This window comes from Eleutherodactylus coqui, chromosome 12, assembly GCF_035609145.1.
Source record: "Eleutherodactylus coqui strain aEleCoq1 chromosome 12, aEleCoq1.hap1, whole genome shotgun sequence".
Lineage (NCBI taxonomy): Eukaryota > Metazoa > Chordata > Amphibia > Anura > Eleutherodactylidae > Eleutherodactylus > Eleutherodactylus coqui.
Genome location: NC_089848.1, coordinates 82,318,683 through 82,462,861, shown reverse-complemented (window position 1 = coordinate 82,462,861; position 144,179 = coordinate 82,318,683). Strand labels below are relative to the sequence as shown.

The 144,179-nt window shown below is 43.2% G+C and overlaps 1 protein-coding gene across 2 annotated transcripts; it reads right to left on the bottom strand.

Annotated features, from left to right (window-relative positions):
- Nucleotides 1–45,503: 45,503 nt before the first annotated feature.
- ETV1 (ETS variant transcription factor 1) lies at nt 45,504–112,538 on the bottom strand. 2 transcript variants are annotated; one of them, XM_066584472.1, is made up of 13 exons: nt 112,381–112,538; nt 111,811–111,942; nt 110,910–110,991; nt 109,745–109,792; nt 98,792–98,845; nt 72,227–72,356; nt 69,040–69,228; nt 65,870–66,117; nt 53,442–53,510; nt 53,261–53,329; nt 51,335–51,504; nt 49,625–49,726; nt 45,504–48,187 (listed from the first exon to the last, which is right to left on the bottom strand). In XM_066584472.1, the coding sequence occupies exons 2-13, from the start codon at nt 111,853–111,855 to the stop codon at nt 47,966–47,968; spliced, it is 1,428 nt and encodes a 475-aa protein (XP_066440569.1). In that variant the 5' UTR covers nt 111,856–111,942; nt 112,381–112,538; the 3' UTR covers nt 45,504–47,965. The 2 variants fall into 2 exon arrangements, with proteins under 2 accessions (XP_066440569.1, XP_066440570.1); XM_066584473.1 differs by lacking the exons at nt 109,745–109,792; nt 110,910–110,991; nt 111,811–111,942; nt 112,381–112,538 and adding an exon at nt 109,207–109,467.
- Nucleotides 112,539–144,179: the final 31,641 nt, after the last annotated feature.

Here is a 144,179-nt window from a genome sequence, read left to right as displayed (position 1 = left end):
CAGCGGCAGGACAATGAACTGATGGATGGGTATCCCGAGCGGAGAACCGCCATCTATAAACTACTGATGCTCATGTAATCAGTAGTGGACAATCAGAGAGCTGTGCACGATGTGCATTAAGTAGCTAGACAATTACTGCAGTCATCTAGAGGATTGAGGGGGATGGGGGGCAGGGGGTGGGGGAGGAACAACTGCAGGTAATAGACCCCTTCGCCCTCCAGTCCCCAAGCCGAATTTTCTCCAAAAACCAGAGGGTCATTTTAACACAAACAGCTTTTAACCTCACTTCCCATTCACAGGCAGCAAGCAGAGATCTTCAAACTACTGAAGTATAAGTATATTAGAAAGTTGTGAAAGGCTTTAATTGCAGAAGTTATTAAAACTTTTGTGAATTTAATAGACAGATCAGCAGGATACTTAAGATCTGAAGCAGGGATGGAAACCTGAGCCGGGCAACCAGAAAGTGCCGTTCACCTCATGGCTTCCCATCATACTTCCGATCTGCTCATTCCAGGACAGTATGAAGTTACCACCGTGACATATCAGTCATAGCTCAGACGTAAGATCAGGCTATCTATGCATTGCTGTGATGCAGTGCTGGCCCCTAGAATAGTATCTGCACCTGTCCCGTGTATTAACATTTCATATCCCTCCGTGAAGCAGTAAACACGTGTAGAACATGTGTAAACAGCTCTCGGAGCAGCCCGGGAGGGGGGTGCAGCGCTAGCCATTGATAAAAACAGGTTATAAATAGACGCCAAGTCCAAACTGGGATGGTGGGGAGGGCAGCATGTCAAGGTCGCCTTCTTGGGGTTTCTTCACACTTAACAGTTTTTTTCTGGTCAGTCAATACAGAACTGTTTTAAAGGGAATGTGTCATCAGAAAATGACCTATTGTTCTATTGTTTCTTTTCAAGTTTTTGTGTTAAACATATTTTGTTAACATTTTTGGTAACTTTTGTATGTTTTTCATGTCACTATGCATGTTAAAAAAATAAATAAAAAAATACTGAAATCTTGCAGTTTTTACACTGACCACTAGGTTTCAGATTTGTCTGCCACTTCCTCATCTGTAGAGATCACTTCTCAGTAGTCATTACATTATCATCACAGGCAGGAACACCATGAAAGCTAACACCTATATAAAGAAAACACAGGATCTGCCGGGAACGATAAATGATGTCACAGCTCACTTCCTCCCCTCCCTGCTTATATCACAGAACATGCGGTACATTCGTACGGCAAACCTCATGGACGTCACCAACACATCCAACCTTGACGTGATTAATGGACCCATATATACATGAATTAAGACACAAACACGTCGGAAACACCAATATAGGAGTGGAAACATGCTGCCTAATAAACCTTAACTTGGTGGACCCTGCCTAAAAGTAGGGTGATCAACCTGATATGGACAACTCCACATCCTGAACCTAGGGGACCTAGCCTGCTCCTAGTCGGAGGACGGGGATGGATATATAGTAGGTGAAAATGATAAATATATAACAGAGTTAGGCAAAGGTGAATAAACCCCACAGTAAAGTATCACAATTGGTACTTAGCTGCAGATACTTCATGCAGGAAAATAACCAGCACCCATCTAGAGGCAGGCCCAGCATAAATACACTTCCATTATGACTGATTGCACGGCTAGGGGAAGATGACTCGTTCTGCAATGACAGGAAAAAGGCACTCATCAGTGCCAAGCGCCAAATAACAGGGGTCATCCGATGATCATGTGGGCCAGGGCTGACATTGTGGCACCACCCTGACTCCACTTCCTGATTGCAGCCAGTGTGTCGCAACAGTATACCCACAGCACTCTCCCAAAGAAGTCAATGAGTAACCTCCAGTTTATTGTTTCTATAGTCCATGAGGGTGCTGTACAGAATAGAAAATGTCAGACCTAGGCCTAGTGGCCAGAGAGAAAGCTGCAGGATTTACGGTATTGTTTTTTTTTTTTTTTTTTTAAATAAACATAGTAACATGGAAAATAAAAAAGCACCAAGAATGTAAAAAAGAAAATTTTACATAACATTTTTGATTTAAAGAATAGTTAATTTTCTGGGGTGTATGGCCTGGACGAGCTCTGAGATGGCCGCTTAAACTAGGAGCTCCGTGAGGAAATCCCCAAAGCAACATTACAACTACTTACAGCGCCTTTATCTCCGTGGGACAGCGGAGAAGAGGGCTCAGATGGCGGCAGATTCCCGGCGTAATGATAAGCCAGCAGAGCAGACATCCTCCCCACCAGAGAGCCCCATAAACCTGCAGCGCTCCCAGTCACTCTCCTCCTTGCAGCCAGCTATAATGGCGGACAGGCAGAAGCCCCATGTGCAGCAAGATGGCTCTCCCACAGCCAGCCCTGCTAAATAGCGCCCTAGAAAAGAACAGGGGATCTCTACACCTTCTCCCACAGGCAGGGATGACTCCCTCACATCTATCCCTTGTTCTGCACAGCCTGCATCAGAAGCTTACATTAAAGAGATGGTAATTGCGCTAAGGGATTCTATGCAAGAAAATTTTAACTCTTTAACCTCCTCCCATAAAGCTACAGTGACGGAAATGTAGGACAGGCTGGACCACACAAAATAAAATGGGAGAATTGTCCAACTCTCACAGCCATCTTAATGATTCCCATTACGCTCTCTCAGAGGAGGTAGAATGCCTAAAGACCAAAATGGCCGACTTGGAAGATCGTAACAGGCATAACAACATTAAATTTCCTGGGGTGCCAGAGACAGTTCCAGCATCAGAAATTCCAAATTGTCTAAGAAGTCTAATACAATCTATGCTTCCTGATGCATCACCACATGATCTAATAATAGACATAGCGCATAGATTAATCAAACCACGATTTATCCCAGAGCAAGCTCCCAGGGAAATCATCGCTAGAGTCCATTTTTTCCATATTAAGGAAGCTCTGATGGCAGTGGCGCGCAAGACCAACCAACTACAAGCTCCTTATGCAAACATCTGCCTGTACCAAGATCTATCTCAAGCAACGATGGAGGCACGAAAGAAACTCTCCAACGTAACTGCCGCATTACGTCAAGCTATCATCCAGTATAGGTGAAGCTGTCACACAAAAATCCTCATCCGGAGAAATGAAACCACATATGTGATCCACAAGCCGGAAGATGCAGACTCCCTCTTCAGCTCCTGGGGTGTCGCTATACCGGATATGCACCAAACCAACACAGTCAGGAGATCCAGATCTACGCTGATGGAAAAACCATAATCTGTTCCCGTTAACGTACTTGTTATTTCCTGCCGTACAAGAACGGGGATGTACCCTCACGCCCACCAGGTGAACTTGTTGTTTAATTTCCCCCATACCATACAAGGCCAACGTTTTGCTCAAGTTCTTGTTTCTTGTTTCTTCTTAATTTACCACCGGCCTGGATTTCTCTGGGATCGGAGGAAATTTCTGAACTTCTTTAACTCCAAAAATTTGTGATGTTTTAAATGATAAATAGTCACACTGGCCAATATATATGCAACAAATTCTGCTCAAATGCAATTCCTAAACAAAATTCTCAAAAAAATTAGGAGCTGCGAGGGGGGAAAACTGATCATTTGTGGGGACTTTAATATTGTACCAGACAAAACTCTGGATTCCACGGGGCGGCCCTCTAGAAGCTTCCCTACTTTGTCCCCCTGGCTCCATAGAGAAGTACTCTATGATACGTTTAGGTGTCTAAATGACTCGGCCAAAGAATTCACTTTCTACTCATCTAGACATAAGTCCTTCTCTAGAATAGACCTGGCCTTGGTAGATAGGTGGACCTTACCCAATGTGTCCTCCTCTAATGTGGGGGTGGTGATTTGGTCAGACCACGCCCCAATTGAGATTACCTTGAAATTGGGACATGTTGGGGCAACTGCCAGAAGGTGGAGAGACAACCCATTCTTAATGAAATATCCAAAAAATAAAGAAAGCATTCTTGCCGCTATCAGGGAACATTTTGGAATCAACGCTACTCCATATGTGAGTCCTCTTAAGGTTTGTAGTGCCCATAAAGCATATATTAGGGGAATCCTTATTAAAATCAGCACCCAACACAAAAGAAAGAAAATGTCACAATTGAAAGCTAACATCGCAGCCACTGAAGCCCTCCTTTCCCAGTCCCCAACACAAGCCCTTAATGATCATCAATTTCAATTAAGGCAAAATCTCAGGTCCCTATTGATGGAAGAATACAACAAAGATATGCATAATGCCCGCTCCACCCTCTATGTCTCGGTCAATAAACCTTCAAGATGGATGGCAAACTTAGTTAAAACACGTGGAATAAAACCTAAACTTCCCCATATATTCTTAACAGACGGTACAGGAAGAAAAATCTTTCACCCTAAATTAATTGCAGAAGAGTTCAAAAAATGTTACGCCCATCTGTACAATCTCAAACACGATGCCTCTACCCCTCAGCCAGATTCTCATATATTAGCTGATTTTTTCAAGAATATTAACATCCCCCAACTCTCAGAAACACAACTAGATGACAATAGAAATTCTTGATACAATCAAATCTTTAAAAACTCAGAAAGCCCCGGGCCCAGATAGGTTTTCTTATGCCTATTATAAACTTTTCTCTTCCGCTCTGGCTGATCAAATGACTCAAACTTTTTCTCAAGCTATAAAATTAGGCAAACTGCCCTCAGAAATGTTGGAAGCTACAACAGTCACAATCCCCAAACCAGGAAAGGACCCCTCGACCCCGGCTAACTTCCGCCCTATCTCACTCTTAAACTCTGACACCAAGATATATGCAAAACCTCTCGCCCAAAGACTCCTTACAATCGTCCCATCAATCATTAACTCTGACCAGGTGGGCTTCACTAAAGGACGCCAAGCTCCAGATGGCACTAGAAGAATTCTCAATATCCTAGCTAAAGTTGACAACACTAAATCGCCTGCAGTTCTAGTTGCCTTAGATGCCGAAAAGGCGTTTGATAGAATCCACTAGGGTTTTGCTTTCTCCGTATTGGAGAGATTTGGATTCCGGGGAAGTTTCTTGGATGCAGTTAGAGCCCTTTACACTACCCCCTCAGCCAGAGTCTTGGTGGATGGCACGTTCTCTGAAGCAATTGTAATTAGCAATGGGATTAGACAAGGCTGCCCACTATCCCCACTTCTTTTTACTCTAGTTATGAAACCCCTAGCAGAGCTCCTAAGATCCTCAAAAGATGTTAGCGGGGTCCAAGCAGGACTACGTCAACACAAAATCGGACTTTTTGTGGAAGACATCCTACTGACTCTTACTAAACCTCTGGCCTCCCTCAGGGTCACTTGTGAAATAATAAATACTTTTCAGCAAGTCTCATACCACGAGCTTAATATTACTAAGTCACTAATTATGGGCATACACATCAAAGACGATCTAAAAAAAAGATATGGCGAGTGAGTTCCCATTTGTTTGGCAGAAAAACAATATCCCTTACCTAGGAATAAAAATTTGCTTCCTTCTAAAAGATACAGCAGAAGTTAAGTATACAGATCTATATGTAGATCTCCAACAAAAATCGATTCATTCAAACATCGTCATACCACTTGGATGGGCCGTATAGTGTTATATAAGATGCTGATCCTTCCGAAAATCTTATACCATTTCCACACTCTTCCAGTCCCGATCTCCCAAAAGATGATGACCACGTTTCAAAAACAGCTTTCAGATTATATATGGGAGGGGGGTAAACCCAGAACCACCCTTTCAATTTTGTCTCTCCGCAGGGCTAAGGGAGGAGCAGATGTACCCAACTTGAAAGCTACCGCACTTCAGCAATACTAGACCAGACAAAAGCCTGGCTTAGCAAAGCTCCTACTACCAGCTGGCCTACCCTGGAATCGGAATTCATCAATTTCCGTTCCCTGAAATCACTCCTGATCACTTTGTCTCTAGCAGCAGAATCTGACTCTTTAAATTCTCTAATGGTGAACCTTAAGATCCCACCCACTGTGGAAGCGACCCTAGAAGCGTGGAAGAAATGGGGTTCGAGTGCTCTTAAGAATATTCCCCTAGGGGTTCTGGAATATTTCATCCCAGACCTACATACCAAATCATGGATAGCAAAAAGCATTAAAAGCATATCAGATCTGCTGGGAAATGACTCTCTGAGGCCCTTTACCTAGCTAAGCAAAAAATTCAATCTGGATAACTCTGAATTTATTAGACGTGTCAGATACGTTCATTGTTAACGACTACCCAACTCCACAAAATCCCACTAGCCGAACCGATAGCCCAATATCTAGACTCTAAAGAAAGATCAATGGGGAAAAAGATGAGGTATTATTACGATTATGTGGTGGGCAAACTGAAACAATCAAAGAAGATTCACCTGCTGAATCGGGAGAAAGATTTGAGAGAAACCATAGTAGTAGAAGAATGGCTGAAAGCCTTTAAGTTGGCTGCTCGAGCTTCAGGGGCTGCTTCTCTGGTAGAAACCCATACTAAATTTATGATAAGATGGTACCTAACACCGTCCCAACTAGCGAGACGAGGACTAGGTCTAAGTGATATGTGCTGGAAAGATTGCGGGGAAAGTGGAACCTACTTGCACGTGTTCTGGTCATGTCCCTCCCTAAGGTCATACTGGAGCGAGGTTATAAATCTCATAAAGAATACTCTGGGAATACGGGTCCCTCGAGACCCAAAGTTTATGTTGCTCCTGTTGGGCTTGGACAGCGTCCCTTCACCTAAAAAAGAGCTAGTGGCCCACATATTACTGGCTGCAAAACTACTAATCACGAGAAGGTGGAAATCACAGAGCCCACCAACAAACTTGGAACTGATTAAGCTAATTTCTGAGCATAGCATATACAAAAAAGCCTCCGTACTAACACAATCTCAAAATATAGAAATATGTGGGATCCGTGGATTACCCACTACCCTCAAACAAGTATCCTCTGATTCCTCTCTTTGCTCCCCTTACATACCACCCCCCCCCCCCCCCCCCCACACACACACACACTTCCCCTGGATAGCTTCCTCTCAAAAATGTTCCTTTTGTTCGAACATCTCTTAAAAAACATTGAAAAAACTGTGTTTTCATTAATCTGTCACCGCAACTCATAATCTTTCACTAATGGTTTACAATTTGTACTGTATAATATTTTGGTACTATACAGTTTTACTTGATGTAAATCTGTGATTATTATTCCATGCACCTATCAATAAAAATGTATTCAATAAAAAAAAAAGAATAGGTAATTTTCTGATGACATATATCCTTTAATATATTGGCAAGATTTACTTTTAAAAATTCTCCAGTTTTCTGACGTAAATTGCACCAGAAAACAGTCAAATACACTTAGTGTCACATTTACAATGTGTTTTAGACACTATTTTCACTACGTATGACAAAGGGCTTTCCTTTGTGAAAAAGGGGGCATGGTAAAATATGAGGGGGTAAATATGACACTGAGCACCAAAACTTTACGTGACCTTTGGTGTAAGCTAAGTCAACTGAAAGGTGGTATAAAGTTAAAGAAGATGATCTAAAGAGTCAACAGGGTTATCATTTAACAGATTCACTGCAAAAAATATGGCACATTTTAAGACTGTCTAGTCTAAAGGCCCATTTACACCTAAGAATTATCGCGCAAAATTTGTTCAAATGACCTAAAATGGACGATAATCGTTACATGTATACACTGCCATCGTACACTTTTCGTCTGAGCAATGATTTTAAGGTGAACTTAAAATCCACTGTTCAGCTGCAGAGAGATAAAGTATCTCTCTACTATGAGATTGCATGCTGTGTTCTCAGGGGGAGTCCGGAGATTACATTGTATTCTGCTGCTGGCCTGACTAGAACAATGCAGCTGTTTGCACAGCAGGCCATGTGATTAGTCACATGCTGGGCTCTGCAAACAGCTCCTGGTGGCCAATTTACATGCAAATGAATATGGTAAAGTGTTTATGGACATTTGTGTCCATTAACACTTTATGCAAAAGGATCGCTAACGCTTTCAATCTTTCATTGTTTGAAAGGTTATTTTTGCATGTAAATGGGCCTTACATTTGCACTGTCTAACTAGTTGACAGCATTATTAAATCTGCCCCTTATTTGGTCCAGTACTTGGATGTCATAAGTTTCCCCCCCCCCCCCCTTACCCCAACTAAAGTCATTCCTATATAAAAGGGTTTTCTAGGACAAAACTATTGATGACCTACCCTCAGGATAGGTCATCAATAATTGATCATTGGGGCCGCCACTCAGGATCCCCGCCAATCTGCTGATTGAAGATGCCATTGTGCTTGGGTGAGCTGTGACCTCTTCTCAGACTCGTGATATCATGTTCATCAGTCACATGTCCTGAGAGCAGCTCAGTCCCATTCAAGTGAATGGGATAGAGCTGCAATACCAGACACAGCCGTTATGCGATGTACAACACAGTGCCTGATACTGACTAAAGTGACAGCAGCGCTCAAGTGACTGTTGATAAATGTAAGGTTATGCACATGGGCAGGATTGGATGTCACCAATATACACTAAATGGGGTATTGATATGGAAAAGTGATATGGAAAAAGACCTGGGGGTACTAGTGGATTGTAGATTTAACTGGAGCAACCAATGCCAGTCAGCTGCTGCCAAAGCAAATAAAGTCTTGGGGTGCATTAAAAGAGGCATAGGGGCGAGGGACGAGAACATTATTCTTCCACTATATAAGGCACTTGTCAGGCCTCACATGGAATACCGGTGCTCAGGAAAGATGTTGCAGCACTTGAGAGGGTTCAAAGAAGAGTGACTAAGTTAATAAACAAAATGAAGGGACTGGAATACCCAGAGAGGCTATCAAAATTGGGATTATTTACCCTGGAAAAAAGACGGCTAAGGGGCGATCAAATAACTATGTATAAATACATTAGGGGACAATACAAGGATCTCTCCCATGATCTGTTTATACCCAGGACTGCGACGGCAAGAAGAAGGCATCCTCTACGACTAGAAGAAAGCAGGTTTAATCACCAACATAGATGGGGGTTCTTTACTGTGGAACTCTGCCTGAGGACGTGGTGATGGCAAAATCCATCAAGGAGTTTAAGAGGGGACTAGATGCCTTCCTAGGGCGCTATGATATTACAGGACATAGACATTAGGTGACCGGCGGGTTGATGATCTAAAATGTTGATCCAGAGATTACTCTGGCTGCCATTATGGAGTCAGGAAGGAATAGCCTTCCTCTGGACCAACAAGAAAGGGGTTGAAACAGGCTGAACTAGATGGACACTGTCTTCATTCAGCCTAACATACTATGTTGCTGACTTCAATCATCTAGTTGATGGGGATCCTCACCGGCAGACCCCCATCGATCAAATTATTGATGAGCTTTTCTGAAGTTTCATCATTAATAGTGTAGTTCCAGAAAACCCCTTTAAAGGAATATTTTGGTTTCAGCAAATAAATGTTATCTATGTATAATGAAAAGTTATATAGTTTTCTTATGTACATTCTGTATCTTCATTTATTGCTTTCATTAGATAAAATTCTGTCCAGGTCATGTGATGGTCCCACATGTACGCGGTCCATTGCAAGACACAGCCTTGATAACTGTACTGTCACTGCAGCAAACCATGAACCTGTATGTAAAAGAACCATCATGAGCAAACTTTGGCTGCTGTTCTGATACAGTGTTTCCCCGAAAATAAGACCTCCCATGAAAATGGGCCCTAGCCTAATTCTTCAGAATTTTCAGAGAGGCATGAAATATAAGCCCTAGCTACATTACATAAAAAATAGGAATACATTACCCAGCAGGCTCAGTCCAGGTCTCTCCGGGGCTTTAACAGATGGGCATGTTTTAGCCCCGTTAGCCATTATGTGTTTCTTCATCTGGGTGCATATGCTGATACGCTCACCGCTACGGAGCGGCGTATTAGTGCATAAACTTTTTTTTTCCTTTTTTCAGACTAATCAAACTCCTCGCTAGTGGGGAAGATAGTATTAACCAATGAGCTAGAGATTTACGGCAAGGCCTATCTTTTTTCACACATGGTATTAACGTGCGGGAATCCTGATAGATGGAGTCTCCATCCGAGAGAAAGAATTGAATACCTGCTAGACTGCGTCTGTCTTTTAAGTTATGATTATAGTACCATGGGTTTGGGCTTGAATAATATGTTAGAAAATAATTGAGACTGTATGTGTGTTAAAAATCATAAAGTACTTATAGAAAATCGAAGAACTGTTTTATGTATTACCGTGCTCCTATAATATCCTCCTTTGTGCTTTTGTGTGTATACCCCTTGTTACCTCATTATGCAGGAGGTCAGATCATGTGTTTTTTTTTTTTAAATGAATGAATAAAAATAATAATAAAAAAAAAAAATTGTTAATGTATTATTGTATATGTGTATATTTCCCAAAAATGGTTACACATGGCTCGGTGACCCCTGGTAAGTTCTTATGAACTGGGGACCATCGTGCCATCTCATTTGTGCAGGAAAAAGTGTTACTATAGACCAGGGGTGGGCAATTAATTTTCCCATGGGGCCACATGAGAAATTGGAATGGTTTTAGAGGGCCAGACCAACATACGAAGGCTCCATGCACATTGCCTTAATGGGGCCGTATTCCAGCCGCCCGATTTGCGGCCAGAATACGGCCGCCATTGAAAATGAATGGCGCTGTAATACGGCGCGGTGAACACCCGGTGTTTCACCCCGTTTTACGGCGCGGCCCCCGTGTCTGCCAATGGAGAGGGGAGCGGTAAGGAGCACTCCCATCTCCACTCAGAAGTTACAGTGGCATCACTTAGGGCTCATGTCCACGGGGAAAATCGGGCCCGCTACGGATTCTACATGTAGAATCTGCAGCGGGTCCCTCCTGCCCCGCGGACGTGAGCGCTGAAAATAACAATAAAAAGGAATTTACCTTTCCGTAGCGGGCGGCGAAGCTCTGCTCTTCCTCACGGCCAGATCTTCTTTTTCGGCCGGCGGATGAATTCCTTACGCCGGCGGCACGTCGCCGGCACGTCGTCAACGTGCCGCACGCATGCGCCGGGCACATCCGCCGAGCCGAAGCAAGAGAGATGCGGCCGAGAGGAAGAGAAGAGCTTCGCGGCCCGCTGCGGGTGAGTAAATCCTTGAAATTCCTATTTTAGGTCTCCCGCGGATCCGGACGGCTTCCATAGGCTTCAATAGAAGCCCGCGGGAGCCGACCCCGCGGGAGACCCGCACGAAAATGGAGCATGGTCCAGATTTTTTCATGCTCCATTTTTTTTAAAATCCCTTTTATTGACGATCCGCGGGTATTTATCTACCCGCGGGTGGTCAATGCATCCCTATGGGGTGCGGATCCGCGCGCGGGAGATCCGCTGCGGATTTTAAATCTCATTTTGCCCGTGGACATGAGCCCTTAGGGCAGCGGATTTTAACTCTTCTCCCACGCGCGGATCCGCACCCCATAGGGATGCATTGACCACCCGCGGGTAGATAAATACCCGCGGATCGTCAATAAAAGGGATTTTAAAAAAAATGGAGCATGAAAAAATCTGGACCATGCTCCATTTTCATGCGGGTCTCCCGCGGGCTTCTATTGAAGCCTATGGAAGCCGTCCGGATCCGCGGGACACAAAAATCACATTTTACTTACCCGCTCCGGTTCTTCTCTTCGCCGCGGCGCCATCCTCTCTCAGCCGCGGCCAGATCATTTTGCTTCGGCCCGGCGCATGCGCGGGGCACGTCACCGACGTCATCGTGCACATCCGCCGAGTTGAAGAATGAAGATCCGGCCGCGACGAGAGAAGATGACGCCGCCGCGAAGAGAAGAAACGGAGCGGATGGGAGGTGAGTTTATTGTCATTTATTTGTATTTTCAGCGCTCATGTCCGCGGGGCAGGAGGGACCCGCTGCAGATTCTACATGTAGAATCCGTAGCGGGCCCGATTTTCCCCGTGGACATGAGCACCGGACTCATTGGTGAGTCACCAGGACACTCTTTGCGGGCCGGTCCGAGCTATTCAGCGGGCCGGACGTGGCCCGCGGGCCGTGCTTTGCCCAGGTCTGCTATAGACTGTATCCCTCCTGGACAGGATGTGTGTGTGCGGAACTCACTAATAATGTAGGGTCTCTGTTTCCAAATCACATGCCCTATGGCAGAGGCGTAACTTGAAGCTCCTGGGCCCCAATGCAAAACCTGTAACAGGGCCCCCAACTACAATGCTTTATTCATAGTACTGGCCTCCCTATATGGAGAAGAGAGACCTTATGGGCCTCCTAAGGCTCCTGGGCTTGGGTGCAACCGCATCCCCTGTACCCCCTATAGTTACACCAGTGCCCTATGGGGATTACAATAGGCTACCTAATGAAATAGTATACAATATGCAAGATAAATTGGTAGAAAATTGGGCCAGAGCTATGCTCTGCCTTTTAGATGACAAATTGCCTGGAGCCCTAGATCACACAGTAGTAGTCATGCTAAATTTTGTGTTACCACATAATGGTCAGCCATACATGGTGTGCTCTGAGTGCATACTTTATCAGGGGAGCTGCAGATAGTTGGCTGAGGACAATAGTGAACCTCATGTAATGTTTATGGACTAGGCCTACTAGATGATTTTACTTGCCCAATCATACTATGGATGAGAGATTAGTTAATGCAAGTTACCGATTGTCTAGATTATAAAATTGTTCTGAATATGAGGGCTGGCTAACCAACTAATGCAATTCAAGATTAATTAATTTTTGTTGTTAACTAACCAATATACAGTAGTGCTAGTATGTTTTGTATTTAGTTACACTTGGATATTCTCATGCATCAAACACCTGATTACAATATCAGCTATAGGGAATCCTGTGTGCTGGTTGAAGCCTGTGATAGACCTTCCACACTGCTAAGTAATAGTGAAGCATCACTAGTAGGGGTCTGGGGACTGGCTATAACTAGTGGTTGAATAATTTAATGGTATATCATGTGATATGGCAAGAGCACTTAATGCTACCTTATAGACCTTTGACTTATTAATGGAGGATGTACAACGTACTTAGGATGCTATTCTACAGAACAGAACTACAGTTGATGTTATTTGATTATAGATGTATGAAATTTGGTAGTATTTGTTATTTCATCCTAACTGATAGTTTGATTGACTTCCCGGTTCCTGGTTCAGTGTATTTTAAGTTTTTTGCTTATTTTTTTACATACTTTGTAGTATAGTGGTAGAGTTGTATATTCCTTAGTTGGTGCATTCAGTGTATACTTGATCTATTATTTATGCAATAGTTGGTTCACCGGTGGGTTAATACACAGATTTGAAGTTTATATTTGTTAAAAAGAAAAAAATGGTTTTGTTGTTTAGGTGAAATCCAACTCAGATATGACTAAATGGTTGCATCATGATTCATCATCTATGCGGCAAACACAAATCTTCTGCTCTCAGGGTTAGAATAGAGGCCTTAGGGAAAAGCTGGGCCACTCTACGTGGGTGTAATCAGAAAATTATGGATGGTTCATAGGGACCTGCATCTTCTTGGTTAGGTAAGGCAACACATTCCCTAGTGGTTAGCTCAACTTTTTGGGATGAGGGAAGAGGTCATGTTGTTGTATGGGGGAGGAGCTGGGTAGCATAATGAATCAGCTGCAAAAGGGGGGACTGTTAGTGAAATGAATATGACCCCATGTTCTATCCTATGCATAGCCATTTTGTGAGCAAGTAGCCATCATCAGCGTCAATTATTTAGTACTTTTCCTTTTACAAGATTTGCTAAAATGTATTGAAGAATAAGGAACCTCGATGATTTGAACATTCCAAGGCCCTAGATTGAATGTCTCAGTTCATTGAGCCCTGTTCTCCTGTCTCTCTCTAAACAATTATTGTATCTTTGTATACTGAGAAGTTAATCATGTAGGATTATACTGCGTCTGCGCTGCTTTTCCTTCAGCAATTTAGATGTTAAATTCCGTATCTTGCCTGTTTATATTTCTTTGACCAATGGTAGCTCAGTGGTTAACACTTCCCTTGCAGTGACGGAGTCCTAAATTCAAATCTGAAGAAGGACAACATCTGCATGGAGTTTGTATGTTCTGTTTCTGTTGTTTTCTTATTGTTGTTGTCGTTAGCCGTTTAGTTGTTCACCATGTTTTTCGGTTTTGCACGGCTTCTTTCAGTTGTGTGATATGCATGCCAGTATCAGCTCTGACAGTATCAGCCATCGTGTCCTTTGGTGGCCAGGCCTGCTTTTGCCACTGATCTGTGTAAGCATTATAGATTTTTCTAGTGACTCTGCTCGCATTACATGGCCAAAATACAAGAGTCTGAGTCTGGTCATCCTGCCATCCAGTGATATATCAGGTCTTATACAATTCAGGACTTCTCTGTTTGTTACTCTCGCCATCCAGAGCATACAAAGCAGCTTTCGCCACCACCACAGCTCAAACTCATCAATCCTCCTTCTATCAGATTTTTTCGCAGTCCAGCTTTCACATCCATACATAGCTATGAGGAAACCAGTGGTTTACACTATCCTGCATTTAGTTGCTATGCTGATATCCCTACTTTTCCAGATTTTGTCCATGTTTAGCATCGCACTTCGCCCCAATGCTATCCTACGTTTTATCTCTGGCATAGATTCTCCAGCCTGGTCAATTTTTGTGCCAAAGAAGATGAAGTCTTGTACGCATTCTATGACCTCATTGTCAATTTTGATTTCAATTTAGCCATTTTTTGCAGTTGTCATCATTTTAGTCTTCTTTAAATTCAGGTAAAGGCCTGTGTTTTCACTTTCAGTTTTAATCTTACATATCAGCTGCTTCAGACCGGCTTCTGTTTCTGTAAGCAGAGTTGTCTCATCCGGAGATTGTTGATGTTTCTTCCACCTATTTTCACCCCGATTTCCAATTCATCTAGGTCCATTTTCCACATGATCACTTCTGCATAGAGGTTAAACAAGAAGGTTGAGAGGATGCAGGCCTGTCGGATGCCTTTGACAATCTCAAACCAATCTGTGTCCCTATACTGTGTTCTCATGGTGGCTTCTTGATTGGTATAAAGGAATTTTATTAGCTTTACTAGATGTGCTGATACACCCAGCTCTTGTAGGGAATGCCATAGCTTGTCATGTTCGATGCAGTCAAAGGCCTTGATGAAGCACATGTAGATATTCTTTTGGTATTCTTGAGCTTTTTCCTTGGTTCATCGCAGGTTTGCAATATGGTTGCAGGTGCCACGTCCTCGCTGGATTCTGCCTGCGCCTCAGGGAGTGCCACTTCAACTACTGATCTCAGTCTTTCCTGTATAATTATGAGAAGGATCTTGCTTGCATGCGGAATGAGGGCTATTGTTCGGTAGTTAGAGCAATTCTGGGAGTCATCTTTCTTTGGTAAAGGGATGAAGACAGATCTTTTCCAGTCCGGTGGCCATTGTGTGGATGCCCATATTGCTTGGCATAGCGCTGTGATGGTTTTCACTGGTACTGGCAGCAATGATTCTGCCGGTATGTTATCTATGCCTAGTGCTTTATTTTTGGCTAGTTGTTTCATTGTCATAACCTCTTCTGACTCCATAATGGATGGCTCCAAGTCCACAGGCTCCACCTGATGCAATGGCCCAGGTATGTGGTTGCAGCATATAGTTCCTTTGAATATTCCTTTCACCTATCCTTGATACTCTGTTGGTCATTCAGCTCCTTCCTATTTTTGCCTTCGATTGTGCTGTTGCATGCAATGAAAGGTTTTTGGGCCATCTAGACCTGTGAGAATAGGCTTCACATATAGCCTTTCATGGCTTCTGCTTCGAGTTATTTGCAACACTGATTCTTGTCCATTTCCTTATCTGTCCCTGCCACTCACTGAAAATTGGCATATAGTTACCGAACTAAATGCCTTGTTGCTGGACGCTTTTGCTGCTCTTATTTTATCAGCTATTCTGAGGGTTTGCTTGGACAATTAACAGCGTCGTTTTTGCTTCTTCTTATTGGTGAGATGCTTACTGGCTGTTTCCATAACTGTGGACTGTATATCGTGCCTTAGTTCCTCAGGATGCTTTTCTGATGTGTCAAGCAGTTTGAATGTGTTTGCTAACTGAATAGTTTATGATTTCGGGATTTTAGAGGGGTCAAATTTCTCAATTGAACACCTTTCTTAATGCTACAGAATTTGATCTTGATCTTAGCTGCAAGAAGTTCATGCTCAGTACCGCATGATGGCTCAGTTCTGCTGCCTTGTAGTGACGGAGTCCAAGGTTCAGATCTGACCAAAGATAACATCTGCATGGAGTTTTCCAATGCCATGCAGATGTTGTCCTTGGTCAGATTGTAACCCAAGACCGCGTTAGAAAGATTTCAGTACACATTTTAGGGGGCTTTTATAAACTTTCAGTTTGACCTAATTCGTACCTAACCAAACTTTTTGACAAAATTTGATGAACCAGCTGAACCAAACTTTTGAAACATTTCCTCATCTCTACTTCTGTTACCTTGGTAACACAGCGTCACTCAGAGCACCATATGGTGGCATACAGAGTACCAATGGCTCTGCAGTACCTATGACACCATACAGACTCAAGCTCTCAACTTTGCCATGTGCCTATAGTCATGTACACACTGCAACCTACTATTCTTCACTGACTCCGGGTTCCTGTCTATAAAGAGCGATCTAATAAATGATACCAGAGTCACCGACAGAGACGTTCACAGTCTTTCAGACACAAGTGATTAGCTACAAACAAGCCGTGTTAGATTGTTGTTAAGTATGTCAATTAAGTAAAGGGATAATTGACGTATAGGTGGTGGGAATTTATCAAATTGCTCAATTACAAATGCAAGGTGAGATCTAGGTGAGGACAGCAGGTGATAGATGTATAGAGGACATTGATCAAATAGCAGGAGCATGGTGAAAAACAAAATGAAAGTTTAAAGCAGTTGTATGAAAATAAAATTTGGACTACTTTTTTTTCCCAGAAACAAAGCTACTCTTAGGGCTCTTTCCCATGAGCGTATATTGGCCCGCCGTTTTCACGGTTGGCCGATATATGGTGTGATCTGATGCATTGGATTCTTACATCGGGCCTAAAAGACAGTCCTTGAACTATCTTTTGGGCTGGAATACGTCAGCTGATGCATGGGCTCCTATTGGAGCCAATGACAGCGGCTGGAGAAGGGAGGTGGGAGGGAGTTTAGCAGTGTGACTGCTAAACTCGCTCCCTCTTCTCTCCTCTCCTCCAGCTGATTTGAATGGGAGGTGGAGGGGCAGGGAAAGAGCTAAGCACTGCCCCTCCCCACCCCTTGTCTGCAGCCAGCAATTGGAGGAGGCTGTACAGGGTGGCACTTAGCTCCGTCCCTCCCATTGCAATCAGTCGATGGGGAGGAGAGAGGAGGTGAGAGGGAGAGGGAAGGGGAAGGCTTAATGGCATGGCAGCCTTGGCGTATATACGCCAAGGCCCATGCTGTCTGGATGGGTGCACAAACATTAGATTTGTGCACCCATTCACAAGTTTTTATGGCTCATATCATAGCGTATATCAGCCGGCCGTGAAAACAGCGGCCGATATATCCTTGTGGGAATGAAGCCTTATTCACAGTTTAGGTCTGGTGTTGCAGCTAAGGGTCCTTTTATATGGCATAATTATTGGGTGCTTGAGTGCCCAACAGTCGTCCCAGTGGTTACCGCTTTAGTGCTTTCACATCGGAGTGATGATCGCTCAGTGAATGGAAGCAGAGCGGGCTGGAGATCGCTTGTGGCCACCTGCCTGTCTGTTCTGGGTTCTATTCTTTTCAATATGTTCATAAATGAAGGTAAGGTCTATCTGTTTCCTGATGACACAAAAGTGTGCAATAAGGGTTGAGACTCCTGGGGGTGTCTTTGAACATGGAGAAAGATTTAGCCTTATTGGATAAAAGGTCAAAATAATGGAAACTGCAGTTCAAAGAAAGCAAGTAGGATGCTTTGCGTAGCTAATCATTCTGTTTAAATACTGATTGTTCAGTTATTCCCATTCAGTGAATGTGAATGACTAAATGATTTAGGAAAAATCATCTGCCTGTATAAACAGACTGCACGAACGAACTCTGGCATTGTTTTCTCATCAAAACGATAAAAATTGTTCTTCCTAAAAGCACCCTTATTCTGTATAGTACAGAGGAAAGAAGGTAGAGGGGGGCCACAATGGAAACCTTTATATATGTTACAGGAAGAGAGAAGGGAGAGGAGGACACAATGGAAACCTTTATATCTGTTACAGAGGAAGAAGGGAGAGGGGGGACGTGATGGAAACCTTTATATATGTTAAAGGAAGAGAGAAGAGAGAGGGGGGACGTAAAGGAGACCTTTATATATGTTATAGGAGGAGGGGCACAATAGAAACCTTTATATATGTTACAGGAAGAGAGAAGGGAGAGGGCAGACATGATGGAAACCTTTATATATGTTACAGGAGGAGAGAAGGGAGAGGGAGACGTGATGGAAACCTTTATATATGTAACAGGAGAAGAGAATGGAAAGAGGAGACATGATGGAAACCTTTATATATGTTTGAGGAGGAGAGAAGGGTGATGGAAACCTTTATATATGTTACAGGAAGAGAGAAGGGAGAGGGCAGACATGATGGAAACCTTTATATATGTTACAGGAGGAGAGAAGGGAGAGGCAGACGTGATGGAAACCTTTATATATGTAACAGGAGGAGAGAATGGAAAGAGGAGACATGATGGAAACCTTTATATATGTTTGAGGAGGAGAGAAGGGAGATGGAAACCTTTCTATATGTTACTGGAGGGGAGAAGGGAGATGGGAGACATGATGGAGACCTTTATATATGTTACAGGAGAAGAGAAGGGAGAGGGGGGGACATGATGGAGACCTTTAGGCCTCATGTCTACGGGCATAATTGAATTGCCGCCATTGCCAAGGGGAGATCATAGAGCCACCCATGACAATCATCTGGAGAACACCACCGTGGTCTCCTTTGTAACAGCACCTCAAGCTCGAACGCCGCAAAGGGAGAGGAGGACATGATGGAAACCTTTATATATGTTACTGGAGGAGAGAAGGGAGAGGAGGACATGATGGAAACCTTTATATATGTTACAGAAGGAGAGAAGGGAGAGGGGGGAACATGATGGAAACCTTTATATATGTTACAGGAGGAAAGAAGGAAGGGGGGGACATGATGGAAACCTTTATATATGTTACAGGAGGAAAGAAGGAAGGGGGGGGACATGATGGAAACCTTTATATATGTTACAGGAGGAGAGAAGGGAGAGGGGGACATGATGAAAACCTTTATATATGTTACTGGAGGAGAGAAGGGAGAGGAGGACATGATGGAAACCTTTATATATGTTACAGAAGGAGAGAAGGGAGAGGGGGGAACATGATGGAAACCTTTATATATGTTACAGGAGGAAAGAAGGAAGGGGGGGGACATGATGGAAACCTTTATATATGTTACAGGAGGAGAGAAGGGAGAGGGGGGACATGATGAAAACCTTTATATATGTTACTGCAGGAGAGAAGAGAGAGGAGGGACATGATGAAAACCTTTATATATGTTACAGGAGGGGGGAAGGGAGAGAGGGGACATGATAGAAACTTTCATATATGTTACAGGAGGAGTGAATGGAAATAGGGGACATGATGGAAACCTTTATATATGTTACAGGAAGAGAGAAGGGAAGGGGTGACATGATAGAGATCTTGAGGCCTCATGTCCACAAGTATAATTGAATTGCAGAATCCGCAGTTCAATATGCCCATAGACTATCATTGTGCATCCACAGGTATTTAAATACTTAAATACTTCATATTTCTGCCGATCCCGCAGGGATGGAAAACATCACCGTGGTCTCCTCCGCAACAGCACCTCAAGCTCGGATGCCACAAAGGGAGAGGGGGATATGATGGAAACCTTTATATATGTTACAGGAGAAGAGAAGGGACAGGGAGGACATGATGGAAACCTTTATATATGTTACAGGAGCAGAGAAGGAAGAGGGGGGCCTGATGGAAACCTTTATATATGTTACAGGAGGAGAGAGGGGTGACGGGGACATGATGGAAACCATTATTTATGTTAGAGGAGAAGAGAAGGGAGGACATTATGGAAACCTTTATATATGTTACAGGGGGAGAGGAGAGACATGATGGAAACCTTTATACATGTTATAAAATAAGAGAAGGGAGAGGTGGACATGATGGAAACCTTTATATACATTAAAGGGGGAGAAAAGGGCGAGGGGGGGGCATGGTCAAAACTTTTAAATATTTTAAAGATATAAATAAGGTTCAAGAGTGAAATGTTTTATTAGGAGGCTAAACACTAGAACAAAGGGGAACCAACTGAAGTTAGTTGGAGGGAAATTCACAAGAAACGTCAGGAATAACATTTATTGAAGATTTTACCTAATTAAATATACCCCACCTAGATGTAACAACCAATGAAAATTTATGAGCTGCGCTACAGATACATTAGTATATACAGGCCGTCCTTTTATTTGGAATGCTTTATAATAATTATAATGCACTTCTTTGCTACACCCCCCGGAGACCTATTATAGGTTTATTACTATCCGGGGTGTAATGCCGCTGTATGCTACGGCCATGAAACGCAGCGATGCATTCCATTTCTCACACGCCGCCCTCTCTCAGCATCCGTGCTGATGAGCGCGGTCACGTGATAACACTGTGGAACACAGCGTTGCGTTCCACACTTTACGTTGAGCTATGACGTCATCAAAAAGGGCCAAACGACGACAGCAGACTATGCGGGGATGGCGTGAACAAGGTAATGAGGAGTACTTGCTTAGATATAAATAGTGTGTTGATTGTAAATGTTTTTATGCTTGAGAAAGGCTCGTTACTGAGCCGAAAGGCGTCACAATACTCGGACCAAATAAATGATTATTCCTGTGCTACGCCTTGCGAGTTCTCCTGCCATCGGGGATTTCAGGGGTGCCAGCACATATGGCACCCCTGCGAAGTAAGTCTTTCCATCTTACACTTTTATCTTTTATGGTCTATACCAGAGCGCTGGTAACTTTTTTTCCTATTTTGCTCTTATCTATCAACATTCCTGGTTGTGGTTTTTCATACCTGGAACCTTACCATGACGCTCTCCTTAGGATGCCATAACTGACCGGTGTATAGCATTGGGAATCCCAGCTTTATATTGGAATTTTGGATTATTTTGAGTGATCCGGTGATTTATTGGAGTTATATGCTGTTCTGGATTATGACGTACCGGTGCCCCGTATGACGGCCCGGTAATGTCGGGTGAGTCCTTTTCTTATATACAAATCTCTATATCCCTACTTCTCTAACACATCTACCCTCTGGAGCGCTATTCACGGATTATTGTCAAAAGGGGAAGTTAAAATAGGGCAGACTATATGGACTGTATTTTCTTTTTCTGCTATCAATTTCAATGTTTCTATGTTTTCTATGTACATCCGGCCGATAACTGTTAGCCCTTAGCCCCCTTAAATTGATTTATTTTTACATTGCAAAACAGGAATGAATAGTTTGTTGTCTACATATAGGTAGTAGTAATGACATCCTTTTAATCTGGACTCAAACAGTCCAGAAATTCTGATAAGGCACTAGGGAACTGCAAGAATACCTAGGCAAAAGACTGTGCAGAGAGAAGTAATTCTGAGATTCTTCTTATCCAAAGGGAAGGAACATTGAATATATTTTGCTATAATTTTATTTTGGACCATCTACTAGGATCTTCCTACTGCTACATTTTCTTTAAGCATTTAATGTCCTTCCAATAATCGACCATAATTCATACTCCGACATCTTTCTGCCCTTTAATGCTAGATGATAGGAGTCCTACTGTAATCATCTTCCTTGCTATAAGATGAGGGTTGGGCTGTCTATGAAGGAGACACAGTAGTAAAATAGTGGCACAAACTTTATAGACTGAACACAAAAGTTATAGAGGAGCCAGCAGAGGGAAGCAAAGACTAGTTTAGGGAAAAGTTAAGAGATTCTCTTACAAAACTGTAACTTTTAGAATAACACAATGGCTCTTTTCAGGGATCTGGTTTCTAACAGAACATTTCTCAAGGGCAATTCCAGTTATTATTAATATTAACATTAATGGTGCCATAATGATTGCTCAGTAACTGGGTGAAAATTTACTAAAACATACGTTAGCTCATTTTTATTCTCATTGTCACAACCATATATATAAGTGAAGAATAGTTTAGGGTTATTTTCCTCTCCTTGGTAATACGTCTCTGTGTCTCCATCTTTGCTGCTTTTATCCGATTTTTGCATAATTTTTTCCCTTACAGGTTTTTAGTGCTTCTTCGCTGCCTTTTTGTTTTAGTAGTTTAAACGCTTTCTTTTTTCTGTTTAGTGCTCCCTTTACGTCTTATTGGGCCACATTGGTTTTCTCCTATTCCTAACCATTTTATTTCTGTTAGGTAAGAACAGCTTACAGTATTTAGGATGTGTTTAAACATTTCCCATTTATTGTTCATAGTCTTATTTTTGAAGACATTGTCCAAATCAATAAGGTTAAGGGCATCTTTGAGCTGGTCAAACATTGCCTTCCTAAAGTTTAGTATTTTCGGAGCTTCCCTATAAACTCTCTGCTGACAGACAACTTGAAATATTTTATATTATGGTCACTATTTCCCAGCTCCCCTCTTGTCTTCACCCCTGTTATTCTGTCAGGTCTGTTGATTAGATTTTCAGTAGAATCTGTTATATTTGGTGGTCTATAGAAAACCCCTATGAGGATTTTATTGTTGTTTTTTCTCCATGTATTTCTACCTCCACATGTTCCTCTCCCTCATATATAACCTCCTGAAGTGTTGACTTTAAAAAGGATTTTCCTGTTTTTATGACTCCTTCTGGAGAGAATGTAACCCTGTAGGTTCATGTTACGTTCGTGTGGGCAAATAGGCACCGGGCCCACCCGAACGTGACCCAAAAACACGGGTTCGGACCAAGGGACCGAAAACAGGACAGTGACTGGACAGAAAACTGCATACTGTGGACTGGACTCATGCACAGCCATAATCTAGAACAAACACGTTAAAGCAGATGGAATAGCTGAAATATAAATACGAGGGATTTGTTCGTAAATTTGCCAAGTCACTTAAGCCGCGCGCCCGACGATCAAGGGTCCTCGTGTCTCGCGGTCCCTACTCTAACGTGAAACATGATCCAGAAGCACCAGACACAGTTCACACTGCAAGCTGCAACACCCAGGCAACAGGACACAAGTCACACAGCAAGCTGTACACAGAACACAAGCCACACAGGAAGCTGCACACAAAGGTAAGAGACCACAAGCCACACAGAAGGAAACAAGACTACTCACCCTGGACACCAAACAGACACTGAAAGAGGCTTGAATTTTATCGGTGCACATTGATCTTTTCAAACCAACTTTGCATGTGAGCAAAAGCCTGGATTACGCTGGACACCTCTCCTCTACCAAGGAGATAGTGGGCGAAAAAGGAGCTTATTCAAAGCCAACGAGGATAACAGGTGCCGGAGGGTTTTTCTTAATTAATGGGTTAACCCTTCGAGCACCAGGTGAGTTAATTATTCACCTTTCATATATTGTTATATGCAACAAAGTGCCTGAGGCGCATTCTAATTTCATAATTCTTGCATGCACTGCAAGTGATTTATATTAGCCATTAACCATTGCTCAAAACGGACACTATCGTACGGACAATCTCTGATTATTTCATGTCTTTTTAAAGAAGCATATTTATAATTGCCACTTCTTATTATTTTTAGTGTGAAAAGAAGTGTATTTATCGTTTTTTCCCTAAGTTTGCATCGATCTCTTTTATAGTATGGTTTTAATTGCTGCGCTATCATTCTCTCCCAATCAATTTCAATTCTACATTCTTTTATATATTATTTTAAATATGTACCAATTTTTCTTTGATCAGTGTATGAATTTCACAAGTATTCAGACAACAAGCCGGTTTTATTGCTATGAAATTATATTCTTTATGTAATTATTATTTTGTTTTTAATTATACTTTTTAGCTAATTATTAATTCTTTGTATTTACTATGAATCTCTTTACTCATTTTATATATTGCTCACATGCTGCATTAAGGGGAATTTTTATTTAACATTTCCCCTTTCCTCAACTACTCCCGCCCCAAATTGGCACCCTCCCTCCCGCCCCTCCCCCTTTTCCTTCCACCTTTGCATCTAACTGCTGCCTAACAATAGATGTTTGATCAAGTCCTGCCTTAGATTCATCCCCTTTACTGACAATGAGTCTCCCCATTACTTTACATAGAGGCCAGCTGCTGAAGCTATCATTTACATACTGACCAATTTTATTAATTACTTATTTGTTATTCAGTTATTCTTTATAATATTTAGGTCTATTACATTTGCTTATCCTTTGTTTTCAATTTGTCTTCATTATTTTTTTCTTCAGTTTCCCAACTTGTTGCTAACTTTTTTTCCATATATTTGTATTATATAGTAGTCTATCCAGCCATTTCTGAAGAAGGGGCTGTGTCCCCGAAACGCATCATATGTTCCGGCTGTTAAGCAATTAATTAATCAAGAAGAGTCAGGTTAATCTCTTTATCCAAATGTGCCTTATATTACATGTACTCCCTGAGAAAGCTTGAGAGGAACGCGCATTGGGGAGCAGATTATAATGCTGGCATTATTGATATGTTCATCTTATTATTATTGCTCTGTACATGTGAATATGTAGTATTTAATATACTTGTTCTATAATCGTTGTTATTGTAAACATGATTGTGATAGCATTGGATGTTGTTTGCATATAGATGCTTTTATGAACATGACATGCTGAATTCCTTGCTTTTTCTGAGGAATTATTCCTTTTGTTTGGGAACTCTTCTCTTCTGTAGTGTGATATTTTAATATTATTCTATTTAATAAAATGTAAAAGTTCTATTTTATTGAGGCTTTTGCGTGCTGACCTCTTTTTTTGTTTATCCATTATGCAGCAGAGCATGCGTTGATGGTTGTAGTGTATGCAAATTGGATTTATTATATTACTTATATTATATGTGTTGTGCCTGCAGTCCATTATTTTGATTCTTTTGTGACTAGCTCTCTCACACCACGTTACACATGGTGGTGGTAATTGGACTAGCAGAACCTTACAAACTTTCTCACAAAAGCTATTTTACTATTGGATCACATTCCTAATAGCAGTTGCTCCACCCTTTCCTTCTCTATGTACAAGAAAATCACCAATATATCACTGCTCCCATGTACAATATAACTACTATAATATTGCCTCTTATGTACAAAAATATAACTACTATAATATTGCCTCCGATGTACAAGAATATAAATACTATAATACTGCTCCCTATGTACAAGGATATAACTACTATAATACTGCCTCTTATGTACAAGAATATAACTACTATAATACTGCCCCCTATGCACAAGAATGTAACTACTATAATACTGCACCATATGTACAAGAATATAACTACTATAATACTGCCCCCTGTGTACAAGAATATAACTACTCTAATACTGTCCCCTATGTACAAGAATATAACTACTATAATACTGCCCCCTGTGTACAAGAATATAATTATTATAGTACTGTCCTATATGTACAAGAATATAACTACTATAATACTGCTCCTATGTACAAGAATATAACTACTATAATACTGCCTTCTATGTACAAGAATATAACTACTATAATACTGCCTCCTATGTACAAGAATATAACTACTATAATACTGCTCCCTATGTACAAGAATATAACTACTATCATACTGCCCCCTATGTACAAGAATATAACTACTATAATACTGCTCATATGTACAAGAATATAACTATTATAATACTGCCCCCTGTGTACAAGAATATAACTACTATAATACTGTCTCCTATGTACAAGAATTTAACTACTATAATACTGCCCCCCTATGTACAAGAATATAACTGCTATAATACTGCTCCTATGTACAAGAATATATCTACTATAGTACTGTCCTATATGTACAAGAATATAAACACTATAATACTGCCCCCTGTGTACAAGAATATAACTACTATAATACTGCTCCCTATGTACAAGAATATAACTACTATATTACTGCCTCCTATGTACAAGTATATAACTACTATAATACTGACCCCTATGTACAAGAATATAACTACTATAATACTGCCCTCTGTGTATGAGAATATAACTACTATAGTACTGTCCTATATGTACAAGAATATAACCACTATAATACTGCCTCCTATGTACAAGAATATAACTACTATAATTCTGCTCCCTATGTACAAGAATATAACTACTATGATACTGCCCCCTATGTACAAGAATATATCTACTATAATACTGCCTCCTATATACAAGAATATAACTACTATATTACTGCCCCCTATGTACAAGAATATAACTACTATAATACTGCTCCCTATGTACATGAATATAACTACTATAATACTGCTCCCTATGTACAAGAATATAACTACTATAATACTGCCCCCTATGTACAAGAATATAACTACTATAATACTGCCCCCTATGTACAAGAATATAACTACTATAATACTGCCCCCTATGTACAAGTATATAACTACTATAATACTGCCCCCTATGTACAAGAATATAACTACTATAATACTGCTCCCTATGTACATGAATATAACTACTATAATACTGCCCCCTATGTACAAGAATATAACTACTATAATACTGCTCCCTATGTACATGAATATAACTACTATAATACTGCTCATAGCTATGTACAAGAATATAACTACTATAATACTGCCCCCTATGTACGAGAATATAACTACTATAATACTGCCCCCTATGTACATGAATATAACTACTATAATACTGCCTCCTATGTACAAGAATATAACTACTCTAATACTGCCTCCTATGTACAAGAATATAACTACTATAATACTGCCCCCTATGTCCAAGAATATAACTACTATAATACTGCTCCTATGTACAAGAATATAACTACTATAATACTGCCCCCTATGTACATGAATATAACTACTATAGTATTCTACCCAATCTAGCAAACAAAATAAAACTTGGTTTACGGTCCTATTGCCAGATAACTCATCTATTAATATTAGGCATTAGTGGAGAGCCATCATAAAGTAACCTCACAGTTTCCTGTCACTATCTACAACATTAGCCCCATGGTATCTAGCCTAGGCCAAAGTCATATGGAGATGCACTTGGCGTGAAGAGTTTTTCTTAAAGAAAGCAAAGTTCCCTAAAAGACAATAAAACATGACAAGAGATTTTAATTTCCAAAATGTATAAAGTTCACTATTTCTAGTAAATGAGAGCCTGATAATTATTTAAAGTGCCATTTTGGAGTATGATTGCTTTTAACGTTGTGTTTTTGTAACAATATATACCATTAGGAATGCAGAAGAGGTAAATTAAAATAATGATAACTTCATGTTAAGAATCTGCAAATTGTAACATTTCGTTAAAAGCAAGACGTATTATTACTTTTATAGTGTAATCGAGATGGAATGATTCAGGCACTGAGTGAGTGCAGAGGAGGAGTGGGCACAGCCTTTAGTCTCTCCTGAGCGCCCTGGAACGGTGAATCCCTTTAGTCGCTGTCTCTCAGCTCTTAATTATTGAGCTCATTACTTTCACACCCGTACTCTAATTAATTTTTAAGGATAAGACAAGTCATTTGTCAGCTGAAACCAATTGACAAATTTGTAGTTATCATTGCAGAGTATGAACTGCTTGGGACCGCATAGCAATATTGGCTCCTAATATGACGTCATGTCCTAAAACCCAAGTTCAGAAGACCTTAGTTCTTGTTTCCCTCTCTATGTCCTTCGGGTAATTTCTTAGACTCTTGCTAATTACATAGTTACTCTGAGGAGGGAAGAAGTCCTGCACAGGTTCATGCTACCCAGTAGCATAGCAGATGGAACCAACCCGATCTGGACCCCCTCTCTACAAGGTCACCAAAGCAGCTGCATCCTTTGTCACTATCATGCATTATTTATGACTTTGGCACAGGTTATCTTGGTTGGATTTTGCATGTAATATAGGTTCCACTGCAAAAAAATCAGTGTGGTGGTTTGATGCTCAGAATCTCTTCTTAATGGTTATAACAATGTTTAAACATGATGAGGCATCTGTTGAAATCAATTGACTCATACCATCCATTAAGAAACTGCAGTTCAGTTCACCTTCTGATTAGTGATGAATAGAGATGAGCGAACGTACTCGTCCGAGCTTGATACTCGGGCGAATATTAGCGTGTTCGGGATGCTCGGTACTCGTAAGTTTCCTCTCTGAGACGTTAGCGCGCTTTTTTGGCCAATTGAAAGACAGGGAAGGCATTACAACTTCCCCCTGTGACATTCAAGCCCTATACCACCCCCCTGCTGTGAGTGGCTGGGGAGATCTGATGTCACCCAAGTATAAAAATCGGCCCCTCCCGCGGCTCGGCTCAGATGCCTTGTGAGTTAGCTGAGGGAAAGTACTATCGTGCTGGAGCTGCTGTAGGGAGAGCGTTAGGAGTTAGTGTAGGCTTCAAGAACCCCAACGGTCCTTCTCAGGGCCACATCTAATAGTGTGCAGTACTGTGTTAGCACTGTATTTTTATTTTTTTTTTCAAAATTGGATCTGCAGAGCATTGCGCCCTGCAATAGGGACAGAAGTGGTGGTTAGGCAGGGAGAGTGTTAGCAGTGAGTGTAGGCTTCAAGAACCCCAACGGTCCTTTCTAGGGCCACATCTATCCGTGTGCAGTACTGTCCAGGCTGCTGTTAGCAGTGTTGCATTTTTTTTTTTTTTTCTCAAAACCGGCTGTGCAGACCATTGCACCCCGCATTAATACTACAGGGATAGAATTGTGTAGGCAGGGCCAGAAGACATACATTATTCATTGAATAGACGCAGTGTGGCTTTTCCTTTGAAAAACAAGGGAAAAAATTCTATTTCGCCTGCCTCTGACAGTCCTCAGGGCTCTGGGTACGTGTGTGCTGCGTGCAGAACGTTAAAAAAAATCAGACGCAGCCAGCTACGTTTTACTGCAGGCTTGCGCCAATTTTTTTCCTGCATGGGAAATCCCTGATCTGCTGTAGCGAATAACTTTGCATCACTGCAGTTCTCTGACACATTTGCAGGGCCACAACACAATTATTAAACTTAGTAGTATTCATTGAATACACGCAGTGTGGCTTGTCCTTTGAAAAACAAGGGAAAAAATTCTATTTTGGCTGCAGGCTTGCGCCAATTTTTTTCCTGCATGGGAAATCCCTGATCTGCTGTAGCGAATAACTTTGCATCACTGCAGTTCTCTGACACATTTGCAGGGCCACAACACAGTTATTAAACTTAGTAGTATTCATTGAATACAAGCAGTGTGGCTTGTCCTTTGAAAAACAAGGGAAAAAATTCTATTTTGGCTGCAGGCTTGCGCCAATTTCTTTCCTGGCTTGGAAATCACTGGTAATACAGCATGCTGAGGGGTAGGGGTAGGCCTAGAGGACGTGGACGCGGCCGAGGACGCGTAGGCCCAAGTGAGGGTGTGGGCACAGGGCGAGCTCCTGATCCAGGTGTGTCGCAGCCGACTGCTGCGCGATTAGGAGAGAGGCACGTTTCTGGCGTCCCCACATTCATCGCCCAATTAATGGGTCCACGCGGGAGACCTTTATTAGAAAATGAGCAGTGTGAGCAGGTCCTGTCGTGGATGGCAGAAAGTGCTTTGAGCAAGCTATCATCCACCCAGAGTTCTGCGCCGTCCAGTGCTGCAAATCCGAATCCTCTGTCTGCTGCTCCTCCTTCCTCCCAGCCTCCTCACTCCACTACAATGACACATGCTCAGGAGCGGGAAGACTCCCAGGAACTGTTCTCGGGCCCCTGCTTAGATTGGGCAGCAGTGGTTCCTCTCCCACCAGAGGAGTTTATCGTCACTGATGCACAACCATTGGAAAGTTCCCGGGGTCCGGGGGATGAGGCTGGGGACTTCCGGCAACTGTCTCAAGACCTTTCAGTGGGTGAGGAGGACGATGACGATGAGACACAGTTGTCTTGCAGTGAGGTAGTAGTAAGGGCAGTAAGTCCGAGGGAGGAGCGCACAGAGGATTCGGAGGAAGAGCAGCAGGACGATGAGGTGACTGACCCCACCTGGTGTGCAACGCCTACTCAGGACAGGTCTTCAGAGGGGCAGGCAAGGGCAGCAGCAGGGCAGGTTGCAAGAGGCAGTGCGGTGGCCAGGGGTGGAGGCAGGGCCAGACCGAATAATCCACCAACTGTTTCCCAAAGCGCACCCTCGCGCCATGCCACCCTGCAGAGGCCGAGGTGCTCTAAGGTCTGGCAGTTTTTCACAGAGACGCCTGACGACCGACGAACAGTGGTGTGCAACCTTTGTCGCGCCAAGATCAGCCGGGGAGCCACCACCAACAGCCTCACCACCACCAGCATGCGCAGACATATGATGGCCAAGCACCCCACAAGGTGGGACGAAGACCGTTCACCGCCTCCGGTTTGCACCGCTGCCTCTACCCCTGTGCCCCAACCTGCCACTGAGATACAACCCCCCACTCAGGACACAGGCACTACCGTCTCCTGGCCTGCACCCACACCCTCACCTCCGCTGTCCTCGGCCCCATCCAGCAATGTCTCGCACCGCACAGTCCAGCCGTCGCTAGCGCAAGTGTTGGAGCGCAAGCGCAAGTACGCCGCCACGCACCCGCACGCTCAATCGTTAACCGTCCACATAGCCAAATTTATCAGCCTTGAGATGCTGCCGTATAGGGTTGTGGAAACGGAGGCTTTCAAAGCTATGATGGCGGCGGCGGCCCCGCGCTACTCAGTTCCCAGTCGCCACTACTTTTCCCGATGTGCCGTCCCAGCCCTGCACGACCACGTCTCCTGCAACATTGTACGCGCCCTCACCAATGCGGTTAGTGGCAAGGTCCACTTAACTACGGACACGTGGACAAGCACAGGCGGGCAGGGCCACTACATCTCCCTGACGGCACATTGGGTGAATTTAGTGGAGGCTGGGACAGAGTCAGAGCCTGAGACCGCTCACGTCCTACCCACCCCCAGAATTGCGGGCCCCAGCTCGGTGGTGGTATGTTCGGCGATGTATGCTTCCTCCACTAAAGCACCCTCCTCCTCCTCAACCTCTGTCTCGCAATCTAGATGTGTCAGCAGCAGCAGGACGTCGCCAGCAGTCGGTGTCGCGCGGCGTGGCAGCACAGCGGTGGGCAAGCGTCAGCAGGCCGTGCTGAAACTACTCAGCTTAGGAGATAGGAGGCACACGGCCCACGAACTGCTGCAGGGTCTGACAGAGCAGACCGACCGTTGGCTTGCGCCGCTGAGCCTCCAACCGGGCATGGTCGTGTGTGACAACGGCCGTAACCTGGTGGCGGCTCTGCAGCTCGGCAGCCTCACGCACGTGCCATGCTTGGCCCACGTCTTTAATTTGGTGGTTCAGCGCTTTCTGAAAAGCTACCCACGCTTGTCAGACCTGCTTGTAAAGGTGCGCCGGCTCTGCGCACATTTCCGCAAGTCCCACACAGACGCTGCCACCCTGCGCACCCTGCAACATCGGTTTAATCTGCCAGTGCACCGACTGCTGTGCGACGTGCCCACACGGTGGAACTCTACGCTCCACATGTTGGCTAGGCTCTATGAGCAGCGTAGAGCTATAGTGGAATACCAACTCCAACATGGGCGGCGCAGTGGGAGTCAGCCTCCTCAATTCTTTTCAGAAGAGTGGGCCTGGTTGGCAGACATCTGCCAGGTCCTTCGAAACTTTGACCAGTCTACCCAGGTGGTGAGCGGCGATGCTGCAATCATTAGCGTCACCATTCCTCTGCTATGCATCTTGAGAAGTTCCCTGCAAACCATAAAGGCAGCCGCTTTGCGCTCGGAAACAGAGCCGGGAGAAGACAGTATGTCGCTGGATAGTCAGAGCACCCTCCTGTCTATATCTCAGCGCGTTCAGGAGGAGGAGGAGGAGCATGAGGAGGATGAGGAGGAGGGGGAAGAGACAGCTTGGCCCACTGCTGACGGTACCCATGCTGCTTGCCTGTCATCATTTCAGCGTGTATGGCCTGAGGAGGAGGAGGAGGAGGAGGAGGAGGATCCTGAAAGTGATCTTCCTAGTGTGGACAGCCATGTGTTGTGTACAGGTACCCTGGCACACATAGCTGACTTCATGTTAGGATGCCTTTCTCGTGACCCTCGCGTTACACGCATTCTGGCCACTACGGATTACTGGGTGTACACACTGCTCGACCCACGCTATAAGGAGAACCTTCCCACTCTCATTCCCGAAGAGGAAAGGGGTTCGAGAGTGTTGCTATACCACAGGACCCTGGCGGACAAGCTGATGGTAAAATTCCCATCCGACAGCGCTAGTGGCAGAAGGCGCAGTTCCGAGCGCCAGGTAGCAGGGGAGGTGCGGAGATCGAGCAGCATGTACAGCCCAGGCAGTGCAACAGTCTTTAAGGTCCTGGACAGCTTTATGGCTCCCCAGCAAGACTGTGTCACCGCTCCCCAGTCAAGGCTGAGTCGGCGGGAGCACTGTAAAAGGATGGTGAGGGAGTACGTAGCCGATCGCACGACCGTCCTCCGTGACGCCTCAGCCACCTACAACTACTGGGTGTCGAAGCTGGACACGTGGCCTGAACTAGCGCTATATGCCCTGGAGGTGCTTGCTTGTCCTGCGGCTAGCGTCTTGTCGGAGAGGGTGTTTAGTGCGGCTGGGGGAATCATCACAGATAAGCGTACCCGCCTGTCAACCGACAGTGCCGACAGGCTAACACTCATCAAGATGAACAAAGCCTGGATTTCCCCAGACTTCTCTTCTCCACCAGCGGACAGCAGCAATACCTAAGCAATACGTAGGCTGCACCCGCGGATGGAAGCATAGTTCTCTCTCACCATCCAAAACGGGGACATTTCTGCTTCATCAATCTGTGTATAATATTCCTCCTCCTCCTCCTCCTGAAACCTCACGTAATCACTCTGAACGGGCAATTTTTCTTAGGGCCACAAGGCTCACTCATCTAATTTTTCGAAACAATTTTTATACGTTTCAATGCTCTTAAAAGCGTTGGAACTTTAACTTGAACCAATTTTTCGTTAAACTGGGCTGCCTCCAGGCCTAGTTACCACTTAAGCCACATTAACCAAAGCGATTAATTGGTTTCACCTGCCATCTTGGTTGGGCATGGCCAATTTTTACTGAGGTACATTAGTACTGTTGGTGCACCAATTTTTTTGGGCCCTCACCTACAGTGTAATCATAGCAATTTCTATGTTCTTCGCCTGCACTCATGGTACAGAAAGGTGTGTGGGGTTGGCCTACACTTTAGCTACATAAATGTAACTTGGGCCTTGGCTATACTGCAGCTACTGAAATGGAACTAAGACTGCGCTCCCACTATACTGCTGCTTCGGAATTGTTCCTGGGGCCTGTGTAGGCTGCTACTATTACTTAAATGGAACTTAGACTATGCTCCTCCTATACTGCTGCTTCGGAATTGTTACTGGGGCCTGTCTTGAGTGCTACTATTACTGAAATGGAACTAATACTGTGCTCCCCCTATAATGCTGCTAGTGATATGTTAGTGGGGCCTGTCTTAATGCTACGGCTGAAATGTTACGAATTCTGGGCTCTGCCTATACCGCTGCTAATGGTATGTCTCTGGGGTGTGGAAACAGAGGCTTCCCAAAGACATGATGGCGGTGAGGCCATTTCCCACCAACGCGGTTACTGTTAAGGTGCATATAACCACGGACACGTGGAGAGGACACGTAGTGCCTCAAAAACATCCCCCTCCTCCTCCAACAATGAAAACATTCTTGGCAAATGCCTTTGCATTGGTTCGTCTGGTGGCAGTCCAAGAATTTCACCTTTACCGACACAACAAGAGAGCCCCCCCACCATCCCCCCGCCACGGCCCACTTAATCCTGGCCACATTCCGAAAACCAACAAAATACAACCGTGCTACTAGGTCCGCAGTCACCACCACATTACCACCAACGCGGTTACTGTTAAGGTACATATTACCAGTCTGACTGGGGCATACAGACACCTTGACAGAATGAATAGTGTGTGGCACATAGGTTCCCCATTGCTATGCTCACGTGTGCAGCTCCTGATGGAGGTGGCACAGGATTGGATTTCTCATTGCTTCTGTACAGCATTGTGGGCTATCGCCCCACCACTTTTAAAGAGGGTCGCTGCCTAGCCGTGCCAACCCTCTGCAGTGTGTGCCTGCAGTTCCTCCTCATGGCAGACGCACTTATAAATAGACATGAGGGTGGTGTGGCATGAGGGCAGCTGAAGGCTGCGCAGGGACAGTTTGGTGTGCGCTGTGGACACTGTGTCGTGCAGGGGGGAGGGGGGTTGGGCAGCATGTAACCCAGGAGAAGTGGCAGCGGAGTGTCATGCAGGCAGTGATTGTGCTTTGTTGTAGCTAGTGTGGTGCTTAGCTAAGGTATGCCATGCTAATGAGGGCTTTTCAGAAGTAAAAGTTGTTGGGAGGGGGGGGGGGGCCACTCTTGCCGGTATTGTGGCTTAATAGTGGGACCTGTGAACTTGAGATGCAGCCCAATATGTAGCCCCTCGCCTGCCCTATCCGTCTCTGTGTCGTTCCCATCACTTTCTTGAATTGCCTAGATTTTCACACATGAAAACCTTAGCGAGCATCGGCGAAATACAAAAATGCTCCGGTCGCCCATTGACTTCAATGGGGTTCGTTACTCGAAACGAACCCTCGAGCATCGCGATAAATTCGTCCCGAGTAACGAGCACCCGAGCATTTTGGTGCTCGCTCATCTCTAGTGATGAACAAACTTTTCAAAAGCTTGGTTCATCCGCTTTGCCGAATTTCAGCAAAAATTTTATTTGGTCCAAATTAGCTTGAACTGAACCAGAACTGCATTAATAGTGTTGAACAAACCAAAACAGTTGAACCCTCTTTTGGGTCAAACTTTGCTAAAAGTTCAGCTCAAAGCGCACCTGAACCTCAGGCTTCTTTCCCACGAGCGTATATCGGCCGGCCGTTTTCACAGCCGGACGATATATGCTGTGATATGATGCATTGGATTCCAATGCATCAAATTACATGGCCGCATTCTCGTGATGTATAAACGCCTGGATGGCCAATATAGCGCCGGGTGTTTTTACGTCAGGCTCGAAAGATAGTCCTGGTACTATCTTTTGGGCCGGAATATGTCGGCCGCTGCATGGGCTCCTATAGGAGCCCATGACAGTGGCGGGAGGGAGTTTGGCAGCATGGCTGCTAAACTCCTTCTCTCTGGTCTCCTCCCCACTCGTTCTTTGCAATGGGAAGGGGTGGGGGCGCAGATAAGCGCCGCCCCGTCCTGCCTCCTTCCATTGCTGGCTGTGAACAAGGGGACGGGACGGGGGTGGAGCTAGGCATTGCAAAGAACGAGCTGGGAGGAGAGTAGAGGTGAGCCTGCAAGGGGGAGGAAGGGGAAAGGGGTGATGGCATGGTAGCCTCAGTGCATATGTGCTGGGGCCCATGCTGTCTGAACTTTACACCAGTTTTAGCTCTCCCATCGTAGCGTATATCGGTCGACCATGAAAATGGTGGCCGATATATGCTCGTGGGAACAAAGCCTCAGGCTATTTCTTAGCTGAACCCACAAAACTATTGCATATGCTATATTGCCAAAAGGACGGGGAAGGATTACATGACCTCAGGGTAGCCTATATATAGTTATCCCTTATCACTAGAAGTCACCAAACTATAAAGAAATTCATGATTAAGGGGTATATTGAATATTGTAAGTTATAGTGTCATACTAAAATATGCCATAGCTTTATGATTAACTGGGGAAAAAAAGGATGATGGACTTTTCGATAAAACAGCAGATGTGGTTCTTTAGTTCATTGACCACTTAGTTCTATTGCTCAGTGGAGGTCTGAATAGTTGGACTTTCAATAATCATAAAGTTGCAACATACGCTAGTGATAGCCCATAACTTCTAATGGTTGGTAACTAGAGATGAGCAAGTATACTCGCTAAGGCACATTACTCGAGCGAGTAGTGCCTTAGCCGAGTATCTCCCCGCTCGTCTCTAAAGATTCGAGGACCGCCGCGGCTGACAGGCGAGTTGCGGCGGAAAGCAGGGGAGAGCGGGGGGGAGGGAGGGAGAGAGAGATCTCCCCTCCATTCCTCCCCACCGGCCCCCGAATCTTTAGGGATGAGCGGGGAGATACTCGGCTAAGGCACTACTCGATCGAGTAATGTGCCTTAGCAAGTATACTCGCTCACCTCTATTGGTAACCATTCTACATCAGCACATATGCTATACAGGCGAATGAAAGGCTGGCCCCCAGAGATTGACATAGTTGCTAATGAATCCTTACACCAAACTGCAAAAGCTCATGAGGCTCTGTGCTCATGATGTCAGTGAAACTTGCTCATAATGCACAGCAGTATCACATGACCATTATCCCAATTGGGAAAATGGGACATTTTTTTAAAATTGAGTAAATTTTAAATTGCAACATAAAGAGTAGTGTTCAGTGAACAGAAATAGTAGAACCCTGTTTCAGGTTCAACTTTACTAAAAGTTCAATTCAGCGAGAACCCAAACCTCAGACAGTTTGTCTCGACTGAACCTACTAAAAGAAGAAGAGAAAAGAAGGAAAAAATATGGAGGAAGCCATAAGAAAAAGAAAAGAAGGAGAAGCAAAAAGAAGGAAAACAAAAGAAAAAAGGAGAAGGAAAAAAGAGGGAAAAATAATCTTTTTCCCTGTTTTTCTTTCTGTTTTCTTTTTTTTTCATGAACTTTGCCTTAAAAACAGCTTAAAAGTACTTGGATAGAATCTTAGGTGACAGAAGAATGTTATACAGGGCTTTTATCACTCTTCAAATGTTTCTTATCACTAATAAAGTGTGTAATAAGTGGCCATTTTGGGTCTCCTACAACCCCCTTCAACTTATGCTCTATATATTGAGATTTATTGGATTATAAAATGTTACTGTGTATATTTTATAATTTTATTGAGCTACACAAGTAAAATTCCTTTAGTTTTTTTCACATTGGGGACACAGGGTTCTCAAAGCCACTCCACCACTTAGTATCATCCCAATCCATGCATCCAAAGCGGCACTTCTTCCTAGTGATTAGCAGGGGTCAGAGGTCAGAAATTGATGACATATCTGAGATGCATGACATCATTGGCTCTTTTGAGACAAGCCCTTCTGAAATATTGCCCACAACATTCCCTGGCATCTCAGCAAACCATCTTTAACTTTGAGAACACCTTGAGTACTGCTGTGAAAGGACGGTGTGTCATCTTACAGAATTCACATTAGCAAAGAAAAATATAACGGAAGTATTCCAGACAATGATAACAGGGTCCAAAATAGGTCACCAAAAGATTTGTGATATCACTGGAGACCTTATTCATATTCACAAAACTAATTTTGCTCCAATTGGCATTCAAGTGCTATATTGAGACCAAGGTGCGAGACTGAATTTCTTCATACGTTACTGACAAAGATCTCACCTCATCCTGGCTCGTGAATTCATAGATTTTCCCCAGAGAACTGTCAGTAAAGGATTTTTTCCCTTGTAATCTGAATATTTCTGAAAGATGAAAATTTGGAATTTGAACAGTATTACAATGTGAAGGTCCTCTGCTCATCAATGGGCAGTGGAGGTTTCATAAATGGTATAAACTTACTCATAGTTAGAGATGAACGAGCATACTCGCTAAGGGCAAATACTTGAGCGAGTATTGTCCTTAGCGAGTACCTGCCCGCTCATGAGAAAAGATTCGGGTGCCGGCGGGGCTGAGCGGTGTGTTGCAGGAGTGAGCAGGAGGGAACGGGGGTGGGGGGTTGGGGGTGGAGAGAGAGAGATCTCCCCCCCGCTGGCTACCAAATCTTTTCTCACAAGTGGGCAGGTACTCGCTAAGGACAATACTCGCTCGAGTATTGGCCCTTAGTGAGTATGCTGGCTCATCTCTGCTCATAATATATCTGGTATTATTTTTTGATTGTTTCATTTCACCTAACTTAAAAAAAATGAAGCCTCTGGCATCTTTCCCTCTTCTTTCAAACACGCCATCATATCCCTACTGCTAAAGAAGCTGACTCTTGATGCAACTGACGTTGCCAATTACCGACCCATCTCAAACCTCCCCTTCATCTCCAAATTACTTGAACGGCTGGTTTATTCCCGCCTTGTAAGCTATCTATTAGAGAACTCTCTCCTAGACCCCCTACAGTCCGGCTTCCGACCCCAACACTCTACAGAAACTGCCCTTACAAGGGTATCAAACGACCTACTATCAGCCAAATCGAGGGGTGACTACTCCCTACTCATCCTCCTCGACCTCTCCGCAGCATTTGACACTGTTGACCATAAACTCCTCATCAGTATGCTTCGCTCCATCGGCCTAAAGGACACTGCTCTCTCCTGGTTCTCCTCCTACCTATCTGACCGCTCTTTCAGTGTCTCCTTTGCTGGCTCTACCTCTCCTTCTCTTCCCCTTGCTGTTGGGGTCCCCCAAGGCTCGGTCCTTGGCCCCCTCCTTTTCTCTATCTACACAGCCCCTGTTGGACAAACCATCAGGAACTTTGGCCTCCATTACCACCTCTATGCTGATGACACCCAGCTATACACCTCTTCCCGTGACATCTCTGCACCTTTCCTCCAAAACATCACCAACTGTCTGTCTGCTGTCTCTAACACTATGTCCTCTCTCTACCTAAAACTAAACCTCTCTAAAACTGACTTACTGGTGTTTCCTCCTTCCACCAACCGCCCTCATCCTGACATCTCTATCTCAGTGTGTGGCGCCACCATAACTCCCAAACAACATGCCCGCTGCCTTGGGGTCATATTCGACTCAGATCTCTTATTTACCCCCTACGTCCAATCAGTGGCCCGAACCTGTCAGCTGCACCTCAAGAACATCTCAAGAATCCGCTCTTTTCTCACCATAGACACGCTGAAAACGCTTATTGTTGCCCTCATCCACTCACGGCTCGATTGTTGCTGATCGGCCTCCCCTGCACCAGACTCTACCCTCTCCAATCCATCCTGAATGCGGCAGCCAGGCTCATATTCCTGTCCAGCCGCTACTCAGATGCCTCTGCCCTGTGCCGGTCACTGCACTGGCTGCCCGTTAAATACAGAATTCAATTTAAACTTATTACCTTAATCCACAAAGCCCTCCACAGTGCAGCGCCCCCCTATATTGCCTCCCTCATCTCCATCCATCACCCAGCCCGGGCTCTCCGCTCGGCAAACGAAATCAGACTGAGCGTACCTCTAATTCGAACTTCTCACTCCCGCCTCCAAGACTTCTCCAGAGCAGCACCAGTCCTCTGGAATGCACTACTAAAGAACATCCGGGCAATCCAGGACTCGAAAAACTTCAAGCGTGCTCTAAAAACACACCTCTTCAGGGATGCATACCGCATTCTTTAAACAAACTCCTCTATTCACTGCCTGATAACATGCTCCCTGACCTACTGACCACAATCCCTGCTAGCCATCATAAACCGCTCCTGTAGTCATATTGATCTTGCCGTCGCATAGCTAAATGTCTGACTGTTGTCTGTATATAGCATCCCTCACTCTCCATCACGCGACACTGTGCACACCTCCAGCCATTTTACCTTCTGTATCACCCCATTACTTGTAGTATGTAAGCTCGTTGGAGGAGGACCCTCACCCCTATTGTTTCCACCAACTGATTACGATTCTAACCGTGGTTCTGTAATTTTTGTACTTTTGTCTTTCTGTATTCCCCCTGTCTATGTAAGCGCTGCGGAATATGTTGGCGCTATACAAATAAAGATTATTATTATTATGATTATTATTATTAATAAGTAGTCTTGGTTAAAAGTCTACCGTTTTATGTGTACAGCTGTAATGCAAACCTATGTGTCTCCATGGTTACAGACTGAAAACGAACTCCATTTGGTCTGCCTCTGCAGTTGTGTTACTGCATTCATTCTGTTTTTTTTATCTTCTCGATAACATACAGACAGTGGAAGAGGAGGCAGATGGAAGAGAGTAATGGTCCTTTAACATCGGCCGAGTTCTCAGTCCAGTCTAACAAGTATCGATCAAAACGCATGTCAATCAGCAGTCGTTTCTTTTTCCTTCACATGGGCCAAAAATTCTCTTATAGAGATGATCAATTGTATGATTGCTTGTCGCCATAGGCTTGCTGTGTACCTCCCCCACCCATAGTGATTGGTCTCAGTAAGAGACACCAAGTAATGTTGTAGATATGATACCTTTTAATGGCTAACAAAAATACATGATGTTATAGCCAGCTTTAGGACCTCTCAGGATCCTTCCTCAGGCATGATATAACAGATCTGGATGGGGCAAAATTTGGTACAAAAGTCATACATTGATTTGAAGGAATGCTGCCATCCAATAGGTGGTGCTGCAGAGGTATTGTTCCATCTTCCTTATTTGCAGGTCTGAAAGAGAGATAACACACAGGCCTGTGACCCCATAACACTAATTTAGAGATCATAAAACTGTCACATTCCTCACCATATGCCCCATCCAGATCTGTTTCATTATGCCTGAGGAAGGACCCTGAGAGGTTTGAAAGCTCGCATTAACATCATGTATTTTTGTTAGCCATTAAAAGGTATCATATCTGCAACATTACTTGGTTTCTCTTACTGAGAACAATCACATTTTGCTCTACTGGCTAACATGGTACCAAATCTTTTTTTCGTCATCCCCCCATTCACACAGGAAGATGTACATTTTTGAACTCACTGAACGATCACCCAATGAAGGAGCATTTGATTGTTCGTCGGCTGTTCGTTAGTCTTTTTTATATGGTCCGAATGTTGGGAGAACAAGCAGTCATAAGAACATTCAGGACCAACAATTGACCCATGTAAAAGGACCTTAACACATGACTGCAGGATGAGACTAAACAGGTGTCCAGTCTGTAACCATAAAGACACAAAGATCTGCATAGGAGCTGGATAGTTCAAGATGTACTGTGGGTTCAGGATAGTCACAAGACTTGTTAAAATAGGAAAAGTAAGTTAGCCAGGTGTATTTTGTCAAAAAAATATATGATGTCCGATCCCACTGTATCAGTGCAATGTTCTCCAGTCTCCATTTTCATTGTGGAGAGGGATCAGTAGAGAGCTCTTCTGCTGTGTCATATTTACACTCTACCTGTAACTGCAGAAGATAGGCATCAGTCATCCCGAATTCCTAGCCAGTGATATATAATTAAACAAATTCTTTTAATTTTAGTTGTATGTTAATCTACAGACCTCAATTTTATTAATCTGTGGCATCGGTAAAGCACAGTCCACTGCCATGGAAATAATTGACTATAAAAGTTGCCTACAACAGGTACATGGTCTGCCCCTATGGTATGTATAACGGGAGCATAGGGATTGGTTGCTCCCAGGCCCCAAAGCGTTAAGGGCCCAGAAGGTCTCACCATCCGTTAAATCACTACAATAAATGAAGCAATGGAGACGGGGACCCGGTCACAGATTTTGCTTTGGAGTCCAGCAGCTACAGCTCAGTATGTATGCCTTTGGCTGTATGCTTTTAGAATGTAAAACCTTAGTAAACTAAAAGGTACCTTTACACAGGGTGGTTACTGCGCAAATAATGGCTGGAAACAGCAACTTTCAGTGAATGTTGGCCTGTGTACTCACAGCCATAGACAGGGCACTGAGCGAGAAAACTCTTACTTGTCAGAGTCGCTTGGTTTTTAGCTCACCTAAGAACCAAACAACTATCAGCCCCTGTAAAGAGGCAGTCGTTCATCTATGAATGACTGCCTGTTCATGGTGAATAGAGACAGGCGTCCGGAAGAGATCTCTGGCATGTCCCGCCTCCATTTACTGTTGTCCTATCGAAAGGTACTTTAAGACTAGAAGTCTTTGTCAGACAGGATAGAAATGCATAACGTCTGACAATGGACGGAACTCAATTTATCCTCACTATGAAAGATGAGAAGAAATACATTAGGGTGCAATTTTTCTACAACATAGAAGTTAGGTTGGCTCCATATGGGCGATGCGATTTGCGAGCATCAGCGATGCTTTTTTTTGGAGAATCATCTCACATCGCTGCCGCCCACAACAAAATTGCGTGAGAATATCGCACAATTTTTTAATCGCAAAAATAAATGGGACTTTGTAATGTTAAAATCGCAACGCGCATTCGAAGCGTTGCGATTAGAGATGAGCGAACCTACTCGGCCACGCCCGCTTTTCTGCCCGAGCACCGCGATTTTCGAGTACTTCCGTACTCGGGTGAAAAGATTCGGGGGGCGCCGTGGGTGAGTGGGGGGTTGCAGCGGGGAGAGAGGGAGAGAGAGAGAGAGAGGGCTCCCCCTGTTCCCCGCTGCTACCCCCCGCTCCGCCACGCCTCCCCCCGCCCCCGCCAACCCCCGAATCTTTTCACCCGAGTACGGAAGTACTCGAAAATTGCGGTGCTCGATCGAGTAATTACTCGAAACGAGTACGTTCGCTCATCTCTAGTTGCGATACAAAAAAGCCTCCATAGGAATACGTGGGGGATGATGGGAATACAATTGCAGAAAGATAGAGCAAGCCGTCATTTTGTATCCCCTCAACATCGCCTCAGTGAAAACATCGCAGATGAGAAGATAACCATTCAAAATCATTGGTTTCATATTTTGCTTTTTAACTGGCTATCGCAGCAGGCGAAAATCTTGTAATTTTCTCCCCCGAGTGGAGCTAGCCTTGGCCTTCATTCACATGACTGTATATCGGCCCGATTTTCACCGCCATCCGATATACGCAACCCATCTGATACATTGGTTTTTTATTAAACACACAACCATGCTTCAATTCATTGGCATGGACAAATTATTTAATTAGGTCAATATGTGCTATTTTCATGCGCAAATGCGCATGATAATACGACATTGTGTTTTTGCGCAAACAAAATGCATGCACAAAATACACTTTGTTAGGTCAACAATCACATTGTAAAATGTTGCACAAATATGTTCATGTGACACAGGCCTAAAAGTATTAGAAAAAAAATTAAAATAAATCTTTGTATAGCGCCAACTTTTTCCTCAGCGCCTTCAGGTAATTTATTTATTACCCACACCAAGCTGGGTACTCATTTTACCGACCTCGGAAAGATGGAAGGCTGAGTCAACCTTGAGCGGGCTACCTGGACCGTGCGGGGATTGAACTTGCAACTTTCAGGTCATGAATGTGAGCATAGGACTGCATTTCGGCTGCTTTAACACACATATGCATTACTGCAGAAAATCCCAGCCCAACCATCGGTCTGATCAAACAAATAAGCAGGGTGAGGGTGCACTCAAATGGGCCAGTGGCGAGGTGCGACTCACATCTCACAGGGCACGGACACTCCGTTTGTGCAATGCCCGGGAGCTGCACATCTACATGTTCTCTTCTCATCTTGCAAGAGAAAAATCACCCATTTTATTAGGTCCATTGTAAAGAATGGGTTCTATTTTCATGTGAGTTTTGTGCGTCTCGCACCAACCAGTGAGATTTTATCACCCGTGTGAACGCGCTCTAATAGCTTCTTAAGATGCTGTTAAATCAAGTGATCAGAGCTGCAGCCTAGGCAGAATCTGCAACTGTAATCTAGGAGCAGAAATGTACCCGTATTATGTATGAAGTTGGCCTAAACCTCCAAAGTGGTTCCACTAGGTTTAGTAATGAAAAAATTAAACAAGGGGCCCCACAGTTAGGACCCCAACTCTCCCATGACCACCACCAGAATTTTAGTACATTTCACATCTCATGATCCATCACCTCCACTCTCCAGATTACTTCCACCTTCTTGTAGAGGAAATGTCACGATCGCCAACCAACCCGAGGTGACATTAAAGAGGTTTTCTGATCTTAGCTTTTCATGGCCAAGATGGGAAAACCCGGGCCCTACATTCACAACCACTTATCGGAAATATTAGTTTTTTAGCCCAGTGCTGTTTCCTTAGCGCTTATTAAAGTGATAGAGAGCTAAGGAGAAACAAGTTTTCATCTCAGCTATCAAAAACTGAGATGGGAATACTCCTTTAACAGTGGATTTATCTCCCTCCCTGCAGCTGCCATGACTGCTATCCTGGTAGTTATAGCACAGACTTGGTTAGCCCTTGGATAGAATCAAGTGTTGGACTGTGGTGTCTAGAGCCCACCAGTAAAATTAATGCTGGGGACCCAATGGATATTTTAAGGCAATTATCTGTCTGAGATGTTGTATGCAGTCTTATCCATATATAGCGTATTGGGTGTACTGCACCATGCACCATTCACGTGGCGGATGGGGGCCTGGGGGCCCACTCCTGGCTCCGAGCCCACCACGGAATGCACCTGTTCCCCAATGGTCCAGTCTAAGCCTGCTTAAATGGGTTATCTAGAATTAGAAGTTCTTATTTTTCCTCCCTAAACAGTTAAGTTAATGAAGATGAACTGCAATATCAGTCACATGACATGGACAGTAGTGGCATAGTTTCTAAGGAGAGAAAAAAAATACTCTCACCTTGAACTACCCCTTGAAGTCCAACAATCAAGTTCATGGCTCCCATGCATTAGTGGCAAGATGAAACACTAAATATGTGCAAGGCTAGAATTATCTAGCTATTCTATACTGTGGGGATCACCTTTAAATTAGATGTTATGCTCATATTCTATCGGCCACTTTAAGAGATCACTGGATGGCAATTAGGACAAATGAAAAAAAGAATACTGAAGGACAAATTCCAATCTAGGTGCCTTGCCGCAGTACCTCTGCCATTGGGATTGTGTAGGATTAGAAAAACATGGATGGTGTCATCCAAAAGCAGCACCAGACCAGTCTACAGGTCATGCGTTATAACTCGAGATGAGCGAGCACACTCAGATAAAGCAGTTACTCGAGCGATCATCGCTCTTCTCGAGTAACGGCATTCTCGTACAAGCAGGCTCGGGGGGGTGGGGGGGGCTAGCGGGGGGTAGAGACAGACATCTCTTCCCCTTCCTTCCCCCCCCGCCTCCTCGAGCCTGCTCGGACTAGTGAGCAGTTACTCGAGAAGAGCGATACTCGCTCTAGTAACTGCTTTATCCGAGCGTGCTCGCTCATCTCTAGTTAGAATGCATCTTAGCCTCATTCACTTCAATGGAGCGGAGCTGCAGTAGCAGACACAACCTATGGACAAGTGCGGTACTTTAGCTACCGTCTGCAGCTACCACTAAGGGGAACTCGTTGTATATGTACATGATCACTTCTAATTGAGCACCTTCATCTAAATTCATGTTCAGAAAGCTCCAGAGTAGCAGCCAAGATTTTAACACATACCCTTATAGATATGCATGGGGTTTGAAGTTCAGTATCAAAATAAGAGATCCAAACCTTTCGACTTTGTGGGTTTTTTTGTGTTTTTTTTAAAACAGACACAAAAGATGCATCATAAATGAAACCCACCCAGTAGCAAAAAGGAGGGGTATAGGAAATCCATAACTGAGCATGAATGAATACTTAGAAGTCTCCCATTTGTACGCTCTTTGACAAATCATCTAAAACTGCACGGAAATGTTGTATACATTAATTTTAATTGAATGACAAACTGTTTAGTAAATTTTGCACACATCCTGCAAAGGATTGGTCAACGTGCAGGTTAGAAATTCGATTAGCGCAAATACATTCATCAGAATTAGCTTTTGCGCAGTTGGTAGTCTTGCATTCCACAGCGACAATGGAGATATTTTTGCCATAAAAAGAAAACTAAAATCAGAAAAGAGGAACGTCAGGTTTTCCAGAAAATGTTGATTTTTTTTTTTTTTTTGATCCAGAAAAAAAAAAAAAAGTAACAGAAAACACACACACAAAACTCTGAAGTTTCCAATAAATTTTCAATACATATTCTTTCTGTACAGGTCTTCTTAAAAATAAAACAAAAAGGTCAGAAATGTAACTTTAGAAACGTCTCCCAATCTGATTTCTGTTCATTTACATAGAGCCTCCAGGTAAGTGGCAGTAGAACCAGTCAGTCCATCCGTTTCCGAGAGTGCGTCAAGAAGCAAAAAGTCTCAGATCCCATGTTACAAAAAGTTCCTGCTGAGCCTCCCACAGCGAGCAGACACTTACCAGTCAATGTTGATGCGCAAAAGCTGATTGCATTGCGGCAAAGCTATGCCCTAAGCAATAAATGATTGGAGTCATCTATTTTGTCCTGAAACGCTACTTGTAGTTCCAAGCAATGCGTAGAATGACCATAGAGTAAATTTAGCATCAAAGAGAATAGTACAGAAAATATACAGCAGCAGAAGCAATTTTTTTCTAGTATTTATACATGTTATGAACAGAACACAACAGTAAAAGGCATAAATGCATATTAATGGGTACCATGTCTAAAAATTACTAAAGTACCTATTTAGTGTATTGGTTATTTTTGATTTTTTTTTCCTTTTTTTTTTTTGGATTCTTTTTTTTTTTTGTCCAAAGAGTGCTTTCTGCAGCCAAACAGCATAACAGTGTGTTACATAGAGTACAGTTAATGCCACCTGATTAAATAGCTCATTCATGGGACACGTTTTTATCCACAAATTTTATAAATTGACTTCTATTATTATTATTATTTTTTTTAATTTACAATTTCCACCATTTTTTTAAAGAGAGCCTCTGACTTCAAAAAATAAGTTACATGTTTCCCCAAGGTCCCCCTCACATGTGACAAAGTAAGAGTTCCTGCGATGGCTAGTTTCATATGAGGATATTACAGGAGCATTTATATACATGCAATATGGAGAATGGAGAAGTGTCTCGGCATGATCACAGGTCTACTGGCCCAAATTCAGAGCATTATAGGAATCTGTGATGTTCCGATTTGGCTCAGCAGACCGACAGGCAGGCTGGGATACTCATCTGTGTTAGGGGTGCATTATATGCTTGTGTGAAAAAAGCCTTAAAGTTTTGAGTAGGAATACAAATAGAAAACCGCGATGAGCTCCTTATATATGTAGCCAATGGGTCCTCCAATTCTGAACTTCCTAAAATAAAAGTAAGGATGCAAAGCCTGGTTTAGACACAACGATGATCCCTCCAAAAAACTTTCGAGCAATAATAGTTGTGTGCTTTCACAGCGCAAGGTGATCGCTCAAACGTTGAGCGATCACCTTGCGCTGCAAGCAGGGGATGCAGAAGACAAGGAGGGGCCAGTTGTCTTCTGCATCCAGCTGTTCCCCGCTCGGAGCGCCCGGCTGTTATACAGCCAAGCGCTCCGAGTGGGGGGATGAAGAACACAGCTGGACAGCTGTGTTCTTCATACCCCGCCTGTCTTCAGGGAGCGTGATACAGCTGATTCAATAGTATCAGCTGTATCCCGCTGTGAATTCCTGATAACAGGTAGGCCTGAAAACATGGAGAGCCCTTTCTGAACAAAATGAGCTTCTCTCCATATCAGAGGTTGACATATGTTGGCATAAATATTACACACCTATTCAGTTTTGACTCTGTAAAGGTAGACCAGGGATAATTAATGCATACTCTATGTATATATTAGAGCGAGTGGCCCTTGAATCGACTAACGCATGCACGAATGTAGGGTAATACCAAAAATTATAAAAAGCACCAACATAAAGAAAGCTTATTCTCTTTGTGGATCGCCATTTAGATCATGAGAATTAACTGTACCCTGTGTATCCAGAAATAATGTACAATATATCATGACATCTTAAAACTGAAGAAAAGAAACACAGTCATGACTTATTAATGAAGTACCGTGAGCTTTAAGTTCCCTTCCCGAGCATAAATGAATATTATATATCCATCTGTTATCATCCTGTTACATACATTGTATCAGTTTTATGCCCTGTCCCTCGAGTAAAGTGCTTTGTCCATGGCAGACCATAGGAGATATGCAACAGGAAAAGCCCAATTATGATCTACTAAATATATATATTTATATATTTATAAAAAATGTATATTTTGCTTTTCTTGGGTCTTGCGAAGAAAAGTGAAATGATCGTCATCATAGAAAAGTCTTTTCTTTTCTCGTTAGTAAACGTATCCTTCATTGTATGGGTGACTATTACAGTAGCCTCCATCTGCCATGTAGGGAATATTTTCATCAAAATGTGACAGTGGTACTGTATCTTCTTCATTAATGTGTCGCTCCATGTCCGTTTTCAACAGCGGCCGTTGATTGTCTGGGAAGGCCATAGAGAAGAGGGCTTCTGGGTCGCATACAAATTTGTACACATATCTCTCTCCGGCGACCTAAGACAGACAGACAGACAATTATTAACTTTATAATCACCATTCAGATCAATGTCTACATCACAAATTCAGCTATTTAGGGTATGGTGTATTCGTATATGTGTGCATTGAGGTGGATGGTCTTTTGGATCTACACTAAGGAGGGGGCAAATTTAATAAGGCATTTGCACCAGAATTCTGGTTTTAAAAAAGTTGCAACTTCATGCACAAGTCATACTTGCATAAAAGTTTTCACATTTTGGCCTTTTCCCCCTCCCTCACCACTTCTAAAACATTAATGGGGCCTAATGGAAGGGGATGAGGCCACCCTTAGCCGAACAAATTTATAAGCGACTCTAGGAACTGCTGTTACATATGGTGTAAATCTACACAAACTCATGGTGAATGAACAGCCAGAGATGCAACATTTATTAAGAGATGTATGCCTCTTAAAGCGACCCTCTGGCCTGGACAAACAAAGATGGCGGCATCAGCTTCTCTGACTACCTGATGCACACTTGGTATTAGTCTAATGCACTACACCAGCTTTGATTGATTAGCCAGAACTGCTCATATGAGCGTTGGTCAGATCAGAGCTTTCGGGTTTTCCCATCTCAGTCATGAAAAGCCATGATGGGAATACCCCTAAAACGGTGTTCGTTCTGGATCTCTAAGGGGATTGGAAACCAGGTGGCAAGTTAAAAGGGTCATACAAAAATTGACTTTTAAAAGTCTGATTGATGGTGGCTTCACCACTGAGACTCCTACTGATGCTGAGAATGGAGTTTTGTGTCCTCCTCACTGTGGACTTACTGCACCCCCCACAGTAAGTAGGAGATTGGAGCAGCGGTCAAGCATGCGTGATGCCACTCCATGGATTTGCAATGGGACTGGCAGAGATAGCCGAGAGCTTGTGCTGAGCCATTTCCAAAAGCCCCATTGAAATTAATGGAGTGGCGCGGCATATATATGAGCACGTCTCCATTTAATCTTCACATCACTGCTGGTGGGTGTATTGAGCCCACAGTGAGAAGAGGGGCACATGGAACCCTTGTTCTCTGGATCTTTAGGGATCACAGTAGTGAAACTCCCACCAAACAACCTTTTAGCAACTAACCTATGGAGAAGTGATAAAAGTCGATTCTGATACAACCCCTTTAATGAGCACCACAAAATTATGACCATCTTAGATCCTCTATTCTCCAGATATAAATGTTGGAGTTTGGTAATGACTCTTGACATGGGGCAAGAGGTGATCCTGGTCTCAGGTCTTAGTAGAGATGGCTGTGTGCTTGACCAATTCCATATCAACAATTAATTTCAGGCAAGAGAGAGCAACTGAGCTCACACAGTTAACTCTCTAAAAGAAGAGGTGTAGGCACTTTAGAGAGTTCGAGAACCATTTAGATTAATTCATAAATGAGGGCCGACATATAAGGCATGAAGTTCACATCTCACCTTTTGCATAATTCCCTTCTCATAGTAGTAGCGCAGTGAACGACTGAGCTTATCATAGTTCATGGCAGGTCGGTTCTTCTGTATGCCCCATCGCCGTGCCACCTATGACAAACAAAAAAACAACACCACTCAATTAAACCCGGCTAGTGTAGCTGTAAATCGTTACTCATTTCCCACAACCAAAAATAGACCGATTTTGGTGCAATTTTATTTTTATTATTACTCTCCCTCCCCTACACCCTCAATTCTCTTGAGAGACATCTTTTTATTTACTGTCTGTAGAGGGGGAAGCAATACGTGAAAAGGGGAGGAGTCAAAGAATATAATACTGTTACACTTCCATGATCTCCTGTTTCTGCCTCTATGGTCAGGAAGCTGGATAGCAAAGGTAAATTCCTCTTCCTGTGCTGGAGACCGGCACTAGACTGTCTGCCTGGCAGAAGCAACAGATGGCAGGCCGCTTCTGCTAGGAGAGATGCCTTGACTTCTAGAGCAGCAAGACATAGCTGCTAACCTGCTGGGAATGTCTTGCTGAATCTGGGATGCCTCCAAATTTCAATAAAAATTTTTATACATATCATCACTGATGGTTAGAGATGAGCGATTATACTCGGTAAAGGCAATTGCTCGAGCGAGCATTGCTTTTATCGAGTACCTGCCCGCTCGAGATGAAACGTTCGGGTGCCGGCGCGGGGGAGCGGTGAGTAGCGGCTGTCAGCAGGAGGGGGGGGGGGGGGGGGGAGAGAGGGAGAGAGAGATCTCCCCTCCATTCCGCTCTGCTCTCCCCCGCAGCTCCCTGCCCGCCGCCGGTACCCGATCGTTTCATCTTGAGCGGGCAGGTACTCGATAAAGGCAATGCTCGCTCGAGCAATTGCCTTTACCGAGTATACTCACTCATCTCTACTGATGGTATACTCAGCCAAAATAGTAAATTTGTAGGGTGGGTAGAGCTGTTTTTGTGTTGGTATAACATTGTTGCAATTTCGCCTCTTTAAGTGGGGGTGGGAGTGAATGAACGGTTCTGAGTGGGAAGGAGACAGGAAGTTGTTGAGAGGAGCCCGATCCTAGACGGAGGTGAAAGAAGGAGTCTTTGCTCATGGTGCTGCAGTCAGGGCCCTAAGGACAGTGGCTTACAATAAAAGTAGTAAGCCCATTGAGAAAAGTTAGGAAGTTTTTAAAGCCGAAGGCAAGCAGTTCCCCTGTGCTTCCCCCAGCGTTTTCTGTGAACACGTGACAACATTTTATAATAAAATAATCCTGACACAGAACTTTGCTAATATTCCACTTCTATGGAACTCCGATTGCTTTCTTTCTCTTGCTAATCCATTTTACACAGAATATTAGACTGAGTTACCCTGGATTCCAGGACCCAGTTTCTGTGACTAATGTTGCAATTTAACAAAACTTTTGTTTGTGCAGCATTGGCGAATTCTGCAGCCTATGTTAGCTATCCCCAAAGTCTCCGCCCCACGGTTGCTAATCGGGCCACTTTCAAGTCATGGCCTTTAAATCAAACCAGTGTAAGTGGAACAAGGTCACGAGTCCCTTAGGTCTAAACTGTCCATATAGGAAGAGAAAGGGTCCATAAACTCTGTTATGGAGCGCAACCTGGCGCTCCCTGCTCAGGGATCAGGCCAGCTCGATGCCCACCAGGCTTACACCAATGGGGAGAGCCCAGAACCATCCGCCTGCAGTCCCTTACACACTTACCTCCTCGGGCTCGATGAGCTTGAACTCCATGCCTCGGCCTGTCCAGGCAATAAAATGGGAATTGGCTGGATCGTCAAGTAATGCCACCAAGAACTGCCATAACTGGAGTGAGCCTCTTCTCTGATAGGTCGGCCCTTCACGATACAGTCCTGGCTCCTGTTTAATATCTCCTGCAAAATTAGAACATGCATTTCACAAAAGATTACTATAGCTCATAAAATCAAACAGGGAGAATGCTATGCCTTTAAACTGGCGAGTTTAGGTTAGTGGCCCTTTAAGTCAAGTGCTATTTCACATAGTCCTCTAGTTACGTAGTATTACACTCCCGTGAAATTCCTGAATTCAACAAATGTTATGCAATCCATACAGGCCATTCACAGAATGGATAAAGCCCTCCTGGAATGTGGCTGTAGTTTGGCTGCAGTCCTGGGTATTGCAGAAGCAGCAGCACGGTTTTGCAGATGTTGTTGACAATAATAATATACATGATATACGCTCAGGACACAAAAGCCCAGAATGTTTTCTTTGCTTATCCATAAGTACATGATTTGTATGATAACTATGCAAAACTGTGTGCGTCAGTCATCAACAATGCACAGAGTACAGTCTCTGGCCTTTTCCATCAAGTTAATTGCACAGCTAGTTTTAAGCCAATCATTTCTTTAAAAAAAAACAAATTAGTGATTTGATAGCGAGAATGCGAAGATTTCACTATTGGAGCATAAGTAGCACTGAGCGAACTGAACCAGTAGAACTTTGTCAAACTTTGCTAAATGATGCGGCAGAAACCTGAACCAAGCTTTTAGGTCAGTCCTACTTGTAGGCTCGCTCAACACTAGATCTGAACACTGGTGTATAACACGTCTACAGACCATAAAAGCCCTGTGTAATACTCTCAGAGCTTAGGTGTCTTAGACAGTGTTAAACTCCAGTTTTAATGGTTTTGGTGAACTTCCGGTTTCAATTAATTCAGACCGAGCCAAACATTTTGCAAGAGTTTGGCCAACCAGCCAAACCAAACTTTTCAAAAGTTCACTCATCACGGATAATAAGATTTTGGTGCCTGTATAGGTTGGGTAAATACATCAGCATCCATTATGGAGACGTTGACCAATCTATGGCGCTCAGAGTTATACACCGAGGGTCTAAGGCTTTACCTGGGGCAAGAGCATCATACCATAGAGGCAGACCATGTACCTGCTATACAGACAATAAGAGAGGGAGCTCAGCAATGTTTGGTTCAACCTTATTTTCAAGTGGGTGGCTGGAACTAATGCAGGACTTCAGAGGAACTGCATTGCTCAAAAACTAGAGGGTTGGGAAATATATTAAGGATCATGGAAAGGGAGTGGAAGAGAAAACAAACACCAGACCCTTCTGGCGGAGCCCTCGTGTGGCACAGAGTGCGAAGGCAGCAGTATGCAGTCCTAAGCTCTTGCTCATGACCTGAAGGTTGTGAGTTCAATCCCCACATGGTTCAGGTAGCTGACTCAGCCTTCCATCTTTCCAAGGTCGGTAAAATAAGCACCCAGTTTGGTGGGGGGTAATAAATCAATTACCTGAAAGCGCTGCGGAATAAGTTGGCGCTATACAAATAAGATTTATTTATTATTCTGTCTTGGGTGCCAAATCCAGCACCTTAATAAGAGGCCACTTTTATCTTTGCTATAGGAACCCCTCTATGTACACCACTGACCTAGTACACCCCCACACTCATAGTAATTTCATGTTCTGCTGCTCTCTTATGCAGAACCAGGGAGTTTTGGTTCCACCCACGAGGAGTAATAGTTGCCTATTTATGACCCCTACTTCCGCATGCCCTACAAATAGCAGTGCCCAGACTTTTTCTATACCCCAACACAACCACATAAAGTGATAAAGTAGTAACTGTATTAAAAAACAAAATTGAAGTTGCTGAAGACTTACCCTCAAATTTTTCTGGGACTACACACGTGTCATCAAAGAACTGTCGAGGACCCTTCTCAAACATACAACCTAGGAATTAAAAAAAAAAAAAACATAAAAAGAAGGTCAATCATGAGTCAATACCAATACAGAAGTTCCTGTAGATCAACGAATAAATAAAAACAGCTGTAGAATAAAATACCTTCTGTCCCATTGGGATGTGCCAGAAAAGCTTCTTGCCTCATGTAAATGGAATGGCAGCTAGGCACTTCTGCAAGAAAAAACAAGACAATGCTAATCAAAGAAGTGTCTGGAATTGAGAGCGTGCAGGTTATCAATGAGACAGCCTGCAGACAGAAGAGTAACAGAAAGGGACACGCGCTGCCGTGAAAGGAAACCTGTCAACACATGGTTAGCCTTCTCCTAGACACACACACGTGGCAAGGCGAAATGAAACGGGAATATGAAGAACATTGATTTTATCTAACGCAGTCACTTGAACTCAAACTTTCAGCATAATCAACCTTGCTAAAGGTCAGCTCCTTTGGCAATCACACTTTACTTTAAATAGCACTTAGTAACCCACCCCCACCCCCCTTAAACTAGCGCGATTCACATTCGTCTGAACTGTTCTGATTAATTACATTATTTGATGGCTGTACAATGTTTTAGTGATCGGCACAATTTACATCCAGGTTGAAAAGTGATCCAATTATTATATTCCTTTATTATCTTTATTTGTGATGGAATTTGATACCACAAAATGTGAAAAAAAGGTTATAATCTTATAACCGATTTTCTTTTAATCTAATCAACATTTTTTTTTCAATTTTTTTTAATGCTCTGCTAATTAAAATATATAGGAAAATAGTATAAAGAAAATTATATTTGTTCTTCATTTTTATTTGTATCATTTTAATTTATTTTTTTTTATTTATTGCCTTTTCCAGCAATGGAACTTTTTATCAAAAAAGGGGTTAAAAATATTATGCCAAAATACAATCAATAAAAGGTAGACCCCTTAAAACAGGAGTGCAGAACAGTTACTGGTCTGAGGGCCACATGATCATACTGAACCTCTTCCAAGGGCTGCAATAAAACATATTACAGTCTGAGACATTTAAGGCATAGGGTTGGTTCTCACTAGTGCTAGGGGCTTGGGTCTCCCTGCTCCATTTGGGGGAGCAGGAAAACTGTAACCGTTGCCCAAATGGATCGGACTTATGACAGAACCAAACTTAGCCCAGTGACTATAATGGGGTCCGATCAGCTTCCGTCCAGGTGGCCGGGATTACACAAGGCAAAATAGTGAAGTATGCTGTACTATTTTGGCCTCCTGCAGATGGGCGGAAATTACGCGGTGGGATTTCCTGCAGAATTTCCTCCCGTGTCCGCTGCCATAGGATTGCATTACATAATGCAATCCTATGCACACAGTCACGATTTGTCCGCGTGGAAACATGCACAAAAAACAAATCGGAGCAGGTTCTATTTTTGTGCGGGTCTCGCAGAGGCCCGCACAGAAACGTTACTAGTGACGCACCGGCTCCACTCTGTGCATGCGTCGGCTGGGCGGCAGCCGGCACATAGAAGAGTGGAGGAGATGCAGGAGCAGGTGAGCCGCACTGGTCACTGGAGGGGCACGGGCCAGATCCCGCTGCGAGAACTCTCACAGCGGGATCCGACCCGGCCGTCTGCAGGCGGCCAAATTTGTCTGCTTTTTTTTTTTTAAATCAGCAATGGAGGTACTAAAGGGAGCAGGTTCCACTTCAGGACTCTAATCAGGATGGTCCCCTTCCATCCCAATTAGCACGCCAGACAAGGGGGTGCCGCTTTAAAATATGCATCTGGCTCGTTCTACTCTATGCATTGATGGCCACTTCTAACTCTAAAGAACGGAAGTGAGTGCTAACCAAAACGGTCTAATTGATGGCTACTGATGACATGCATATATTTTTTCTTAATCAGTAGGGAAAATAACTCTTAAAATTAGCGACTGAGCACTCTTATGGGAGGTATATATATATGTATACACACACACACACACACACACACACACACACACACACACACACACACACACACACACAGAATCTCTTCACACAGCTACAAAGTTAAACTACAGAACGCTATCTGCCTGCTGCCACCACTAGGGGGAGACCTTTAAAGACAGACTTATACTGCCATCTCATAGAGCTTCAGGGGTTTGTGAATAGAGCACGACCTCTGTCCACATACCCGGTTAGGACATATGAACGTCAAAAGTGAGGTCCCCAGCTCAAGATTCTCCTCTATGACCCAGAGCAGCTCAGTAAAAGTGGCTTCCATTCTAGCAGATTTTGTGCTGTCCATTCATGTGAATGATCATCCTTGTAATACTACATTTCCAAATGCTTGCTTGGCCACAGCTTCCCCCTGCAAAGTCAACTGCCTATCCAGGAGTACTAAAAGCACATAGCGGTTGTTTGCACCAAGCTCTGCATTCTCAGAGGCATGTTGGCACTTTAATAAATCTATCATTAAGCTCCCCCTAGTGGTGGCTGAAAGAAGACAATTTTACATTTAAGTGGAGCTATGTACTGAAACATCAGGGCTGCAAACCCTATAAATACATTAATAATAATTATTGATCTTTTACATGGCGGGGTCCCAGAATTCATTAGGCGTTACCTGAAGTTCCTGGAACTGATGCAGAAAAGTGCAACAGCCCGACTCTCACATACAAAAATCACATACCCACTTATGGTACACTAGGGTTCTCTTAGGAGGCAAAAGGCAACTGGGTTCAGGTACAGCTGCAACCTTTGTACTAATAGGGATGCAACTACACCGAGAATTGTATACAGAGTCAAAAGAACACTTGAGGTTTAATTCTCTGGCTACACTCAAACGTATGCTGTGAGGTGTGTTTCACCACTATCTATATATCTTGATGCAGAACAGCCACATATAGAGATACTATAATACATAGTAAAACAGCACTCCATATAGCTTAAGAAGCTGGAGAATACAAACAAAAAACAAATGGAATATTGGTACTTTTGAGTGTTGCGCCGACAGCACAACACATAATAGAGCCTAATACAATGGCTGCTGTCTTTTCCATGCAGAACCACAGAATACAGCACAGCCTATTCTAGTAACCTATTCTGGTTCACTGAAGTTTTGCAAAAAGTTCAGTTTTGTCCAGATTAGTTTGAACCGAAAATTCACCAAAATCCCTAAAACTGGTGTATAAACACTTACAGCCGTAAAATCCATGTATAACACAACAAGAGTGTTATACGGGGCTCTTATGGCTCTGAGACTGTGTTATACACCAGTGTGCAGAACTAGTATTGAGCAAACTGAACAAGCACAACCCCGTTTTGGTTTGAACTTTGCTAAAAGCCTGGTTCAGGTTCATGCCAAGCAGAACTTTGAGCAAAGTTAGACTCGAAACAAGATTCTACTGGTTCGGTTTACTCAAGACTACTGATGAGACAAGTAGTGGAAAGCTGGAAGGCCAGGTACCGTCGGTTTTTCACTACTTGTCACACATTTAATGACAGACTCTGTTCAGTCCTATTCTCAAAACGCTATATGCTGAAAGCGTCCATAGGCCCTCAAGCAGCCCACACATGCCAAAAGACTGTTCTTTGCCATTCACTGGGCTAGTATGCATCAGACCTTTTCTCTTATTTTGTTTATATGTATTGAATAGGGAAACATCCAGTGTTGCAGCCCGGCGGTTGTCTCGGTCTCTGTTGACAGAAAAAGTCAGGTGACTACTGTCTGCCAATCAGAGTCAGCAGTGTCACTGTTTGAACTCCTAGCATCACAGCACCCATGATGCTAGGAGAACAGGTGTTGATGCTGCAGCCTCTGAAGCAGTCATTTGACTTCCACTGGCAACAGAGACCGGGACAACCACAGGGCCGCAACGCTGGATAGCGAGAGCCGAAGTCAGGTAAGTATTGCTGAATTTATTATTTTCATAGATCTGCACTTGCAACTAAAATTTTCAAAAGGTAAAAATCGGACAACTCCTTTAAGGTCCTGAAGGGTATAACAAATAGTTAACATCTTTAGACCTTAAAGGAAAAAAAAAAAAACACTATAAACAAAAAAAAAAAAAATCACCCCTTCAGTATATTTGTCAACAGCTTAAAAGCTAAAACGAAACATAATTTGGAACACACAAAAATATCGGTTTCTCGGTCCAGCCATTGTGGATCACTTTACCCACAGTCTAAAGTTTCAATTTCATATAGAAATAAAGTAACAAAGCCCATCACAGGGATAATGACAGTGTACTCTCTTCCCATAGACACTGGCACAAACATGCTTTTGTTCTTCCGCAACCTTCTTCAAACTTTTGCAGAGCAAATTTGGACTTGGGCAACGGATATGATGTTCTTACAGAAGATTACCATGTTTACACTCGGTAAATATTGAGCCAGCATTCCAACAGTAATGGCCTTTTAAAGCTACAAAATAGAAGAAACCTCAGCTCTATTGAGAGTTCTAGTAAAACACAAAAGGGATTTTCCAATATTTTTAAAAAGTTGCCCCAGGGTAGATAATGATATATTAAAAAAAAAAAAAAGCCATTACTCAACCTCTTCTTGTGCCTCTAGTTCTGCAATGCCAACCCAATCCCCACTGAAATAGGAGGGGATGGTGTCACATTCAACATTCACATGACTGCTGTAGCTAATAATTGGCCTCAGTGGTCATGTTGTTAATTTACACATGACCGCTGGGGCCAACAATTGGTGGCAATGGTCATGTGATCAGTAAATGGGATCTAATCGCTCTCCGTTTCATAACGGAGGATATTGGGTTAATGATGCTGGACCTGAGGCACAGTGAAAGACTAAGTGATACTTTTAGTGGTTTTTTTGTTAATACCATTACCTAGTCAGGGGTAATATTTTTTAAATGTCAGAAAACCGCTTTAAAGGGGGTGGGGTGTACTGCTGATGGACACTCCCTGTTAAAGGGGCCCAATACATTGGTTGTAGTGTGTGTGTGTGTGTATCCCCATTAAAAAAAAACAAAAAAAAAAAACCCACACACACGTGTTTAACCCTCCACTGCCAGCTCCGGTCATCTGATCTTCCATTTACTTTGGCTGCAGCAGTCATGTGGTTGCTTCCCTACATGACCGTTGTAGCCAAAAGAGCCACAACAGAGGTGAAATTAAGTGGTGTTCCATAAACCTGCCAGGGCTTCTACATTAGAAGCCCACTTGACAGTTTTACGGGACGTTACCCAGCCAGAAGTCCTGGTGATGTCACCCGTCAGATGCCGTGGCACCACAGCAAGTATATTGCCTTTATATACAATACTTTTGGGCACGGGGCCGAAAACTATAGTAAAAAAATTAAGTCGGACAGCCCTTTTAAAAAGTTTGAAAATTGTATGATGGAAAGTGGTCCTGCTGCTGTTCCTCTACGGGGGGGACATGGCAGTAAGTGTTTAATTTCCTTACAGCGCCACCACAGGGGGAAGTAAGTATTACATAGTTCTCACTAAAATCAACGGGCTGTCCATGTATTGTGCAGAGCAACTTTTAAGCTAAGGGAAAACCATCCTGAATGGGTATTTGCAAATGAGTTTCAATAGACAACCCCTTTAACATTCAGAAAAAGACACCACCATCTTTAAAAAAAAAAAAATTCCCAGAATCCTCCTACAATCTCTCGAAAGGTCTAACCGTTAATTTATGACTCGAAGAGCGGGTCAGGGCCTAATCAAATTGCAGAAACATTTCTAAAGTGATTATTCAATCAAATGACTAACATGGTTAATTAGGAGCCATAAACATTGCTCTGAGGTTCATCAAAGTAATGACTTGCTCAGAAAAATAGTAGCTAATTAAATTGCCGGCTGCTTCCATTTCTACCTTATCTAATAACCAGTCACATCAATGAAATTTAGCATTTACAGTTTCAAACTGTACGAAATGTTGATACAAAACACAGAACTATTTGCACCGGTTAAACAGGGTGACTTCAAAGCAAACAATTAGAGGACGCTGAAGACTAATTGTATCTCGCTCTGTGATTAAGACATGACTAAAGCTAAATAAATGTAATTCCAAGAGACTCTCTCTGTTCCAATTCTTTATCGGATGGGGAAAAATGAATTAACATGAATTGGCTTCATCACATATTTAACAGTCGGGGTATAATAAAGATTATTTTGGCCTGTGCATAAGCAAAACAGACCAACACGTGAAAAAAAAAAAAAAAAAAAATATGTTACAAAAAAATTTTATTCATTAAATAAACTAAAATTAAAAAAAATAAAAATGCTAAATATTTACCAAAAGATTAAAAAAAATTTTTTGTAAGGGGCCTCACTTTATATATCAGTTACTATTTAGCAAGTATTCAAATAAATGAGAAATATGGAAAAAAGTAAGAATACAATATAACGTTGCAGGGGTTATGTTTGCATCTTTTGAAATATATTGAATAAAAACAATTATTACGAGGTACTTGAGAATGAAAGAGCGTCGCTGGTGGAGACTGCCAAGAAACTAATTAAGGCAAAATGAAAGCAAGTACATGAAGTTACAAAAATAAAAACAAGCCTGTGCTTCATAACGTTAAGGTCAAATTATGCACATTTTTTTTCTAAGTGCATTTCTATGCAAAAAGGTATTTACACAGGGATATGATCAACAGCAGCCATGTAAAAAACTGCGATCAAGGCAAAAGGAAAAAAAAAATAAAAAAAAAAGAGGGAAAAAACATCCAGTATACCACAGAGGGCTCTTCTCTTCCTGGATCAGAAAAACATGGCAGCTTTCTTTCAGAACCAGCGCCATCATCGGTCCATGGGTTGTGTCTGGTATTGCAGCTCTGTTCCATTTAAGTCGAAAAGGTATGTGAATCTAAAAAGGGGTTTACCCCACGGCATGAAACAACTAAAGAGGCAATATGCACCTCTTCAGACACCCACCCCTTAGGAAACAGCTGGGTGGTTGAGTGGCTCTGGCTCCAGGTATGTACGTCCAGTAGAAGTCAGGTGATCATGTGAGGCCGCAACATCTCAGCCAGTTCTCCTGGCATCAGCGCTCACATACTGGGTGCCATGATGCCAGGAGTTCAGTACTGTGACTTTACAGCCTCCAATTGGCTGCAGCGGTCACCTGACTTACATACCAGGGGGCAGAGCCACTCTGCCATTTCCCAGGGTGCTGAAAAGAGGCAAGTATTGGTGCTTGTTATTTTAGGCTATGCACGGCTGAAAAGAGTGAAAATTATATATATAATATATATAAAAAATTAAAAAAATTATATATTTATATATATATATATATATATATATATATATATATATATATATATATAAATAAAAAGGAAATCATATAAGGGTGGACTAGATGGACCATCTGGTGTTTTTTTTGGCCATTTTTCTTCTAGGTTTCTAAGTGAATGGGTCTGAGCTGCAATACTATGTGCAACCTGTGTACAGGGGTGGTGTAGTTTCTGAAAAAAAGCCATGTTTTTATAATCCTGAACAACCCCTTTATTTTTCTTTATAATTTCAAATGAGGAAGTAGACAACTTCTACGGTTGCCTAAAAGGTTCCCATATGGGATATTTTTGAAGATGTTAAGCCTGGAGACAGTGTGTGTGTGGACTTGAAAACTGTAAAACAAACTTCCTGGGCCCCAAATTGTAAATTTGTAACAGGGTCGGCCCCCTACCATTTGACATTTATAATAGAAGCACTTTCTTATGAGTCAGGGAAGCTTTTGAGCCCCCTTAGGCTGGGCTCACATGACCGGGTCGGAATCTGCATGCAAGAGGCCCACAGCAGATTCCGGGTGTGAGCCTGGGCGGTGACCCTGCGTACGGCACTTACCTGTATTGCAGATGACCGTGGAGGTGCGCAGGTGGTCATGCGCAGTACAGGTTTTTTTGTTTGTTTGTATTTCCCACGGTGTGACTTAGCGATAACGTGGGCACCTATAGCCCATACTCAATGTTAATTGCATATGGGCTGCAGGTCAGACGCCTTCCTTGACCTCAATGGAGGCCGTCTGCATGGATTCCACAGTAAAATACAGCATGTTGTGATTTTTTTTGCACACGTGGAATACGCAATAAGCTCTATGGCTATGGTGGGGAAAAATGGATTTGGTGCTTAATCAGAAAAACAGAGCTCTAAGCCTTATAAATATACAGTATATTATATATAGTCAAGGTGAAAATTAACAAAAGTGCAATTCACTTTATGTACCTAAAATAAAGCCTGTGCTGAAAAATCACTCTAAAGTGCTGACCACTAGAGGTCTCCTTTTTTCTAATTTGCGGTCCTCTGCCTGTTTTCAAGTGAAGTTTTTCTCTAGTAACAGAGAAGTCAGATAACAGGTAATGGAGGAGGCCGATAACTCAAGCTGTCCTTAGACATCTATAGAGAGGAGAGGTAGGGGAGGAAGCCGCTGCAGATTGTAAGAAACTTACACAGACATGCTGCTGGAGCGAATAGTAAATTTACCATGTTGAAGTTACCAAAATCAAATCTACACTACTCAGTCCTACGGTACACAGTCCCCATGATGCCGTTACTTCTCAGTGTGTGCTGGAGAGAGTTAGTGAGTTTTCCCTAGTGTATAGAAGACAGAATAGCAACACTCTCCACCCACCAGCTCAGAGAAAACTAAAAATGGGGCATACAGTCTGCAGAGGGGAAACTGGTGAATAATGCAGGATACAAGTCATTTATTGGGAAGAGATAGTGTCATTCCTCCTGTACACACAGCAGATTGTTCTGAAACGTCATCTGATAGTTCGGGTATGCTTTAATAAATGAATCAACAAAGAATATTACACTTCGAAACTAAGTGATGTTAGAGGTACACTTTAAGGCCTTAGTCAGACGGGCGTTTTTTCGCGCGATTTGCGCATATATAGAACCAATGGTTCGCTATGGTATCGGTCACATGTCCGCTTTTTATGCGGATATGCGATAAATTATAGGACACGACGATTCGCAGATCGCGCCTATCTGCGTTCAGCGTTTTATGTGCGCACCAAAATCATTTTTTTCGCCGGTCAGTCTAAGTTTCATGCGCATTTTGATGCGCACGGCAATTTTTCTCCGGTCAGACGGGCGTTTTGCTGCGACGATTAACGCGGCTAGGTGCAGATTTTTCCCGCGAATTTTCGCCCCCGGTCACGTGATTTGCACATGCGCATCCGACATGCGATCCGCAAATCGCGCGAAAAAACGCCCGTCTGACTAAGGCCTAAGTCTGCGCTTATCTGGAATTTGTCCCATCCATGATTGGAGGAGTAGTAAGTGTAATAGGTTTGCCCATTAGCATAGCGTGCTATGGGGCCACATTTCTGTATATAAGTTAATACCCATCTAAGGCTGCCTGTCCACGGCGTTGGGGTATCTCACGCCGGATCTCCGCTGCGGGAGCCGCCGCCGGGGAGCAGGAGCCAACCAACGGATCTCCACGGTGAGCCTATCTGACAGATAGGCTCACCGCAGAGAATCGCAGCAATTCGCAGCATGCTGCGATTAGCCGCCCGCAAGCGGAAAATCGCTATGATTCGTCGCTTGTGGACAGAGGGGCTGCACTTTCGATAGCAACGCTATGGAAAGCGTGCATTGCGTTCCCCAGCGGCCGGGGGAATGCAGTGAAAAAAACGCCCGTGAACAGACATCCTAAGGACAGATTCACACAAACCTATTTGCACTAATGTATTCGCGCAGTGCATTACGCACACAAAAAAAAAAAATGTGTTGACTAGAGCCCCTTCATTTCAATGGGTTCATTCACAAGTGTATTTTGCGCGCATATTTTGTTTATGCACAAAAATATACAGCATGCTCTATTTTCCTGTATATTGGCAAAAAGCACATATTTAATTACACTAATTGCCCATTTCAATGAATGGATGGATGATTGAGCGTTTTCTTGGGCTTACAAACGCGCACAAATATACAACGCCCATTATGCAAGTACAAGGCGTTTGACACCGGCCTCGGGGTATGTTCCCACACTGTAGATCTGTTGTAGAAATCTCTGCAAGTCAGACCTATATGCTATATAAAAGGTGGTTTCTGCAGCAGGTTCACGGAGTTCTGCAAAGCCTCCAGATAAATGACAGTTGCAAAAAACTCTTCAACAAAAAATACCGCATGTGAATACTCCGTAACACTCGGCTTCAGCTTGGCTTCCCACAGTACGGGGAAAGTTGGAAAAAAAAGTTGAATGGAATTCACAACAGAGTATTTCTTTTTTAATCTTTCACAGTTGAGAACACAGCTTTCTACATCTGTGTATATCCGGTACACACGGAGCCCATAAAGTAGAGTCATATAACATACTGGCACAGCCAGCGAACATTAATCATTGCTGGAAGTTATCTGGCAAGTAGAACAGCTGATGGAACTTTAAACCTTCCAGCTCAAGATTATTGAGCTGCTCCGAGAATTTATTTTTTTTTTCCAGCCTCCTCGTTGACTTTATGAATGAAGCTCTGAGCTATACAGAGACCATTCATGTAAGACAGCGCTTACAAAGGCAGCCCCCCGGAGATCAATCAGTCATGGCTAAAACCTATATGATTGGTTTAAGACCATCTCCAGAACTTCCATTACGGATTTAAAATGCAGCCTGCGTTCCCGTGACCTCTCTTAATGCATAAAGAGTAAATCCAGACTGCGCAATTCTCAAATCAAATAACCAGACAGTAGCACTTACTGTAACTCTTGATCTCAATGATGCGTGTTTATTTTTGGTGCTGCGCCTACAGCATTATGTGAAAGCTTGAGCAATTGAATCAGCATTTTTGATGTTTTTGACCAAAGAAGGGGAAATATATTACCTGCACTTGTTCTCCTCTGCCGTCTATTCGATTCATTGGTTCTGGTGTTGGTTTTCGGCCAACTAAGATGGCCAACACAATTTTTTCGTCTACCTAATCCCCCACGGTGTATTTAGAGTGTTAAGAGAGCAAGTAGAGTGTATTGGTAGTTAACTGGCTAGTGCTGCTCATGTGATCAGCACTGGCCAATCTGAGAGCAGTGCAAGATCTGCACTAGCTAGAGATAGAAAATTGAGGAAGCCATTTTGAACGGCCGAAAAACAGAACTAGAACCAGCAGATCAGATAGACAGCAGAGAAGAACAAATGCAGTTAATATACCCAACTGTAGTCCCAGAACAGAATTCCGTTTTAAAATCTGGATGGCCACTTTAAAAAGAGCCTGTCATCATGTTTGAGTCTTATAAGCTACATTATAGTACTCGAATGTGACGGAACAAGATGCATAGGGAGCTTTATTTCATACTCACCAGGTCCCTCGTTCCAGCTTTGTGTCCCCATGAAGTTGATGCATGCAAACAGTGTGACTCTTTTCAGCCAGCTGTGTTCATGCGCTCTCCCATTCATCTCTGTATCAGAGCTCATGCATGCGGCCGATTGAAGAGTCATGCTATGTGCGCATGGCAACTTCATGGGGACCAGGTGATAATGAAACTCCACTCTCCCCTCCCTCATGTTTGAGCTCCATAACATACTTTATGGGGATAAAACATGATGGCAGATTCCTTTTAAGGCAGTGGAGAGAGGAGATAGTTAAAAGCTTGATTTTGGTATGGCCAAACCTTGCTATCCTCTTCTCCGATGTCATTTGTGTGTTAAATGGGTTGTACAGTATTAGAAAAACATGGCCGCTTTCTTCCATAATCAGCACCACCCCTCTGTCCATGATTTGTGACCGATATTGCAGCTTCACTGAACTGAAGAGGATGGAGCCGAGCTTCAATACCACACACAGCCTGTAGACAGGCATGGACTGGTTTTTAGAAGAAAAACTGAAAGACAGGTGGGTCAGGTCATGTAGGCAGCCAAATGAGGCCTGAAGGCTATCCCCCTGAGAGTTCAACAAGCAGCCTTGGGTATAGTGTGGTCACCTAGACATCCTCTACGTACCCCGTTCTCTCCTCTGATGAGAGATGTGGCTGCACTTATAACTGGAGGCATACTTTAAAGAGATGCAAGATATCGAAATATTTCGACTATGTATTAGGAAACAGCACAGATAAAAGTTCTCTAATATATCGCTATTACTAGGAATGACCGTTTTAGCTCTTGGAGGGTCTACCAGGTTGCTCAGAGAAATCAAAATTCCCTTAAGCTTCCCTGGTATCAGTCAGCAGGCAAATCTGTCTGGACACCATATATAGAGGTTCAAAAATTTCAATCTATACCCTGAATGTTTTGGTCAATGTTAACATCCAACATCTACTGCATTCCTTTAATTTTATACCCTCATGTCACTATTCTATTTTTCATTACCATTTGATAAACTTTGTTCCAATAGTCTGACCACTAACTCACAGAAGATCTAAAGAGTATGGAACTTTAACACTTGTTGGGGTCCATAATCCAGCTAGTCAATGGGGCTGTAATGCCCAGCCGGCTACATTTACAGAAATGTAAATTGGAACGTACAACCATTTTTCTGACCAACTTTACTTGAAAAGCCATATACAGGGTTGGACTAGCCCACCAGAAGACCCTCCGATAGGTTTAGGCTCTAAAGCATTAACAAAAATACAAACTTCACCAAAAGTGACAAATGTATGAAATACGATACAAATATTTACCTGAGTCATAAGCAAAATCTCTAGGTTCCTGCTTAATCATAAGAGGTGGAGGGAAGTTCTGGCTGGGGGCACTGCCCACCATAGTGCTGTGTTCATACACCGGATCATGATATTCTTGTTTAAATCCTTGAGGAGGGAACTGGATGCTTGGCTCGGACATTTGTCGTTGGTAGACAGGTCGGCCTTCCCTTGGCAACGCAGGAAGCGGTGGAAATGAATTGCAGGGTTCTGAAAGTTGCCGGCGAAACCTGGTTTACATCAGTAAAAAAATTAAATAAAGTGAAAAATCTTCAAAACTGAAATCAATTATTAGCAAAAATGGCAACAATATAAGTAAAAGCAGTAATTGCTCATTCTATATAGCGGTTTTGGAACATTAATTGGGTGTGGCCTACCCAGGTCAGTAGACAGACCCATTAGCACACAGATAACCTACAGGTGTGGCCTAACTGGTCATTCAAATGTGGAGAGGTGTGCTTCAGATAACACTATTCAAAAATGACAAAATGGCTTTAAAAGTCAATATATCACTTAAGAAGTCTTATTCTGCCCATAAACACTGAATTAATGAGTCTGCCAAATGTCACCTCATGGTAGGAAAAAATTCGGGGAATTGAAGACCTGGCAGGTTTTATCCTGCCAAGAGACAAAGCATTGCCAGAGGAGTCAGGCACCGGCTTGCTCGCTCCCCCGTAAACTGGGAGAGAGAGCCATTAACCAATCTTTAGAACATGGCTTAAGTATTTGCAGCTAGAAAAACTCCTCCATAGGTAGCATTGTTGAGTCCTTGGATCCTCATCAGCAAAAAAGTAAATTTCTAATTTTAGAGAAAGGGCCAAAATCTTAGCGAAAAACACGACATGAAATATACCAGATTTCAAAGTCACTGCAGCATGTCCCATTCCTGGCTTTTATATGCTATTCTCCCCATCCCGCCTGAAACAAAACATGAAAATGTTTACTGCCCAGCTCTGGACTACATAGCAAAAACTAGGGATGAGCAAAATAAAAACTAGGGATGAGGAACTTTTCAAACTTTTGAGTTCAGTCGATTTGCAGAAATTCGTCAAAAGTCTAGTTTGGTCTGAATTAGTTCAAACTGAGTCAAACCAGAAGTTTATAAAACCCCCTAAACCTAGTATTAAACACTGTGTAAGATCCCTAAACCAATGGGTTTGAACCTAGGACTCCAGCACAGCAAGGCAACAGCGCTAACCAACAAGAGCCATATCCATTGAACCACCATCACTGTCTCAGAGCTCTTAGACAGTGTTCAATACTATTTTCTTGAGAGTTTATGAACTTCTGTTTTGGCCGAAATGAACCACCTGAGATTTGGGTTTTCACCGATCAAAACTTTTAGCAAAGTTTGAACAGAAACAAGACTACTTGTTCAGTAGACTCAACGCTAGCAAGAACAATGAGTTCTCTAGCATGCCTGAGTGAGAAACAAAAAATACCCCAAAATAAGCAAAAAAAATAAAAATAAAAATAATCACTAAGCAGGAAGGTACCGAAAACTTTAAAAAATATGTTGTGTTTCTGAAATACTCAGAAAGCACTCCTGAAAGCACACGAAAGCAGTTAGCACATATTTTGGCCTCTGCTTTTGCCAGCTCCGGAGACACTCCTTAAATTCTAAAGCCAATTTTTTTATTAGATAGTATAAAACAAATCCATTTTGCAAAAGGAAGGAATGAAACCAGAGAGGCTTTGCAGTCAAAGGTTAATTGTGTGATTGTATTTTAAAGGTGCAATGTGAGATAATCAAAGTGATTCCTCAGCGTTCTCCACTGAAGGTCACAGGCGGAAGGTAGATTTATGGACGGGGATAACAGGCTGCAACAAATCAAGAGAGCAGGGCGATGTTATTTTTTGCTGTGGGCCGGACACTGACATGAGCTGCATCCAGCCAAGGTGATTCTAAACCATTAGTAAATGGCATAGTAGCATTCTGCGCTGCGAGAGAAAGATTTGCAATGCAAAATGTATATACAAAAAAGATGTCGAATTTCCATGTTAGTGTAAGAATATAGGGATAAGACAACACTGATGACAACCTAGGCTTATACACAGATGGCTCGATTTACATTCCTCGATTTGTTACATTAAAACAACTTTGTGCAGGAATAGACCTGAAATAAAGCAGCGGCCCTTTACCTGTCTAGTATAATACTAATGGGAGGAAAGGCCTGGCCTCTAGTCAGGACCTCCAGCCATGGCTGGCCTTAGCTACGTGCAACCTGTGTGCTTGCACAAAGTGTTGGGCACCCACTTGTAGAGGAAGCACCAGGTAAATGTAGGCTGGGGAAAATCAGCCCCATTAGGTCCACCTGGCCAGATGATGTTCTTCTGTGAAGTAGCGTCTTATGGAGCTACAGGAATCATCCTCCTCTGTGCAACTTCCCCACCACAATGATGCTCTGAGGTGCCACTGTCAGCCCAGTGATGCCCCCCACAACACGATTGCTTAGTTTTTGTTCTGTATTTATGCTAGGAGTTTGGTTCTGTTGCTGTATTTATACTATGAGCTTGGTTCCGGTGCTGTATTTATGCTATGAGCTTGGTTCTGTTTATTCCCTGATCTGTTCAGGTGTGGATATGCTGCCATCTAACTGCTTTATGCACAGGCAAAATAAAGGCAGACTGCCTATCAGAGCAATTTTTTTTTTTTCTTATGATGGGATGGGGGCACCAAATATATTGCACAGAGGGTGTCATTTAACCTATGGCCAACATTGCTTTCAGGAATTAACTAGAGCACATCTCTCTTTCAAGGACCCAACATGTGCAGACCTTACACTAAGTGCATTTTGTTTTCAGTGGGTACCATGTAATGCTTCGTTTCACCTGTGGTGGCACTGCAGAAGAAATGAAAACTTATTTTTACGGTACATTCTACCCTAATAAGTATTGTCCAAAGCCAAGAAGTTTTGCTTTACTTGAGGCAAAACAAAAATCATTTTTTTGGCCCAGCCTTGTATCCCAATACTTTAGTCAAGGCAGAGTGACTTGTTGGCACACCCCTCTAATAAGGAATGCCAACTTTACATAAACTGAACTCCTACTTAATACGCAAATATAATAATAATAATAATAATAATAATAATAATAATAATAATCTTTATTTGTATCGCGCCAACTTATTCCGCAGATCTGCAGTAGCTTACCTGTGGTCCATTGTGTAGGTGCTGTCTGGGATCGACTGGGATGGCGGAAGATGTGTAGGAAAGAGACGTTCTGCTTTAGGATTCTGTGCTGTGTTCGGTGATGCATGATGTAGTGGGGACACTGGAGTGCTTGAAGGGGTTGGGGGGTTAGAGGGCCTCATTCCAACTTGTGGTTTCTGATCATAGGCACTAAAAAAAGAAATGTACAACAAAGATATATTTTTTTTAATGACAGTCTTTTATGTTAACAAACATATGAAACCGGAAACTGAAATCAGAGATATTACAGTGCAATATCCTTGGCAAAACAGACCAGTGCCCCTAGTGGCAAAATAAGGCATCCAATTTCATCCAGGGTTGGTTATCTACCAGAAACTAATTGTAGCGATTGGACCTTGTCCCTTGATAGAAAACAAGTGCATCTTTATTGAAAAAACAAACTTCCATAGTAAGAACTGCTAGATAAGCAACTTTTGGCTAGTTCTCTAATGTTTAAGGCAAGTCATCAATTTGGTCACAGCTTCAGCTTTGATAGAGTTTGAAATCCAGCTTTCCTTCGCTTCAGAATATAAAGTCTCCACAAGTTCGCACATGCAACTCCCATGTCATCATATAGTTGGCAGATTTGCAAATCTGAACCATAGGAAAGTGAACAGTCAATAGGGATGCCATAACAGTGCTTACAAGAGTTTTACTGAGCAATTGTGGCATCAGACTGAACTGGGTAGACATTTGTCTTTTTCAGCCTAGCATACTATGTTACTTTGTTACCCTCATTAATAGCCAGAGTGCAGTGCTTGTAAAGAACATATTCATATTGCACAGACAATCCATTAGTTCCAATGAGAAGTGTGCAATGCCCCATTTCACCTGTGGAGGCACTGCAGGGAAAATTAAAATTGCTGCCGGAATTTTGGACAAGTTACAGCAGAACGCTAGTTATTAGAAATGAGCGAGTATACTCGCTAAGGCACATTACTTGAGCGAGTAGTGCCTTAGCCGAGTATCTCCTTGCTCATCTCTAAAGATTCGGGGGCCGGCGGGGAGCGGCGGGGGAGAGCAAGGAGGAACGGAGGGGAGATCTCTCTCTCCCTCTTTCTCCCCCGCTCCCCACCGCAACTCACCTGTCACCCGCGCCGGCCCCCGAATCTTTAGAGACAAGCGGGGAGATACTCGGCTAAGGCACTACTCGCTGGAGTAATGTGCCTTAGCGAGCATACTCGCTCATCTCTACTAGTTATCCTATTAGCATGTTTACCATGTAAACGATCCTTTACAAATGACCTGAGAGAGCTAGGAAAAAAAACAAACAAAAATCGGACCCAAGGACTTCAATTTGCCAGGGATATTTTGTTACAAGGGGATTTTCTAAGAAGGGAAAAATTAAGCAAGTTTAACAGGCTATAAAGTAACAGATGTCCTTGTTACATTAGACATATTTACATAGCAACTGAAGGAGAATCATGTGATCACCTATGTAGCCTACCTACAAGTCACAATACGTTCTCCTCTGGACGAGCAGTGCAATGTAAATCACTTTAAAAGCCTGTCTGGTCTATGCTAAACAAAAATGCATTACAGTAAGGGGGAAGAAAAGCAAAGGTTAAAAAGCTCCCTGTAAACACTTCTGCTGAAAAGCATTATTTTTCATCTAAAGGGAACGTAGAGCCAAGAGGCCCCAAAACAGCCCCATAAATTACACAACTGCCATCCAGAAAGACCTGTAAATTACCAAGGTGTCTTAATATTTTTAGACAGCGATTGTGAATTCATCGGCTTCGTTTGCATAGCACTCTACCAGTAACGGATGTCTGACGTTTCATGCAGAGCGCTTTTTTTTTTTTACTTTTTTTCCCCATTTTTTAATTAAAATTTGTATCTTTCTAGGCATGTAACTTCTATATATGTTCATACACTTCATGCAGTTGTTGAACTGCCAACATGGGACTGTTGCTTACTTGCCATTTATTTTCTACAACGGTGACTGAATTTGTGCTTTGCCCCTTTAAGGACGCATTTATAAAAATCGGTAACCAATCCCATCACAGCCTTTGCCGTAAACTGAAACCCTCAGTTGGCTCCCCTTAAAAAGTAACTTTTACTGATATGTAATAAAATATATTATGTATCAATTATGTATCAAAGTTACTTTTTGAAGGGAACACAACTGAAGTTTCAGCTTATGGCAAAGCTGTGATGGGATTGGTTAACCCCAGTGGACCCCTGAGCCCCCCAAAAATTTTCGTTTACATTTAGCAGAGGGTTAAGGCAGCAGAAATGCAGTGCTAAGCTCTCGCTCACGACCTGAAGGTTGCAAGTTCAATCCCCGCCAGGTTCAGGTAGCCAACTCAAGGTGGACTCAGCCTTCCACCTTTCTGAGGCCGGTAAAATGAGTAACGCAGCCTGGTGGTGGGGTAATAAATAATTAACCTGAAAGCGCTGCGGAATAAGTTGGCGCTATACAAATAACAGTGACTCCAGTTTAGCTATTGCAGTTTATGGTAGTCTGAAATCCACCACCTATCTCATAGGCTGAGATATATGCAGGTTTGGTGCTGCAGCTCTACTTCTTCTCACTGGCTGCTATGTCTAAGCAGAAGCCCAGCAGTACATAGAAAGATGATTTACATTAGAATGATTATACACAATAAAGCTAAACCTCCAGAGAGAAAGAGAAAAATGATCCGTTACTGCTGCTCAGAGGCTGCAACTTGCATGCAACTCCCTTATATACAATTACTTTTTTAGCTAGCTTTATAGGAGGGGCAATATGAAAATAAAACAAGAGTATTTTATATATTACTGTTAGATTGTAATTTATAATATGAATACTTGGAACCCCAGAACCAGTTTCAAGGACTATAAACTGTACTGGGACATAGCAAAAGTCGGTTAACCGTCCTAACCAAGCTTTTGAAAATAAAATAAATCTTGGTATTTGTATAGCGCCAACTTATTCCGCAGCGCTTTCAGGTAATTATTACTTATTACCCCCCCCACCAAGCCGGGTTCTCATTTTACCGACCTCAGAAGGATGGAAGGCTGAGTCAACCTTGCGCCGGCTACCTGAATCATGTGGGGATCGAGCTTGCAACCTTCAGGTCGTAGGTAGGAGCTTACACTCTGCGCCACACAGTTCACACATCACTATTTCTCAGCTATCTTTGTCAGTTATTGAAGTGCTTACCTGACATTGTACAGGCACTTTTCTCCATAGCTGAACTTAAAAGGCTGTTCCTGACTGCATGCGGTGCTCAGTTCAGAGCAGGGGCTGTGAGGCTCTTTTTTAATTTTTAAAGGAACACCGTGAAAAGCCACTAGGAGAAAAAGAATGAGAAATAATTCACAAAACTGGTAAATGCAATGCATTATGCAACTACATTCAGCAAAATAAGACTGACAAATATCACATGGCTCGTTACATTAAAGGTGAAGGTGTATAGCTTTATTTTAAATATAAAATAGTAATTCCTGGTTATAGAGCAGATTATTTTTTAGCTTTTCCACAGAAGAAGACATAATAAATGACATTTCTCCATTTCAGCTTTGCTGTATAGATGAGGACAGAGTCGTCAGAGTCATCTTATTGTCATTAGAATGTGACTCGTTTAACGATAAAGTTCCATTTTACTGCTGCAGGTCTAAATAAAGTAGGATAGTATCACACACACACACACACACACACACTATTATATATATATATATATATATATATATATAGTTCTATATGCAGCTTCCCTGTCACCTCTTGGTTAGGGGCAGTGCTCATCTCTTCAGGTAGGCTATAAACATCTACGGATAGTTTTCTGCCCATTAACACTTGTTTACTATAACTACTGCAAAGCACACATACAACCTATACAGACAATACAGGAAGGAATTGGGCATCTCCAATGGGATCATCCTTTGAAAATTTTTGTTTTTTAAATTAAAGGACCCCCCCCCCCCTACAAAAAAAATCTTTATAAATGTGAAGCATTTATACAGTCAGATTTATACATGGTTAGCCTACAGGCTATGGGGTTTTAAAGCATTAAGATCCTCACTTGACACTTAATAACATAATAAAGTTACGTCAGTGACTCGTGGACTTAATAGAAGGCGGCTTTAAGCCTGGTGCAGTTAATACATGCATCTCTCCCATTGAGTAATAACACCGTCATGTCTGCCAGTCAAATAAGCACTGGCACAAAAAAAAGACGTTGTCTATGATTTTTATAGAGGTTTTAGGACAAATATTTTCAGACTGTAAGGTTTTGTATGAGAGTGATCTATCCGTGCTGACTTATAATGGAGGTCTTATAAGGACCCAAAGACCCCCTGCAGATGGTAACACTCCCTTTCATTATGTACTATAGCGCTTTACTGTGCCACCTTACATTACTGTGTTATTACTCAATTAGAGAGATGCAACTATAAGTCTTGTGCGGAAAGCTGCCTTGTATTAAAAGGGATTGTACCAGAATATCAAGTTCTCTTCTAACCAGAGGATAGGGGATAACTTGCTGATCGGTGGGGGTTTTACCGATAAGACCCCTGCCGATCTAGAGATTGAGGGAGAGGGGGAAGCAACCCTGTCAGTGACAAAGTGAGGTTACTGAATGGAGCACTGGTCGAGCATGCACAGCCAATGCTCTATTCATATCAATGGGATTGTCGGAATAGCTGAGCGGGGTGCTGCTTGGCAGTCTCAGCAGTTCCATTGCACTTCTAGCGCTCCCATTCAGTCTCCTCCTCACTGTGGGGGTGTACAGTAATCCCGCAGTGAGAAGGATGGGAGGTATGGGACCCCTGTTCTTGAGACCACCACTGATCAGCAGGTTATGACTTATGCTATGGATAGGTCAAAAGCCTGGAATACTCCTTTAATGGACAAAAAAATTGCCCCTAGCTTAATAAAGTCTCCATGAAGAGAAGAGAGTTTTGTTCCTGCCTCACAGACCTAGGAGTGGCAGGGAAGCTGCATGCACAGCCTTTTGTATGTATACTATATAGTGTTATTATCCTGCTTTTTTCAAGACCTGCAGCAGTAAAACAGAAATGTTCACCATCATTAAATTGGTCCCACTATAAAGATAAGATGACTCTGTAGACCCTGAACCCATCTATACAGCAAAGTGGAAAAGTGGTTACAGTTTGGGGGCCTAGGCAGTGTAGAGAATTAAATTGCAGTGTTCCTCCAACCTCTGCCTTGTGATCTGAGCTGGACGACAAAGAGTTATCCTGTTGAAAAATGAACAGGTGCAGATGGTCAGCTAACAGGTTCTTGTAGCATTTACCATTCCAGAATTGTGGTATGATGACCAACAGTCCAAAGCCATGCCAGGGAAATGCTACCCAGACCACAAACACCACAAGCCTGTTGAACCCCAACGGTGCACCCATGGGATATGGCTTCATGCTCTAACTTCCCCATTGTTGTACTGCTGGGTCAGTTGGTCCACTGGGGCACATCATTGATGAGATACCAGGTGTGCCACCCAATACTTGCCTCTATGATCAATTACACTTGACCTGCCACCCGCTGTGTGATCTTCTGTTGGATGTCTGCCCATGGTTCAACCAGTCTGGGTACACTCTTAAAACTGTGGTTTGGGTACAGTCAACAGGTGCGACTGTTTCAGAAATACTGGCACCACTCCAGGCACAACAATCTGCCAGCAGACAAAGTTACCATTTTACCCAAGACTGCCAAATTCATTTCTGTTGCCCAGAGGAGAGGTCAGCACATTATCTGAGAGCAGATTGCCATGCTACCATCATGTGGCACCACATTACTGATCCCAAAAAGCCACGAGCCAGCTGTTCCTAATGCAGTGATCAGTGTATTCACATGATATATCAATGCTTCTAGGGGTAAACAGTTTATTAATACGCCATCAGTTTGTAGCACACGTCTCTGGTTCCACACGGTGGGCCAATATATGCTTATAGTTGCCCCACTGCACATTCATATCACTGAATTCTTTATTTTTTGAGTCCTATGAATTTAGTTTGACACTACTAGAAACAATATCAATATATTATTCCCCATCAGATTTGGCTTTGCAGAGCAATTCTTCCCTAGAACCAATGCTCTATAATATGGCGGCATGCAGAAGGGACTTTGTGTGCCAGGGCTCAGGCTCTGTGCACAAGACTTAAAGTGATTGTCTAAGATCAGAAAAAGATGTATGCCGTATTTCTATATCAATGGGAGTGATGCATTCTATTACCCTTCAGGCTCCTCATGGTCATCAGGACTGGAAGTGTAATGGGAGGCATCGCACACATTGATTTCAATGGGAGTGAAGCTGTCTATTACACTTCCAGTCCGGACCACCGATGACAACATCTGACCCCACCGCACTGACAGCAAGCCGGAGGATCAACTGATTTGAGGGGATCCTGAATGACGAATCCCAACCAGCCAGCTATTAATGACACAACCTATCCTGAAGAGGTCATCAATACTAAAAGCCTGGAATGCCTCTTTAACCCATTTACGACCAGCCACTGTATATATACGGCGGCTGGTCCTGGGCTTAGAGGACCACCGATCGTAAAAATACGGTGGTGCTCTAAGTCTCCTGGCTCTGCAATCAGTCAGAGGCAGGAACGGGTTATCAGCTGTCAGTGACAGCTGATAACCTGGAGCAGAAGGCAGGAGGGGGTTTTAACCCTTCCTGCCTTCTGCTTCCCCGATATACAGTGCTCAATGAGCACTGTCTGGGCAAAGTGAAAGTTCTTTCACTACGGGAGCCTCGGGGGGTCATGTGACCTCCCGGTATTCCCTGCTACTGCAGAGCTGGAGGGTCAGACTTAGACCCTGGCAGCTCTGCAGGTGACTAATGTCACCACAGGGGTTGCTTTCCCCTGTAACTAGGGCTCCTATGGACGCCCCAGCTACAGTGGGAAAATGTCAAATAAAGTTAAAAAAAAAAAAAGTGAGTGTCCCCCAGAGGTCTTATATGACGTCATGGGGGACATAGATAGTAAAAAACACAATTACATAAATAAGTAAAACAAAACAACAGAATAAAACAACAATACATACAAAACAAAGAGAATAACACAAAGCAGACGCCAACAAAAACCGTCGCCGTATGCGCCCTGTAAACCAAAACCATACATACTATATATCAAAACGTCCAAAATAAATAGAGGAACCCATTTCCATACTTTATTTTAGTGTAAATATGAAAATAATTTTTTTTAAAAACTATAAATGTTTAAAAAAAAAAAAAAATCATTTTTTTTAGCATTTTGCCCCCAATAAAACTAAAAAACGGGAAAAAAAACTCAGTGAAAAAGATATTAAAAAATAGTCCTATATGTCACGGAAAAAAAAAAACGCAGCAAAAATAATTTTGATAGCTAAAGGGAAAAAAATGGAGCAGTAAAACCGCCACATGGGTAAAATCCCTAAAAAGTGTCTGGTCCTTAAGGTACAAAACAACCTGGTCCTTAAGGAGTTAAGCTTGACCCCTATTCCTACACCTATTGTTTCGTATGTTCTACAACTGCAGAGAGGTAGAGGAGGAGTAGCCTTCAGAGTTCTATGAATTGTGAGATTTGACAGAACCAAACCAAGTAAGGTTTAACAGACGAAAAAAAAATCCAATAAAAATATGCATAAATATTACATCAACAAATAAAAATCATTATTCTTAAAGGGAACGCGTCATCTAGATTTTATTTGCACTAATTAAAACCAGATAGTAACAGATAACCCTTAAATGATCTGGTTTTATTTCCTGAATGTAGCTTGTCATATTTTCTGTATATGGCTATGGGGACGGCCAGCTTTCCCGAGTTGCTGTTAACACTACCTCAGAATTTTACTATATAGTAGCCAGATGGACCATATGAACCTCGAGTATGGAGACCACTCACTGACCTCTACAATAGAGTGTTGTGGCCATGTGCGGAGAACATTCTGCAGAGAGGTAGGAGGAGGTGAGCTATACCCCTCACCTATTGTGAATGGTGGTTCTTCTGCTATCTATACGTATAGATGGGACAAATGTTAAGGCCCATTCACACAACGATTATCGCTCCAAAGACCTCTTTTGAGTAATAATCATTGTGTGCATTTACACGGCAAGGTGATCGCCCAAATTCGCTCAAACGGCAGTGTGACAGTTTTGAGCGTTCACTTTGCATAAGTGTGTAAATGAAGGCTCACACTGTATGTAGAAGACAAGCGGGACCGCTATCTTCCGCATACAGCTATTGTCTTCTCGAAGTGCTCAGCTAGTATACAGCTGAGCGCTCCGAGCGGGGTATGCAGAACACAGCTACTCCTGCTGTGTTTTCAGAGCGGGATTCCAGCTGAAACAACAGTATCAGCGGTTTCCTGCTGAAAACTCAGCGCGCGGTCCTGATAAGACTCACCGTTGTCTTTCAGCTTGAGTGAAACTATAATGAAAACTGCACGATGGCCGCGCGTTTAGACCCAACGATCCTCACTCAAAAGACGGATTTGAGCGAATTTTGGGCGAGAATAGTTGGGTCTAAAGGGGCCTTTACCTTGCTTTAGATAACACAGACAGAAACTTATCTTAACTCGTTAAAAAGCTGCCCTCTTATCTTAACACAACAAATCCATGGTAAAGTAGGTAAAGGTAAAGTATAGTTCCCCGATGCATGCCCCGAGTCATGACCGACCCCTAGGGTTAAAATAGAGAAAAACTGAATACTCACCTATACCAGTGGCTCTCCATTCAGCACTGCAGCTCCGATGCTTGCCGCAGCGGGTAGAAGTGGCGTGCGGTCATGTGCCCTTCACTGTGCACATGACCGCTCAGCCAATCACAGGCTTCTGCTGGAGGGCATCAGTGGTTGAGCAGTCACGCATGCAATGAATGGCATGTGCCAGCCTACTAGCCACGACTTCCGGGTGTCGTGCAGCGCTGCAATGCTGGACGGGGCGTAATACATTTTTCTTCGTCTTAACCCTTTAAATATATATATATTTTTTGTTGTTGGTCAACCCTCGGCGATCCTAAAAGGCGAGCTCCCTCCATGTTTTTTTTTAAATATCCCACAAAAACCTTTTTAACATAAAAATCATATTTAAACATTAGGTCATTTGGCGTGTAAAAAAAGGGAAATCTCTAAATCTCTAGCATTAAAAATGGATGCGTGTGGTAAAGACAACAAATCCATAACACGGCCCTGTGCATGGGAGGCATTGTCCGCAGCCATTCTAAGACCGACTGCTTCCTTAACACTGGATGAGGTCTGCGCTGCATTCTTTCACCATGTGCTCAATTCAATATCAATTAACATTATACACCATCCACATGCATTTAGTCAATTCTGCCAGTATGGTCAGTGAACAGCAAAGAGGACAATTAGATTATTTCATTTCCTGTGGCAAGAAATCCCATATGGATTATACAGTGAAAAATTGCTCAATACAAAATCTGTTTTGTTTTTTTTACTATGTAGTTTTTATATGGTTTTTTTTAGTCATATGAAGCGATTTAGGGTATGTTCACACATTTTTGCGTATATTCCTTACCCAAAAATGCTTACAATTTGTGTCCCATTGATTTGTAACAGGAAATTGTGTCCCTATCTTAACAACGCATTTTGGGCCAATGGGTATTTAAAATAGTTGTCACTTTTTTCAAGCCAGTTTTTTTACCATAGACATGAATGGGATTTCAAAATATGCATCAAATGCAAAAACGGCGCCTGAAAACCAAGAGTGAATGTGTGTTATAGGTGTAGATCGGCAGATTTTGATGCAGATTTTTTCAGCCCCATCAAATCCGCCGTATGAGACCTCACTCGTTTTTACTTGTGTATGTTACCTGCGTTTGCGATCCGCATCTATATAGAACCAATGCTTTTCAATGGTATCACAAAAATGCGCAGCGATCAATATAGGGCAGCGGATTTTAAAACGCAGGGAACTGCGGCATCTCTCTTTTTTGGATGTGAAACACCTGGATGCTGTTGCACCTTGTGCTCAATAGGGCCAACGGTGGCAGCGCCGACCCCACTGAGAACATACAGTGAAGATCGCGATCCTCTGGCACAGCTGTGACACAGGAGCACGATGTTCTCCCATTGAATTCAGTGAAGCTGACGCTGCAGCCAGCTCCATTGAAAGCAATGGGCTGCCAGTAAGCCCTGGAGTGATTTTTGGGGGAAGGGCTTTCAATATAAGCCCTTCCCTGAAAATCATCCCCAAAATAGGTTTAAAAAAAATAATAAATAAAATGGGAGAACATTGCGATCCTCTGCTACAGCTGTGGCAGAGGATTTCTTCATCTCCATGTGGAGTCCCATTGTCACTGGACAATTACATGCCCTAAAGAATGTAATGGTTAATTCAGTATGTTTATGAAAAAAATTACACCTTAAGAAAAAAAAAATCCTTATAAAAAATGAAATAAAAATGACAACCTAAAAATGAAGAAGTAAAATTTTTTTTTTTAGATATTTAGTGAGTTCACACTAACTTTTTTTGGATGGATCATGTTTTACAAAAAACAGAAATGTACAAAAATGGAACTGAAAACCAGAAATTATAGTATGCTTTCCGTTTTCTTCCATTTCACTCCCATGCTCAGAAATAAAACTCTATACAACAATGAAGAGGAAACAATGCAAGAACCGAAAATTTGTCTTTTTCCCCATTTTTTGAACTGAAAACAAAAGCACCGCATTCTGCGCTTTTGTTCCAGTGTAAAAAAAAAAAAAAAAAAACGGAACGGAGATGGAAAATTGAGAAATGGATTAAAATTGAAGGTCTTCAGTTCCAATGCTTTTTTATAGGCCGGAAAACTGAAATGTTTTCCTTCCGTTTTGCTGATCCCACGACGGAGCAGCTAGACGGAAAGCAAAAACGCCCAAGTGAAATCAGCCTTTTAGCTCCATGAAGACTGTATAGAGCCATGACTGTGTACCCTGCATTTATGCGTTAGTCTATTCTTACGCCTGCTAACGGCTTCCATATTAGATTAGTTCACTAGCACTGCGCTGTTATATTGTAGAGATGCCTGCAACAGGTTTGTGCACCAGCTCAAAAGGGGTTGCAAAAAACCCACATCTCACACGAGCGGGTCGGATTCCGCGGAAAGAAGACCCACAGTGGATTTCAGCAGTGAGCCCAGCCGGTGTCCCTGCATACCTCCCTAGACTGTACTGCGGATGACCCTGGAAGCTCGCAGGAGGTCATGTACAGTACAGGGTTTTTGGATTTATTTGTATTTACCGCGCCCTCGCTTATCGATGACGCGGGTACCCACAGCCGTAGGCAATGTTAATTGCTTATGGGCTGCAGGTTGGATGGCCTCCATTGATGTCAACATCCGCATGAATTTGGCGGCAAAATAGAGCATGCTGCGATTTTTCTTCCTCTTCCGGAATACGCAATTTGTATCTGTGAGTGTGAACGAAAAAAAAACAAAAAAAAACGAAAATGCATGCCTTTCGTGCAGATGGCGATCGCTGAATCTGCAATACAAGTCCACCTGTGTGAGCCCGAGCTAAAATTAACACAAAAACACACAAAGTAGTGAGCATGGCAACCTTGAAAATAGGTGATTCAGGGCCTCTATTTACAGGTGGCCGCAGCGATAGTGCGATCCAAATCAAGATTTTATATTATGACATCACTGGGCAACTAAGAACTATTAATATCCTTAGTTAGTCAAAGTTTAGTGACATCACGCAATTAGCCCACAGCAACACAAAGGTTTCACTAGAACTGCGCCATCATATGAGTAACATAGTAACATAGTATGTAAGGCCGAATGAAGACAATGTCCATCTAGTCCAGCCTGTTTATCCTCCAGTGTTGTTGATCCAGAGGAAGGTAAAAAACCCCAAGAGCAGAAGTCAAATACCCCTTTTGGGGAAAAAATTCCTTCCCGACTCCCTAATGGCAATCAGACTGTTCCCTGGATCAACTCCTAATAGTTCCTACCTGCCTGTAAACCCGGATTAACAATTAACCTAAGCGTAGTTTCATATAGTTTTTTTTTGTTTTTTTGTTGTTTTTTTTAAGGCTGCAGTTTTCGTGTCCGTTTTTTGTGCAGTTTTTTTTTTTTTAAGCAAACCCTGAAATGAATCTGGCAGGAAGGAGAAGCAAAAGTCCTTCCTTTTTATTTCCCGTATCCTTTGAATCCATTTCTGGCTTTGGATCAGAAAACTACAAAAACAGAGACAACCGGTGTTTGAAAGCACCCAAATGGTAAAGCCACACAAGCACTTTTTCTGTCCAACTTTCGGACTAAAAAAAAAAAGTCAATCCAAATTCAGATGTAAATAGAACACATTTATATCAATCTGAATATTCATGTGGGCTTTTTTTTTTTTTATTTTTACTCGAACAGTCTGAGTGAAAAAAAATAAAATTTGCAGCCTGTCCTATTTTGGTGTGATTTTCCTACAAAGATCGCCCACTCAAGTCCATGGGTGCTTTTAAAAAATGGATTGTACTCGTGTGGTGGGAGCGGGATCTGTTTTTAACACATGCAACCTGCATAAAAAAAAAATAAATAAAGAGGACCAGGAATCGCAGTGCCTTTTTTGTGTGTTTTTTTTTAACAAACGTTACAGACATTGTGCGTAAAAATCGCAAAAACACAAGAAATTGAACAAAAAATGAATAAATAAAAAATCTGACAGAATTTTCAGGACTGAAAAAAAAAATAGCCAGCCCAATACGTAAAAACCTAAAAAAACAAAAAAGGCAAAAATATGAAAAAACAAAAACATAGCAAAAAGCAGAATTTAAAATAATTTCTCTTATGTGCTAATATGATAAAAGGAAAAAGCAGCTAATGAATGTTCCTATCCTTGCCAACTCTGAATGTTGAGATGGAAGACAAGGCAAGATGAGTAGGCTGTTTATTTTAAAGGACTTTTTTTTTAAAAAAAAGGAAGAAAAACTAAAATGAAATGAAAAAGGGAAATGATGAAAAAGCAATGTCCTGTATATCTCTACTAAACAGCAAAGATAAAAGTTATATATATATATATATATATATATATATATATATATATATATATATATATATATATATATATATATATATATATATATATATATATATATATATATATATATATAATTTTACCAAAAACCTGTACATCTGCTATAAGGCTTTCTTACAGCTTACTGGCATTTGCACAAAAAAAAAAAAAAAAAAAAGCTGCATATTCATTTTCTGCTCCTTGCTTTACCTTCCCACATGGAGTTGGTGCATGTAAAAGCCTGTTAAGTACTAAATTATTCCTTATCAAATCACCATCATCTGGAGTCATGATCAACACTAATTAAATTAAACTCACTGAACACGGCTCCAGCCTGCTGCCTGCGATATACATTTTGCTTGCACGCCGTAAGAAGTTAAAAAAAAATCTTTAATGCTTATGGACTATGCTGTATCGTCTAAAGTTTGAAGATTGTGAAGCACTCAGCATTAGATACTACAGTAACACTTCATCATAGATGCTGAGTAAGGATAAGTGATGCTAAAACGACTTACATTATGCCAATCCTGCAGACTGAAGGCCGACCATCTGACCGTCAGCCACAAGAAGCAGCTATAGGATAGATCGTGTGCGGATTTAAAAAGACACAAAAGCAGTTTGTTTCTTAACTTTTCACCATTAATAAAAAGGGCCAGTACCATCAATGGTTTTTGGAAAATATGAACTTTTTGGAGACTACCAAGTCCCCCTGGAATGATTTGACTCAAACTCAAATGTTTGAAGACACTGGGGCTTCGAGAATTAATTTTGACATCACTTAGAAATGAACACTCCAGGTTACAAAAAATTGATACACTGTGTTTAGAGTTGAGCGAACGTACTCTTCCGAGCTTGATGCTCGTTCGAGTATTAGCATACTCGATGGTGCTTGCTACTCGAGCGAGCATAACGCTGTGCTCGACCCCGCCCCAGTTTTGGCCCCTCCCCGAGGCTGACGTGTCAGATTTGACCTCGCCCCACTGCGCACGTCAAAGGTAGTTTGTGGCTGGCTGGGCGAGGGAGAGGGCGAGGGCAAGGAAGAGGGAACACAGAAAAAAAAAAAGCTTGGCAAGCAGCGGGTCCCATACAAAAATGCTTGAGTCTCCCATTGAAGTCAATGGGGGTTCATTACTCGAATAGAGATCTCGAATTTTACGCAAAGCTCAACTCGAATAATGAGGACCCGAGCATTTTGGTGCTCGCTCAGCTCTAACTTTGTTATGACCAGTACTGGGGCCTCAGGGAGATTGTGCAAGACACAAAGATGCCCCCAGACTCAGAGCTAGGTATGGCACACTGTATGAGTTTTGCCTAGAGTTTTGAACATATATATCCTGCTTTTACCTCTTCTCTACAAGGAGCGATTACAGATGACTGAGAAAGTAAGTGGAAACTGCTCACTTGCCAGAGTCACTTGGTATAGAGCTCACGTAAAGACCAAGCGACTGTTGGCCAATTTATAGAGGCAGTTGTTCATCTACGAACAACTGCCTGTTTATTGTGAATGGAGGCGGGTGGCTGGAAGAGATCTCCGCTGCGCTCTGCCTTGATTCAGTGAGTGATCGTCACTCCTGTGTTAAAGCACAGGAGCGATAATCGCTGAGATGACTGTCGGGTGCTTGAGCACCCAAGAGTCATCCCATGTAAATGTAGCCATAGTCTAGGAAGCAAAGATGTATCCAATATGAGATTGGTGAGGGTGCCACTTGCAGAACCCAAAACGATGAACAGAACGAAGGGGTGGGGGTTCTGGAAAGCAGAAACCCTACATTGTAGTTCCCACATACCGACATCCATAACACTGTTGCTGTACCTGGTGCTACACCTCAACTATGTTTCACTTTAATGCTTTGACCTAGAGTACCAGGCACGAACGAAATTTGGAGGAACTTTGCTGTATCGGGTACTGCATAGAGCGGTGCTCAGTTCAGCTGCTATTCTAACCTCTAGGATAGGCCATCTAGGGTATATCCTTCAAAGACCACGCTTCGTGGGAAAACATGCAAGTAAAAATTAATGTTCATGGTTTGCCAGTTGCCACCAATGAGTTTTTAGGGCTCTTTACAAAATTGGCTTACAGGGTAGCTTCCTATAGGTTTTGGCCCACCTTTCCCAGAAGAACAAATTTGCAGTGTTAATTAGTAGAGATGAGCGAGCGTACTCGCTAAGGCAAACTACTCGAGCGAGTAGTGCCTTATGCGAGTACCTGCCCGCTCGTCTCAAAAGAGTCGGGTGCCATCGGGGGGCGGGGAGCGGCTGGGGAGAGCGGGGAGATCTCTCTCTCACTCTCTCCCCCCATCTCCCCCCTGCTCACTCCCGCAACTCACCGCTCACCCCCTCCGGCAGCCGAATCTTTAGAGACGAGCGGGTAGGTACTCGCATAAGGCCTTAGCGAGTACGCTCGCTCATCTCTATTAATTAGTCAAAAAAAAATTAAAGAGCTGCTAGATTGTCACCGGTAATTACAACTGTTTCAATATCAGAAAACTAGCTAAAGCAGCTTTACAATATGTGGAGGAGACCACCAAGCAACCTCCCATATGTCAGCTTTCTGGAGCCAACGAGTCAGACATAGGGGAGGGGGATGAAGAAACAGAAGTAGATTTTTAGGTTCTGGGGAGGAGTTACATGACATTCTAAACCTCCTGCCTGTAGCATATAAACACTGAAGCAGGACTCAGTCCATACGCATCTCCTCGCTCCTCTTTCCTCCCAGCCTGTACAAAGGACCATCGTAGATTGTAAAGAACTTCCCCACTGCAGCCATATCATGTAAGGACATGTGAGGACAAAGCCGCAAGATTTCAAAGATGACTTGCTGAGTTATCAAAATTTCACCATATATGACATGACCCAGGTGTGTAGCTAAAGGCTCATGGGCCTGGGTGCAAAAGATAATCTTGGGGCCCCAACTTCTCTTTTTGCACCTCACTTTTTTGTTGCTCAGCTCCTATTTTGGGCCCCCAAAACATAGTGTAAGAGTGAATCAGGCATAATAGGGGGCCTTAAAAATAAAAAAAAGTTTCCTGCACACAAAAAACACTATTGAATAGCGTGAAAGGGGATAAAGCAAATAAAAATAGCACTCTATAGACTATTTTCATACTGAGGCCTCATTCGCACAGTTTGGCTGAGACTTTTCTTATGCCCTTCCCTATGCATTTTCTTTTAGGTGTTTATTATTTTGTGATTTATTTTTTTTACGTTATTATAAAAAGCACAGTATTGCATGACATTTAAATCAACTGTCTCAAAATTTAATTAGTAAAGCTGACAGAAAAAAAAAAATTACTTAACTGCACAGAACTCACTTTATTAATGTACTACAGTCCATTACTCGGACTTTCCTATGTTGGAATGCCAAAAGATGTAAAGCATGGCCAACTATCATTTTTCTTTATTACACAATGAGCTTTACAGCATGTCACTTTACAGCAGAGCATGATTATTAAATAACTAGTTTATTGATAAGCACCGTGAATATAACGAAGCACCTGGTCGCATTCCAGAAGCAAAGGGGACGACCCGCATGTAGATAAGGACAACGGTGTCACAAGCTTTTTTTCCAATCTGTCTTCCTGTACAACAAAACAAGACTGAAAGCACTTGACATATATCAGAGGCTCTCTCAGATTGTCTTCCAGTACATTTACCTCTGCCAAACTGGTGCCCTTCCCCCACACCAAAATCCATTACTGAAAGGCCTAATCTCAGCTATCAGCATAGAGTGCCTTTTATGGAGCCATTAAACCATTTTTCTTGTTTACTGTGCCCGAAGAAAGATGTGAATTATGTCTGTGACAAATCTAGCGATAACATTTCTAAACTGCTATTAAAAAACGCACACTAAAAAGTAAAAAAAATAAAAAATTACAAAAAAAAATTCATGATTGACCTTCGCTTAACTAATTTGATACTGTAAAAACTTTCTAAATAAAAAGCAAAAAAAAAAAAAGTTCCAAGTCCTATGAATTTTATTATTCATCCGATCGGCTGAGTATTCCAATCTCTAAAAATATCACCGCCACAAAATAAAAATGTAGTTTGTTCCATTTCAAATTGTTCCATTAATAAAAGAGTTTAAAAATACACATTTTAATACTTCGAGGTTTCGATGACTTCAACAGCCTCCTCTCATGTTGGTTCCTTACAGAAACTACTCACAGCAAGAGCCATTTGCGGTAAGGGGCCTGCCGATGCAGGAGAAACAAAAACATTCAGGCACCCAATATAGTCGTGTGAATAGATTTCCTCATATGAAGGAAATCCCCTTGTTAGGACATCTAGCATAGAAAATAGGGTTAAGCTACCCTCTGGCCTGGAGAAACAAAGTTGGCTGTACCGCTTCTCTGACTACCCGATGCACACTGTACATGAGTAGGCATCATTAATCAAAGTAGGTGTGGTATCTTAGACTAACCAGTGCTGCCCACATGAGCAGTATTGGCCAATCAAAGCAGGATGTAGTATCCTGGACTACAGATACATGCTAATTGTACAGTGTGCATCATGTAGTCAGAGAAGTGGTTTCACTATTTTTGTATCGCCAGGCCCGGAAGATTGGTTTAAGGTCATCTTACATGAGCCAATTCTTGGAAGACAAACATGTTGATTGGTGCTTGTTAGACCAAAAATTGTTCCTATGGGGACGAAAGATCGTTAGTACAATTGTTTGTCCCCATAGGCAGACTGTACATCTCCCTGTTCACATTTTTATGCTTGCTGAACACCAACTATCAGCTCATGAATGAGTACTTCCTGGTTCCTTGGCTGACCTTTGGCCCTTTGGCATGGCCGATTGATGTTCTGAAGAACGTTCATGATTGATAATCGAGCCATCTAAAAAAGGCCTTTTGTTTTTTTGTTTTTTTTTGACGAACTTTGTAGGGAGCCAGGAGCAACAGCTGAGTATATCCTATGTGCCTCGCGACCCCCTGCTGTGAGGCTCACCATAGGGGCCCTGATGTATGATCATATGTACTGGTAGTTAAAATTATGTCAGACATCGCCTACCTACCAAGCAGTGCCAATTCAGATGGCATAATACTAGATGTAATACTTTCTCCACACGTGTGCTAGGGATACAGGGCGGCTTTTGGCTCAACACATGTCGCATGGCCAAAGATTGCACTATAGCCCTACGACATTGCGTCTGAATGCAAGTGAATGCGGTCATGAAGTTTCGATTTTTTGAGATTGTCAAGTTATGGCAACTAGCTAATCATGAAATGATAACATTCACCTATGGCTGTATGCCAGATATTGTGCCCTAAAGATGATGTATAGTCCTAGCCTTAAAATTTCTCTCTATTTTTGAGTTGAACATGGCTCACTACCATTAAAGTTGAATGTAGCTCACAAGGTATAAAAAGTTGGGGATCCCTACTATAGGCCATTTCCAGATGACATAATTCTATTATACTCTCAGAAAAAAAGACTGGGATGCAGGTTTAAAAAGGATTATCCCAACTTTTGTAAAGCAAATCAACAATCATAAGTCTGGTTGCTGCTATCAACGATCAAAGGTTCACCAGGGAAAGTGGTGGATGGTAGCACAATTTTCCTGCAGTGGCCACTACAGGAGAAATGTGGTATCACATACTTCTCACTTCAGAGTGTGGGGTACAATGTAATAGAAAGCCGAGTCAAACTTGTCCAAGCAGGAGCTTTTAAATGTATTTTTGATTTATTACATGTTTATCAGCCTGTCTTTGTATTGTCCAGAAAGACATGTTGCTAGCACATATTTTTGGAGGTAAAGGAAAGTGTTGGGAAATCCCATTCATTTCAATGGAACGTAAACTTGCTCAAGCAGTTCTTAGAGTGACCGTCCAGTCCTGGATAATCCAAGATGGCCAAACCCCTTCTCTGATTGACTACTGATGCAGTACAAATTCACAGTATGCAAGATACTACTAGCTGCTCCAATTTGGCAGTGTGGTTCAATAGTGCGACTATCGATGCAAACTGCGCATCAGGTAGTTAAAGAAGCGGTGCAGCCATCTTCGATTGCAGAGGGTGGCTTTTAAAGCTCACTAAAACACCAAGTTTAGACTTTTTAGACTTTCAGGACTATTGGACAACAGATAAAAAGAAAAATATACCCAAAAATAAATGAAACCCGAGAAAAACTAAAAATACAATTATTTTTTGCTAGCTATTCAATACTATAGAGCAGTGGTGGCGTACCCATGGCACATGTGCCAGAGGCGGCACACAGAGCACTCCCTGCTGGCACACATCACCGTTGACCGCTCACCACGTTAGTGAATACCGGCAGGGGCCACGGCTCCCTTGCTGGTATTCACTTACTGCACTGCTAGCGGCACTGATCCCGGCGCACACTGTGATGTCGGTGTGCAGCCGGGATCCTCCTCCCCCCCTCCCCTAATATCTCCTACTACTAGGTTTCGCGAGAGCAGGGGAGGAGGCATCTGGCAGCACAGTGACGTCACAGTGTGCACCGGGATGCAACAGGATCAGCGCTACTGGCGGCGCGCCGGGCAGAGGAGCAGTGGCGCTTCCATGAGGTGGAGGGGGTAAGTGTATGGGTCTTGGAGGGCTGCTGTGGGGCATCACTATTGTACGGGGGTCGCTGTGAGGCATCACCATTGTATGGGGGACCATTGTGGGGCGTCACTATTGTACGGGGGACCAGTGTGTGTGTGTGTGTGTGTGTGTGTGTGTGTGTGTATGTGTGTGTGTATGTGTGTGTGTATGTGTATGGGGGGGGGTGTCACTATTACCGCTGTTAAAATAGACAGCATGCAGATTTTGACTGCTTTTTGGATGCAGACTTTGCCATAAATAAGTAAGCGGGTTTTGGGTTGCAGTTTTGGCACTCGGTCTCTAAGAGGTTCGCCATCACTGCTATAGAGTATGTGTGTACTTATTGACTATTTTTAGTTTAAAAATTCTCAAACAGATGCAGCAATACTTTGGGGAAAAACAGACAAAAAGCAGATACCGTACATTCTTAAACAGGGCAGCAATAAAAAACTACTGCTAAAGAGGTGGCAGGGAGGAGGCGTTCAGCGCCTCATGCCTCACTGATGCCTTCTGCATCATATGATAGGCTGCACATCGCTCAGTAGAGGTTCAGCCCCGAGAATGGCTGCCTCCAGGGTACAGGCAACATGTGCACTTTAAAGATTACCTGTGTCACTTCCCATATGCAGCAAGTGAGAAGCAGCAGATTACAAGAGACAGAAAAAGACAGATGGTCTTATTTGGCTCAACTGTGCAGCTGTAAAATTGGTTAAGGGCAAAGGTGATCCAGCTAATGATAGCAGAAGGATATTGTGTTAAATCTTAGATCACCTAATTGATTTGCTGTAAGCAAGCAGGATTTTTTGTCTAGAGTGAAATTGGTTAATAACCTGGAGCAACTCAGCCCCTCAAGTTCTTAGTACATAGCACCTTTAAATGAGAGGAGGATAGAGGGAGGGGAGGGAGGGGGGGAAAGAGAGCGAGGCGGAAAGAGGGAGGGGGGGAAAGAGAGCGAGGCGGAAAGAGGGAGGGGGGGAAAGAGAGCGAGGCGGAAAGAGGGAGGGGGGGAAAGAGAGCGAGGCGGAAAGAGGGAGGGGGGGAAAGAGAGCGAGGCGGAAAGAGGGAGGGGGGGAAAGAGAGCGAGGCGGAAAGAGGGAGGGGGGGAAAGAGAGCGAGGCGGAAAGAGGGAGGGGGGGAAAGAGAGCGAGGCGGAAAGAGGGAGGGGGGGAAAGAGAGCGAGGCGGAAAGAGGGAGGGGGGAAAGAGAGCGAGGCGGAAAGAGGGAGGGGGGAAAGAGAGCGAGGCGGAAAGAGGGAGGGGGGAAAGAGAGCGAGGCGGAAAGAGGGAGGGGGGAAAGAGAGCGAGGCAGAAAGAGGGAGGGGGGAAAGAGAGCGAGGCAGAAAGAGGGAGGGGGGAAAGAGAGCGAGGCAGAAAGAGGGAGGGGGGAAAGAGAGCGAGGCAGAAAGAGGGAGGGGGGAAAGAGAGCGAGGCAGAAAGAGGGAGGGGGGAAAGAGAGCGAGGCAGAAAGAGGGAGGGGGGAAAGAGAGCGAGGCAGAAAGAGGGAGGGGGGAAAGAGAGCGAGGCAGAAAGAGGGAGGGGGGAAAGAGAGCGAGGCAGAAAGAGGGAGGGGGGAAAGAGAGCGAGGCAGAAAGAGGGAGGGGGGAAAGAGAGCGAGGCAGAAAGAGGGAGGGGGGAAAGAGAGCGAGGCAGAAAGAGGGAGGGGGGAAAGAGAGCGAGGCAGAAAGAGGGAGGGGGGAAAGAGAGCGAGGCAGAAAGAGGGAGGGGGGAAAGAGAGCGAGGCAGAAAGAGGGAGGGGGGAAAGAGGGAGGGGGGAAGAGAGCAAGGCAGAAAGAGGGAGGGAGGGAAAGCGAGCGAGGCAGAAAGAGGGAGAGGGGAAGCGAGCGAGGCAGAAAGAGGGAGAGGGGAAGCGAGCGAGGCAGAAAGAGGGAGAGGGGAAGCGAGCGAGGCAGAAAGAGGGAGAGGGGAAGCGAGCGAGGCAGAAAGAGGGAGAGGGGAAGCGAGCGAGGCAGAAAGAGGGAGAGGGGAAGCGAGCGAGGCAGAAAGAGGGAGAGGGGAAGCGAGCGAGGCAGAAAGAGGGAGAGGGGAAGCGAGCGAGGCAGAAAGAGGGAGGGGGTAAAAATAGAGTGAGGGGGGAGGGGAAAAAAAGAGCGAGGCGGAAGGGGAAGGGGGGGGGAAGAGATCGAGGCGGAAAAGAGAGGGGGGGGGGAGAGAGGGGAGAGAAGGGGAAAGAGAGGAGGAAAGGGGAGGGGGATAGAGAGAAACAGGGGGAGAGGAGAAAGAGAGAGGGGAGGAAAGAAAAAAAATATAAAGTGGCTGTGACTATCGTATTTAGCTAAAATATAGAAATATATAAGAAGGTTCTAATAATATATATTTTTTAAATGCTACACTATTGTCTTCTGTACTGAGACCATCAATCACTCATATAGGTAATGCTACTATGACCACAGTTCATAAATTATTTATTATGACATACTAAGACTTTTTTTTTTCCCAACACTTGAATCCAAGCCTATTCGGACAATGACCATAAATTAGAGCAGTGTAAACTGTAACACATGCCTCATGGCATTCTGTGGGATAGTATATGGGCTGTGTTAATGGGCTTTGACAAATGATAACACGGTATGAATTACGCATATTCCCATTCTCTATGTATAAACTGCCAACAAGCGACAGCTCTAAACGATGCCAACACCTAGGCGCGCATACTCACATTCTGAAATATTATATGCTCCAGCCTGCAGAAACCAGATTCATAGTCGGGAATGGAAAATTTTAGTAGAAAAACTGTACAATAAACAAAACAATTATTTTCTAAGTGGCGTTAGTCACAATTGATATCTTGACTCCTTTATGTAACAGATAGAGAATCTTTTATGTAAGGAGGAAGTGTTTCCAGATGACTCTTTATAATGAAATACAAGAGGGAAATTAAAAGAAGAAAAAGAAGAAGATCTCTCATCCACTCCCAAAATATTTTGTAATAAATTCCGATTTCAGCCCACTCACCAAAAGCATGTATCTGTACAAACAATACGCCTCTATCATTGGGGCTACAGCTAGAATTACATAAGACTAAGAATGATACCGCAAGTGAGAGCAAACACAAAGTCCCATCATTATTAGAATACCTAGTTACATTCTAGTGTACACACGGAGGAGTATTATAGTAATTCTGTTCTTGCCCATAGGGGGCAGTATTATAATAGTTATATTCTTGTACATAGGGAGTAGTATTATAGCAGTTATATTCTTGTACATAGGGGGCAATATTATAGCAGTTCTATTCTAGTCCATAAGGGGCAGTATTACAGCAGTTCTATTCTTGCCCATAGGGGGCAGTATTCTAGTAGTTCTATACTGCCCATAGGGGGCAGCATTAGAGTAGTTCTATTCTAGTACACAGGGGGCAGTATTATAGTAGTTATATTCTAGTCCATAGGGGGCAGTGTTATAGTAGTTATATTCTAGTCCATAGGGGGCAATATTATAGCAGATATATGGCTGATTGGATTTAAAAAAATTATAAATATTTGCCACTCAGATTACATGTCATGTCACAGATTAACATTTGGCTCAGAACTATATTATTTAGTTCATGTTCACCTTTTTTTAAGCTCAACTATTTATAATGAAGAAAACCTATGAGGCGGATACAAACTCTAAATGAGCAGCAGCTTTAAAACTTGACAGTTTCTTTAAAAACAAAATTGTATTCATTCACACCAAACAGCTTAATTTAATGCAATTTTTAACTTCCCTGCGCTGTAAATGTAAGGTGCATCAGGAATACATCTGCATAATTGAGCATGGGATTGGCAGTAACACCCTCTATGTGACCTCCTATAGGCTATAATCTCTTATTGTTAGTTCAGGATGTGAGAAATGTTTTCACTCTTCAGAATTTGCGATTTGTTCATTTTGGTTTTATCCTTAATATCCCGAAGTAGATCAGATTCACATCAATTAAAGCCTTTCTTTATAGTAAGATCAACAGTATGAAGGTCGTTAGGATGCTGCAGAAGGTCAAACTCCTCACAGGATCAAGGTGAGCCAAAACATTTTTGGGGATGGTTGTATATATGATAGATGGGGAGGTTATATTTATTTTAATGTACAAGTGTACATTTTTATTTATTTCTGTTTACGTAAACCAATGTAGAAGAGCAAAAGGAAATTATACAACAACTGAGCCTTCAAGTCGCATTAGTACAGCACCATGGGGGTCACCATTTCAGATAATGGTGACCAAACTTTTCAAAAATGTGGACAAAAAGTTCAATTCTGTCCAAATTAGTTTAAATCAAACTAAAGCTTCACAGAGCCATAAAAGCTCTGTATAGCACTTTTAGGTTCCCTATGACTTGAGTAAATCCAAGTACATTTGAGCTGTTAAAAGGGAATGAGCCCTGTTCCCGCAGCACCATAAAGATACATATGGTGCTGTAAGGCAACGTGACCGGGAAAAAGACAAAAAGGAAAAAAGTAAGATTTGGACATACCCCTTTCCTTATTTTTTAAAGAAAAAGGAAGAAGTAGAAGGGAAAGAATTTTAGTGGGTTTGGACAAGACAAAGCGCCTCTGGGGTTCAGGTTTGCCCCGAACTGAACTGTGAGCCAAACCCGAAACAGTGTTCTACTATTTTGGCTTGTTCCACACCAGTTACTTAGGTGGACCTAGCTAAAGATAAAGTTCCCTAGTGCAGTCACCGAGTCATGACTGACTCCTAGGGTGACGTCACATTGTAATGTTCTTCTGGGCAGACTTTTTGAAGGGTGGTTTGCCATTGCCATCCCCAGTCATCTTTTAACCCCCAGTATGCTGGGTACTAATTTTACTGACCTCAGAAGCCTGAAAGGCTGAGTCAACATTGAGCTGGCTGTGTGACCCAAGTGGGGATTGAGCTCACAAACTTCAGGTCGTGAGCGAGAGCTTAGGACTGCATTTCTGCTGCCTTAATACTCTGCGCCACATGGGGCTCATCTAAAGGTCAGGGGCCCAGGTGCAAAAGTTCAGCTCCGGCCCCATCCCTAGGCCTCCACCACCCGCTGTCCACGGCCGTGACGGAATATCGCTAGCAATATTCCGTTGTGGGGGAGCAGGGGAAGAGCTGTCAGGTCTCTGCGGTGAGCCTATCTAGCAGAGCCATAAAAGATAGGCAGATGTGACAGATAGGCTCACCACGGAGAATCGTGGCAGATCGCTGCATGCCGCGATTTGAGTTCCGTGAGTGGAGAATCGCTATGATTCTCCGCTCGGGGACTTCGGGGCTGCGCTTTCCATAGCAACAGCAACTTCTCCATGTTGTAGCAGCAGGACAGGCAGACACAGCAGCCTCAGTCCAGCAGGAGGCAGGGGCAGCACATGACGACATCACTGTGCTCAAGTCCCTGCCGGCCCATGTGGCTGCCTCCCTCCTGCTCTTCTCCACTTCCTCTCAGGCTGGTCGCACTATCTGCCGCGTGATTGCTGTGGTGCTGCAGACAGAGAGACCAGCTGGTAATGCATTGAATGTACACATGTAATGGCGGAGGGCGGCCTCTGGGCCCCCCTGAGCGCAGGGGCCGGGTCGCCACTGTGATCCCAGCGACCCCTGACAGTACGCCTATGGGGTCCAATATGGACCTAGGCATCACCCTTACCCATTTAGAACCAACCTGTAGATTAGTTCTGGTTTCTTAGAGAGAAGAGATGTCTGGCAGCCACTTATAGAGATAATGTGCGCCATGTACATACAGCCATGTTAATGTATGCAGGAAGTTATTTAAAACCTCCATCTAATTTTGGATTGTTTGGAAATTATTGAATCTGAGACAACTAATAGCTCAATCACATGAGCGTATATTGCCTTCGTATTATGCGCATACACTTACGAAATATGCAGTACGCAGCAAACACACATATAACATGTATTCACTGCATTTTTTTTATGCCTCCATAGACTATAATGGTGAGTAATACGCATCAAAATAGGATGCTTTTTAAAAAGTTTCACACGTGAATGAAAAACGCCGGTCTGAATGGCCTAATGGAGTTTTAGCACTGCGTATAAAGTTATAATACGCACCCGAAGTACGCTTGTGCGAGTGAGCTCTAATCCGTGATCAGTTTCTGGATGCATTTACCACTCTGTCCAATGTTCTTCCAATAACCCCATCCATAATGGCTTTTAGGTCCTTCCAGCGGTTTGTAGTGAGTCAAAACTTCACCTCTTTATAAAATCCTCAAATCCTTATGTGTTACAGTCTTAAAGCTACAGAAGCAAAGTGCCCGAATCTACTTGCAGTTTCACGCTTAGTCTCTCTTTAAGAAACAGAACATTAAGCTTGTAAGACAAAAGCTATAGAGCATATCCATGTACGCCTGTAAGTAATGGATGTCAGCTTTAATGGTGGCTCTAGACCTCTGAGTGCACACAGAGGAGCACATGCAAACATTAAATATCTCCACAAATATTAACAGTGTAAAGAGAACGCTGATCCCTGTTTGACGTGAATAAAGCATAGCGGACGTAGGTGCATGCTGCGGGTAAGTAGCACTTATAGGGGTAACAGCAACACCCTCCAGAGGAAGAGCTATGAGAGAAGGAGAAAGGTCTAGTCCTGGAGGCCCCATCATTTGCAGCCAGAGATATAGATTTTATATATATAAAAAAATTCTTTTTCCAATATAAATAAATATATATTTTAGAAAAGTTGGTTTAAGAAAAAAAATAACTTTTTCCAATTAAATGTAGATTTTCTGGGAATTCCTGCAAGTCCATATACTGCAGCATCATGGTAGAACACATAGCACTGCTCATTCTGAACTTTCTGGTTCATGAATAGAACACCAAGGGCGCAGTGAAAACTGACACTAACTGTCAGCACTAAGAAAAAGGAAGAAGGATTAACATACGATTGTGGAGATGAGAAGTGGAACTCTCCAGGCAGGTTGACATGCCGCCACATCCTGGAGGTCTTGTTATTTGCAGCACATCCATTATCCTGCCATTATCTTTAAATGGACCCATCTACAGCTGAACGAGTCAATATGTAACAAGGACATACAAGCAATGTAACGTGCTGCAAGAGTGAATAACCATCACTACACAGCACACTCCTTAACTGTAATGCAACTACAACTCCCAGCATGTCCAGCCAGCCTTTACTAAGAGGAGTACCAACAAGTGCAGAAAGCTCCCTACGGTCACATATCTACGGTGCCGAGACATGTGACTGATCCTAACGCCTCCTCTTAGGTGACTTATGATTAGTGGCCCTTTAATAAGTATATTAGTAGGCATGAAGATTGGGATACTATTCAGAACTGAATGTATTGGTCTTCTTAGGCATGTGATATGCATTCAGAGTATAATGCATGCATATCTGGATGTAGCAGAGCCGAGAGAGTCATTTATTTTTGCAGATGCATCATTTGTGCAACATTGTTGTAGGATAGGACATGAAGTGTGACAAACTCAACTCTACAGTCACAACTGATACGTATAACGCTGTGCTATCGGTATTCTTCCATAGGACTGAGTGGAAACCTCCATCTGCATTAGGAGTCACACCAAGTGGCATCCCCAGCCCTGCAATGGGGAGTTTTTTAGAAGGGACAAAGTCATCTCTGCTACATCTGCAATGCAAGTCATGTTAAGTGACAGACTCAGCTCTGCTATATCTAACAGTGCCAAATACAGGACACACAAGGATTGTGTACAAGATGCATGACAATTATAGTAACTAACAGCGGCACATTAATGTGAATTTAAAGCACAACCATAAAGCCGGCCATAAAATACTAATTCAAGTGTGCAAAGAAAAACATCCTTCAAGACTCCTTGATGTGGTGGAAAAGAAGGAATTGTAACGTAACGATCCCTAAGGACTGGTCAGCAACTACACGGCATAGAAAGACGGTACAACTGCAGTGTTACAGTAGGCTCTGGTCTGGATGGTCGGTACTGTTAATATGCCACTGCTGTCACTTGGAGACCATCAGTAAGTGGTGTCCATCCTGGCGATTAGTTTTCTAGACCCCATTTATTGAACATGAACTAAGGGTGGCCTTTTGAAGGAATGGAGATCCTTGTTCCCCCTTTAGGGATGCTTTCCTTTTGTAAAAGGCGAGCACCCTGTTACTGAAGAAATAAAGGGAGGAACCTAGAGCTCACTATAAGGCCAGATTCACATAAGCGTATGCGTATTTGCGAGCGCATGAGATTTACGGAAGTTTTTTTTATCGCAAGCGCATCACCGTTTTTTTCTGTACTTTGTCGAGTGCAAATAAACATGCCTTGCGGGTGCAAAAACAAAGACGCACCCGTTGAAATGTCTCATTAGTCTAATGAATTCCAGAGGTAATGTTTTTCCATCAGGATTACGCAGTGTTTTGCGCATCTCCTTGCGCACCTCCCATTGACTGCTACGGGGACCTTTGCCGTGCCAATACGCAGAAAAATAGAGCATGTTCTACTTATATAAATATGAATGCACCCATTAAAGTCAATGGGTTCTATTCTCTGTGTATTTCATGGAAATATGCCTATGTGAAGCCGGCCTGAGATCCAAATATACTAAAGGCTAAACTAAATGCCACATTTCAAGTTTATTTTAGAACTAATCCGTTAGACACCAAAAAGTTCTACACATTAATACTAAAAACTTTATAGACCCATCAATGGCTACAGCCAAAGAGCAGGTAGCGGTAGATAACCTAAAGGGGTGGAGCGACCCCAGTAGGAAGGGAGGATTATCAAAAAGTTCTTCTCAGGAGGAAACCCTTATGGGGAATTAAAACAGACTATGTATGAAGTGACAGGTGGGGCCAACCCAGATAATGTCAACCCTGCAGGGGTAGACGTGACAACAATACAATCATCAGAGTAAAGAAAAAAAGAAATGTACAAGTATGCGGAGATATTCGCTCGACTTCTCTGTTAAACGATAATGCAAGCATAGATGCATTTCTAAACAATACCTCCTCCTCTGTATTGTTGGGGACACACATCACAAGCAGTTGGAAGCATTGGGACATGTATCAAGGGGCATGTGCCGCCAGAAGTACTGAGCAAGAGGCATTATTGCCTCGAAATGCATCTATGCTGTTACAACCAAACAGAAGTCAAGCCAATATCTTGTATGTTTCTTACAATTATCAGATTGTGCCTTACTCGTTATTTTTCTTTATTCCAATAGTTTTAAGATGCATCAGCAACAGAGATGGGCGCAAAGGCAGGCAGGAGCCGCAGACGCGGGCGCAAAGGGAGGAATGAGCCACATAATGGTAAAGGAGGGATGGCTAGATTTTTACAGTCCTAAAACAATCCAAAATAATAGACTGTTAGATCTTTCTGATTCTGGATCACTAACATGTAGCCATTCCGTGTATTTGGTGGCCATTCAAAGCAAAGCGCACTGAACCCTCCGTCTGTTAACTCCACACCGGAGTGCTGTTCCAAGTAATAATTTCCTTTATGGCACTGCTGGTTATGGCTAAAGTTTCAGATGCTTCGGGTCACCAATGGTCGGTTATAATGCCCTTTATAATTTATTACACACTACATTGTATCAGGCCGTATCACCCCCAAAGAAGCTGGGGATCAGCAGTACAACCAGAACTTGAATCCTGGGTCTCATGGGGTATTACCCGGGCAGGGGAGCATGCTGACTTTTGCAACTGGGCATCCATTCTCCTTTGTATTCCCCGGGCCGACACCATGTAGATATTTTTAGCCTGTACTATTCAAAGACATATAATAATACGATTAACCATCTAAATCTCCTTAAGGCCGCAGTTTATGAATCAGCCAGGGCCGAGTGTCCTTCCCGCTTTTACTCACTGCATCAGTTGACATTAGTCCAGCTACCGGGTCACACTTACAAGACCGACCGCAGATAGGCAGATGTAGCAGAGCCAACTATGCACACAACTCACTGTAATGTAATAATGTGGTATCCGCCGCCTGACATAGGACTGCAGGTAAACTTAATGCATCGGCGTAGTAACCCAAATGGGTTAAATTGATAAATTCACCTCTGCTACATCAGTGCAAACAAACACAGCGACTCATTGAATGTGATTGGTATAGAGAATTCTAACCTCCATTAGATCCAGGTTTATTCCATTAGATTACACAGGATATAAACAATCACTTAAGGAAATTCAGAAGGTATAAAACCTAAGTTATAAAAGCAGCTCTCGCAAAAAAAAAAAACGCTGGTTCCTTAATAGCAGAGTAATGGAGGCAAACTGGGTCGGTTAGGTGGAGTACTTACAGTTATCAGCTTGGTAGTCTGGAACAAACTGCTCATCATTGTCTGGCACTTGAGCTGTAAAAAGGGAAAAGAGAAAAGAAAATTATGCTAAAAAGGCAAAATTAAAGAAAAAAAAACAAAAAACAACAAAGTAGACACGGAACCTCAAAGCTAAATGAAGTAGACAGGTATGGGATAAAGAGTTGCAGAATTCATTATCTGACACAACCCACACTGACAGTAATGAGTTATCTGTAAGTTTACATAGGACTGCAAGTAGACCAAAACGGTCATGACTCTTATTTTGACAGACAAATTCAGCTCTGCTACATCTGTACATTTCCCTATTGCACACAGGCAAGTATTATTCCAGTTGATAAATCACACACAAACAGTGTTCCATCCATCTATAGATACAAGGCCGGCACTGAATCGTTTGATTGTGCGCGCACGTAAAAACAGCCCATTGTGCTTTGTTTCTGCGAGCGATCGGATAGAATCGCTGTATATTTAGGCAGTCAAATAAAGGGTCATTGTGCAGCTCATTAACGTTACAAATGTTTTTGCTCCAAGCGCTACGAGATGTCGCGATGAAAGCATCTGATGGGAGACCGCCGCCAGATAGACAGAACAAAAAGTTTCTAGAAAGTTCAAGAAAGTTTGCGGGAATGGATGGCGTAGAAGAAGAAGGTGAAAGTTATGAAACAACTGCTTGAAAATCATTTTCCAGTGTTCAGGTGGGAAGAGGAAATCTATGTTAAGTGGTAAACTTGAATGTTTTAGGGAAGTGATCTCCAGCATGCGAGCTTCAGAGCATGCTGAGAGTTGTAGTATCACAACAGCATGTGGAATAGACAGACAAATTGCCAAAAATCGATTGAAAGCCCTAAACTAAAAAAACAAGACAAACTGAAATGTCATAATAAAAAGTTGCACCAGCATTAAACTGCAAGAAAAAAAAAACTAAGGTATATAATCCACAATGACATTTTTGGGAAATGCCACTGAGCATTTGAATGACAGATCCGCGTAATGCAAACAAGCCATTAGTACATCCATGGCACAAACAGAGTTAATGCTGCCAAATGCTCTCTGCTACATCATCCTCGGATTACATACCCATCAATCACAATAATGAGGAGAAAAAAAAAATGCTGAGGAGCTAAAAATTAACCTATTCCTATCCTCAAGTCGAAAAAAAAGGGACACGTAGGTCAGACGTCTGTGGGACGGTACAGATAAATAAACGGTAGAGACAGTAAAGCCAAACTATATCCTCTCCATTTTCTTTGCAGGAGAGTACAGTCTATTGTCCCTGTTGTGAGCCATGACGGTCGTGTTCTCCAATGGGATGATTGAAGAAAGTCCAGAAAACTTCCCCTACCATCATGAACACTTCTTTACATTCAGTGCACAGAACTTCCAGAGATATTTACATCCATAGATGGGACAGATATCCTTTTATTACTATTCACTTCCATAAGAAGTAGACTTTAAATTTAGTGGCCCTATTAAAGGGCCTGCTGGGACTCTCCATAAGTGATGGGCAACACGACTATATTAATATGGTCAACATAATATAGGTGAAAGCCAAGTCAAGTGACACATTATCGCACCACAGATCAGAATCCATTATAGTCTGGTCTATGTTGGTCAGCAAATATGCATTAATAAATGAAGACTGGTTTCGCGCGCTAATAATATGGTCCCATTTTAAGGTGTAGGTTATGGCTTCAAGACTGAGAGTTACATGACTGTACTGAGCCGAGCGTAGACCATAGAAGGATTATATGGGAATCCAAGTCAGGCTCTGTAGGACCGAAGGGCACAGGTCTTGTAGCAATAATATGGAAGCTAGAAGCAGCCGTGTTGAGTCTTGACCCCCCACCCCCCATCATTACATGGCTAGTCATCTCAACCAACCAGATAAGTTATTTCCATAGGATCTGGATAAGTGGCTGCCAAACAGTTTTGGGCGCTACTTATAAAAACATGGAAAAGGGATTAGTCAAGGAAAAATCTAAAAACAGTCTGATCCTTGTTTTTCCCCCAGGTGACAGATCTCAGGGTGGCCATACACATTACATGGATGTTGGTTGAATCCACCAATGTTGGCAGGACCAACTGACCAGTTTAGATGTAGAGAGTCCTACTTAAGACATATGTTGGGAAAAGGAAGGATTGGGTATGTTGGATTTCAGCATGCCCAATCCTTTTGTTCTCATGGGAGATAAGCCACCGCCAGAGGAGTTCTCCTTCTGCATACTTGAGAGCACACGTATACTTGGCCAAGTGTGCATGCGTACAGGGCGATGTGGAGAATAGTTGTCGCTATCTAAGGGCTTTCACACAGGCGTATTGTTCAGCAGTATTTTGTGAGCCAAAAACAGAAATTGGTCTAAAATCTGGAAGAAATGCAAATCTTTCCATTCTAATTTCTCTTTGTAAGTTCTGCTCCTGGTTTTGGCTCACAAAATACTGATGAAAAATACGCCCGTGTGAAAGAGCCCTAAAGTGTATGGCTAGATTTAGGTCATAGACTTCAAATGGTTGTCTCAACAGGATCCTCCACGATCATCTAATTCCTATGGCTGATATTACTTAACGTCTAACATTGAGGTCATAAATAGTTAAAAATAGGATTATGCTATATATGGGTAAAAATGAAAGTAACATTTCCTAGAAGTGCTCCCCTCCACTCTGTGCATGGACAACGCACTAACCCTAGGGCTCATTCACACGGGTGTATTCGTTTCAGTGCGTAAAAAACGTGGCATTTTTAATACTTGTGTATGTGCACGTATGTTTTATTATATCCATCTAACAGCTTTATTCGCTGCACGAAGGCAAAAGGGGTGCCAAAACCCACAGAAAACAGGGTGCGCAAAAACCAAGAGTGAATACGGATGCTAATTCACAATTACTGTGTTTTTTTATGCAATCATAGGCTAGAATGGGAGACTTTGGTCTGCGAATACGGACCAAAAATACGACACGCTGCAATTTTAATTTCATTTTTTCTATGTACAACACTGATCTGCTTTAAAGAACGCACATCTGAATACATCAATTTAAATAAGGGGTCTGTATCGGGTCCCTGAGAAAAAATATGAACTAAATACGGGCAAAAAAAATACACCCATGCAAATGAGCCCTAATGGTTAACAATAGATACATTATGGCCAATCAAACATTGACAAAAGTTACCTCAATGTACGTGTCCCCCAAAAAGAAGGACAAGAACTGCACAACCAGCTGCAAGCAAGTAAAGCAGCAGGTCACTAGTATTGGAGAGGGTAAGGTGGGGGGGTTGGGAGTTGGGACCCCTCCTATTGCTAGCATGACTGGGTAGGTGGCAATCTCTGACTATGGAGCCCCATTTCACTAATTTTCAGACCTCCACTTTGTTGAATCATTTTTGCATTAAAATAATTAGGACAGTATACCTCATTAGCTGACAAATAGTTAACTATGGAGCCGGTAGAAGATACAGTCCACCGTCTCCAAACACAACCAAAGCAGCCTAAACTCTACACCAAGAATAAAAAAAAAAAATATCTCACTTATTTCTGGTCATAAAGGGTAAAAAAAAAAAAAAAAAATTGTAAGTATAAGTATCAATTGCCGCATACAATGTAACCAAGTGCTGCCATTCACCGACACCCGATACATTAGGACGCATTAAATCTCAGTATATAAGGATTCTTTCTAGCAGCAGAGACCATCATACAAATCATATAATACTGTGCTAATAGCTATTTGGAGATAGAAATCGGAAGCTTGTTTTCGCTTTATTATTAGCGGGTGCGGAGGTGGATATGGGAGCTGGATTAACATCGACTTGCCAGTTCCAACCCACCCCCAAGATGTCATGCTTTTTACTTAAATCAACAGAATCCAGGAAATATAATGGAGGTTTTAAAGAGACTTCTGACAAGACGTCTTTGAGTAAAAAAAAAAACGGAAAAATTTACAAGTGTACCAGTCTGGGAAGCAACAACAAGCACCAAAAAAAATTATTACAAGTGGTTGCGGAAAGGGAAACGGGCAAGAAAGGGGTTAACGTTTTAATTAAAACGAGCTCTATCCACTGTAACAATGACCCGCAGCCAAAGAAGACAGAAGATGTATGAGTCACTCTTTCTGCCAGTGAATGAGACAGCTGATCCTATGCAATTTCTCAAGACAAGCGAGCAGGACTGGAGTTCTGCCTTCATTCACAAAAACAGACACAGAAGTCCACCATGAACCATGTGCTCCAACCACACGGTGGGTTTACAGTCACACCCTTCTGCCGAGAGAAAAAAAAATAAAAGTCAAACTCCATCTATGTAACCGCAGGCCGCGCGGTGGAAAGGAGAATATGCACTTAAAGGAACGTGAACCCTAAAGAGGGGAGATTATACAGCGGCAGCGTAATAACAGCTCATATCCACTTTAATTATATAGTGCTGACATATTCTGCAGCGCTGTACAGACATTGCCATCACAGCTCCCAGATCAATTCAAAGATTAACCTATTAACTGTTTTTAAAGGAAACATAGGGAGAACATTCAAACTCCATGCAGTTGTCGTCCTTGGTCAGATTCGAACTCACGACCCCAGTGCTCCAACGCAACAGTGCTAACCACTGAGCCAACATACAAAGCAGTGATCATCAGGGAAGAGGGGTTTTCTATGCTTCCTGTCACTTAACCCTTTGAAGAATACTAATGTCAGGCATTGGGGCTCACAAGCTAATGTCAAATTAACCCATGAGTGCATTTAGAAAAATGGGGAGACCGTACGAACTTTATGCAGATGTTGTCCCTGGTTAGATTCGAACTCAGAACTTTAGCGCTGCAAGGCAACAGTGCTAACTACTGAACCAACCTACTGGGTTTTCTGCAATTCCTGTGACTCAAATCAAGAATACTATAGTGAGCCTCTAAAATGCTCAAAAAGGCTGATAACAGGGAACAGTAGACTATTCATCAGTCCTAACTTGAAACAGCTGATAACAGGGAATAACAGAGTGCATTCAAATGCATAGCAAATGGAGAACAGATCTAATTGTTCAGTGCTCAGTTCTAGAAGATTGATCCAAGGTGACCAAAAGCTCGAGGACATGGGTGAAGATTTCTTTAAAAAGGGTTGCCCTTAAAGGGGATGTCTGGTTTAGATAATCCCTCTACATATTGGCAAAGTCCAAGCGGTTACTAATTCCATATATCACTTAATGTCCATATTGGGGCTCCTAGTCTAAGACCGCTTTCACATTTGCGCTGGAATCTCCGTTCAGAGGTTCTGTCGCAGATGCGGCACAAAACACCAGAAGAAAAAGCACTGCATGCAGCACATGCCGGACAGCTAATAGGGACCCCATTATAGTCAATGGGGTCCGTTCGGCTGTCATAAGACGGATCCTTTCACCCCCGGATTCCCCTATTCTTGCTCCCAAAACGGAGCAGGAAAACTGAATCCCCCGAGCACAGCTGTGAAAGTAGCCCAAGTCCACCTAGTCATCATTTTTGGAGTTTGGGAGGATACGCCAAGTACCTGGAGAAAACACATGCAAACAAGTGGAGAACATATCAACTCCATGCAGAAGTTGTCCTTGGTGGAATTTCAACCTAGAACCCCACCGCTGCCCGGCCACAGTGCTAACTATTGAACCTCTGTACCGCGCTATATCACTGGGTTACGCCTAGTCAAATGCTCATTTTTCCTTCTAGAACACAGGAGTGGGTGAATATTATCCACCAACTCAAAAGATAAGGCATGCAACGGGGTGAATTCATGCACAAAGCCCCTTAAATAACACTGACCGCATGGGAAATTCAAGGCAAGTAAAAGTTACGGTCAAAACTTTTTTTTTTTAAATTGAGTTGTTTTATTTTAAAGCACTATTAATCAGATCATCACTCATAGCGCCGGCCACATTTTATCGGTCGAGTCGCCAAATGATCACTATATCCAACATCAACTCAAAGTGTTCAGAAACTCCAGCCTGAAATAAACTTCTTGACATAAGAAAGCCTCTACAGCCCATTGTAATACACTCGCATGACTAAGCAGGTGAACAAGCCTGCACTCCATGACATAAGCCGGTTCAGGTGAACGCTTCACTAGTGCTGGAATGAACATCCATGTACGGAAAAGTATTTAGTGCTAGATGGATTTCCAGCAGTCAGAAGCAATCATTTGGTAGCATAGCCCAGCGATCTGGAAACGAAGGATATAGTCACACACAACAGATTTGTTACAAACATTCCCCCCTTCACGTTCTCATAGAGGCTCATTGGATTTGTTGCAGCAACAACTCCATTCACATATATGGAGCAGATTTCCAATTGCAGAAATCTCTGCAACAAACCCGGCGTGTGAATCTCCAGTCAGCGCAGTTTTATAAACAGTGTTTTTTGGGGGGAAAACACCTCTGCAGTTTTGATGCCAAAGCCAGAAGTGGATCCAAGAGGAAGGAGAAGTGTATGTCCTCTGCCTTTATATTTCCCATTCCTTATGAATTCACTTCTGGCTTTGGCTAAGCAAGAAAAAAAAAAAAGCTACATGAAAACTGGCATAAAAACTTTGACATTTTTCCAAAAAAACGCTGCCTGTGAAAGCAGCCTAAAGCTGGAATCACACATGCCGTTTTTGTGGCAGTATCGGATTCAGCTTTTTGAGCCAAGCACAGGAGCGGATCCAAAAACAAGGGAAAACACAAAGGAAACATTGAGATTTCTTCTCTCTTTTGCAAATTCTCGGTTTGATTCAAAGACTGCACATGTGATTCTGGCCGCGGGGTGCAGTCATTCACATGCAGCAGATTTGTTGCACAAGTTTTTGCGACTTTTCAAGTCATATAAACGAGGCTTGCAGACATTATGCTCTCGCCTCCAAAACTATCCTACACAGAACTGAGTTTTTCCTGCACATCTGTTGAGTGTGAATACATCCCAAGTCTCCAGCAGCTGAGATTGTAGCTGTCCAACAACTAGCGGGCAACAGGTTGTAGACCACTGACTAGCACTCCAACCACTGCCATTATAACCAGTAGCAATGGTTGGAGTGCTAGTCAGTGGTCTACAACCTGTATGTGTATACATATATCAATAACTAACTTATGATATAGCACTGGGGTTGTAGGTTCAAGTCCCACCAAGGACAACATCTGCAGGGAGTTTGTATATTCTCCCTATGTTTGCTTGGGTTTCCTCCACCATTCCAAAAACATACAGATAGCTGAATATAAACTCTGATCCCCAATGGGGACAGAACCCAGTATCAAACGATGTAAAGTTCCACGGAATATGCCTGTGCTATATAGAAGCGATTATATGCCTTCTATAGCACCTACATATTCCAGTGCTGTACAGAGATTGTTACCACTCATTTTGGTCCCGGTCCACATTGGGGCTCACAATCTAGATTCCAAATTAGCCTAGGACTATGTTTTTAGAGTAAGAGGAAACTAGTCACAGACCAAACAATCAAAAGTCATTTTCAATGAAGATGTCGTCTTGGGTTAACTCTGAACGAAGCTACATCATATCTAATTGGTGTTCCCTTTCTAGGACTCAGATTTATAAAAACATACAAAAAAAACCCTATAATAATGAAAACTTTGCCTCTAATAAGAGTTGCTTTGATCAAAAAGCCTAATGGTATGTTCACACACCACAGACTTGTTGCAAAAACTTCTGCGACTGCAAAGGGGTTTAATATATCTGAATGGGGTTGTTTCTGCAGCCCGAGCATGGACTTCTGCAAACCCCATTCAGATGAGAGATTTCTACCGCGTGTACTTTCACTCCAGGGATACACCCCTGATCATTCCATTTATCTGTATGCTACATTTTTTTAAATTGTAGTATTCTTGAAGCCCAAAAAGGACAAAAACTGGGACCATGAGAATTTAGAACATCTATACCATTACTATTCGATAATGCAGAAAACAAACAAAAAGGGGGAAAAAAATGGTCAAAAAGACTTTACAATGTTTTGTAATATTGGGACTTGATAGTTCTCTGTCTTTCTATCTGCTATACATTATTAAAACAAATATCTTGTTTAATTAATATTACAATGAATACTACATACAATGGTAAATAGTCTTTTCCATTTCCACAAAGTATCGAAAGGGAACTTACCAAGAACTTCGAAGCTCTCGGAGTCGATGCAGTTTAATTCATGCTCTACCTGAATATTGTGTTCCCCAAGTGGTTATAGTACAAAGCCACATTACTACAAGTTACTCAAAAACTTACTGGCCAAATAGGAGTCAAGTCAACCCTCCTCCCCTACCCACACTTGTGGTCAACGAAGTACTTAGACAAGAATTGATCTGCCTATCCTGCACAGGTATACATACACAAATAACCTAGAGTCATTATTTTAATTATGCCCATTTTGTACGTCTTTGGGCTATAAAACTAAAGATTGCAAATATTATTAAAAAGAGGCAAAAAAAAAATATAATAAAAAAGGACAAGTTAACAAAATACCACAAGTCAACTCTACAGAGCAATAGATTACTTTACCGGGTATTTTTTGGACTATTACACCCCACATATATCCACAGAACATATTTGCAAAATCAAGAAGTATAGGATTTCCTAATTCTATTTAGAAGGGAAAATAGAATAATCAATATCTATGGAAATCACAAGATGACAGTCTAATTCTATAGGGCAGAGGATGGGTTAACCAGGATATGAATGTATCATGTTCCATATTGAATGGTAGAAGCCTAATGATATTAGAGAAGTTTAACTCTATATAGGATAAGAATAGAAATGGTCACTGCAGGAGGATAAGTCGAAGAGCTCGATCATTGTTCTTACACCAGTGACACTTAAGGCATATCACCTAAATATAAACATATGTTAGATTCCACAGGGTTATATGAAGTGCCCAAAACAACCAATATACAGAGAGGGATGATATCTACGAATAGGCTTTCAAGGACTATCATAGCCATGGTTCTTATCAAGTCCCGCAATACTCATTTCAGATACCCTGATGGTGAAACTTTCCTAATTATGCCTGAAGCTAAGAGTTTTTGCTTAGGGCATGGTAAGAACAAGTAAAAAATGTCATAAAAGGTCACAACCTTGAGTCTTTAACACTGAAATAACATATGTGAAAACGGCCTACAACTGGAGAACACCAAAGTTACCAAAATTTCAGTAAGTTTAGGAAGTAAAACACATCAAACAGCTAAAAAAAACAAACAAGCAATTCATATAAAAAGGTACTACCTGTTATACATAACCATATATATATATATATATATATATATATATATATATATATATTTATAACAATTACAAACCTACTGATATATAATAATCAAGATAAGATACAGCGATTATAATGTCACACTCAATAATAAAGGAGAGTATTCATACCAAGAGGTAATAATAATGACTCACAAAAGCTAGAGCTCCAAGACATACAAATGTTCACATGCATGACAAGGTCTATAATAAAACTTGCCCCAACAGGTAACGTCTACACCTGGTGTTTCAACCACATTTCTAAATCATCTGCTTGATAACTCATCCTGTATGAAAGCATACTAGTGGAAATCCAAAAGCATCCCATATAGGAGAACCATGACAAAAAGCAAAGATGTAATAATACTCCTATTACTGTTCAGTCTATACAGGAACATGGGATATTCTTTGGTTATTGAATACTTTTCAGTTCTGAAACGGTTCACAGCATGTGAAATATTTTTTATGCTTTAGCAAACTTTTACAGACTAAAAGAAGTATTAAATTTGGCAAAAAATAAATAAAAAGCTATTAATTTCTTAAAGAACCTTCCTATCTCACTCATATCATATAGTCAAGATTTAAAGTAACTTTGCATTATAGCTACACAATATTGGAAAAAGTTTTAAGTAGCAGTCAATCTCGGGATCATAAGATAGCATGACCGTAAAACCTATGCTATACTATACAATATACACATTATTATGGAGTATAAAGCATAACAATATCAAAGCTAAAATGTATGTAAAAATCACCTGTATACTATGTGTATAGAACTCCGGTCAGAAAACTGAACCTCAATGCAAATACAATGGAGAAATAGCACACAAAAAAAAAAAAATCTATAAAAGCAGCTAAAATATACAATAAAACCCAACAAATCCCTATTAAATTGCTAATAGTTACGGTGACTTTCCATATAGTATTTGAGGGTCATACATCTACTAGCAGTATGCAAATAAATCATGCATAAAATGGATATCTAGTGCTTATGAAGAAATATGGGAAAAATGTAAAAAAAATATATATATATATAAAAAAGGAAAAAAAGGAAAAAAATATATATAAAATGCAAAATAAAAGTTAAAACAAATAAATTGTGAAAAAATATATAGGTAGAATAGAAGAAAAAAAAAATATAACATCTTGCTTCCCCCAAATCCATTCATACACACCTAGAGTCCTATGCTGTGCGCAAGGGGGGAAGAAGACACTGGCACTCAATTCTTGAAGCATCCCGTCCTCCTAAACTCAGAGATACCAATTTCTGCCATCAGAAAGCTGCTCTTCCAGAACACCAAAGAGTCATGTGTGCTGCTTAAAAGACAACAGCAAGCCCTGTTCTGGCTGTATACAGTCTCTGGAGGTGCACTGATATAAACCTGATCAATTGCAATTAAAAACCTGAACAGAGGCTCAGAACTTCCAAGTCTTGCTGCATTAGTTCTTGCCAAAAGCAGATGTGATTGTGAGCTGGAAGCAATTTCTCCTGGTAATTTGTGATGACACTGGGTAGAGCAGCCCCTGAGTCCCCAAAGACAAACTCATCAGTCTCTCTAATGTATGCATGACACATGAGGTGGCTCTTTTAAAGCTCAATTAATTGGGCTGAACATTAAGACAGCAAGTTCAAGACTTTTTTTTCTCCCTCCTCTCCCTCCATCCATGATCTGGGGGTTCACATGCATTTTGGTTTTTCATTTTTTTCCTTACCTTCTGCAAGCCAGGTCTCTTGCAGCTGACTCAGATCTTGAAAAAGCTCTGTAGATAAAGTTCAATAGTTGCATTTTAATCCATCATGTATCCTTTATTGTGTATATATAGACAGTTCAATGTTTTTCCAGCGTTAGGCTGCTATGTTTCTCTATGGGATGTTATAGGGTTCAGAGATTGTATGCCAGATCCTATATCATATTGATTTCAGTATTATTTTACATTATATTGCCCATAGCTGCTGTTACAACCTGGCAGAGACTTTTATGATGGAAAGTTCTGTATATGACAGATATAGAAAGGCCAAAATACATTTCCTGCATCATAATAGATGGTATTATAAGATGGTCTGGATGGACCATGTGTGAGGCAACAGATAAAGACCAAACACCGTCACAAAGCCATACAATACATTGTACCCATGTTATATATTCTATGAACGCACACAGCCAATGGTCAAGAACAGATACTGTACATGTAAGGCTGCATTCAATCTAATGAGCCATAATCAGTCTATTGATGACCATATACAGTACTGTGTAAAAGTTTTAGGCAGGTGTGGGGAAAAAAAGATGTCACAAAAAAAGAAATTATTTTTCAAATATAGAAGACATCTGATTGACTCCAAATTTATTCGGCAGCAGGACAACAACCCCAAACATACAGCCATTAAGTACTGTCATCAGTATAAAAAAAACAGGGGGTTCTGAAAGTGATGATATGGCCCCCACACAACCCCAATCTCAACATCATCCAGTCTGTCTGGGATTATATGAAAAGACAGAAGGATTTCTGTGGTCAGTTCTCCAAGATGCTTGAAACAACCTCCCTGCCGAGTTCTTTCAAAAACTGTGTGCAAGTGTACCTAGAAGAACTGATGCTGAATGGAAGGGCAAAGGACGGTCAGGCAAAATATGGATTTGATTTAGATTTCTCTTTTGCTCATTCACTTTACTTTTTGGTAATGGACAAAAATGAACTATTCACACTTCTATTTTTGAAAGTGTTCTTACTTTGTAGCGTTTTTCTCCACATCTGCCTAAAACATTTGCACAGTACTGTATATATAAGGTTGCACTCATTCTAATGGGCCATAAACAGTCTATTAATAACTATATATACACACACACACACAATACACCCTTGTACATGTCATCGCTCTCACCTTCTGAGTCGTGAGCCAAGTCTCTATTTAAAAACTTTCTTTTCCTGCTGCTTCTCTCATGGCAGATTGTCCCACTTTGATTCTAAAAACAGCAAGAATCAGAATCTGAGAACCAAGTCAGCTCCAGAGTGAGAAGAAAAAGAGGCTTAGAACACTCAGCAGCTACAGGAACATGAAAAGCCACATTACTGTATATATATATATATATCCATACTATATAGAACGGCTGCAACATTGTAACATCTATAAAAGAAACACTGCAACACTATATTAAACTTTCTGCAACACCTAAAGCTAACTATTGTGCTGCTACATGATTAACTCCTCTGTTGCAACATATAACTTAGCAGTCTGCTTCTGCAACATTGTAACAGCTCTAAAAGATACACATTGCTACATTGTTGCACTGGATTAACCTTTTGCAACACCAAGTCAAAATATTATGATGTTATTTTATATAAGTTCCTATTTTGCAATTTAATCATCAGCTTTAGCCACATATGTTAACCTTTGATGCTTTTACAGACTAGAACAAGATTCTTACACTATATTAGTCCTTTCTGATACACAGAAACTAATGGTAACCTTGGTAAGGCAAAGAGGATGTAACACATACAAGACCTTTATTTACATACAAGACCCTTATACTGTATATATACACAGGTCCTGTTGTGAATTTCTTAAATTACAGTATATTAACCCATTACTAGGCTAGTGCAACATAAACTAATGTCAACATTTACTGTAGGAAGCAATCAAAACCCTACATAGGAAACTCATAGTAACATATTTAGTCATGTAGACAGCTATAGAGAAAAGATGAAGGAAAGGGAGAAGTAGAGGAAGTGCAGTAAGTTTCTAAAGTTCTACAGGAACATGTCAGTGCATTGAAGCCACTCACATTGGGAACCATGTAAGGCACTTGCTGATCATAAAATCCATCCATCCTTGGAAGATTAATATTTACACCAATCTTTAAAGTCACAAACTGTCTGTTGCCTGCATTTAGCTTGTGATTTCCTCAGGATCTGAGCTGCAAGGGAAACAAGATGGCTTTAGAAAAAAAAAATCATGAATGAGAGCTTGCATTTGCATAGCTAATTAACCTTCAACAGTCCCATTCATAAAAATCCCTCCTCAGCACTGAGCTGCATTTGCATGAGAGGCTGTGGCTTCAGCTGAAAGGGGGGTGGGGGGGGGGAGAAGAAGAAGAAAAATCAACAACAACAGGGCAAATAGAAAAATAATCCAACCTGGCTGTTCTGGTGGTGGGCAGTGGTACACCTCCCCCTCCCCTTACTCTCTCTCCAAGGGCTGCAATCTCTGATTTGCAAACGTGTGCACAACTAGTAATGGCGATCAAGATGATTTGCAGTGAGAGTGAAAGGATACATTGTTATTTCTTGCCTCTAAACTCCATAGGATTGAAGATTGCATGCAGGAAACGACAAAGTTGTTGCAAAAGACCCACCTGATGGCGACTGCTTGCACCAAACTCCTTGCAAATTTAATAAAAACCATTAATTATTTTCCAAGCACTTCCCCCTGTGCAGGCTGCAAGCTCCACTGACAGAGCTGGATTGTGTGGTTTTTCCTCTGCTTCTCCTCCAGGGGCCTCCTATCCAAACTACTGAGAGATCTCTCCCTCCCATTTGCTCTCTGTCTCTTTCACAGGATCAGATTTCTGACTGTCAATCAAGCTTCCCTCTCCCCCCACCCCCCTGATAAGGAAAACAATAGCTCCTGCCTGCTCCCCCCCTCCTCCTCCTCTAGCCCCCCAGGGGATCTGTCACTCTGACCTTTCCTCACCCTCACAGTGAAATTCGGAAATGCTTTTGTTTTTACTCCAGTTCGATTAACTTCCTAAAAGCAAGCTGGTAAAGTCAGAACATGAGTCAATCCACCCCGGGGCACAAGGGGTTAAGCGGCTACAAAAGTTGCTGTGGGAGTGCGTTGTGAGTGTAAGAAGTTTTCAAGGTAATTCGAAGCCCGATAATCCAGACAGCCTGATAATCCGGCATCTATTTCCAGTGCAGAACTGCAATATGTTGCATTTACAGGAATCTGTTATTGTTAATTGGGGGGTAACTTTTGATTTTGGGCCCCTGGTCTTCCCGAAGGTTTCTCCGATTACAAGTGAAAGAGGGGCATATTATTTGGTAATCTAAAATATTTGATAATCCAAATTTTTACAACCTATTGATACCAGATTAAAGGAATATATATATATATATATATATATATATATATATATATATATATATATATAAAATATTATATTTCATACAAGGTGAAAACACTGCAGAAATTCCACAATATTTACAATATAACCCACGTGGCAGAGATTTCTTAACATTTTTACAGGGTACGGATATTTTCCGCAACGCTTTTGAAAAGCGTTGATTCTCCATCCGCAACATCTCTTTTTATGCTGCGACATTTAACCCTTGAGATACAACAGAAAGGACAGCTGCATATGGGCATTAGTGCAAAAACAATCGCTCCTGTGCAATGTATATGAGTGTATTTGCACAGGCACCGCTCGTTCACGCAAGCGGGGGAATCACCTCTGTCCTTATTTAAAAGGCTTATTAACCTTACGTGGTGCCGGTGTTTACAGGTATGTGCAATGTTTTGCGCGTACTCGTGTGTACATATGTGCGCACCCCAAAGACTCCTACGGGGACCTTTGCTGCACAAATACACGTAAAAATAGAGCGTGTTGAGCTTTTTTTTTTGTGCAACTGAAATTCGCGCGCAGAAGTGAACCGTGAGCGTTAAAAAGTGCTGTCAAATGCAGTACCATGTGTTCAAAAAGGCAGTTCGAAATCCGCGATTTCGAGCAACGTTTTTTGAACGCATCTGAAAGTCTGCATCAAAACCCGCATTATTTGTTGTGGATTTTGATATGGTTTTTAATACGGATTTTGGTGCAGAACTCGCCCCCTCACTGAGAAGAGGTAAATTCCGCGGCATAAACGGTGCTAAAACTGACATGCAGTGGATTCAAATTCTGTACCATAGGTTTGTGCAGATATTTTCTGCCGCATGCGTAAAATCCACCCTGTGTGAACATGGCCTACGGCTGCCTTCACACAGGCAGTAAATGCTGCGGAATTGCTGCGTAAATTCTGCAGCATTTCTAGTACAAACCATGTGGAGGGGATTTTACACGTGGTGCGGAAATGTTCAGCGACAAATCTGCAGCATTTAAAAAAAATTAAAATGCATATTTATGCTGCAGAATTCAACCCTCGAAACACAAGGGTTAAATTACCTAGATGTTCCGCAATTAAAAAAGCAGCCAAATCCACTGTATTTCGGCGCGGATTTGGCCACCGTGGATTTCGTAGGGAGACTACGTTGTATAATGCCCGCAAAGATTCCGTACGGTGTAACAATAACCTAAGTTCGGATTTACACCAATGTATTTGCGCACAAAAATAAGCAGAAAATAGAACCCATCCATTGATTTCCATTGGTTCGTTCACATGCGCATATTTGGCATGCGCAGGAAAAACGCAGCATGCTCTATTTTCCAGTGTTTTTGGCAGGCAAAGAACACATCTTGAACTCATTAAACTGATTGGCCACTTTAAAGGCTTAGAGCATGCGTGTTTTTTTGCGCACACAATCACGTATGACTTGCGCAGAAAGAGTACATTTAAAAAAAATTCAGTTGAACGTACAAATACGCAACGCTCGCTGGGCAAAAATGGGATGGAAATTCGCATATGCTCGTGTGAATCCAGCCTAAGGCTATGTCCGCATGGGATGGATTGCCTGCAGAATGCCAGGAACAGATCCATAGTGAAAATTCTGTATCAAAAACCGCGCCATTTGATACAGATTTTGATGCAGATTTGTATGTGGAATCGACCCCCTGAATAGAGGCACCATAAATCCACGGCTGTAATTGACAAGCTGCGAATTTAAAATTTCCACCACGTCAATTCCAGCACGGGTTTTGTACGGATTGTTTCTGCAGCGTGTGAACGAGATTCTGAAAATCTCATCCACTTTGTAGAGGCTGTAAATGCTGTGGATTTTCCAGGCGGAGAGTCTGCATAGAAAATCCACAGAAGATCCTCCCTATGTGAACATAGCCTAAGGCCGCCTGCACACGAGCGGAAATCCCGCCGCGGGATTTCCCACGGGATTTCCACCGCTGAAAGTCTGCATAGGAGTGCATTACAATACGCACTCCTATGCAGACGGCCGCGGTTTGGCCGCGCGAAATCTCGCGCGGCAAACAAACCGCGGCATGTTCTAATTTTCTGCGGGGCACGCACTCACCTGGCCGCCGGCTCCAGTCTGCGCATGCGCCAGCTGCGCGGCAGCCGGCGCATCAAAGAGCCGGGGCCGCCAGGCGCGGGTGAGTACGCGCTCGCCCCTGCAGGCTCTGGGGTCGGATCGCGCGGCGAGATTTCTCGCTGCCGGATCCGACCCACTCGTCTGCAGGCGGCCTAAAGCTGGGCTCCCACGGGCATAACACTAGGGCTCCCACACACTTGTGTTTTTTAAAAACGCATTACAAGTTGGTGCTGTATAATTTTTGCGCGATGCGTTTTTAACATTAGGGAGTCCCATTGACAATCGCATTAAAAAAACGCAGCGCTATTGTAGCAGGTAAGAGCCATTAGGCTGCCTGTAGAAGGGGGGTTATTGTTGATTGTGTTACCCACAGCGCTAATCCGTCCACGGGTAATGCAGTGTACGCTTTCTATAGTGTTGCTATTGAAAGCGCAGCCGCGCTGTCCACGAGCAAAGAATCATAACGATTCTCCGCTTTCGGATCTAAATCGTGACATGCCGCGATTCTCCACGGTTTGCCTATCTGTCAGATAGGCTCACCGCAGAGAACTGACAGCGGCCCCCCTCCTACCCCACGGGAGAATATCGCTGCTGATATTCCACAACGGCCGTGGACAGGGAGCCGTAGGCTGCACAAATACGCCGCATATTTGCGCGACCAAAATACACTTTTACCCGCTTCCACATGTATTTGCACACCAAAAAAACACACAAAATCTGCAAAATCATGACTAATCCCAAAAATGTCACCAAAGCACCACAAACCAAAACGTCTTTTACATTTTCCATTTCACTACAGACCTTAAAAACTAACTCTTTAGGCCTCCTTATGATCCATCAGTCCATATGAGAAATCGCTTGTGTGTGTAGCCTTATATGCTATGAAATATGCTTGAAATATACCAACAGCGCATGGACAGAAAATATGCCCTTGTCATTAAGTCCTTAGGTTGATACAAAATCAAATGCGATATGTTATATGTGTTTATCAGAACTTGTGGGAGGGACTTCTATTAGATATCTGGGACAATAACAAAAGATGCAGAATTGTTTCCTTTTTTTTGTTCTGTAACACATGACATTGCAGCACGGTGGCTCAGTGGTTAGCACTGGTGCCTTGCAGCACTGAGGTCTTGGGTTCAAATGCTACCATGGACAACATCTGCAAGGAGTTTGTATGTTCTCCCCGTGTTTGTGTGGATTTCCTCCTATACTCCAAAAACATACTAATAGGTGAACTTGGGCTGTGAGCCGCAATGGGAACATCAAGTGATGTACAGCTCTCTGGAACAGGTATGTGCTATGTAAATGTGTAAAATAAATACATTTACACATGTAATGCCATGTAATCCCATAACCTAATATTACATGCAATATTATTATTTACTGAGCACGTTCTTGAGTTTAACCACTGTGTAAACCTGGCTATACAAAGAAAACAAGAAACACAAATTGTGCCAAATTAATTGGCTGCCCATATAGCGCCACTGTTCACTTAGGTCTTGGGTTGAAGTAGTGTCCCGTGGGCAGGGGCGTAACTAAAGGCTCAGGGGCCCTGATGCAAGACGTGAGCTGGGGCCCCCCCTCTATCTGTATCTGTACCTGTACCCATACCTAAACCATGCAGCACAGAGACATAACTTGAAGCTTCTGGGCCCCAATGCAAAACCTGTAACAGGGCCCCCAACTATAATGCTTTATTCATAGTACTGGGCTCCCTATATGGAGAAGAGAGGCCTTATGGGCCCCCTAAGGCACCTGGGCTCGGGTGCAACTGCATCCCCTGCACCCTCTATAGTTACGCCCCTGGCCCTGGGGTAGGAGCCCTTACATTCACTTATGTGTCTGAGTAAGGTAGTGTCACTAGGGGGTCCTTATGTTCACTCATGTTTTGGTGAGACTTGTGGTGCCCCAGGAGTAGAGGTTCTGTGTGATTTTTAACTTCTACCTTCCCATAGCTATCACTAATGTCACTGCATTAGAAAATACAGGTTACATACACAGGGCTGGACTTGACCACGACTGCTTATTTATCTCACAACTCCTAAATCCCCCCATACATATGTATGCTGGGCTCTCAATAGGGAGAGCCATGGCCGGACTCCTTTGATGGTGGTTTATCTCCACTGAGAACAAAGGATGGAGCATGTTGAAATTCAATATGCCCGATCCTTCTTTTCAACATCTGCTGTCAGAGGAAAGTCAGGACACCCCCATACACATTAGGTTTATGAACACCTATTGATTTGCTCTACAATCCAACTGACTGATTGAGCAATTAAACAAGGTGAAAATAGTTTTCCAACCTAATCATGATCTGATATGAAACATCTGATGGGGGTCACAACCTCAAGGGGTTCTCTGGTACTTTTACATTGATGGTCACAATGGGTCATGGCCGTAGGTTCAACCTCCGGGATCTTCTACTGCACAGTACAATGAAGAGGCCATAGTGCTCCTGAAAGTAACAAGTGCTCATCGTTGTTTAAACAGGCACAGAGGTTTGATAGTGTTGAGTAGCCATACCTGCTACTTACTGGAGAATGAATTATTATATAGGAATAATTATAAAGTTGTGTATGCTGTAGCATGCAGGGACATTATGGGGTCAAAATACCTCCTTCATCTTTCATAACACTGGATACTCAGTACTTGTGTCCTCGATCCAGGGCTTCATGACCCAAACCAACACTAGGGGACACATTGACCTTTCTAATGCTGTCATTATTAGATGTAGTGGAAGCAGGCAGTAGGAGGGCAGTCTAATCCCTGTGACCTTTGACATATGGAGTTTGAGTGCATTTGTGTGTATAAATAAATCTTGATATTTGTATAGTGCCAATGTATTCTGCAGTGCTTTCAGGTAATTTATTTATTTCCCCCCACCAAGCTGGTTACTCATTTTACCGACCTTGGAAGGATGAACGAAGTGGGGATTGAACCCACAACCTTCAGGTTCAAGGGGTTAAAAATTAACCCCAACAAGCTGGGTATTTATTGCAGTGACCTTTGGAAGGATGGAAGGCTGAGTCAACCTTAAGCCAACTACCTGAACCAAGTGGGGATTGAAGCTTCAACCTTTAGGTCATGAGTGAGAGCTTAGGACTGCATTTCTGCTGCCTTAACACTCTGTGCAACCTCTTCATAAAATGTTGTTCATCCCACATTGTATAATAATGATCCAATCCACCCATATACAACTCCACCACTCATGGTGGCCGTAGACTTAAAGGGGTTGTCCCGCGCCGAAACGGGTTTTCTTTTTTTTCCAACCCCCCCCCCCCCCCCCCCGTTCGGCGCGAGACAACTCCGATGCAGGGGTTAAAAAAGAACACCGGACAGCGCTTACCTGAATCCCCGCGCTCCGGTGACTTCTTACTTATCCGGTGAAGATGGCCACCGGCATCTTCTCCCTCGGTGGACTGCAGGGCTTCTGTGCGGTCCATTGCCGATTCCAGCCTCCTGATTGGCTGGAATCGGCACGTGACGGGGCGGAGCTACACGGAGCTACACGGAGCCCCATTGAGAAAAGCAGAAAACCCGGACTGCGCAAGCGCGTCTAATTTGGCCATTAGACGGCGAAAATTAGACGGCAACCATGGAAACGAGGACGCTAGCAACGGAGCAGGTAAGTGAATAACTTTTGATAACTTCTGTATGGCTCATAATTAATGCACAATGTACATTACAAAGTGCATTAATATGGCCATACAGAAGTGTATAGACCCACTTGCTGCCGCGGGACAACCCCTTTAATACAACCGTCGGCCAGACGCTATTCCTCCTGGCATCCTCCATACATGCATGCTCAACTTGCCACCTTGAACACACAGTCCATTCTGTAAGCAGCATGCTATAGAGCAGACTGATATATAGTTTTATGGGGAAAGATGCAGCAGAACTTGTACTTTACTCATTTTAATGTCTCCTCTTTCTGAGCTTAGAGTCCAGTGGGCGGTCCCATCAGTGATTGACAGCTACTTCTTTATGCATGGCCATATAGAGATAGCTGCCGATCACTGATAGGATCATGTCCTCACTGTGTCATTTATGCTGTATGATTAACGCTGTTAAAAAAGAAAAGCACAATGGCAGAATTGATGTGCTTTCTCTCCCTGCTCTCAAAAAAATGAATCAAAGTTTTACAACACATTCCATGTACCCAAAACTTGTACTACCGTAATAAAAACTACAGTTGGCCACAGAAAAAAACAAGCCCTCCTACGGCCATGTCAACGGAAAAAGAGAGAGTTATGGATTTTAATAAGTGCGGATGCAAATTGTCAACAAATCGTCCTGTCATTATGGCCCCTAAGGGGTTAAAAAAAAAAATCGCACAAAAATAGGACATACTGCGTTTTTTTACTCAACTTGTCCGTCTAAAGAGTAAAAACAAAGTCCACCTAAATATCCCAATTCAAAAACGTGAGATTTCAGTCCAATTTTTGGGAAAAAATATTGCCTGCAAGACGCACCTGAAGACGCAGCTTAATCTGCTGCTGCAGACGTCTGCTCCATAACCCACGTGTCTCATGCGAATTTTGGGGCAGAATTTTAGGGCTGTAGTTGCACAAGTATTTGTGCACGCAAAATCTGCCCGTGCTAAACACAGAGAATAGAACCCATTGATTTCTTGGGGCTCGTCCTCAAAAGTACGGAAAAAAATTAGAACCTGCTCTATATTTCTGCGTTCTGTGCAGTAAAAGTGCCATAGAGGTCTATGGGAGGTGCGAAAAAATAAGCAAGGGGAAGAATGCGACACTGGTCAAAATGCAGTAAAACGAGCAGATCTGGACCTTATTAGGCTCGAATAGCCATTACACCCACAGAAAGGGGGCGTCACAGGCGCGTGTGAACTGGCCCTGCCTGCGCAAAAATTACAATACTATGCGCAGACAAGCGCACAAATGCACCTCTTCAAACTTCGTTCATGTGCAAATATGCTGAGGCAAGCATTTCTGTGCATAGCCTCGTGTGATGCCGCCCTTAGGTTAACGTCACACGGACAAACGCGATATAGGGCAGTGAATCCCGCCCCCATATCGCGCTCCCCTCCGTGTGAATTCCCAACAGTTGCGAGACGTTTTTCTGTCAAAACAGCCTTGCATCACTTCGGGAAAGAAGCTGTCAGCTGCGGCAGAGGATTGAGGAGTTTCTCCCATTGTTTTCAATGGAAGCCCTCGCATCACATCACTTCGCGTACACCCAGCACGTGGTGCGATGCTGTCGCCGGCTCCATTGTAAACAATGAGCGCTGCGTTGCGAGAGTCGCACAAGTTAGAACATGCTACAATTTGTTTCCCGCATCATAGTGCCATGCGGGGAAACATCGCTCATGCGTATGACCCCATTCAAAAGAAGGGGGTTCATATTCGTGCGAGATTTGTGCGTCTTGCAACACACAAACTTGTACAATTTTTTCGCTCATGTGAAACCGGCCTAAGTTCCATATTACGCATGTGTTAAAGATTCCTAAGCGTATTTTCACACGGGCGGAATTATTCCACCTCCGCAAGTCACAACCTAAACTGCTGCCACGAATATCGCACCAAAATCCACAGTGCTAACGATGGATTTTGCTGTAGGCAGATTTACGCCATTTCCAATTCCGTATGAGGTAGCCCTGCGGATTTTGGTATGACAATTACAGTATGTTGCAGTGCAGATTGTGGGCTACTTCCGCCCACGTGGAAGGGGTTAAATTCACAGTGAAATCCATGGATTTGCTGCAAAATCCTATGCTGGATTTACTGTGGAAAAATACGCCGCACGTGGCCCCGGCTTGGGATTATACAATGAAGGAATTAACTCCATATTGATTACTCCCAGTACATTCGCCTTAGGAACATGGTGATACATATATATATTGCGCTCTACGCGGACGCTTCGGCGTCCTCTCTCCTTTTGTTCTAGGTGTTTGTTTTGTACTGTTTGCCCTTTATTCCCTCTGCCTGCGCTGCAGAATAGGTTAGCGCCATAGGAATACAGAACATTTCTTATGATTTTCGAGCTCGCTCGGTGCTTACTGAAAGGATATTAAGTATCCAGGCTTCTGCCTCCTTGTAATGTGAGCAACAGTTTGCAGAGAGACCGTCTGGAGCGGCCTGAGCAGGATTGGTTGCCTTGGTAACCCTGGCGGGGTTTGGATTCTGTCCAGTCTGCCTGGGCGGCTCAGCCAATGGGAGCGCGTGTTTTTCTAATCTGATTGATGTGTTTATTCATAGACTCTCAGCCTAGATATGCCTCCAGGCCCTCTCAGCTATAGAGCTTCATTCACAAAAATTCCACAAAGGGTCACATGGAACTAAAGGGGTGGAAAACAAGCCAAAGTTACCAGAGCTATGAAAGAGAGAAAGAGGGAGGGAGGGAGCGAAGAAAAGAGGAAAGGAAACGTTTACTTAAAGAAGAGGAAGTGCATGTGACTGATACATTGTTGCCTTAATATTATGCTTCTTGTAGAAAGTCTCAGAGATTTCCAGCAGGACAAGACTGGTGGAGGAGACGCTATAGGGATGTCTGGGCAGCGGGCCTCAGTCCTTCAGGGGCCCCAAAAGGCCCTCTGCTACTTCACAGAAGAGTGAGATGGAAGCAGTTACAGATTTTCTTCTTTAAGTATCTGTGTAGGGTTTGTATGATCCGTCCTGCGCTTGTCCAGGGTCTGTTCCCAAAACATACTGATTGGTTAAGCGGGTTGTCCAAGTATGGAAAATTGGAGAAAATGTTAGAATCTTGAGGGTTTGCGTCCACGAGAAGGAATATTCCGCAGGACGCTGTGAAGTAGTCCGTCATGCAGAAAAGTCAGAACCAAAATCTGCATGTCTAAGGGCTTTTACCCACTAGCGTTTTTTTTTTAACGCTGTAATATCGCCGCAATTTTTTTTTTCAATGGGACTCTCTAATGTTAAAATCACATCGCACGAAAACTGCAAGTTGGTGCTTTTGTGATATTTTTTATTTTTTTAGGGCGATGCGATTTTACCATTAGAGAGTCCCATTGATAAAACGCAGCGATATCGCAGCGTTTAAAAAAACGCTAGTGGGTAAAAACCCTAAGGCCTCATGTCCACGGGGAAAATATGATTTAGGATCCGCAGCGGATTACCTGCACGCGGATCCGCACCCCATAGGGATGCATTGACCACCCGCGGGTAGATAAATACCTGCGGATCGTCAATAAAATGGATTTTAAAAAAAATGGAGCATGAAAAAATCTGGACCATGCTCCATTTTCGTGCGGGTCTCCCGCGGGGACGGCTCCCGCAGGCTTCTATTGAAGCCTATGGAAGCCGTCCAAATCCGCGGGAGACCTAAAATAGGAATTTAAAGCATTTACTCACCCGCAGCGGACCGGGAAGCTCTTCTCTTCCTCACGGCCGCATCTCCCTTGCTTCGGCTCGGCGGATGTGCCTGGCGCATGAGCGCGGCACGTCGACGACGTGCCGGCGACGTGCCGCCGGCATCAGGAATTCATCCACCGGCCGAAAAAGAAGATCCGGCCGTGAGGAAGAGCAGAGCTTCGCCGCCCGCTACGGATAGGTAAATTCTTATTTATTTGTATTTTCAGCGCTCACGTCCGCGGGGCAGGAGGGACCCGCTGCAGATTCTACATGTAGAATCCGTAGCGGGCCCGATTTTCCCCGTGGACATGAGGCCTAAGGCTAACTGCACACGGGCAAGTGCAATGTCCGGCCAAGAAACTTGGCCCGATATCACACTCGGCAACGCCAAAACATCTTGCATCGCTTCTGTGAAATTCCGATCCTCTCGCGTGACTTCCACGTGCAATAGAGGATCAGAAATGTTTCCCATTGATTTCAATGACAAACCTTGCGCCGTATGCGAGAGCCAAGGGATGTATTTGAAGTTCAATGAAACTTGTTGCGTGATGCGTTCCGAGAGACACGAAAAAATAGAGGACGTCACGATTTTTTTTCCTCGCAGCATCACTGTGGGGAAAAAACATTGCTGATATGTATGACTCCATTCAAAAGCATAAAGTTCATATTCGCTCACGTTTTCTGCATCTCGCAACACACAAAACTTGCACAGGATTCTCACTTGTGTGAAAACGGTCTAATGTGTTAATTTGATACATAATTCTGCCAGCAATTTCACGACAAAATGCACCTTCAGGGCCTAAACAGACTAACATATTTGCGCATGTTTTGCCGTGTTAGACTAAATGAACCCATTGATGTCAATAGGTTCATTTTTATGAGCTTGCAAGAAAAGATAGGACTTACCCTATCTTTCTGTGTGTTACGCAGGAAGCTGCCATAGAAGTCTATGGTAGGTTTAAAAAAGCAAGGGGGGAGGTGTCCCGGCATACAGCCCTTCTTCATGCGCTAAGATGTGCCTTTGACTTTGATGTAGATTTTGACTGTGGAATATTGCGGCCCGTGTGAAGGAGACCTCATGGTAAACTACATTCAGAAGATCATGGGCCCAGGGACCAGTCACGTAGGTCCCCGGTGACCTCTCCTACCCCCGGCTACCTTCAAATCTTCCGTGCCTCCCAGCCTTCTGCATGTGACATCATACTGTACGTCAGGTATGCATGCGCAGAAGGTGGCGTCAGGTCCTTTCTGGACTAGATCGCGACGGGACATTGCGGAGGATGGGGGTGAGTACGCTCAGCTGCCCTCATGGATCCGATCCATGAGGGTAACTGAAGATTTAACTTTTTTCAACTTTTAATTTACATTCATGTGATCGGCGTTATCTATTGGATAGTGCCAATCGCATTACAGGGATGCTTCCCGCGGCCCCCTCATGACAGCTCCAGGTTGTCGGCTACCTCCAGGAACTGACAGCATAAAGCTGTCACGTCCACAGCCTGCAGGGATTTAATCCCCAGAGGAAGCATGTTTTTACGTCCCTGGGGATTAAAGCCCAGCAAAGGCAGGAGGTACAAAGGCAATAGGTTGGTCACTAAGGGGTTAATGGACCACTCATCATCCTAGATGTCTAAAAGCTATCTTGTGTCCTATGCAGATGCGTAGCTATCAAGGTGCAGAAGTAGCAGCTGCACCCAAGTGTTGGTGTCGAACAGGGCCCAAAAAGTCCCTCTACAACACCCCATAATTATAAATGGCATATGGTAGATGGCGGCTCTCACAGATTTTGCATTGGAACTAGGAGTCTCAAGTTACGACTCTAAATATTCTATTGCGGAAATGTTATTCACCAACCCCTTCCTCCAGCACTGCTGGTCTACCATTACGATCTATTGCAATAGGTTACATAAGACCAGTAGATGCATCATGTCTTCCTCCAGCCAGATTTATATTTGACGATATATTCAGAGCTAAGCAGAAAACTTGTCTACAGTTCCTACGACGTTGCTTAGACAATCTCAGAAGATATCTCCAGATACTGCGGGTCTGACCGCAACCGTTAATTATAAATGCCCTCCTTGCATGACTGTTATTAGAGGTGATATGTTCTGCGCTGGAAAACCTGACAAATAGAGCAGGTAATATTCACTCTGACAAGCGGAAGAGGTTTCTGTTATGGATAAAGGGCATTCATGACCTCGTCAGCAGCGCTGGGGCCACCGGTGGCCAGGAAGTGTGTTCACAGCTTCATACAAAGTTACTAGTAATTATTAGGTAGTTATAGTACCAGTGTTTCTGGTGGCACAATGCAACACACAGCTCTGCTACATGCACGTCACACACACAGCTCTGGTACATGCGCGTCACACACAGTGCGCCCCTGATCATCTGGAGTATGAGAGTTATATGCTACGCCTCTGATCACAGGACGGTGACATTATCACAGGTCCTTCATCCATAGGTCATCCCGAGTGAGGGAGTTATGCATCCCCTACAATCCCCCGCTGCTTCAGTTGTTAGGATCTGTGATGATGTCACCGGCATGTGATCAAGGGTGGTGAATTTGAATTGCCATAAGCAAAACTAACCCTTTGCTATTAATTCTCAATAAAATATAAACCTTTATTATAATGTAAACAGACAAACAACTATATTTAAAAACCCAGTCTGCAAAGGCCAGTCCATAGACATGGCAGTATCAAGACTGCTCCTATATAATGTAATAGTTTAGTAACTGAAGTCATCTATGAAGGATGGCCAATCCTATAGTCTTAGTAGAGATAAACTTTCTGACTGAGAGACTGCTATCTAAAAACTAGCTGTATAACTCCTAATAGTAAAGATCCAACATGTTTCGCTGTCTACACGGCATCGAATTCAGTATCTTTAAACTCAGATTATTTCTAGGCATTTAGTATAATTAGTGATCAGGGGTGGGGCATGTAATTCCCTGACTCTGGTTGAAGCATCATCATGCTCCGCCCCTGATCATCCGGAGTGAGTTACATGCTCTGACTCTGAACACATGACGGTGACGTCATTAAAAGTACTTTACCCGGAGGTCATCCCCAGTGAGTGAATTATGCATTCCCCATGGCCTCAGTTGCTATGAAATAGGACCTGTGATGACATCACTGTCATGTTATCAGGGGCGGAGCATGTAACCCACTGACTCAGGATGAAGGACTTTGATGACTTCACTGTCATGCTATCAGGGGCAGAGCATGTAACCCACTGACTCGGGATGAAGGACTTTGATGACATCACCATCATGTGATCAGGGACGGAGCATGGAACGCACTCATGGATAGACAGATGGTCGTTAGTATTTTGAAAATATTGAATGAATATACCTCTGTTATAGGAGTTTTGGGTGGAGGCAATTCCTGTTTATCTTCACACCTGTGTAGATCCTCTCCGGATCTGTTCAGCTGACCTTTTCTGATTACTATTCAGAGTTTTGGGACATGAGCAAAAAGGAAAAATGTGAAAGAATGGAATTTTTCTTCATAAGGTCACTCTATTGTGTGAGTTGTGATAATTAATTAATAGCAGTGCAGCCTCTGGTCACTGTAAATGTTGCTACCATTCATGCACCAAGTCCTGAGTACTGTTCAGTGAACCTAAATACTCAAACCCTGTTTTGGGTCAAGCTTTGCTAAAAGTTTGGTGCTGCGTGAACACAAACCTTGGATAGTTCGTCTCTGCCAAGTCTGACAAAATAATTCTTCTTTTCCCTCTTCTTTTTCCTTCTTCATTTTCTTTCTTTTGAAAAGAGGGGAAAGAAGAAGAATGGAGAAGAAAGAAAGCAAAAAAAGGATACATCTTTATGTCTTGTCTTTCCTTCTTTTCTCCTCCTTTTCTTCTTCTCTTTCTGTCTTTTTTTCTTCTTTTTCCTGTTTATTCTTTCCTTTTTCTTCATTAATTTTACCTTTAACGCACCTCAAAAGTACTAAGGTACACTCCCACGTGATCTAAGAGTGTTTTACAGGGCTCTTATGGCTCTCTCTTAGACATTGTTATACAACAGTTTTAGGGGTTTGGTGAAGTTCTGGATTGGTTCAAACTAATTCAGACTTAACCGTACTTTTTGACCAAATTCGGCAAACCAACTGAACCAAACTTTTAAAAAGTTCGCTCATCACTAATCCCGAGTTTAGCACCCAGCAGGGGTACATTCAAAGGAGAAAGCTAGATAATTATATATAGAAATGAGCGAGTATACTTGCTAAGGCCTCCTTCCCACGAGCGTGACGGGCTCCGCCGCGTAATATTCCGCAGTGAAGCCCGTCACGGCGCCCCCCAGAGACCCCATACTTACCAGCGGAAGATAGCGTGAAGACGCTTCCCCGCCCACCGCCGTCGCGTCATGTGACACGCCCACCGCGTCACATGACGCGGCCGGCCGTGTCACGTGACGCGCCGGCCGCGTCATATGACGCACGGCGGTAGGCGGGGAAGCGTTTTTTCACGCTATCTTCCGCTGGTTGCAGCGGGAGATAGCGTGAACGGACGGCTTCCATTGACTGCAATGGAAGCCGTCAGCGCGTAAACCCGCAGCAAATAGAACATGCTGCGAGTGAGAACGGGAGATTTCACGGTGCGTAATTCCGCGGTGGAATTACGCATCGTGTGCATTGTGCTATTAGGTTCAATAGAATCTAATAGCAGGGGGCAACGCAGCGGATTTTGCCGCGGATTTACGCGGCGTAAATCCGTTCGTGGGAAGGAGGCCTTAGGCTAGTGCCTTAGCCGAGTATCCTCCCGCTCGTCTCTAAAGATTCGGGTGCCGGCGAAGGGCGGGGAGCTGCGGGGAAGAGTGGGGAGGAACGGAGGAGAGATCTCTCTCTCCCTCTCCCCCCCCCCCCCCCCCGCTCCCCTCTGCTCACCGCCACAACTCACCTGTCGCCCGCGCCGGCAGCCGAGTCTTTACATACGAGCGGGAGGATACTCGGCTAAGGCACTACTCGCTCGAGTAGTTTGCCTTAGCGAGTACGCTCGCTCATCTCTAATTATATATAGAGAATTATCCTCTGACAACAGTGAAAATGTCCAGAGTGCCCCTCTCTCAATGTCAATGAAGAGTATGGGCTGCAAAATCCCGTGTAGTATTTAAATAAGCACTGCACTTTGGACAAATTTGTGTTTATACGGCAGCCAATATGATAACTAACAAAAGTGTAAATCATTTTATTTACCTAATATGATGCTTTTGTGCTGAAAAATCAATGTAAATACTGACCACTAGAGATTTTCTACCTTTTGACTTGTTGTCCATTTTCAGTTTTCATAAAAAGTCAATTTCTTATAACAGAGACACCAGGATAGATTACAAGAAGTGTGTGTGTGGAGGGGTGGGAATGGGGTCTTTGCTTGCTGCTGTTTCATGCTACCCATGGACGTTTATGGAGCGGGTAAAGAGAGGAGGAGGGAGCTTCAGAAGTAGACAGAAGCAGAGAGGATTGCACAGATGTGCTGCTGCAGCTAACAGTGAGTGTTTTATCTTACTTCCGTACTGGTTTCAGAGCTACACTGTTCAGTACTGCTGTGTAATGTCTTCTATGTTGCTGCTATTTCTATGGGTTTGTGAGGTAAAGAGTAGCAGGATCTCCCAGGAACATGTGTAGAACCCGTAGCAAAACTGAGAATTGGGCCTCTTAAAAAAAAAAAAATAAATAAATAAAATAATATATATATATATATATATATATATATATATATATACTCACTCCCCTTGCTCGCATGCTACTGGTGCAGCGATCCACTACAGGATCCATTATTAATTGAGACAATAATCACATTTTATTACAGCAATTTTTAATTGTTTTTTGAGAATTATTATTTTTCCTCTTTTTTTTTTCTCTCTCGTTTTGTACTGTTCTGTTTCATGTTCTGTTAGGTCTCTTCAGTTATCGGCATTACCCCATGAGTCACTCTCTCATATTAATTGACTTTGAATTGACTGTATGACAAACTTTTTACTTTTCTTCTACACTAAAACATTGTTTGTTCCATCAGATGAGGACCTATGTACCATCTGGATGAATTTACTGTTATTAACATTACTATTATTATTATTGCTGATACGATTTTTATTTGTGATTGTATGATTACGAATAGAGATGAGCGAGTATACTCGCTAAGGCACATTACTCGAGCGAGTAGTGCCTTAGCCGAGTATCCTCCCGCTCGTCTCTAAAGATTCTGGGGCCGGCGCGGGTGACAGGTGAGTCGCGGCGGGGAGCGGTGGGGAGAGAGGGAGAGAGAGATCTCCCCTCCGTTCCTCCCCGCTGCCCCACGCCGCCCCCCAAATCTTTAGAGACGAGCGGGGAGATACTCGGCTAAGGCACTACTCGCTCGAGTAATGTGCCTTAGTGAGGATACTCGCTCATCTCTAATTACGACGATTACTTTTACTCTTATCATTATCTCCTGATTATATTTTATATTTCTTTTCTTTTCTTCTGATTTCATTCCATTTTATCAATACTTTTAAGCTTATACGTTTTTCTATGCACTGTAGCATGTCTTGCCCCAGCAATTACCGAAGAAGTGGTTATTCCTCGAAACACGTTTGTCCTGCCAGTTTTACTCCTCATATAATAAAATCTTTATACCTCATCATCACCATTTTTTGGAGTCGTTGTGGCTTGAATCCTTTTCCTTTTCTTAAAAGACCAGGGTGCGCTCCCCTATTCTGTTTCCCACCAATCACCATTCATGCCCAGGTCTATTAGGCATCTTCCCCAATGGAGTATGCCTAAGCATTACAACTTCCTCCTGCAACGTTCAAGCCCTATACCACTCCCCTGCAGTGAGTGGCTGGCGAGATTAGGTGTCACCCGAGTATTAAAATCTGCCCCTCCCGCGGCTCGCCACAGATGCATTCTGACATTAGTTCAGGGAAAGTGGCATCTTGGTGGAGCTGCTATAGGGAGAGTGTTAGGAGTATTTTAGGTTTCAAGAACCCCAACGGTCCTTCTTAAGGCCATAGAAATCGCAGATCGCACCTAGGTGCGATCTGCGATTTCTGTTCTCTTCTCTATATGCTCTCAATGGGGCCGGCGGCAGCAGTGCCGACCCCATTGAGAACATATAGAACACAAATCATTCTTCTCTGCCACAGCTGTAACAGCTGTGGCAGAGAAGAACGATGTTTGCCCATTGAATTCAATGGAGCCAGCAATACAGCCGCCTCCATTGAAAGCAATGGGCTGCCGGCGATCGCAGGATGAATTGTCGGGAAGGGCTTAAATATATAAGCCCTTCCCTGCAATTCATCCAGAAATGTGTTACAATAAAAATATATACCGGCGTATAAGGCGACGGGGCGTATAAGACGAGCCCCCAACTGTCACCTTATACGCCGGCAATACAGTGGAGCAAAGAATAAAAATCCTTACTCACTTCTTCTGACGTTCTGCGGTGCTGCTGCAGGCTGTCGCTCCCTCCTGGTTCCCGGCAGAGCATTGATTTCTCTACGAAGGACTTGAAATCCCCGCCTCCAGAAACACACGTGCCTTCAGCCAATCACAGCCAATGACAATGATGTCATTGAATGGCTGTGATTGGCTGTGTTTCTGGAGGCGGGGATTTCAAGCCCTGCGTCCAGAAAGCAATGCTCTGCCGTGAACCAGGAGGGAGCGACAGCCTGCAGCAGCGCCGCAGAACGTCAGAAGAAGTGAGTAAGGATTTTTATTCTTTGCTCCACTGTATTGCCGGCGTATAAGGTGACAGTTGGGGGGTCGTCTTATACGCCCGTCGCCTTATACGCCGGTATATATTTTTATTGTAACACATTTCTGGATGAATTGCAGGGAAGGGCTTATATATTTAAGCCCTTCCCGACAATTCGTCCTGCGATCGCCGGCAGCCCATTGCTTTCAGTGGAACCTGCTGTATTGCTGGCTCCATTGAATTCAATGGGCAAACATCGTTCTTCTCTGCCACAGCTGTTACAGCTATGGCAGAGGAGAACGATCTTTACGCTGACAGTGCGGGGGGGGGGGCCCACTCTTGCCGCTATTGTGGCTTAATAGTGGGACCTGGGAACTTGAGATGCAGCCCAACATGTAGCCCCTCGCCTGCCCTATCTGTTGCTGTGTCGTTCCCATCACTTTGTTGAATTGCCCAGATTTTCACAAAACGAAAACCTTAGCGAGCATCGTCGATATACAAAAATGCTCGGGTCGCCCATTGACTTCAATGGGGTTCGTTACTCGAAACGAACCCTCGAGCATTGCGAAAATTTCGTCCCGAGTAACGAGTACCCGAGCATTTTGGTGCTCGCTCATTTCTAGTAGTGGCCAAGAGTTAGCAGGCCCCTCCATAATGATAACTGATTGTCCTGTGTAATCGTATTGTCAGTGTCTTCTATGTGGTATGCATTTGATGTGCATTGCATCTCTGCAGCACTGAATGGGTTAACATCTGGGTTATGTCTGAGAAATGTATCTTGTTGTATGTTATGTGACAGTGTCATATATATGTGTTTGCAAGGTGTATGCAAGGAGCTTTTAGGCTTTTGCTTCTTTCCAGAGAGAACGGTCTGCAAGTGAGCCACACAGACACTGTCTGGTCTGTGTGGTCCAGAATGGAGGAAGCTGAAAGACATCCTTAACCTTACGCTGGGCCTACGCTACCTGGGATGTGCCAGTGCTGCTGCCCGCACTGAGGAGAGAGAAGAATACCAGAGGGGTGTGTGTTGACTGATAGAGAGTAGGAGAGGAGAGAGAATTTTGCCGGGAGCAGGATCTCCCAGATAACTTAGACTATGGATTGACTGGATTACCCCGAGAGTCCTTCCTGTCACACCACCTTCTGAAAATGTAAAGTATTCTTCTCCTGGATTGTTACTGTTGTTGTCAGAACTTTGTTGGAATTAAGTAAATGGACATTACCTACTGTTCCCGATTTGCTCAAAAAGTTATCCCTGTGCGTTGACTACTTTTATTTCTGTCTCAAGTTTCACCGCAGAGGAAGGAACGGTGACGTCATGAGTGACAACGAACTGTAAGGTAACCACTAGTTATCCTTTCACTTTACCCTCCCCCTTGATTGAGTCCTGAACTACCCTCAAGGGAGGAAATTGTAGAGAAACCTTTATCTACCCTGCCATCTCCTCAGCTGTGGGCCCACCCTTCAGATAATGCAATAGTCTTAACTGTCACTAACTGTAAGCCCTCAAACTATTGCAGGCCTGCAAATTCACTCAAGTAACATAGTGTGCACACCTTATTGGCGCCAAGCCTCACTCACATGTCCTTTTGGTGAGTGAATCCTCTCCCACTGGCTCATGCCATTAGGATCCAATTGCCCCTCCATGTTGGGACAACAGCACAGCTGCATTTTCTTGTTAACCAAAGCCGATCCAGTAGCTTCGAAACCCCAGTCATCAGGGCCCATTTTGTCCTCAAACTCCTCCCCTTTTAGTCCCCTGACTACAACCCTGGTCATCAGGTCCTTTTTGATCCTCCACGCTACTCCCTAGCATAGAGAGCGCATTCACACCGCTCTTGAAGCTCAGCAGTCACCACCCTGACTCAACTTTCTGCTATGCTGGTCCCTTTCGGTGCTGCTGTTGGCTCTGCTGCATCACTGGCTCAGGTTCCTGGGGCCCCTCTGCGTTTTAAGATGACCATGGTGCCCTAGTCACCACCCGATGCACACTGTGCATCAGTATTGAGACACTAAACACTGCTTTCAGTTTTTAAAGTACTGCGCACATGAGCAGCACTGGCCAATCAGAGTAGTGTATAGTGTCTTAGACTACCGATGCATTACCATCATTCAGTGTTTACTGGGTAGTTAAAGAAGTGCCGAAACACCCCAATGGGACCACAAAAATTATCAGATTCATTGAAGTATGGCTGCAGATGGGAAAGAGGAGTCACTCCACATGGCAATGAGTGGAAAGGAGTCTGCCCATATGATAGAGTAAAAAGAGCTTACTCACACATCATTTTGGTATAAAAACTTAAAAAATGTATTCAAACATAAAAATTAAAGTACATGGACTGCACATTCTATATAAAGCAGAACTTTCATATTTCAACCTCAAAGTAAGCTCTTAGTCATAACATTTAACATATGCATCCAGTAGGAATATTTAGAATGAAAAACCCTAAACGGACTTGTGAAATCATATTAATGCATAATAGAATGCAAAACAAATTATGCTTAAAATGAAAAATTATTCAGCCATATAAAGACATACAAGAAAAAGAAACAACAACGTACTGGAAATTAGTATAAATACACTCATGGTAAAAAAATCCCTTCCCTAGAAGGAGTTGTCGGAATCAAATGAAACTTTCTCTGTGTGATTGTAATGCTGATATAAGTAATTGATTGCAATATCAGAGCAAAGGGATCATTTATGGCAAAAAAACAAACAAACACTTGAAGGGAGGCTTTAGTACCCCATTGTACCCCCTCTAGCTTGGATACAAGATGTGATACGGGCGGGCATGGAGGCTCTAGTACCCTGTTGTACTGCCTCTATCTTAGATACAAGATGTGATATAGGCAGGCATGGAGGCTTTAGTAACCTGTTGTATTGCCTCTACCTTGGATACAAGATGTGATACAGGTGGGTATGGAGGCTTTAGTACCCTGTTGGGTTGCCTCTAGCTTGGATGCAAGATCTGATACAGGTAGGCATGGAGACACTAGTACCCAGTTGTACTCCATCTATCTTTGATACAAGATGTGTTACAGGCATCATGGGGGGTCTAGTACCTAGTTGGCTCGCCCCTAGTTTGGATGCAAGATTTGATACGGGCGAGCATGGAGGCACACAGGTTCAGTATGATAATCTGCAGCATATTGGGCCATATTTGCTGTAACTGAGCCTCTAGATCATGCAAACTCATAGTCTGTTGAAGGTGGCATGCCAGATTGTCCCATAGATGTTGTATCGGAGATAAATCTGGTGATCAGGCAAGCCATGGAATGTTGTGTGGACATTCCTGTGACACCCTTGTTGTGTATGGCCGAGAATTATCCTGCTAGAAAATGCCTCTTGGAAGCCCTGGCATGAGAGGCAACGCATGTGGCTGTAGGATGTCCTAAGTATATTGCTAAGTTGTCATTGTCCCTCGTACCACTATTAGGGGTGATTGACTGTTTTATGTGATGGTCCCCCAGACCATCACACCAGCAGTGAGGGCAGTGTGCTGCTTCTTATCTAAGGATTTAAGCACTCACCCCGAGGTCTCAAGACACAGACATAGTCATCAGTGCCCAAACTACACCTGGATTTGTTGCTAAAGACAATCCGGTTCCAATCCATAGCAGTCCAGTTTTGTCATACAGGAAACTACTGCAAACAGAGGCAACAGTGGGTGGGTGTCAAAGGCAGTACAAGTAATGGGCGCCATAAGACTGAATGTCCTTCAACCAAGTGCCTGGAAATGGTTCCGACAGACATAGGGTTGTAATGATGGCGCCATCTTTCTCTGGGTGGCGGACCAAGAAATAGTTGGAGATGCTTATGCTTGTTGGACAGTCAGCTGATCCTCTGTACTGGTGGTCTGTCGAGGGCGTCCACTGGTCCCAACACCACCTAACAGTTTGGTCAGAACGGCCTAGGTGGTGAGCTGTTTGTCGATACGACCATCCAGCTTCTTGTATTCCAATAATGCTCCCACAGTCAAACTGTTAACTGAGTGAAATATCTTTGATTGCATTATAGAGGTGTCTAGTGGTCAACCAGCTGTATGCAAGTGGAAAAAGAGGTCCACTACACACAAGTAGCTTCTCAAGGCCTTTTTATAGGCCAAGAGTGGCAAGACTGTTCATCACGCCACAACTCTAATCATTTCCATATCTGCCTGAGATTTAACTGCATGACAAGTTTTGCAGCAAAATGACTACTCCTTCTAGGTCCTGGGAGTTTTTGACAAAGAGTGTACTTACACATAGGCACTTAGAGCTACACAGTGGCGGCTTGACCGTCGGCTCTACAGGGAGAAATCCAGGTAGGTGGGTCAACTCGTGGGTCGGTCAGGTCAGGCAAGGCTGGCATCAGCACCTTGGTGATGCCCGGACCTATTGCACTCCAGTGGGTTCTCAGCAGCTGAATTACCGTTGATGCAAGATGGAGCACTAGTTATAGACCTTGCTCTGCCGTTGGCTGAGGGGGCTGAAGCAGGTGGATGGTACATGATCACTGAGTCCCCTAACCAGCTACCAGTTCACCTGTTACATCTCCCCTTTTTCTCCTTCCCTGCCTCAATTCAGACCTGAAGGGTCGGGGCCTAATGCAACTGCCAGAACTGCCACTTGTTACAGTGGCTATGACCCGCTTCAGTGTAGAGACAAGGAATGGAGCATCACTCCCCCTCTACAAAGCTATAGGAGCAGCTGGACATTGGCTGCAGTGAAGGACCTTTTATTCCAGAAGGCAGTGTGGCTGCTTAGAGGGGAAGTGGTGCTAGTGCCTATGTCATCATCAGACGGCTGCTGCGTCCAATTTAGCACCCACATTTCACTTTTGGCGCCATAAAGAGCTAAGCTGGTGCAACAGTGCACTGTACTCAGCTCATCTAGGCCCAGAGAAACAAGCAACGAATAGATGACATCTCAAAGCACAGATTCAGCATCCGGTAATACTTGTGTTGGACCCCTCTGCCAGTAATTTAGAGCCACCTATAACATGAGGCCATTTTACATTTTTTCCAGAGTCATTTTAAATTCCCAATCCGCCCCTGGATCTACCAGTTGGAGACTCGTGGTCTAGGGCATGCAATAAATAAAACCAAAGCAATTTCATCTCTAGTTGCCACCAGTGTCAATAAATAAATGTAGTAGTGCCAAGAAATGGAATGCCAATGTTACATGTTGCCTTACACACTGACTCTGACTAAAGACTCGTAAAGTGCTAATTTAATATCTAACTCTGAGCTGGAGACCCCCTTCCATCCATTCTTTCTAACTAAATCCGGAGATCAAAAGGACAGATGCCCCAGCTTGCTGCGAGGAGAGAACTGGTAACACGAACACTTAATTATATTTATTTCATTCCATCTGTGAGCAGACAGCTACATTCTCCTTCTCGTGACTGCTTGATGAAAGCCACAGAAAGTGTCTTAGCAATTAATATGCATATTAATGATGTTAATAGAGTCTGAACAAGTGTTAACTGCTTGGACTCAGAAACAGATGGGATGTCTATTATTTAGAGGCAACATCCTATTGATAACATGATTTTTGGCCCCCTCCCCTTGAACCCAGCACCAGGGGCACGTGCCCCATTAGGCACTCTAGCAATACCCAAAATTTCTTGTGGAAATGAATAAATGTTTTATTCAACTTTATATATGTGAGTCATGTGAGGCTTTGGAGAGTAAAGGGGTTTTACAGACTTTCTAGACAAGTAAAATATTCTTCAGTTTGATAAATCTGTCCTCCCTCTCCACAAAACCTTAAAGGGGTTCCCAATGTTAGAGAAGTCCTTATAGTTAAAAAGATCAAAAAGTTTCCAACTGCTTGGACCCCAGCTTTCTATAGTAATATAAAGGGCCCTTGGTTATTTTAGGGCCCTCAGGCTGGAGGAGAGATGGGGGACCTGCTGGTGGTGCAATCACCACCTGGACAACAGGAGGCTTGGAGGCTTGGCTTATGCCCTCCGCAGGAACTGAGAGACTCACGGGTATCATTGGTATAGTGTTGGCTCTCTTGACTGGTCTTCCCCTGTTGCTAGAAATACGCCCTGTTACAGGGCATCAACCAGCAGGTGAAATAAATCAACGGGCTCCCTAGTTCTTCCTAGTACAGCACTCTGGATACAATACTTGTCTTCTTAGGCACTGTTCCACCAGCAATAGCTCTCTGGACGCGGGCCGATGCAGTAACCGTCTGCCACAATGTCTTGCTCTCCAGTCTCAAAATGTGTGCACTTCTATATGGCACCAGAGCATTCTTTTATATAGGACCTAATATAAGCTGCAGGGTCCGCCCATATGACCAATACGTGACCACCAGACAATAGAACAAATCATAACCACAAAGGAACAATACATACAGAAGCCACACAAGGTTGCTGTCGACCAACTATTCAATTTCCTTGGACATGTGATGAGTTTTTTACCTCGGTTGTGTGCACTGCCTCATCGAATATATGGGTCTGTTTGCTGTCCATATGTCATCACGTCCAACACATGGATAACAAAAACACTAGTGTGTCGGAGGCCTTAGGGTGTAGCTGAATCAGAATCTTCTGGATGAGGAAAAAGCACTTATTTACAGACGGATGTTTCAGGGCGTTTGCACAGTAGGGCTCTGGTTGGTTGGGTGTGAGGCGGGTGTTGGGAAGCAGTGTTTCTCCTTGTGGATACCACCAAGTTGGTATGAGGAGAGATAGACTACATAATGCTCCCATGGGAAAGAAGGCATATAAGGTAACGAAATACATTAATGATCAGACGCATGTAGACATCTAAAGCAGCTCTACAGTGCGAGATCTTGCAACAGGATGTAAAGAGCCCCCTCGAATGTCTATTGTGGATAACTGTTTATATGCATAGTTTGTAACAGCTTCTTTAAGTTTTGTGCCCCCAGGAGCCGATCTTGAGTAATAGACGGTGCAGAGCAGGAACGATGGAGGACTGCATGGCTGTTGCTATGCAGAGCTCAAGACTATAGAATTCCGGAAGGACATCTCAGCGATCCATTCTGGTTTGGCCTGAGTAGAAGGGAGTGTGCCAAGCTCCCTCTTATGGCTGTTATTGCATGAAGGGCCTTTTTATTGCAGGTCTGCTTGAAGCTGCAAGAGACGACAATAAGTCGAAAGAGAGGACACAATGTCTCTATCCTGATGAACTTGCACCATCTAGAAGTCAAGCCTGCTACTAGTAGAATTCCATACGAAAACTGAGCAGCTCCCATAATAAAACTTTTACCCATTCCAGGCAAAAATGTGGTCTCTGCCTATCGATGCGCCGAAGCAAGGCCACGGCTTTGGAAAAGCTTACGGCTAGGCATTTCCATTCCAAGTCCTAGTAGAGTCGCGACGCCGACCTGACCAACCACCGAGCTCTGCGGTCTTTCCTGAAGCAATAAGTTGGTGTCCAAACCTGCCTAGCACTCCTCTGGATGGGCCCAGGTCCTGTTTAATCTCTGCAAGCAACTCTCAGCTTCAGTCATGGGTTCAGACAGAGATAAATCGGTTTTCCCCTCCATGGACCCAGCAAACAGCATTCTAGATCTCATCTTCCCCCTTCATTATGTGGGGATAAAGTAGGGCTGATCAGCCTACTTGTCCTTAGATCCCCCTATTACATCAGATTTCTATTCTGGTTTATGTCTTTTGCATGAGGGGCCAACTACTCGGAGTGCCACAAAATGGTTTTCCTGAGCATTTCTCATGTTAAATTGTACGTTCCCCTTGTGCCAACTCCTGTACAGATCACGCCATGGAACTTCTAATTCTTTATATATCTACGTAGAACATAACAGCAATGAAAACAACATTAGAATATAAAAAAATACATTGTTTTCAGTGTGACCCGAATTCACCCTGCTGTGTATCTAAGAATAAGATGTGGTTCTGGCAGGATCTGGGTGCCGCACTGGCAGGGACATGTATATTGTGAAATCCTGGTGAAGTGTGGAATCTGGTAGGCTGCTGCAATATTTGACTTTCTTCCACACCGCTGTAAATAACACATTAGAGTAATGAGGGGCAATTTACTATAGTACAGCTCCCTCCTCACATTCCTGCTGCGCCAATGTACCACCCTGGAAAGAACCGTGTTAATATAAAAATACATGCAAAATATAAGTGGAGCCTACTAAGTACTACTGCATTATTATCTGGGAGGTGGGCAGGAAGAGTAGTTTCTACTTAGAGAGATCAACTATTAGGCCATGCATGCTCCTCTGGGAAATGTATGCAAATAGGAAGATGGAACAATGCCTCTACAGCGCCATCTATCGGAAAGCTGAATTTCTGCAAGTCAATGTCAGACTTTTTAATAAGTCTGTGAGCCAAAGACAAAGTCTTCTCCAGAAAGAAATGATAGTTGTTTCAGGGTGATTGCCCCTTATCAGTGTGCAGTAGGTCGCTTGCTGGGTTAGAGGTCTGTGATTTGGGTTAGGAAGAGTGTCGTTTTTCCTTAGGCCTCATTTACATGAGCATTTTTATTTATCTGTGATAAAAAAATCGCGCCCCTGTGAAGCATTGGATTCCAATGTATTCCTTCCCATAGCCGATTATTATTAGCTGCGTAAAAACATCCGGCCAGCGAAGATAGGACATCAGTGACCAAATATGGCAGCCGATGTTTTGACATGGCCAGAAAAGATAGGTGTTGCCCTATCTTTTGGCCGCGATCAGCTAGCGGCTCCCATAGGCTTTTATGAGAGCTGTCGGCAAAGGGAGGGGGAATTTAGCAGCAACTAGCACTGACAACTATGTCAGCTGCCTGTATTGAGCCAGTAGTAGAAGTATTGTAGAAGATTTCTTCCGGCCGAAGGAATTCCGAGCTGCAGCATATATATGCTGCACCGCGGCTTGTGGATGGGCGGGAAAAAGCGAGATTTAGTTGTGGCTATTTCTTGCTCATGCGATTTTCTGCTGCGATGTGGGCGGCCGAAAAACCGCGGTACTCGTGTGAAAGAGGCCTTAGGGAGAGCACCTAGAGGATGTCAGGAGACTTATAAGGCCATGCATTCTCCTCTGGCAAATATATGTACAATAGGTGGCGCTGTAGAGGAATTGTTCCATCTTGCCATTTGTATATATTTGGGAGTTGTAATGGTAGAGGATCTGGATATTAAAGGGAGGGGCAGATTTGGGACGGGCGGGCACTGAAGGTGAATCAATCACTGAATACACATTTTGCTACCAATTTTCTGAATTGTGAAATTTTCAAATTGGGGATCTTGTTTAACTCAGACAGATAATGACTGATGGATGATGACTAGGGATGAGCGAGTATACTCACTAAGGCACTACTCGCTCGAGTAATGTGCCTTAGCCGAGTATCTTCCCACTCGTCCCTAAAGATTCGGAGGCCGCCGCGACTGACATGTGAGTTGCGGCGGGGAGCGGGGGGGAGGAGAGGGAGAGAGAGATCTCCCCTCCGTTTCTTCCCGCCGCTCCTCGCCCCCTGCCAGCCCCCGAATCTTTAGGGACGAGCGGGGAGATACTCGGCTAAGGCACATTACTCGAGCGAGTAGTGCCTTAGCGAGTATACTCGCTCATCTCTAATGATGACCATGGGCTGATGACAACTAATGGGCAGCGAATAGATAATAGATGGTGACTGATTGGCAGATGAGGACTAACAGATGATCAATGGTGGGTAGATGATGGTTGATTGATGATGACTGACAGGCAGAGAGTAGCTGACAGACAGATGGTGACTGATGGGCAGAATATAACTGACAGATAATGATGAGTAGATGATGAGTGACAGGCAGAAGACAGCTGACACATGATGACTCATGGGCAGATGATGACTAACAGATGATGACAGAGTGGCAAGTGACAATCGACTTACAAATGAATGATGAACGGATGACATCTAATTGATGATGACTGATGGCAAGATTACAGCAGACAAGTAATAACTGTCAGATAATGACTGACAGTTCATGACTGACTGGCAGCTCTTGACTGATGAATAGATGATGACTGACAGGTGATGACTGATGGGCAATTGATGACTGATGTTGAATGATGGGCTAATGATAGCTGACAGATGATGACTGATGGATTTATAGTTATTGGCAGATGATGACTAAATGAAAGATAATGGCTAATGATGAATTTTGGGCAGATAATAACTGACAGATGATAATTTATGGTCAATTGATAACTGAGAGAAAGGTGATACCTGACAGACTATGAATGATGAGCAGTTGATAGCTGACAGATAATGACTGCTGGGTAGATGATGACTGATAGACAGGTGATGGCTGGTAATGAAAGATGGGCATATGACACCTGGCAGATGGCAACTGATGGACAAATGTTAACTGAAAGGGAGTTGACACCTGACAGATGAATGATGGGCAGATGTTGACTGATGGACAGATGGTGACTGACAGATGATGACTGAAGATGAATGACTGGCAGATGACTGCTGACAGATGATGACTGAAGATGAATGACTGGCAGATGACTGCTGACAGATGATGACTGAAGATGAATGACTGGCAGATGACTGCTGACAGATGATGACTGAAGATGAATGACTGGCAGATGACTGCTGACAGATGATGACTGTTCAGCAGATGATAACTGAAGGGAAGATGATACCTGACAGGTGATGGATGATGAGCAGTTGACAACAGTCATGATAATGGACGAGCAGGTGATCAGGTGATGACTGATGAACAGAGAGATGATGAATGACGAATATCAAACAACTGACAGATAATGACTGATGTATGTATGATGACTGACATGATATTCGACAGATGTATTATGAGGCGCAGCAGATAAATGATGGACATATGATAATGAAGAGAAGATGATTACTATGACAGATAATGACTGATGGACATATGATGACTGAGGCACAGAAGATGATTGCCTACTGTGACAGATGATTGATGGAAATGTAACAGATGATCATCGGTAGACAGGGAATATAGTGTGCAATATTTAAGGTGCCTTCCCGACAATGTATATGGCAGATCCCCCTCTACATACTGTATATCCCTACTTACAGGTGGCCCTTCCAGCTGTGCAGCTCTGCCCTTCTTCACATCCAAGAGTCACCTAGTTTTATGTCTCCGTCGTTCCTCCAGTGTAACCTACCAGCGTAGCAGTGTAGCAGCGCTCCACAATGCGATGGTTGGGAAAATGGTTGTTTTCGTCCGATAGAGGACTGTTATAATAAATTCAGCATCTAAGAAACTAAATACAATTCAAAACAATTTCCAGCAGGAAGACAAAAAGTATGTGCCCCGTTTTTTATAGAAATGTTTCCTGGAAATCCATGTTCTGCCACTCAGGATCGATAGCCAACTTCCATCGGGGACTACAAGAGCCAGAGTGAGAGAAGTGCTCTGCTCCAATGAAGTGAATGGAGCTAAGCTGCAATACCACACATGACCAGTGGACAAGTGTGGTGCTGTTTTTGGAAGAAAGCAGACATGGTTTTCTGACACTGGACAACCCCTTTAACGTTTATCATTCTGATAATGAAAAGCACTAGAATGTTGGTCGTATTGGGAGAAAATGTATAGTCTGTGATATGGTATTTTCGTCTCATGGACAGCTGCACCAATGCATGTTGGGACAACGCTTCATGGCCACCATTACTTATGTGTTCTCACACAGCTCTAGGCAAACCATGATGTTATACAAATCTGGACTGTTGTTTTCTTTCGTACTGTTCTGTCTATGGGAGAATGTGTTCACATTGGCGAGAGCGGTATCGGTCCGCGAAATTGGGACCAATATGGCACTAGTAGACCTTTCCCTGCACTTGTGATGCGTTTAGCGAGAAAAATGCACCGCATCGCTGCACAAACAATTTTCTTGCTCTTTAAAACTGCATGTTGTTTCAATAGGAAAAATAAAAAAACGCAACGCACTCACATGAAAATCGCATCCGCAGGCGAATGTTATGTGATTTTTTTTTTTCTTCTCTCCCATAGAAAATAATGGGAAGTCATTGCGAGGGAAAAATTGCACGTACTAGTACACCCATAGCAAAAAATAGGTTCTACTTCCGTACGAGTTTTGTGTCTCTCTGGCCTCATTCACATGGGCAAGGCGCTTTTTGGCTGTCTGCGTCATGGCTGAAAAACCCATGAACTAGAAAAGGCCGCAACCAGATCTCGGCTAAATCTCACATTTTTTTCTCCTGTTCACATGGCCATGTTCGCCGCAGCCCGGAATTCCCTCAGCCGGCCTAAATACTTTTAATATTTCTAGAAGCAGCTGACTAGGTTTAGCAGTGCTAGCCGCTGCTAAACTCCCTCCCCTCCCTTTGACGGCAGCTCCCATAGTAGCCTATGGGAGCCGCTAGCTGATTGCGGCCAAAAGATAGAGGAAGACATATCTTTTCCGGCCACGTCAAAACATTGGCTGGCGAATTCGGCTGTGATGACCTATTATCACGGCCGCGATGTTTTGATGCAGCTAAAAAGCGGCCATCTGAATAAATGATTGGAATCCAAAGCTTCAGATGGTCACGATTTTTGGCCGACGTTTTATCTTGGCAAAATAGCCGCGATAAAATGCTCTTGTGAGTTTAGCCTCACAAAACTGGCCGAGAATATTGCCTCTGTGTGAATGCGGAGTTAGTGGCAGTCTTTACTCTAAGGGCTCCTTTACACTGGCGTATTTGGGCACACAATATTTGCACACCCAATCAGCAATAGAAGCCATTGATATCAATTGGTTTGTCCTAATTTCCTTTTTTTGCATGCGCACAAAAAAATAGGATCTGCTCTAGAGGTCTATAGCTAAGGTAAAGCCCCCTGGTGCAAGCACCAAGTCATGACTGACTCCTTGGGGGATGTCACAATCAGGTTCGTAACTATAGAGGATGCAGGGGATGCGGTTGCACCCGGGCCCAGGAGCCCATAAGGCCTCTCTTCTCCATATAGGGAACCCAGTACTATAATTAAAGCATTATAGTTGGGGGCCCTGTTACAAGTTTTCCATTGGGGCCCGGAAGCTTCAAGTTACGCCTCTGGTCACAATGTGATATTTTCTTGACTGTTTTTGCAAGGTGGTTTACCACAGCCTTCCCCAGTCATCTTTTTACCCCCCAGCAATTTGAGTACTCAATTTACTGACCTCAGAGGGATGGGAGGCTAAGCCAACCTTGAGCTGGCTACCTGAACCACCTGGGGATTGAACCTGCAACCTTCAGGTTGTGAGCAAGAGCTTAGGACTGCATTTCTGCTGTCTTAACACTCTGTGCCACATGGGGCTCTTGCCGCTCTGCGGAGTTCCAGCAGCTTGCTTGCAGTCCTCAGCAACCGACAGAACATCACTTCCTGGTAACGGAATTTGTAAACCCCGCCTGCAGGAAGTGATGGCTCTGATTGGTTGTCGAGTGCTGCGGCTGAGTCAATCAATGCAGCGCTGGATGAACCAATTATAGGTATTTAATGTGAAGGGGTTCATATTTGTGCAAAATTTGTGCATCTTGCAACACACAAATCTTGCCAGATTTTCTTGGCCGTGTAAAAGCAGCCTTAAGTCAGGGTCAGTTTACCTGTGTTCCCCAATTTTATGTTCTATAGAGCTTAAACACACTGCTGTGGGTACAACTACCCCTGGCAGTACTAAGCCTAGGTGCGCCTTCTTCCTCACCGGCAGTTCAAACTTCACACCAGAGCGCAGGAGTTTGAAAATAACCGCGGGAAGATTGACGCGGCTCGTTTTTTCCCCCCCCAGAAGATGTATTCACCACGTGCAGAAGAGATAAGGGTAACCCCATCTTTTCTCAGTCGTAATACTCACAGCCGAGAAATCCCAGCAGTCAAAACGAAACCATTGAAATCAGTGCTTTGGTTTTGTCCCCGTATACGGGCATTCATGTGTTTTTGCCCTAACATGCATTTTGTGTCTTCATCTTTGTTAATCTGTATACATTCATCTGTTTTGGACACTATCAACATGTTTCAGAGCCAAAGCTGAAAG

Excerpts from the sequence above, each read along its gene's own strand:
- ETV1 (XM_066584472.1), bottom strand. The coding sequence starts at position 111,855 with ATGGATGGATTTTATGATCAGCAAGTGCCTTACATGGTTCCCAAT. Across the intron at positions 109,793-110,909 it reads CTTGGCTCACGACTCAGAAG|AGCTTTTTCAAGATCTGAGT; the intron begins GTGAGAGCGATG and ends CTTTATCTACAG. Across the intron at positions 72,357-98,791 it reads AGACTACCAAGCTGATAACT|TGGCTTTTCACGGTGTTCCT; the intron begins GTAAGTACTCCA and ends TTTTTCTCCTAG.